Here is a 144,179-nt window from a genome sequence, read left to right on the forward strand (position 1 = left end):
TTTTAGCATCTACTATGTGCCAGGTACAGCCTTGGACAAAAAGAAAAAATCCTCTGTCAAATAAATTACACATTGTTAGAGGAAAAATAATGAGCAATACATATACTATATAAACCACATAGTGTATTAGAAGGAGATAACTGGAAAGAAAAGAATACAGTGGAAAAATACAGTGTGAGCATGAGTTAGTGGGAGACAGTGAGATACAGTTTTTGTTTTTTGTTTTTTTTGAGACGAAGACTCGCTCCGTCAGCCAGGCTGGAAGTGCAGTGGCACGATCTTGGCTCACAGCAACCTCCGCCTCCTGGGTTCAAGCGATTCTCCTGCCTCAGCCTCCTGAGTAGCTGGGACTATAGGCTTGCGCCACCACATCTGGCTAATTTTTGTATTTTTAGTAGAGACAGGGTTTCACCATGTTAGCCAGCCTAGTCTCGAACTCCTGACCTCATGATCCACCCGCCTCCGCCTCCCAAAGTGCTGGGATTACAGGCGTGAGCCACCGCATCTAGCTGGGATCCAGTTTTAAATAGGGTAGTCAGGGTAGACCTCATTGAAAGGTGAAATGTTGGCAAAGACTTGCAGGAATGAGGGAGTTAGACAGGCAAATGTCAACGGAAGCATATTCCAGACAGAGAGAAGAGCCTGCAGATTAGTCCCAAGGCTGAAGCAAGTCGAGTGTTAGAAAGACCACAAGGAGGCAAGAATGGCTTGCTTGGAGTGAGCAGGGCAGAGTAACAAGTGATGATGTCAAGAGAAAAGACGGTGAGATTATCTGGGGCCATGCAAGTCACTGTAATTGTGAGGTCTCCTTTGACTGGTGTTCCAGGCCTGCAGCTTCCTTCAACACCAAATGCACCATGGTTATCTCAGACTTCGCATATGCTGTTTCTGAACTTTAGATGACCTTCCCCCAGATCAAGGTGTGGCTCGCCCTTTTCTTCATGCAGTTCTCAATTTTAATGCCACCTCCTCAGGAAGGCCTTTTCTCATCATTCTGGCCCACTGCCACACGATTGCACTTTAGTTTATAAAATTGTAAGAGTTAACAGTAAGAAAATCCATGTATTATGCAGGTAACTAGTGACTTCCATGTAAAGAAACCTGCTCCTTCTATCGAGGTACTCATTCTTTCTCACCAAGTGGAATGTACAAGCTGCATAGCAGTTTCCTTTCAGTTGCAAAGTAACGGTGGCCAGGGACTTTGGCCTTGAGTAGTTTTACTAAGGAAGCTGGATCTGAGCTAAAAGAGGCTGTGGAGACCAGCCCATCTTACCTTCTTGGTGGAAAATCACTGAAAGATCTTTGATTTCTGGTGTTTTTCAATGCCAGCATTGTGGTTAAGATAGCTTCACTTGTTTCCTGATAACAGAACTCTGATTTCCTCCACTGGCCATTGGCCCAGTGATAGGTTTGAGGATGAACACGTGGCCCAAGTTGCACTATTTAAGGCTGTCACTGGAACTTTCCTGCTAGAGTCATCAGGGAGGGCGCATCCTTTCTGGTTGATCTGCTAAGCTGTGCACTGGGTTATTAGTGTCCAAAGTGCTTACCATATGGAAAAATCTTCCCTAAGAGGTAGTGAGAGAGATCAAGACCTGGTGGCACCATATGGGACCTTGATCCTGCTGTACCTGAGTCAGTTGTGCTCTTGGACTTTTTAGTGATAAGAGCCATGATTACACTACTTTGAGTCAGATTACTTTCCCTCAGAGTTGAAAGAGTCTTAACAGTGCAGATATCATCTAGTTTCTACTCTCTTTTTCAATCAATAATAATTCCCCTTGCTTCCTTACCACTATAGGACTCAGAGGCTAGCTAGGCCCTTGCAAACAGGCCTTTTGTGGTCTTAAATTTACTTCTCATATATCTCACACTGTAGGCCATTGTGGGCTGGGAATTCTGTTTGTTGTTGTTTCTTCTCCAGTAAATGGAAGATGCTATTTTCTTCTCCAACTTCCATTATCCTTATTTCTAGTTTAATTACATTAAAGATCCTCCAATGATCTTGGAAAATTAAATCAGGCCTAATGCAAAATTTCCAGTTCAATTATGAAGGTCCTAGAGATTCAATTCCTTCATAGTCTCTTGCTTTTCTTAAAATGATTATTTTTTTCTAGTTAAAATATGATTCCACTCCACATCTAAAAACTGCTGATGTTATCACCCATTTAGAACAAGTCAGGAGGAAAAGTGGGTTTCTAGGAGGATGTTTCTCTTCACTTGTTTTCTGTTTTGCTTTTGCTTTTTCCTGGCATCACAGACCATGAAGGCCACAACATCTGTTACCCAGGAATACACAGAAACAACCTTGTCTCCAAAGTAGCATCTATTACCAGCATCTTTCTATTGCTGATGAATCTCAGGGGTTTCCAGAAAGCCACACTGAAGCAATCCCACTTCTGGGTGTAGATCCAAAAGAAGTGAAAACAGGATCTTGAAAAGACATTTGCATGCCTACGATCATTGTAGCATTGTGCACAATAACCAAGAGGTAGAAGCAACCTACATATCTATTAACAAATGAGTGAATAAAAAATGGACATATACATACAATGGAATATTATTCAGCCTTGAAAGGCAGGAAATCTTGTCATATGCTACAACAAGGATGAAATTTGAGCACATTATGCAGTTACAAAAAGGCACTTGTTTGAGGTATCTAAAGCATTTAAACTTATAGAAACAGAAAGTAGAATCGTGGTTGTTAAGGGTTGCAGCGTGGGTGCGGGGAATAGGAAGACGTTGTTTAATTGTGGAGTTTCAGCCATGCAAGAAGAAAAATTCCTAGAGATCTTCCGTACAACAATGTGCATATAGTTAACACTACTGAATTGTATACTAAAAAGTGGTTAAGATAGTAAATTTTATATTATATGCTTTTTACCACAACCTTTTTTTTTTTGAGACAATGTCTCACACTGTTGCCCAGGCTGGAGTGCAGTGGTGCAATCTCGGCTCACTGCAAGCTCTGCCTCCTGGGTTCAAGTGATTCTCCTGCCTCAGTCTCCCAAGTAGCTGCGATTACAGGTGCCCACGACCACGCCCACCTACTTTTTTGTATTTTTAGTAGAGATGGGGTTTCACTATGTTGGCCAGGCTGGTCTCAAGCTCCTGACCTCGTGATCCACCCACCTTGGCCTCCCAAAGTGCTGGGATGACAGACGGGAGCCACCGCACCCGGCCTACCAAAACTTTTTTAAAACTAAAAAATTTTTTTAAAATAAAGCAAAGTAAAATGAAACAAAACAAACCAAAAAAGCAACACTAAAGCACTCACATAGTCTTCAGAAAGCACTTTTCCTGAGAACTCAGCATCGCCAAGTCAGAAATCCCATTGGAGGGGTGGATACTAGACCTGGAAGACCACTCAGTTACCTTTGTTTCTCGAGTTCCACCCTTTCATTTTGCTTTGCTTGTTTTATGGAAACACAGCCACACACAATGGTTTGAATCATCTACGGCTGTTTCCACACTGCAGTGGTGGAGTTGAGTAGCTGTGATATGGCCTACAAAGCTGAGAATATTGACTATCTGGTCCTTTAATAAAAAGTTTGCTGAGAGATATGGGCTTAATTGTGTCCCCCTCCCTTCATTCATATGCATTCATATGTTGAAGTCCTAATTCCTAGTACCTCAGAATGTGATGGTGTTTTGGAAACCAAGTCTTTAAAAAGGTATTACCCCAGTCAGAATAGCTATTATTAAAAAGTCAAAAAATGACAGATGCTGGAGAGTTTGTGGAGAAAAAGGACTGCTTATACACTGCTGATGGGAGTGTAAATTAGTTCAACCATTGTGGAAGACAATGTGGCGATTTCTCAAAGGCCTAAAGACAGAAATACCAGTGGACACAACAATCTCATTATTGGGCATATACCCAAAGGAATACAAATTATTCTACCAAAAATACACATGCACGCAAATGTTCATTGCAGCACTATTCACAATAGCAAAGACATGGAATCAACCTAAATGCCCATCAATGGTAGACTGGATAAAGAAAATGTGGTACATATATACATATATACCATGGAATATTATGCAGCCATAAAAAAGAAAGAGATCATGTCCTTTGCAGGAATATGAATAGGGCTAGAGGCGATTATCCTTAGCAAACTAATGCAGGAAAAGAAAATCAAATACTGCATGTTTGCACTTATAAGTGGAAGCTAAATGATGAGAATACATGGACACAAAGAGGGGAACAATACACACTGGCACATATCAGAGGGTGGAGGCTGGGAGGAGGGAGAGGTTCAGGAAAAATAACTAATATGTACTAGGCTTAAGACCTAGGTGATGAAACAAATTGTACAACAAATCCCCATGACACAAGTTTACCTGTATGACAAACCTGCATATGTACCCCTGAACTTAAAATAAAGGTTAAAAGAAAAAATATTTCAGCTAAAATGAAGTCATTAGGATGGACTGTGATCCAATATAACTGGTGTTCTCACAAGAAGAGGAAATTTGGACACAAATATATGGCAGGAAGACCATGTGAAGACACAAGGAGAAGATAGCCATCCATAAGCCAAGGGGAGAGGCCTCAGAAGAAACCAGTCATGTCAACACCTTGATTTCAAATTTCCCGTCTCCAGCACTGAGACAGTAAATTTCTGTTGTGTAAGCCACCAAGTCTGTGGTACTTTCTTATGACACTGTTAGCAAATGAATACATCTACCCACAGAAAGTCCTTTGCTTTCTGGTCTTTGCCAATGCCAAGCTCGTAGTTAATAGCTATTCACTCATTTTCAGATAGCATAAACTCCTGTTTCCTGTTTGTTTTGTCTTATGAAGAGCCATAGTTATATCTGACCATAAGAAAGTCAAACTGGGTAACAGCTGGCTGCATTGTGGCCATCTCACATGCTAAGAAGATTACACCTAAGTCACTTAACACTTTTAAATGTGTCATGGAGCCTCACACTGTGCTGAATAGTGCCCCCCTAAAAAATATTATATGCTTAGGTCCTAATTTCTCAAATACGTGAATGTGATCTTATTTCAAAAAAAGAGTTCTTTGCAGATGTGATTAAATTAAGGATTATCTGGGCGGGCCCCAAATCCAGTGACAACTGCCTTGTAAGAGACACGTAAAGGAGATACACAGAGGATGGGGCAAAGAGACTAGGGAGTCAGAGTGTGAGGGATATGGCCCTAGGCCAAGGAATGCCCAGAGACAGAAAAAGCTGGAAGAAACAAGAAATAGATTATCCTTAAGAGCACTAGGAGAGAGTACAACCCTGATAACACCTTCCTTGATCTTGGACTTTTGGCCCCCAGGACTGTGAGAGAATACATTTCCATTATTTTTTAAAAATTTATTTATTATTATTATTTATTTTATTTTTGAGACAGGGCCTCACTCTGTCAGCCAGGCTGGATTCAGTGGTGCCATCTCAGCTCACTGCAGCATCAACCTCCCAAGCCCAAGTGATCCTCCCACCTCAGCACCCTAAGTAGATGGGATTACAGGCATGTACCACCATACCTGGCTACTTTTTGTATTGTTAGTAGAGATGGGGTTTTGCCATGTTACCCAGGCTAGTCTCAAACTCCTGAGCTCAAGTGATCCATCCTGCCTTGGCCTCCCAAATTTCTGGGATTACAGGTGTGAGCTACCATGCCCAGGTACATTTCAGTTTTTTAAAGCCATTTGTTATGGTAGCCCTCGGAAACTAATTTCAGCCCTAGTGATATCCAAGTTATGCCAAGTGTTGTCACACACAGTGCATACTACATTTTTTATGATATGGGTTAAACAGGAAGACACTGTTATACTTGGAGACAAGCTTGCTCTTGAATTGGTCTTTCCTTTCTCTGAATTCTTATTGCATGTATGATAAGGTTTTGCACGATCAATATACATTGAGATTTCCAAAGGACTTTCAATGATTTACCGTCTCACTTGAGAGAGTACTACACAATCTCCAGTAGATAGACAGGGGAGGTGTATTAGTCTGTTCTCATGGTGCTATGAAGAAATACCCACAACTGGCTAATTTATAAAGGAGAGAGGCTTAATTGACTCACAGCCCTGCATTGCCAGGGAGGCCTCAGGAAACTTACAGTCATGGCAAGAGGCAAAGGAGAAACAGACACCTTCTCTACAGGGTGGCAGGATGGGGTGAGTGCAAGCAGGGAAAATGCCAGACACTTATAAAACCCTCAGATCTTGGGAGACTCACTCACTATCATGAGAACAGCTCGGGGGAAACAGCCCCCATAATTTAATTCTCCACTTGGTCCCTTAACACATGGGGATTCTGGGGATTACAATTCGAGATGAGATTTTGGGTGGGGACACAGCTAAACCGTATCAGGAGGCATGATACTCCACTGAGTCAAGAACTGAGGTTTAGGTTCATAACTTTCCCAAATGATTCAGACCCAGGCCTACTGATTGCTAATGGGTGTCCTTTCAACAACCATGAAGTCATGCCTAAAGGCCAGCAATAAGAAGACAGATGTACCAGGGACCTCCAATGAAGCAGGGTCTGTACTACAGTCGTATCTACTCATGGTTTCCTCAATCAATATCAATAAATGCGGTATTAAATTTCCCAGTCATTTGGAAGGATATTTTCTTTGTGGGAAAGCAAACACAAATGAATATATTTTATGTATATAATATAAGATTTCAGATCCACAGGTCATTAAGCTGAATGTTTTGCTCTGTGAGGCTAAGTGAACTGTTGTGAATGAGTACAGCTCATCTCCATGGTACTGACCTCAAAAGTTGAAAGAAGTACTCCCATTTCACCTTTAGTTTACTTAATTGTTGCTATAAGCCTACTGGAGAAAATTTAGATAACATTTTTGCCTTCATTCTTACTTGAAAATCAGAGCTAGTTGTAGTGGCTTATGCCTAGAACTTTGAGAGGCTGATGTGGGAGGATTGCTTGAGCCCAGGAGTTCAAGGCTAACTTGGGCAACATAGTGAGACCCTGCCACTACAAAAAATAATTAAATCAGCTGGGCATGCTGGTGCACACCGGTGGTTCCAGCTACTCAAGAGGCTAAGGTGGGATGATCTCTGGAGCCAGAGAGGTTGAGGCTGCAGTGAGCCGTGATCACGCCATTACACTCTAGCCGGGGCAGCTGAGTATGACTTTGTCTCAAACAACAAAAACAAAAACAAAGACAAACCAGCCATAGACATTTTTAGTGTTTATTTTGCGTAAATCTTTTCTTATGTATCATTTGTAACAGCTCTACAAGTTACGTATTGACATTCCTATGAATGAAACAAATTGAGACTTAGAGAGGTTAGAGTTATTCAGAGTCACAGAGCACCAAGTATTAAAGCCAGGATCTGAAGCCCATGTCACTGGATTCCAGAGCCTGAGGTGTTAGGTGTTGGTTACTTTTAATGTAATGGTAAAAACTGCAGTTACTTTTGTATTTTTAGTAGAGACGGGGTTTCACCGTGGTCTCGATCTCCTGACCTTGTGATCCGCCCGCCTCGGCCTCCCAAAGTGCTGGGATTACAGGCGTGAGCCACCGCGCCCGGCCAAAACTGCAGTTACTTTTGCACCAACCTAATAGTATGCTCCCACAAGTGGCAGGGCACAACCGTTCTCAGACCTGTGTGGACTTGGCTCTCACTCCAGGAGGTGAACCCAGAGAAATAGTGTGTTCTTTGGCCCAGCATGTGTCAAAAAGCAAAGCAGATGTATTTCAGCAGCTTTGGACTGCTAAGCTGCTGGGTCCTTGACACAGCATTGATTAAGTGCTATATTTTCCTATCTGATTTCACTGCTTTTCACAATGCTATTATTTAGTGTGCAGCAACAAGGAAGCATAAACATCACTCTGGCTTTTTGCAAGTAAATATCATCTACAATAAGCATTTGGTCTCCCTCAAGGCTTCTAAATCTACTGAAATGTCAGGTGCAACGAGATTCTGGGCAAAGGACAGAAGAGCAAATGGATTTTATAAAAGTTCCCCGAATGCTCAGAGCCTTAAATGAGCCGACCAACCCTGCTTTGGCTGGCAGCTCCCAGGATCATTTGCATGGTTCTAACTGTATCTCCTTTGGTGGACAATGAGTGAAGATTTAACTTAGATGTCAATTCAGGTAGTTGCTTAAACTGCAGTCACAGATCACTGACCCATCTCCCCTTGACCATATGTGGAGCATGTGTGGCACAGAAGACCGCCTGGGGTGTGCCCAGACTGAGGGAAGCAGCCGCCGAAAGTTATCCAACGAATTTAACCTTTCTGTGGGCTCTTGTTTGAGGAAACTTCTTACATCTGGGTCACCAGAAGAAAAACTATTTAGGTTTACATTGGCATTCAATACAAATATAGGTCCTTCTGGCCAAGACACAACATTAGCAGGATGTATACTGGCACTAGCGAGAGTGTTCTGAGCATTGCACTCATACCTTTCTACTCTTCACAGCTCTGGATTTCCAAGTGAACTATTTACATGGAGTAGGGGGGGTCTCCTCATATTTGCTTATCAGAATTTTCAGACTTTGCACATGAATATTTTACATCCTCTTTGCACGTTATCAAAAGATGAATTTAGGCCGGGTGCGGTGGCTCACGACTGTAATCCCAGCACTTTGGGAAGCCGAGGCAGGCGGATCATGAGGTCAGGAGATCAAGACCATTCCAGCCAACATGTTGAAACTCTGTCTCTACTAAAAATACAAAAATTAGCCTGGCATAGTGGTGTGCACCTGTAGTCCCAGGTACTCAGGAGGCTGAGGCAGAAGAATTGCTTGAACTTGAGAGGCGGAGGTTGCAGTGAACCGAGATCATGCCACTGCACCCCAGCCTGGCGAGAGTGATACTCCCTCTCAAAAAAAAAAAAAAAAAAAAAAAAGAAAAAAGAAAGAAAAACAAAGATGAATTTTTCTCATGTAACCAGGATCTCCTGGGTAACAATTTTAGATGGGCCAAAAGTTACTGGTAACTTTTATGGGCCATTTGAGTGGAGTGGTTATATTTACTCTTCAAATACTTTTTCTCATCATTTATATGTCTCTAGGCTTGGGAGCAACTATTTCCAAAGCTGATATCAAAAATTACTCAGCTATGCCAAAACAACAACAACAAAACATAACAACAGTGCCTTATAGCATAGACTTGGCATTGGGTTGGGCAAGCATCATAAGGATAGATATAATTCAACGTAATTATTTAAATATCTTTCTGGTTTTTTAATGCTAAAAACATCATCAGAATTTGCTCCATATTAATATTGATCAAGTCTCTGAAACGAAAATTTCTGTGAAGTATTTTTATTAGCTATTTTCGTACTTCAAGAATCTATGGCAACATAAAGAAACACCTATAACATTTCCTACTCTTAACGTTTTTAAATTAACTCACCATCTCTCACAAGTTAACTCTTCTTTACTAGGAACTTAAAAGGACACGTTGGGAACTCATAAAACTCTAAAGCCAATTAATTATAGGAGTTCTGGATAATTTATGGTAGTTTTGAGAAATACTAAGTAGCAAAAAAAAAAAAAAAATTGCTCTTAAATTCATGTTCCTCTTAGCTGACCTCTGGAAAAATGTTGATAAGATTTATTATTTTGTGCTTGGGAGGTTGATGTATTCTGCAGATAATTCAGATAGGGCATTCAGAATTCAGGAACTCATTAGTTTTATGACACTGCCTATGCAGATGCAAGAAAGTGATCCTCTGATGTGTGCAAAACTGGTGCCGAGTCCTTTAGATTCATGTAGCACAGGGGTTTCGAAGTCTGTCAAGCCCCAGTCTTGCAGTAACTTCAAGAGTGCATCATTTGCAGAAGATTTGATGCAACTGTTTCTGTGTTAATCTTAACATTTAGTTGGGTCACTTATTGGAATCATTCTTGATCTCTCTGCTTTCTGTAAACATCAGGCTGGAGCTATGTAGACTCCATTTGCCTGAGGGAGTTGATGAGACCCTGGCAACGATGTGATTACCCTGACTGGTAGTATATCCCCTCCTCTCCCCAGCTGCCAACCCTCCTGGTCTTTCCCTGAGTTAGGTAGCAAAGGCAGGGAAGGTTGTCTTCAGAAGACCATAAAAAGTACAAATGCTATTTGGAAGCAAAGGGGAGATCTGGGGAATCTTCTTCTTTTTTTTTTTTTTCCCATTAACTCTACTGAGATGATCGATTTGTTCAAGACTTGCAGAGGCACAAAGTCTGGCCCTAAGGAAATGTGATCCAGTGACTGGGGTTTGTTGGACAGAAGGACGAGGAGAGGGACACAGACACAAGCCTTTGGTGGCCTCCTGAGTACCTGTAAGCCTGACTTTGAAGAAGGATGTTCTCTGCTTATATTTTCAGTTATGGAGGTAATGGGAGGCAATGGGAGTTCACAGGTGAGGTGCTTGGCAATGGCAGGTGTGATGGTAGAATGTTCCAAAGGAAAGATGAAGGTACAGCAAGGAAGCCACTCCATCTACTGCATTATTATGCCTGAATCAACCCTACAAACTGGATTACTGGATTATAAAGTCTCTGGGACTCCAGCCAACACCAATTTTAAGCATGTTTTCTAAGCTTTGTTTGAGGGCATTTGTGTATTAAGCCAATATTTCACAGAGGCTCTGTTATTTGTAATAGTCCATTTTAATCTTCATTGCTCTACTAAGCAAATCATGTTTGAATGCTGGCTTATAAAGAATAAATACTGGAATCTAGTCTGTTGGCTTAATATGGTTTTGGGTTAGCATATACTTAGCTATATTTGAAACTGCTGTCTTCCCACACTCTAATAATGTTTTAAGCTTAGTTCATGCATATAGGGAAGTGATCTCCATTTATAAATTGTTTACCTGCAATCCCCCACATTTCCAGCATCTTAGGCATATCTGTCTTTAAAATATATAAGTATAAAAGTAGACAGGCTTGCTGGCTAGCATACTGTTGATTATGGGCTTTTTGGTATTATTCAGAGCTGGCGTCCCCAATCCCCAGGCTGCAAACCAGTACTGGTCTGTGACCTGTTAGGAACTGGGCCACACCGCAGGAGGCGAGCATTACTGCCTGAGCTCAGCCTCCTATCAGATCGGCAGTGGCATCCGATTCTCCTAGGAGCACAAACCCTATTGTGAACTGCACATGTGGGAGATCTAGGTTGCACGCTTCTTATGAGAATCCAACTAATGTCTGATGATCTGAAGTGGAACAGTTTCATCCTGAAACCATCCCCTGCTGATCCTGTGGAAAAATTGTCTTCCATAAAGGTTGGGGACTACAAATCTAGAGTAATACCGAGATCCAGAAAGACTGCTGATTGAGGATGAAGATGATGATGAATTGCACTTTGAAGTAGGTTCTCGTCAACGACCTCAGAATGTGCAGGACTGGAACTCAGGAGAGAGAACTGGGATGGAACAAGAAAGTTAAGTCATTCTGCTGAGGGTGAATGTTAATGCCCTAAGTGTGCTGAGAGATGTATCAGTTGGGAAAACAATAGAATAATTGTTTAAGAAAAATAGAAGATTATGTCTCTGTGATGTCACTGAGGTCCAGGCCCGGGATATTGGCCCCATAAAGCAATGATCCGGTATTCTTCCTGCTCATGGCTCCCTACTGCTAGGGCGTGTCTGTATTTGTCTTTATGGCCTAAGATGACTACTAGAATCTGGCCATTACATCTGTATTCCTAGGAGCAAGAAGGGCAAATATATTCACTTAAAAAAGACTTCCAGGAAGTTTCACAAAACATGTTCTTTTACCTCTTATTGGCCTAAATTTAGTCACTTGGGAGGCTGCAGGAGAGTCTGGCAATTGTAGTGTTTTGCCTGGGTAGTGAAAAATCTGAGTGATCAGTTAAAAATTGAGAATTTCATTATGAAGGAAGAAACAGAGAATAGTGGATATTGAGAGGGACCTATAATATTAGTATCTTCCATTAAGAGTCCTAAAGAAAATAATTTGGGATGAGAGTGCAACCCAAGAAGGAGAGAAAACTTTCTCCAGAAGGAAGTGTTAATTCCATTGCCAAGTCGAGAGAGAAGTCAAGGAGAATGAGAGCCAAGAAGAAGTCACAGAATTTCATGTTAGTGGATAATTTTATACTTCAGCAGTATTTAGTTTGAGTACTTTGGGGCCTCGTTGCAGCAGTATACAAAGCACAAACACCTTCAATTCTTAAGCTTACTCTTTGAGTAAAATAACAAAAAAACAAGCCAAGGAACAAACAAATATATAATGTCAAGTAGTTATATACTTTACATAGAACCAGGCAGGAAGAGGAGAGCATTATTAGTGTGCCAGCTTGGAAAGAGTGGCCAGGAAAGCTCTTTTGGAAGAGGTGATGTTTGAACAGAGACTTGAGGAAGTGAGGGATGGACTCAAAGAGTTGCCTGTTAGGAACAGAGAACAAATGGTCAAAGCCCCAGGCTGCAGTGTGCTTGTGTTATTACAAGAACCAGAGGAGGGTCATGTGGCCACAAAGAAAGGAACAGAGGAAGGATATTTAGGAAATAAGTCAGAGGAATATCCAGGTGCTGGATTGTGAAAATCTGTTCAGAGCACAATAAAATTTTATTCTAAAAATGCTGAGTAGTCATTAGAAGGGTGAGTGCAAGAGGGTGACATTTTATTATCTACATTTTAAAAGAATCTCTTTGACTACTCTATGGTGCGTGGGTTGCAAGGAAACAAAAAAGAAGCAGGAAGATCAGACAGGTAGTGGCTGTGGTAATCAAGGCCAGGGATCATGGTGCCTTAGAATTCGGTTGTAGAGGTGGAGGTGGGAAGAGAGTATTTGGATCCATAAGATATTGAAGGTAGGTAAAATAACATTTGCTGATGGATTTTATGTGAGATACAAAAGAAAGAAAGAAGTCAAGGATGATTCCTAAGTTTTTCGCTGTTGTAAATGGAGAAATAGCGTTGTCATTTGCTGAGATGAGAGGTTAGCGAGCTGGTTTGTGGAGGGGCAACAAGAGTTTGGTTGGACATGTTAAGCTGGAGATATCCATTAGACATCCAAGAAGAGATGTTTGGTGGGCAGAGTGATATGCTAGTTTGGAGTTTGTAGGAGAAATAGCTCAGATATAAATATTTGGAGTTACCAGCAGATAGACAGTATTTAAAACCATGGGACAGGGTGAGATCACTTAAAGAGAGCATGTAAATAAAGGGTAAAAGAAGGTTGGGAAGGGGTTGCTGAGTCTAGGGGCATGTTAACAATTTACAGCTGAGAAGAGAAAGAAGACCCAAAAAGGAGATGCAGAGGAAATGGCCAAAGAGATAGGAGGCATACCAAAAGAGTACAGCCTTGCTAAAGCCAAGTGACTAATTTGTTTTAAATAAGTGATCATGTATGTCAAATGCTGCTGAGAGGTCTAGAAAGATGAGGTCCATTGGATCTGGTGATGGGGAGAAGTAGTGGGGATGAGTCTGATTGAAGGGGTTTCAGGAGAAAGTGGATTTTTTTTTTAAATGGAGAAAAGGGTAGATAATTATTTAAAGAGTTTTTCTATAAAAGGAATCAGAGAACTAGAGGAGTAAAGGAAAAATGTGAAGGTCTTAAATATGTATCTTTATCATGGGAGATATCTTAGCATGTTTGCATGACTATGGAAATAGCAAGGAGAAAGAGAGAAAAAAAAATTGGTGGTGTCAATGCAGGTAGATGGTTAGATTTGGTGGTCAGAGGTTGTAGTTCTTTTCTGATGGCATCTATTTCCTCAGAGAAATAAGAAGCAAGATCACTAGATGAGAGTGAAAAGTGGCCAGGGGCTCTCCTGGATTTTATGAGAAATATAAAGTGTGAAATAATTATCTTGGAAATAGGGAGGTTGACTTGTAACATGGAAAAGCTTTGGTAATAAGCTACTAACACTACTGTGAATCAGCTTATTTGATAGTTTCTTGGAAGAGAGGATGGAACAAGGTTCAGAGAGGAAACCAAATTCCTAAGGTGGAACACAAAGCAGGAGGGAAAGAGTTCAGAACAGAAAGGAAGGGAGATCTCCTTTGTGATTTATTATAGGACTTTACATATCAGGGGACCTCAAAAAGTTTATGGAAAATGTGCATTATGAAAAAACTACGCATGGATGATTTTTTTTTTGTGCCAAAATAAACTTAAATAACTTGTACTAACTTATTATAACATGTCTGAAGAGAATCTACTTTCAGGGCCTGAGGAGGGTAATGTATCAGTTCAAATACAGCCCCTATCATAGTAACATGAATTCTGCTAAAATTGAAGCAAGAACAAACATCAAATTTATGGTAAAGCTTGTGTGGAAGAATTATGAAATTATTGATGCCTTACAGAAAGTTTATGGGGAAAATGCCCCCCAAAAATCAGCAGTTTACAAATGGACAGCTCATTTTAAGAAGGGATAAAATGAAGTTGAAGATGAAGTCTACAGTGGCAGAGCATCCACATTAATTTGTGACAAAAAAGTTCATCTTATTTGCATTCTAATTGAACAGAACTGATGATTAACAGCAGAAACAATAGCCAACACCATAGACATCTCAGTTCTTTCAGATTATACAATTCTGACTGAAAAATTAAAGTTGAGCAAGGCTTTTACTTGCTAAGTGTCAAAACTGTTGTTCCCAGATCAGCTGTAGACATGAGCAGAATCCTCAATGGGAAATATAAACAAGTGGGATCAAGATCCTGAAGCATTTCCTCAAAGAATTTAACAGGAGATAGAGCATGGCTTTATCAGTATGATTTTGAAGACAAAGCACAAAGTGGTGGCTACTAAAAGATGGAAGTGGTCCAGTCAAAGCAAAAACAGACCTGTCAAGAGTAAAGGTCATGGCAACAGTTTGTAGGATGCTCGAGGCATTTTGCTTGTTGACTTTCTGAAAGGCCAAAGAACACTAATAACATCTGCTTATTATGAGGGTGTTTTGAAAAACTTAGTCAAAGCTTTAGCAGAAAAATCCCCGAGAAACTTTCACATGAGAGACCTTCTTCACCATGACAATGTTCCTGCTCATTCCTCTCATCAAACAATTTTTTTTTTTGTGAGAGTTTCAATGATAAATCATTAGGCATCCAATGTATGGTCTTGATTTGGATTTTTCTGACTTCTTTTTATTTTCTAATCTTAAAAATATGTACAGAGGACCTATTTTCTTCAGTTTATATGTAAAAGAGAACATACAAAAGAGTTTAAGCATTGATGTGGTTAAATTCCCTGAATCCTCAGCTCTGTAGGGATGGACTAAATGTCTGGAACTATCATGCATAAAAGTGTCTTGACCCTGATGGAGCTTAGGTTGAGAAATAAAGTTTATATTTTTATCTTTTAATTTCATTTTCTGTGAACTTTTTTGAAGTCTCCTTATATAGTGACAAAGGGAGATTAATCAAAAGGTAGCAGGAAATCATCTCCTTCAAGAAATCCATTTGCCGTGACTAATGATAGTGACATACATACACTAAGATCTTTAAAACAAGAATAAAAAATTAGTCCTGGGGGGAGGGATAGCATTAGGAGATATACCTAATGTAAATGACGAGTTAATGGGTGCAGCACACCAACATGGCACATGTATGCATATGTAACAAACCTGCACATTGTGCACATGTACCCTAGAACTTAAAGTATAATAATAATAATAATAATAAAAATCAGGCCTTCTGTATTTGAGACACAGTTTGAGTATTTATACCAGAAACTCATACTTATAAATAATTTCTACAATTAAACATTAACTTACGCTCTGGGATTTTTGGAAGACAAGAAAGCAAGCAAGTAAACAAACAAAACAAACAAAACATAATGGCTTATGTAGCTCTTATTGTCTGAAAAACAAAGCATATAATTTTCTAGATGAGTGAAATTTTTTATAGCATATTATTCTAAAATAAATTTATTTTGTGGGTTTGTTTACAATGAGCAATTTAATTGAAATCTCTTCAATAGCAATTTTACACAAGATTTAAACACAATTTTCCTATGACCATTTCATATTCCCAATTCACATAGAAGCAGATGGTATTATGTTAATTATTGTTTTGAGAAGACATTTATATGGGATGTAAAAATAATGTAGTCTAGTAGCTTCCTGCTGTTCAACATATACAGGAATAGAACTGAGAGATTCCTGGGGAGGAACAAATGGTTAGCATGTCCTTTAGCCTTCAAATATAAATGATTTCAAAGACATTTAGCATTTATTTTGAGATTAAACTATCTGCAAAGTATTGAGAACTTTGGTATATTATGCTAAACAAGAAAACTTGGGGACAAAGGATATTTTTTATTTACTTATGTAAAGTATTTATTGAGCATCTACAGTATGTCTGGTACTCTTCTAGACACTTGGGTTACATTCATGAACAAAATAAACAATATTCCCTGCCCTCATGCATAAATGTTATGAAAATTAAAGACCCTGACTTGTTTCATGCTCACATGGGCAACAGCTATAAGATTTGGTGGGGAGGTGGAGTAATTAGCCAGGAGAGGAAAGGTCTTTAAAATTCATGTATTTGTTAATTAATTAATTCATTCATTCAGTAACATTTAGTAAGTGATTGCTAATAAATCAGGCACTGACCCAGGCTAAGATGGGTAAATCAAGCCCATGAGAAAGTTATCAGAAAGAAAGACTGTTGGGACAATTTGCAAGAATACAGAGGCCATCAAGGAAAAGTCTGTGGGTAAAATATTGGTGTAAGATAAAAGAATGTCCTGCCATTTAGACTCCTTCAAAAATGTTGTGGGTTTTCAAAAGTGTGATGATGTCCTCCTTACTGGAAATATTCAAACAGAGGCAGAATTAGATGCATCTAATAAGAACTTATTGGAAATTCTCTAAAATCTAATCCCAACTCTGAGTTTATTTATTCCTCTGGTCCTGTGTCTTCGTAAATGACCAGTGTATGCATATATCTGAAACTCCCTGGGCTGCAAGCTTGGTACCGAACCTAACAGTACATCTTAAAGGAAAGGACTTAGAAATCAGGAGGGGATTCTTGAGCAATATGTTGTTTGACATGATGCCATGAAGTCCTCATTCCCAGGCAGACTGAATTGGTTATTTCTGGAAGCCAACCTTACAGTGGCAGAAGTGGAGGTGAGCTGGTGTTTGAAACAGATTTTCTGTATTTGTGTTCTTCTGGTCTGTGTCAGGATCGTTTTCTGCCTTATTTTGTCTGAAGAGTTAAGAATGATTTAAGATGGTTGTTAAAACATGAATTTTCAAAGACCTTTAGTTATCCATGTTGATTTGATGTGGTGTGATAGGTTGTTCACTGTGATGTACAATGGCATTAACGTCTTGAAGCCTAAAGGCAAGTTAGAAAATAACAACTCTTGAAAGGGTGATCACTTCTGAGATGTATTTATCTTGTAGATAGGTGTGAATGCAAAATCTCTCATCTCACTAACACTCTTCCTTGCTGCAGAACGGCAGCTGTCACAAAAGTTGTACAGGTGGAACGAGGGACTCTCTGCTGCAATCCCTTGGAACACAGGAGCCAGGCATCCTGCTCATGACACTCACAAGGGGAGTCCCTTTCTGACCAGAGAAACATGAAGTTGCTGGAAAAGACTTTCTTCATTAACATTTTATCTCATAATTCTTTCCTTTTAAATGTTTCTCAGTATTTTACTCAAAAAATCTTAGAACTAATAATCCTCATTTATCACAATGTGATATAGTTTGTCATTTTAAGTTTTATTAATAATATTTTGTGGTATTTGACAAAGAATAGTAAAATTTTCAGGGGTTCCACTGCCTGGATAAGTTTGAGAACAGCAGTGTGAGATCCTCCTTTAATTTGTATATTTAAAAACCATGCATTAAGTGTTTGCTAGTTACAATTAAAAACACAGGGAGTGGATACATAAACTTTAAACATGATTCTACCATAAAAAGTATGAAACAGTTTAGGAATATAATGGGAGGAATATTGAACAAACAAGCATAATACAATATGTGATATAATAAGACAAGACAGTTAAATAGTCCAAAGAGAATTTAAATGTTGCCGGTGTCCAAAGCAATAATTAATCTTAACTGGGGATCTAGGGATAAAGTAGCCTTGAAGATTGAGTCGGTAGAAATAGTGGTTTAAGGATTTAGGCATCAGTTACAAAAATAGAGGAATGAAAAGACACATTGTTTAGGGCAGTGAGTTGCTTGCAATTATGGTACTTGGTAGGGTGAAGTAGGACACACTAGATAGGTAGGACACACTAGATGGGTAAGTAGAGATGAGTCATTCACCAATGGCTATTGAATACTTCCTATTAGCCACACTCCATCCCAGTTTATGAGGACCTTGAGTGTCATACTAAGGATTTAGAAGATAGCTCATTGCTTTTACGTCAAAGTCTGAAATCAGTGACTTGACCCTAACTGTGTAACAGAAAAGACTTGGTAGAAGGTTTGTGGATAGAGAGAAGCAAGACCAAAGTCATGGAGACTAATTGGAGAATATTGTAATAATCCAGCTAAATGATGGAGAGGATCGGAAATGACACAGTGGCAGTAAGAATAGAAAAGTGGGGTTGGTATGCATATACCATGGAATATATGCAGACATAAAAAGGAACAAGATCATGTTCTTTGCAGGGACATGGATGCAGTTGGAAGCTGTTATCCTCAGCAAACTAACACAGGAATAGAAAACCAAATACCGTATGTTCTCACTTACAAGTGGGAACTGTGCGATGAGAACACATGGACACATGGTGGGGAGCAACACACACTGGGGCCTGTTGTAGGGATGTTGGGGGAGGGGGAGCATCAGGAAGAATAGCTAATGGATGCTGGGCTTAATACCTAAGTGATGAGTTGATCTGTGCAGCAAGCCACCATGGCACGTGTTTACCTATGTAACAAACTTGCACATCAAGCATTTACCCTGGAACTTAAAATAAAATAAAAGTTGAAGAAAACATAAGTGGTGTTGGCTTGTTTCATTTACCGTAGATAATTTGCTACCGGGTAATCGCAGTTGTATTTCCTATTACTGACTATCTCAGGTCTTTGATAGCTCATGGAAAACATTATCAATATATATCTTTAAAAAACTATCCTTAATTCCTGGCTCTGGACTCTGAAACATTATAGAAGACATGTAGGTTTTCTATTTTCTTTCATAATTAATTAAATATATATTTGTTGAGTACCTAAAAGGTGCTGGGGATAGAGCAGTATTCAAGACAAAGGACTGCCCTGTGCAGTTTACATCCTCATGGGAAAGTGTAGATGAATATGTCAACAAAGAAATAATGTTTACATGTACTGTTTTATTTTTTAATTATGTCCTCACATGCTACCTATGTTGTCCAAATATGAATCTTTATAGTCATAACATAATCATATGAATACATGCCAATCTCTTGGCCCAAGGGATTGGGCTTTATTGGTAGTAAGAGATGAGCTTAATGTTTAATAGATAGAGGAGGTCTTTGAGAACATATTTTTAAAGCACAGCAGTGGATTTGGCATGTATTAATATATTTAAACGAAATTAGAAAAGTTACTCTACTTGTATCAAGATAATATATAAGCCATAGTAAAAGGCTAATCCACATTTAATTTATGACAAATTGAGGCATGGCAGAATCATGGGGAAAAGATGGTCTTTTCAATAAACAGTGTTGAGTGAATTAGGTATGCTTACGTAAAAAAGGAAATTTGAACCCTACACCACATACAAATTCAATTATAGATGCATATAAATCTAATTATAAAAGTAAAACAATAAAAATTCTAAAGGATAACATGGGAAAATATCTTCATAATTTTGAGGCATGGAAAGATTTCCTAAATAGGAAACAAAACCACTAATATCATGGGAAAATCGAATAAATTAAATTACATTAAAACATGATTTTTTGTTCTTCAAAGAACGCTGCTGAGAGGGTGAGAAAATAAGCAATAAGGTGGAAGATGATAGTTGCCATATATAAACTAACAATGGGTTTTATTCAGGATGAATAAAGAATTTCTACAAATTCAAAAAAAAGAAAGACAAGCCAACAAAAATGGACGGGGAACAGATGTCAACAGCCACTTCACAAAGGAGGATTTAAAAATAATCAATAGGCATTTGAAAAGGTGCTTACCCTCATTAACAACAGGAAATATAAATGACAACCATGATGAGATATTTCAATGAGTCACCTCTAAAGAATAAGCAGAGTAGGTAAAATAACAAAGAATGACCTGGCTGGGCATGGTGGCTCACGCCTGTAATCCCAGCACTTCAGGAGGCCAAGGCGAGTGGATCACTTCAGGTCAGGAGTTTGAGACCAACCTGGCCAACATGGTGAAACTCCATCTCTACTAAAAGTACAAAAATTAGCCGGGCATGGTTGTGGGCACCTGTAATCCCAGCTACTCAAGAGGTTGAGGCAGGATAATTGCTTGAACCTGGAAGGCAGAGGTTGCAGTGAGCCAAGATCCCACCACTGCACTCCAACCTGGGCAACAGAGTGAGACTCCATCTCAAAAAAAAAAGAAAAGAAAAGAAAAAAAGAATAAGTAAGCTGTAATATGTTCATACAATGCAGTACTACACAGCAGTGAAAATTAATCTATAGGAACACACAACCACTAGATAAATCTGCAAAACATAGTATTAAGCAAAAGAAGTCATACAAATAAGAACACATTTTATGTGACCTTACTTGAACCTCAAAAATTAGGCATGAGAAATCTAAGGAGCAAAAGTCAGGTGCACAGTTAGGTGTGGGGAGGAGGAAGTCAGTGTTCTATATCTTGATCTAGGTGGTTATTACATGGGCATATTCACCATGTAATAATTCCTTGAGCTATATACTTATAATTTGTGCTTTCTTTTCTGAAAATATGATCGTTCACTTTTAAAATTTTTAAATGATTTTCAATTTCCCAGGAGAAGATCTGTTTTGAAGACACCTTGAGAACTGTCAATATGTAATTACCTTAACTCCCTAACTTTTTATCTTATACTCCACCTTGGGGATGAGAGGGAAAGGTGAAAAATTTGATTTCTTAACACTATCTGTAGTTCTTAGATTTCATAATTGTCATGCGCGTCCGTGTGAAGAAACCACCAAACAGGCTTTGTGTGAGCAATAAAGCTTTTTAATCACCTGGGTGCAGGCGGGCTGAGTCCGAAAAGAGAGTCAGAGAAGGGAGATAAGGGTGGGGCCGTTTTATAGGATTTGGGTAGGTAAAGGAAAATTACAGTCAAAGGTGGGTTGTTCTCTGGTGGGCAGGAGTTGGGGGTCACAAGGTGCTCAGTGGGGGAGCTTTCTGAGCCAGGATGAGCCAGGAAAAGGAATTCCACAAGGTAATGTCATCACTTAAGGCAAAGGCCAGCCATTTTCACTTCTTTTGTGGTGGAATGTCATCGGTTAAGGTGGGGCAGGGCATTTGCACTTCTTTTGTGATTCTTCAGTTACTTTAGGCCATCTGGGTGGACGTGCAAGTCACAGGGGATGCCATGGCTTGGCTTGGGCTCAGAGGCCTGACAATAATCATCCCAGATTTTTTACTTTCAGATAATCCCTTGCTTATATTTTCCAACAATACATGATAAACTATAGACAAATACAAGCTCATTTTCTCCATTTAAACTAATATCTTTATTGCCAATTATTTCTGAACCAGCCAACTGTGGTAGAACTGATGAAATAGTATCCTGCTTAAAATAAATATGTGTTTATCATTAAAGAGACCCAGACAAGCTTGTTTTATTTCCTGCAAACTGATGTGATTTGTTTCTTCTTGAAGTTAGAAACTGCTACAGAGCTAATTTATAATAAAAATTAGGAAAAAGTATTTAGCCGAACTTTCAAAAGGCATTTTCCTACCAGGGCGTATGTTGAACAAATTGAATCTGTAGCTACTTTTTTGGATTGTCTTAATCCAGCATCAAAGGGGTCAGTGCGGTGGGTCTAACAGGTTCATGATGGCTTAGGTCTTTGATTAGAGACAAGTCAGCAAGCTTGGAAGGAAAAGATGCCTGAATTTAATTTTGTCTTTCCATGGCAATGGCTGGCTTTGACTTCTCTTCAGTAGTACTTCTGGTTGTTCTGTTAGAGTTTTTGATTTCCCAAACCAAAGTGATGGCGGGGAGACCATGAAAGTACCTAAGCCCAGACTGCAATATCAATAAACATCACCAAAGCATTTGGAGGCAGGTGGTAAATGGTTCACCTTTGCATTATAAACTACTAGAAGCATGCTTGTGTGTACAGGGAGAGGACTTCAGGAGCTTGCCTAGCCATGTCCTCTTTCTAGGTTTTGCTGGGACTGCATGAAGCCAGATGTCAAGTTCTTTTAGCAGTCCCACTGACAAGATTGGGTTATCTCAAAAAAGGCAGGCAGATTCCCATGATGTTGGAGCCCTTCACAGAGATTTTATTGGGATGACAGCCACTTTTCTCAACAAATTCCAGCCTGGATTCCCAGTGTTACCAGCGGCAAATCTGTGGGAGTTTGCAGCAAACTTGAGCCTTGCCTCCTCAGAGGAAAGAATTCTGCTGAGGGTCAGAAGTAAGTTTAAGGCAGAGGGAAAAATCAAGGTAAGTTTTTAGAGCAGGAGTGAAAGTTTATTAAAAAGTTTTAGAGCAAGAACAAAAGGAAGTCAAGTACGCTTGGAAGAGGGACAAGCAGGTGACTTGAAAGATCCAAGTGCCCTGTTTGGCCTTGGGCTTGGGGTTTTATGCAGTGGCATGGTTCTGGGGTTTGTTTCTCGTCCCTTGATTTTTCCCTTGGGGTGGACTGTGCACACGCACAGTGGCCTGCCAGCACTTGGGAGAGGCTGCATGTTCATTGTGTTTATTGCAGTTGTACACATGTTCACTTGAGGCATTTTTCCCTTACCAAGTGAGTGTTCCCAGAGGAAGGTCATCTACTGGTTAAACTCTGTCATTTCACCTCTCCATGCACATCCTTGAACCTGCTTGCCCTGGTCTTGAGAGTTTATTGGGAAGCTGCTGATCACCAGCTACAGGGTTTTCTGTCTATTGGGAGACTTTTTTTTCTGTCACTGGCTATGACAAATTATTATTTTACACAGAGAGTCTAACAACCAACTGCCTGACCATCCAGGATAGTTACCTGACATTCCTAAGGGAGGGGGCCTTCTCTTGGCCTGCTCACGTCTGGTTAATTACCTACTCTGGGTCAATGTACCACTGCCCTCTTGCTTAGCATGAGGCTTTCCTTTTCTCTGACTCATATTTGAAGGTCCTTGCTATTCAAAATTTGATCCAAACATCAGCAGTGTCTAACTGGGGATTTGTTGGAAATGCTTTCAGTTAATCTACAGATTTTGAAAATTCTGTTAATGGCTTCGAAAGATGGAGGAAATCCCAACATCAGAGAATTTTGACACTGTTAGTCAGTCACTGGTTAAATAAAAATGCTATATTTAAACCTCTATTTTGGGAGTTGAAACATAGAGCATTATTTAAAAAGTTATACATGGGCCTCAGGTATGTTTTGCACTTAGTTTCATTTTTCTGGAATTTGCAGAAGAGATTATTATGTGATTCTAGGGGCAGTAAAAAAAATTTCATGAGTTTAGGTTCTACCACAGAGAGTTTGTTTTAGGTTAGCAGGGCTATAAAATTAGCTTTATATTGCCAGTGGAGAAAGGATTTGCAAGGGAAAATAGTCACAATAGCAATAACACATAAGTATATTGTCATAATTATTATATTATACTAAATATGATAATTGTTATATGCCAGGCACATAGTAACTACCCTATGAGATAAGTACTATAATTATCACTGATTTACAGGTGAGGATACCAAGGGTCAGTGTGGTTAAATAACTCGCCCAGTCACCCAACCAGGAGGTGGCACAGTCAGGATTCAAACTCAGAGAATCTGGGTCCAGTGTCTGTCCCTTTGGAATCATCGTGTTAAGATGTATCTCCACTGTATTTGAAAGGACACAAAGATACAAAAATGCGTACCCTACTTCCCCCCACCCCCCAATGTTGCTAAACTCTTTGTTCTGCTTTCTAATCTCTGCACGTACCAGAGGTTTCGTAAGTTCTGTAAGTACATGTTTTTCTTTCTGAGGCCAGGTCACAAGGAATGTTTAAGTAAGATAGCCAGGTCACAAAACTGCTCTTCCGCCTCAAGGGTTGTACTGAAATATCAGAAATGGCGGGAACCAATTATAGTTTGCCAAATCGCTTTGTTCAAACTCCAGCCAATCATACCTCTAATTTGTATAATGATTCTATGCCTACTTTCCTTAGACTATATAACATTGTTCGGAGCTCAGTGGGGGAGCTCTCCTGCCCGTCTCGTTTCACGAGCGAGGGAGAGTTCCAGGTTCGAACCTGTAATAAAGATCCTTGCTGCTTAGCTTTGACTCTGGACTCTGGTGGTCTTCTTCGGGGAATAAACAGTCTGGGCATAACATATTTTTAGCGTGGAAATGTAAACTTCTAAAGTTTCTATCAGAGGGGTCCAAAGAGTTGTGGCCATTTTAAAGAAAAGCTAAAAATCTTGATATTCACCTGGAATTTATGGATCTTTAAATGTTGGCAATTAATTCAAATCATTTTTAAAAACTCACTTTAGGGGCTAAATTATCTAAGGCTGCCAGTTTCAGACGAATGTCCTATATAATTTCCATTTCATTAAAATCTTGATATACTAATCTCAAATAATTATTTTTCTATTTCTTAAAATCTTTTGTCTGGCGCTTCACCAGGCAACATTTTGTTAACATATTCTTGTAAAACAATAAATGGTTTATACCTAAACATAATAATGTTGCATTTCTTCAAGTTATATTTTATTTTTGACCGTCTTAGTAGTCCAGGTTGGCCTCAGCTTTCCCCAGAGTCAGAATTCGGGGTTTCTGACTACTTTCAGAGCCCCCTGAGGGGTTGAAGGTTGCTGGGAACCTTCATGAAAGGTCATGAACAGTACATGAATGGGTTGGCCAGTGAAAGCTCCCTTTGGGCCCCCAGCGTCTTCTTGTGACATGTTTTTCCTGGGGCAGGACATTTCACACAGTCCCCCGCTGCTCCCTGGAATCTGGGACTCCTGCTTTCTTGAAGGAATGCCTTGTTATGCAAGTGAAGCCACAGGGAGGCAGCAGCAGGAAGCATTCTTCACAGGAGGCGCCTTTGAGGACTCAAAGCCGGCTTCTAGGAGGGGTCAGCACTGAACTTGAGTTTGTCTGTGTCGAGACCTTAGGAGACTCCATGATTTCTGTGTCTTCTAGATCCTGAACTGTCAACCACCATGAGTCTGCTGATCCTTTATCTGACACTTTCCCAGTTCCCTGTTCTGTTACTGGAAAGCTGTTCTGTTACTGGAAAGGGATCCAGATACAGACCCCACGAGAGTGTTCTTGGATCTTCTGCAAGAGAGAATTCAGGGCAAGTCCATAGAGTAAAGTGAAAGCAAGTTTATTAAGAAAGTAAAGGAATAAAGGATGGTGTCTCCATAGACAAAGCAGCCCTGAGGGCTGTTGGTTGCCCATTTTTATGGTTATTTCTTGATTACATGCTAAACAAGGGATGTGTTTTTCATGCCTCCCCTTTTTAGACCATACTGGGTGAGTTCCTGATGTTGCTATGGCATTTGTAAACTGTTGTGGTGCTGGTGGGAGTGTAGCAGTGAGGACGACCAGAGGTCCTTCTTATTGCCACATTGATTTTGGTGGGTTTTGGCCGGCTTCTTTACTGCAAGCTATTTTAACAGCAAGGTCTTTATGACCTATGTCTTGTGCCGACCTCCTAACTCATCCTGTGACTTAGAAAGCCTGTCTGGGAATGCAGTCCAGTAGATTTCAGCCTTATTTTACCCGGCCCCTATTCAAGATGGAGTTGCTCTGGTTCAAGTGCCTTTGACAGTTCTTCACCCAGGCCTCTTCCAGCTTCCTCCCTCACTCAATGGAACTGTTCTCTACCAATTCCACAAACAAGCTTGAAACCTAGAATCTGCCCCTGACATTTCTCGCCCTTGCCTCTTGCAGTCAACTTTCCTCAAGTCCTGGAGATTTTACCCTCTAGCTCTGGAATCTTTATTTCTCTCATGCTCATTGCCACAATCATATGCCAGGTGACCATTATATCTGGTCAAAGGGTTTTTCACACACTCTGGCCCTGTTCTAGTCTGTTCTCCCCAAAATGTAAAGTGATTATAAGACCAGCTTCACCTCACTATCCTACAGGGGTCACAGCCAGGCACTCCACAATCTCATTGCCCACCACTCACCCCATCATGGACTGCCTTGATTAGCTAAGCATGGCTATTCCTACATTTATGGTAACAGGAGTGTTTTCGGTCACCAAATAGGAGGTGGGCTGATAGCACAAGCATTGGAGACCCAAAATCAAGAGCTACCATACAATTGGGGAAAACTGGCTAGCCATATGCAGAAAACTGAAACTGGACCCCTTCCTTACATCTTATATAAAAATCAACTCAAGAAAGATGGATTAAAGACTTAAACATAAGACCTAAAACCATAAAAAGCCTAGAAGAAAACCTAGGCAACACCATTAAGGATATAGGCATGGACAAAGACTTCATGAGTAAAACACCAAAAGCAATGACAACAAAAACCAAAACTGACAAATGAGATCTAATTAAACTACAGAGCTTTTGCATAGCAAAAGAAACATCACCAGAGTGAACAGGCAACCTGTAGAATGGGAGAAAATGTTTGCAATCTATCCATGTGACGAAGGACTAATATCCAGAATCTACAAAGAACTTAAACAAATTTACAAGAAAAAAACGAACAGCCCCATCAAAAAGTGGGCAAAGGGTATGAACAGACATTTCTCAAAAGAAGACATTTATGTGACCAAGAAACATATGAAAAAAAGCTCATCATCACTGGTCATTAGAGAAATGCAAATCAAAACCACAATGAGATACCATCTCATACCCGTTAGAATGGTGATCATTAAAAAGTCAGGAAACAACAGATGCTGGAGAGGATATGGAGAAATAGGAATGCTTTTACACTGTTGGTGGGAGTGTAAATTAGCTCAACCATTGTGGAAGACAGTGTGGTGATTCCTCAAGGATCTAGAAGTAAAAATACCATTTGACCCAGTGATCTCATTACTGGGTGTATACCCAAAGGATTATAAAACATTCTACTATAAAAACACATGCACATGTATGTTTATTGCAGCACTGTTCACAATAGCAAAGGCTTGGAACCAACTAAAATGCCCATCAATGATAGACTGGATAAAGAAAATGTGGCACATATATACCATGGAATACTATGCAGCTGTAAAAAAGGATGAGTTCGTGTCCTTTGAGGGACATGGGTGAAGCTGGAAACCATCATTCTCAGCAAACTAACACAAGAACAGAAAACCAAACACTCCATGTTCTCACTCATAAGTGGGAGGTGAACAATGAGAACACATGGACACAGGGAGGGGAACATCAGACACTGGGGCCTGTTGGGGAGTGGGGGGCTAGGGGAGGGATAGCATTAGGAGAAATACCTAATGTAGATGATGGGTTGATGGGTGCAGCAAACCACCATGGCACATGTATACCTATGTAACAAACCTGCATATCTGCATGTGTATCCCAGAACTTTAAGTATAATAAAAAAATAAAAAATAAAAATATAAACAAAGATGCCATGGGTGGTGGAGAACAAACAAACAAAAAAGAACTACTATACAATCTCATAAGTAAGACTGTCTTTGTAGTATGAAAGTTGATCTCATGTTGTCTTAGTGGAGAATGCTACCTATAATTTTTCTCATCGTAGTCTGGTTTCTCATGTAGTTCTATCGGCTGCAAGATAATATATTATTTGAGCTGATTTGTCTAACAGTTGTGTTTCCATGTAAATTAATTAATTAATTGCCATTCTGGTTTACACATTACTCCTGTGATCTTGGTAAGAAGTTTCTCTCCTTATGGACAGTTTCTCTTCTCAAGGTGTTAACAATTTGGAGTTCTTAGCCTGCAAATCATATCTGAATATCCATGAATTCACCTGTGGGGGCACCTTACCAGAAGGCCAAAGAGCTGTACCTCAGTGACATCCTTACCTCACCTTAGAACTTCTATTTGACCTTTGATATATAGTAGATGTGAGTAAGAATTAAACAGAAATTACAAATGTGTCCCAAACAGTCAGAGTCCATATATCATCCAGAATGGGCCTCAGAGTTCCAAAAATTTTCCTCTGAATGTCTTCTTCTTGCTTTTTCCACTGTTTGTCCTTTTGTAGGTATAACTCCCCAGAGGGCTGGAAACTGTGTCTGTCTCACATATTGCTGTATCCTGGGTGCTGAGCCTGGTGATTACACATCAATAGTAGCTCAGTAGATATTAGTAGAATAAATGAATGAATGAAGGAAGGAAGGAATCCCTGACATTTTCCATTCTGCCTTTTCTTCTACTTCCCCTCTACCTGGGCAGAAGTAATTTTAAAATCCCAGTTTTCCTATATTGTAGATGTAAATTTCTTCCACATATTTGTGATATGTCTCACTACTGATGGGTCTTGAAATGCCCAACAATTCAGTTATTTCCATTGTGCTACTGGGACTTGTACTGCAGGAGCAAAGCAATGGCTGCTTTGATTATTCCACACCCTTAACGGAACCCTCTGTTTTCTTCTAGAAATTTAGTCAGGTGGTTGAATTACTTGGCTTCCTTGAAGACTTCTTTGTTGTCAGGTTTTCCTTTTGAAAGGAAAAGCTTCATTAAAATTAGATGAAGAGCACACAGCTTTCTGTTACTAAACTGTCAGCCCTGGCAAAAGCAGTGGTGAAGGCAAACCAAAGCTTTCGAGAGGGCATGTTCTTGCTGGCTGAACTAACGAAGAAGTGCAGACCCCCTGCTGAAGTCTCAAGTAGACTGCCAGTTCACACAAATGAGCTGACAAATACCATTCAGTTTTAATTGTGACATTTCTTTTGCAAGGCAGTTCCTTTCCCTGGGTTTTTGTTTTTTTTTTTCTTGTTTTTGTTGTTGATTTTTAACAAAAATTCTTGAGAAATAAAAAATGAAACCAACAGGAATGTTCTTTAAAGAGTCCAGCAAATGGTTTTGAGAATGCACTGACACTTGAAACATGGGAGAAATCATTATTTTAAAATGCCCAATCCACTTTCCTCAGTTTTGAACAAAATTAACGACAAAGCAAAACCAGTTTCCAAGTGCTATAGTAATTTGCAAAATAAATTGCAAAGAATAGCAGAGCGCCATCAAGGTTCTTCAAGGGCTCTACAAACATTCAATTTGAATTTAAGTTTTTACATAGATTTTAAACTTCTTAAAGATGGTAATCTTTAAATGTAATATATTTAAAATATAAACTCATCAGAGGACTTCAATCAATGTATTTACTTGGACTGATGGGTTCATATTTTTCCAAGTAGGAGTAAGTTATAATGCTTCTCCTGACCATTCAATATCCTGAGACTCCAAGGCAAGTGCTGAAATGACCCTAACACTTATAAGCACTTGTCTATCTTGAATGAGGATTTTCTTTATGCCATATTGCTAAAAGAAAACATCGACTAATTGTAAGCTAAAACTGCAAGAAGTCTTTCACTGCCATTTATGAGCCTGGATTTATATTTTTGTATGAAAGAAAAAGGAATTGTGTTTTCATTAATTGCTTTATAAGCAAAATGCCATACATTTGAACCAATAAAATGAATTTATTCTAATAAGATGCCTCTTTGTTTTAAATATCTGATAAGAAGTTGTTTTTAAAAAGAATTCTATAGTTAAAAGTTATTTTAAAGATCACTTAATTATATTATCGCTATGTTATGTCTAAAACCATGAAATGACTTAGTGATTTTGTAGTGAAGCTAGTGTTTGGCAGTTGTTACAGGCTACCCTTTGGCTAGAATATTTTTAGTTTGTATTTCAGTTATATATTGCTGTGTACCTCAAAGCTCAGTGGCTTAAAACAAGTGCCATTTAGGTACGATTCTGTGGGTTGACTGGGTGTCCTTTCTGCTGGTTTTACCTGGGCTCACTCGTATAGCTCTATCTGGCTGGTAGAACTTCTGCAACCTATGCCCAGCTGCACTCTTCTTTCTACAGTTGCTTTTCATCCCAGGTTTTTTATGGCATTGCAGTTTCGAAGTGTTCAAGAGAACAAGCCCCAATGTACAAGACCTTCTGAAGCTTCTATTTGTGTTACATTTGCTGGTGTTCCATTGGCCGAAACAATTCACATGGCCAAGTCCAATGTCGACTCTGAAGGGGAATACATAAAGGCATGAATATGAAAAGGTATGTGATTCACTGGGTGCCATTACTGTAATAATTTACCGTAGTTTCCAATCAATAGAATTATAAAAGATTCTCCTAAACTTTACAGAATTTGAAAACAGGGCCCACAGACTATAATACAAGTGGGAATGTATTATAATAACGGCCTTAATGAATAACATTCTCTATATACACGCTTATTTGCAATATAATACTGCCATTCTTCCTGTTTTGGTTGGGCTGCTATAACAAAACATCGTAATATCATTATAAACAATGAAAATGTTTTTCTCACAGTTCTGGAGACTGGGAAGTCCAAGACCAAGGTGCCAGCAGATTCAGTGTTCGACAAAGTCCTACTTCCTGGTTCATAGATGGTACCTTTAGGGTATGTCCTCATATTTTGGGAGGGGTGAATTCACTCTCTGGAGTCTCTTTTATAAGGCACTAATCTCAATGAGGGCACGATCTTCAAGAATTAATAATCCTCTCAAGTCTCTACAATCTAATGCCATTACCTTGGGGGTTAATATTTCAACATATCTGTTTGATGAGACACAAACACTGAGACCAGAGCACTTCCCATTGAGTGGTAGATATTATTTCTCCACCTTGAATCTTAGTTAGCATTCTAACTTGCTTTAACCAGTAGAATGTGGCTGACGTGGTGTTTTGGGAGCTCTTGAGTCTAAGCCTCAAGATGCCTTGAAGCCTCTGCCTTCACTTTCTTGGAACTTAAATGCCATATAAAGGTGGGCTAATCTACTGAATGATGAGGAACCATGTGAAGAGAGAGGTCCCAGACTTCCAGCCATTCGCATCAGGGCCTCAGACACATGGGCGATGTCAACACAGAGTCTCCAGCTCCAGCTCACCCGCCAGATGAATACAACCACAAGAGCAAGCCTGTGTGAGACCACCAGCCATCCCAGAGATTTGTGAGAAATGATGTTGGGGTGTTTGTTACTTAGTGATAGATAACTGGTACAGGGGCTAAATATTAACTCTTATTCATTCCTTATATGAACCAAATGAAGCAAGCATTAATTTTCCTCTTTTACAAAAAAAAAACAAAAAGAAACTGAGGCCCAAAAAGTTTGAATCTCTTGTTGAAGTTCAGACAGCTAAATAACTGAGAGGATACACATTTGCTGACTTGCAAACTCACAGTCTTTCTGTAACACATTGAATTTGGAAGATTTAAAACCTGTCTTTTTCAATCTGAATAAAGATGAGCGATTTTAGTCTAAGTTTCACTTTATATCCCTTTGAGCAACATTACCGTGAAAGCGGATCCTTGGTGTTTTCTCCTTTGGTTGAATGCTTCTTTCTTTGACTGATTGTTTGCACTAAATTTTAGAAAATCCCACAGGCTTCAGAAATGGAAGGGTGAAGTTAAATCATCCCTAGGAAATAAGGGAGCAGTCAGAATTGTACGGTTTAGTTAGTCTTAACAATAAAAGAATTACTAAAGCTTTTCTTCAGAAAACCAGCAAGAAACATTTCAGTAACCATGATATTCTGTTCTAGAATTTTTCTTCTGTGTTTTGATTTTGATGGGATAGCCTAAGTCTCTAAGTTATTTTTTGAGATTTAGATTTAATACAGAAGCAGGGATGTGTCACAGAAGTAGGTATAGTCCAATGACAGAAATAGGACTACTTCTATTTGTAAAATATTCATCGTTTTCCAATGATGACAGCCATCACAGCAATGCAAAGCATATTTTGGAGACTCCAAAAAAATGTGGAAGGCATAAATAAGGATGTGCATAAATAAGGATGACAGGGTCATCGAGACATTGGTGAGTCAAACTTGAGCAACCCAGGCTCTTACACTCAGTGACTCCAATTCACCAAACTCATTTTGCTCCTGAGGGCCATGCTCAGAGAATCAAATTCATATGCAGAGAAAGAGAAAATACTTCCTTTGTTATTGAATATTTTTCTACGGGCATATCGGGTGCACATTTTTTTCTAACCACATAAGACACAGCTGAGATAAACACTTCTGAGTGTTTCTGAGAGAGAAAGTGAATTTAAGAAAGTTATGTAATTTTGAATGAGAGGAATTAATTTCTGTTTGTGGAGAAACTTGAATCAGAAAGTGGCTCTAGATACTAACAAGAGTCAAAGAAGAGGGAGCTCTGTTCACTGCCCCCAGGTCCCCTTCCTAAAGAAACATATTTACATAAACAAAGCAGGGTGGGGATGGGGTAATCCATGAGTCAATAGGATCATGTCCATCAGCCTCCAGCAAATGAAAATCTGTGAAAATGCTTTTTCCTTTCTCTTTCCAAATGTACTTAGTTAACTGACCATTTTAGAATGTGATACAACTCAACAGGTGTTTAATGTGCTAAGAACAAAAGGGTCTTTAAACATGAAGGGTCAAGATAACTACTAGAGGCACCCAGCACTAGCTGCCTCCACAAAGGACTGAAACAGCCAGTAGATAAACCACACACTGAATAGGGGCTTAGGGTGTCTAAGAGAGAACACTGAAACTTAGCAGGAAAGTGACAGGGAACCTCCCAGGCACAGAAGGAAAGGGAAACAATGCAGCTGACCTGACTGAGAACCATCCCACTAACCCGACCACTGCTGGCCTTTGCAGGACACCATGAACCATACAGTCCAAACCTTCTTCTCTCCTATCAACAGTGGCCAGCCACCCCACTATGAGACGCTCAAGGAGAAGCACGAGGTGGCTGTGCTGAGGGTGCCCCACAACACTGCTCCCCCAACGTCCACCGTGATCCACATCTGCAGTGAGACCTCCGTGCCTGATCATGTCGTCTGGTCCCTGTTCAACATCCTCTTCATGCTCTTCATGAACCCCTGCTGCCTGGGCTTCATAGCATTCTCCTACTCTGTGAAGTCTAGGGACAGGAAGATGGCTGGTGACTTGACTGGGGCCTAGGCCTATGCTTCCACCGCTAAGTGCCTGAACATCTGGGCCCTGATTTTGGGCATCCTCATGACCATTCTGCTCATCGTCATCCCAGTATTGATCTTGCAAGCCTATTGATAGATCAGGAGACATCATTCAGGCCAGGAGCTCTGCCCATAACCTGTATCCCACGTGCTCCACCTTCCATTCCTCGCCCTGCCCCCGGAGCTGAGTCCTGTATCAGCCCTTTATCCTCACACACTTTTCTACAATGGCATTCAATAAAGTGTATATGTTTCTGAAAAAAAAAAAAAAAAAAAAGAAGTAAATACCAGCCTGGCCGATATGATGGAAGCCTGTCTGTACTAAAAATACAAAAATTAGTTGGGCATGGTGGTGGGTACCTGTAGTCCCAGCTACTTGGGAGGCTGAGGCAGGAGAATCACTTGAACCTGGGAGGCGGTGGTTGCAGAGCCAAGATCACATCACTGCACTCCAGCCTGGGTGACAGAACGAGACTCCATTAAAAAAAAAAAAAAGAAGAAGTAAATAAAAAAATTTCTTGAAAAAAATAAAAATGAAAAATCACATACCAAAACCTATGAGATACAACAAAAGCAATGCTAAAAAGGAAATTTATAGCAGTAAGCACCCACATCAAAAAAAAAGAGAAAGACTTCAAATAAACAACCAAATAATATACCTCAAAGAATTAGGAAGGCTATAATAAACCAAACCCAAAATTACTAGAAGGTAAAACATAATAAAGATCAAAGCAAAACTACACAAATTAGAGAATAAAGAAACAATATTAAAGATCGATGAGACAAAAAGTTGCTTTTAGAACACGTAAACAAAATTGAGAAAGCAGTGGTTATACTAAGAAAAAAGGAGAGAAGACCCATATAAATTAAAGGAAAAAGGAAACCTTAAAACTAATACTACAGATACGGATACTAATACTACAGATACTGATACTAATACAAAGGAACATAGAGATTACTACGAACAATTATCTGTTAATAAATTGGAAAATCTAGAGGAAATGTATAAATTCCTGGACACATTCAACTTACCAAGATTGAAACAGGAAGAAAGAAAATATGAACATACCAGTAATAAGTAGTGAGATGGAATCAGTAATAAAAAGTCTCTCAACAAGGAAAGTCCAGGACCAATGGTTTTACTGCTGAATTCTACGAACATATATAGAAGAATTAGTCCTAATTCTTCTCAAACTATTCCAAATAGTTGAAGTAGAGAAAAATTTTTTTCTAACTTATACTATGAGGTTAGCATTACTTTGATCCCAAAACCAGACAAGGACAGAACAAAAAACAAAGCCATTGGCCAATATCCCTGATGAACATATACGTCAAAATTCTTAACAAAATACTAGCAAGCCTAATCCAGCAATATATTAAAAAGAGAATGTGGCATAATTGAGTGGGATTTATCCCAGGAATGCAAGGATGGTTCAACATATGCAAATCAATAAGTGTGATACATCACATCAACAGAATGGAGGACAAAAACCATATGATCATCTCAAGAGATGCAAAAAAAAGCATTTGATAAAATTCAACATCCCTTAATAAAAACTCCCAACAAATTAGGCACAGAAAGAATGTACCTCAGCATAATAAAGGTCATGTGAATGGGGAAAAGCTGAAAGCCTTACTCTAAAAATTGGAACAAGACAAGGATACCCACTTTTACCACTACTATTCAACAAAGTACTGGAAGTCCTAGACAGAACAATCAATCAAGAGAAAGAAATAAGAGGCATCTAAATTAGAAAAGAGGAAGTCAAATTGTGATTTTATATATATAGAACATGATTTTATATATATAGAAACATGGTTTTATATATATAGAAAAGCCTAAAGGCTCCACCAAAAACCTCTTAGAATTGATAAATTCAGTAAAGTTGTGGGACCCAAAATCAACACACAAAAATTAGTTGCATTTCTACACATCAATAACAAACTAGCTGAAAAAGAAATCAAGAAAACAATCTCATTTATAACAGCTAAAGAATAATTAAATACTTTGTTAAATAAATAAATTTAAGCAAGGAGGTAAAAGACTTCTACAAGAAAAACTACAAAAAACTAATTAAAGAAATTGAAGAGGACACAAACAATTGGAAATACATCGCATGTTCATAGATCAGAAGAATTAGTATAATTAAATTTTAACATCTACAGATTCAATACAATTTCCATTAAAATACTAAAGACATTCTTCAGAGAAATAGAAATAACAATCCTGAAATTTGTGTAGAACCACAAAAGACCCTGAATAGCCAAAGCAGTAGTGAGCAAGAAAACAAAGCCAGAAGCATCAAAACACCTGACTTCAAAATATACTGCAAAACTAATAATGTCACCCCAGTAAGAATGGTTATTATCAGAAAGACAAAGAAAAACAAATGCTGGAGATAATGTGGAGGAACGGGAATTTTTATGCACTTTTGGTGGAAATGTAAATTAGTATGGTCATTATTAAAAATAGTATGAAGTTTTCTCAAAAAACTAAAAATAGAACTACTATATGATCCAGCAATTTATGGGATAAAATCCCATAAATACTGGGTATTTATCCAAAGGAAAGGAATCAGTATATCAAAGAGATACCTGCACCCCCATGTTCATTGCAGCACTATTCACAATAGTCAAGATATGGATTCAACCTAAATGCCCAGCAACAAAAGAATGCATAAAGAAAATGTGGTGATATACACAATGGAATACTATTCGGCCATATAAAAGAATGAAATCCTGTCATTTGTAGCAACATAGATGGAACTAGAGGACATTATGTTAAGTAAAATAAGCCATGCACAGAAAGAAAAACACTGTACATTCTAACACTGTGGGATTTAAGAAAGTTGATCTTATGGTTCTTTTGGATGTTCTGGAGATAAGAATGATAGTTACCAGAGACTAGGAAAGGTGGAGAATGATGTGAAAAGAGGTCAATTAATGGACACAAATATACAGCTAGATAGAAATGGCAAGTTCTACTGTTGATAGCACAGTAGGGTGAGTATAGTTAACAATAGTTTATTATATATTTCAAAATAGCTAGAAGATTTGAAATGTTCCCAACACAAAGAAATAACTGATATTTGAGTTTATGGATATCTTAAATATCCTGATTTGATCATCACGTGTTGTACACATGTACCAAAACATCACATGTACCACATGAGTATGTTCAAGTATTATGTACCAACAATAAAAGAGTTCTACTATTTCGCAATTAAACTCTCTTATTCAAAAAACATGGTCAAAAAAACATGTTATAATGTTATATTCCCTTCCCCCATGTGCCATGAAGTGCTAACAGTTCCTAATGAACTGTTAATAATTAATAAATTAACAAATAATTTTAGTTTACATTAGGATTCATTTTTGGTGCTGTACATCTATGGGTTTAGGCAAATGTATAAAGACATGCATCTTCCATTATAGTATAATGGATGATAATGATGTGTCAGTGTAGGTTCACCAATTGTAACAAAATTTAACGAAATTTTTAATTTTTAATATTATAAATTGCACTACAATAAACAACTTGCACATACGTCTTTGTGCATTTGTTAGATTAATTCATTAGGATACATTCTAAAAAGCAGGATGTCTAAGTCAAATAAAATATGCATTTTTGGAGGGATTTATGCGTATACCCAATTGTCCATCATGAAAGTGATATCAATTTACACTCCTTTAGTCACTTGTCCTTAGATTCTTTTAAATCTTGGCCAGTCTTATAGAATAAATAATTGTGTCTCATTTTTGTTTAAATTTGTACTGCTTAGATTATGGATGAGGCAGAATATAGTTTTGTGTATTTATCAGCCATTTGCTTTTGTGTGTGTGTATGTGATTTCCTCATTTAGTTATTTCACAATTTCAGGAGATAATTCAAACTACCTTTGGCTGTGTAATTCAATCTGAAATTTTCCCCAAAATGTTATGTTTTTACCTTATTTAAATCTGTTTTTTCTTGTCCGATTCTTAGGAAAAGACTAGGAATCTACTACTCACCAAAACAAATTATTTGGTATGCAAAACAGGCTTTTCCAACAGGTTTTGACCTCTCCTCTTGTTTTTTTATAATACAGTGCAAAGCAGCACTTTCAAAGTTTGACAGGACAATAATAATGCTTGTTGAAGTTTTGGATGGGGCAAAGGCTGTGGCAAAAGAGAGGAAAATCTGGTTGAAGAAATTGGGGGTAAATGGAGTTACAGGATTAATAGGCAAGCTGTTTCAAACTTGTTTTTTAATCACAGAATCTTTTTTAACCTCTTTGCATTTGTGATGGTCACATGTAAATGGCAACAAACAGTAAGAATAGACCTATGCCAACCTTTCATGCACGTTTGAAAAATCAGCTCAAAATGCATGCCCTGCAAATGGTGTGTCAAAAACATCATCATTTTGTGCGAAACATGAAATAATGATAATAATTATTATTACTTGTGTATTAGGATTCTCCAGAGAAACAGAACCAATAGCATATATATGAAATGCTATTATGAAATACTAATATATATAGTTACAGATATATATTATATAATACATGTGATAATATAATATGTAATAATATATATTATAGGACACAATATATATGTTATAGAAATAGGCAGTTATAAGGCTGAGAAATCCCACAATCTGCCCTCTGCAAGCTGGAGAACCAGGAAGGCTGGTGGTATAATTAAGTTTGAGTCTGAAGGCTTAAGAACCAGAGTGTCGACATCTGAGGCAAGAAAAAATGGATGTTACAGCTCAAGAAGAGAGGAAATTCATCTACTGCCTTTCTGTTCTATTTGGACCCTTCTGGATCTAATGGATTGGATGATGCTCACTGACGTTGAGGAGGGCCATCTGCTTTACTCAGTTCACCGATTCAAACACTGATCTCTTCTAGAAACACCCTCACAGACACACCCAGAAATAATAAGCTATCTGGGTGTCCCTTAGCCCTGTCAAGTTAACACATAAAATTAACCATCACATTACTCAGAAATGTATCTCCGAAAGACTTATATTTACTGAGTTAAAAGAGCTTCCTTTGAGATGCCCACTTTCTCAATACACAAGCAGGACTACAAGCTGAAATGTTAAAGCTGGAAGAACCTTTGAAGCACCTTCCTCACCTCAGTTTCCTTATCTGTGTAATGACAGTTGTGTATAAATGAAATATTTTACCTTGGTTCATAAAATTCAGAGTAGGAGAAGCTCAGCAATTCCTAAATAGAAACTCCACAGGTACTGCCTTTGTAGCAATGCGCATGGTAGCTCCGGGTCATGGCTGTGATACCCAATGTGCATGTGAGTCAACACCTTGCTCTGATGAGACCCTGAGCCAGTATTAGACTGCGCTGCTCCTAAACATTGATGCGCTTGTGAGATCATTTCCTATCAGCTTACAGGGTTTATGAGCTGCAATTATTTGTTACATTTTCAAGCTTATGCTTCACAGAGATGAAAAGCTGATTATGACTTTTAAGACCCACAAGAATAATTGTTGCCATGAGGCAAGCTTAAGATTTCTGCTTGCATCATAAAGCACACTCCTAATGAGAGACGCAGAATTTTGTAGCTTCTCTGCTTTTCAAAATATGTTTTTGATGAAAAGGTATTTCATACTCCATAGCTTCTTATACCTCTGACCTGCTTTAAACTTAATTAGTCCCATCTAAACCAATGTCAGCTGTGTTATGGAGAACTCTTCATAGCGAACTTTCTCATTTGGATGAAATATGAGATGTGCACGGGCACATTCTGCTGGGAAAAAAAAAAAAGCAAAGACTAAATTTCTTGTCTGGAAGCAAAGTTTCTGGAACGTGTAAGTCAGGCGGCTCAGACAGCAGCAGTTTGTGCTTCATTTTGAAAACATTCCTGCTCATGAAGAACAGAATGCAAAGGGTAATCAACGTCTGGGACTTTGCAGAAAACCCTTCCGAAAAAGAGGAGAGTGATGAGCAAACTAGGCCCCCACACACCATGGAAATTTTAGAAGTTTTCTTAAGCTGCTTTTCACTGATAAGCTACCTTATGTTTTTCAAGTTCCCATAGTGAGGAAAACATTCAAGTGTGCAGTCTACAAAATTAACTGTCTGGCTAAATCCCATGGAGGTGGGTTCTGCAACTCAACCTCCTGCCTCCCCAGACCCGCCCCTCCCTTCTCACTTCTGTCCCTTGTTGCTACCCTATAAGGATCTTCTGGAGTCCATTTGTTCTGCTTAATATTCTGTGAATATTACTTGCTCTCTCTGCCTTGTTCCCTTTTTCATATTGCTCCCCTGCTTGCGGTACTCTCTGTGTCTTCTTCTTGGCTATCTTGCACTATTCCTGGGGTATGGAGAGCTATATAGCCTGTTCATATGAAACAAGTTTTAATGAAGACTGTCTTTGGGACCAGGTATTTCTTCAGAGTGATGTGCACATCAGTGTGAATAAGATGTCGTTCCCTCCCTCAAAGTATTCACACTTTAGTGAACCCCAAAGGCTTTGCATTTATTCCAGCCCCTTGGAACCCACTTGTATGCTAAATTCCTACAGTATTTACTTTCAAAATCTTTCAGTTTCTAACAACCAATTATTGTTGTCTTAGAATAATTTCACAAAGATTTCCCTGGTCTTTTGGCTGCTGCATTCATGAAATTGAACAAATACATTCCTTAATATACAATTATTTATTTACAATGTTCTAGAAATTTTGTTTTTTTAAATTAATTAAATTTAAAATGAACTATTTTATTGCTATTTGAAATAGATAACCAGCCTACAGCCATACTACCCTAAATGCACCCAAAACACATAACCAGAATTACTTGCCTTAAATAAGAAGCAACCATAATGAATGCGATGAAACCAAAATACTGTTTTTAAATTCTAGTGAAAAGAAAACAATGTTTATGGCAGCCTTATTTATAATAGCCCAAAGCTGGAAACAATTCAAATGTCCACACTGGTACAACAGAGAAGTTGTGGTGTATCTACACAATGAAATACTACCCAGCAACAAAAAAAAAAAAGAACAAACTATTATAACATCCAACTGCATGAATATCAAAGATGTGACAGATAAAAGAGGCAAGGATATGAACTATATGATTCAATTTCTGTAAAAGTCAAGAATGGGAAAATCTAATCTATGGAAACAGAAGTCAGGATACTAGCTACAACTAGAGAGGGGTATTGATTGGAAGAGGGCACAAAAGAGCTCTCTGGATGATAGATACGTTCTATATCTTAATCTGTCAATGGTTATATAAATCCATCCATGTGTATATAAAAGTGTATCAAGCTGTGAATTTAGGATTAGTTCAAGTTATACATATTACACTTCATATAAATGTAAAAATGCAAGTGACATGTGATGAGATCTTAAAAATAATTCTAGCTGAAGATTCTTCGCTTGGAAGTCTCTGAGCCTGAGGTCTATTACCTGTAAAAAAGGAGATTAGTAAGGGAGAGAGGTATTAAGGACATATTAGCCCCAAACTGAGACTCTTGTCTTATATAGAAGTTGAGGAGAATTGAAAAAGGATGTCTTTTCATTATTGAGACTAAATGTTCCATGGCATCATATTCATGTGCCACTCACATTTTAAGAAATTGCTGTATGGCATTTCTTACATTTCCTTTTTATGATTAGGTCCGGTCTTTTGATCTATACTAGAAATCCTATGAGAGTGGAGATCATTGCTGACGTGTCTTGCTAGTTTCTTGTATCACTCGTTACAAAAGCCATAATTTCCTGGAAAAACAGGTGCTCACATCATGCTGGTAGTTTAACCTAATGTAAGTTAGTTATTCCACAACCGTAGACTGTGCGCCTCCTACTGAATGTGACAGATGAAAAAAGTGTGATGAGTAGCTTCACTAGAAGTTGCTACACCTTGCAAGATAGGGGGATTCTTAGGGCACAGTTTCTTAACTATCTTCCCTCATTCCCCTTTGGAGTCACAGATGCATTTAAGGTTGTAATGGAATCTATGGGTTCCGTCCTTAGGAAAATGCAAATATGTATACGCACATACTGTTTTGCATAAAGTTTATTTCATTGGATTGAAACTTGATTGTCTTCACATAGAATATTTAAAACATCTTTACCATAATATATTTCTTTTTTATTGTACAAATTAATGTCTAGTTCATGAAAAAGAGGGAAACTAATCCAAATTGTCTATCCAGAAATATAAATGTTAATCTTGTTCAGAAATAAATAGATGGCTATTATCATTTTGTTGATAATGAGATAAAATCATAAAGTAACCTTTGATGCGTTATCTTTGACATGCCATCCGTCTCAACTTTGTTTCTTTTGGCAACATGTCCTGAAAATTCTGATTCATGAAAATCTTTAGTAGCAAAGATAACTGGAGCCCCATAGCTTGCTTTGTCAAGAGAGATTAAGGAAGGGAACAACAAAATTTCAAAGATTCTTCATCACATAGCAGAATACAAGTTCATAAAGCAGGAATCCTATTTTGTTGAGTGCTATACCCCCAGTACCTAGAATGGTACCCAGCACATGGTAAATACTAAGTAAACATTTGAATAAATAAGAAAAGGGATTCCTTTGTCCAGAAGTCTATGAGATTATATCTGGAAAGCTTTCTTCTTGAATTTATGTTAGCTGGGAAAGGATTATGAATCTTTATTTCACTTTTATGGAAGCCTGAACTGAAGGACCTTCAGAATCCTTTGGGGTTTCTGGCACTTTATCCCTTTGACTTTAGCCTGTACAGGCTCTCCTCCTTCATTAGAAAGTTTGTCCTCTCCAAACTCCCAGAATAGCTGCACAGACAGAACAGTTGGGCCCTCTCCCATCCTGAAAATACAAAGCATTTATATTGGGACATATCCAAATTTTGCTGAAGTTCCAGCCTTTTGCAATTTAATCTGCCTCTGAGAAGAAGTCACACTATCAGATGTATTTTCAGGTTGAGTAACATGTAACATTCCTTTGGCTTTGCTGATTCTATATTTTATGGAAAGGTAAGAGACCTTCCAGAAAGAGGATACACTCACGATATTTCAGAATGGAAGTAAAACGTTATTATGCATAGCTTTGTAGTATTCCCTTTTCTTTGACATTTTCCAGCCTAAAAAGATCAAGGCAAACAAAGACTCATGCCATAATTAAAATGATGAGTTTTTAAAAATTCCTACGCTGATGAATAGTGTTACATGAAAATAATGGCAGCTATACATTTCTTCACTATATCGCCTCATGTCTTACATTGCGCTTCTTTGATAGAAAACAGTAATATAATTGCAAAAAGTAGCATTAAACTCTCTTACTTATGAAAATAGTTTCCAGAGCAATAGAAAGAAAATCAAAGGAACATTACTAATGAGTGTTCTCTAGTTCACAAACCTTCTGGAAACTCCTCCATGGACCCTAGGTTAGAAATGCAATCTGAGCTCAAGTCTTGGCAACAGAGGTAAAGGGAAGTCTATAGAGGCCCCAGACTCCAAAAGGGAGAAAACTGCATTACCAATCCACCTAAAAATAACAGAATTATTGGAAGTTGGGACATAAGGTTCAAGAAAGAGAGCCCCACATCGGGAAGCAGCTGGTTTTACTACCCGTTTTACAGATACTCTGGGTAATGTCAGTCAAGTCTCCGCCCTCTTTCTTTTTCATTGCTTTCTCTTTTCCCCCTTCCCTTCCCTTCCCTGCCCTGCCCTGCCCTGCCCTGCCCTCCCCTCCCCTCCTCTCCCCTCCCCTTCCTGGATTGGCATTCATATCTCATACATTGGAAAACAAATCTCATAGTATTTAGCTGTTATACATCATGTCAATAAAATGGGCCAAAAGGCCAAACTTCATCTGTATGCCAATGAGAGACATAGACTTCAAGAAATTTTCAGAATAATATTTTGCTGTGGCATCAGGTAAATTGTGATGTGGCTCTGCTATCTTCCCCAAAATGATCCAAACATCATTCCTCCCTTCCCCAGCTCCTGCCCCTGTGACCTGCCTTGAAGGTATGGTTTGACCTTATGCTCTCTGTTAAACTAATTTCCAAGCAGCTTTAAATTTCACATCTCCTTGATATTAACATGCCATTAACTATAAGATATGTCACTGATTTTACAGCTTCTTGTTGACAGTAGAGGGTGGTGGAATACTACTATACTGAATGTAGCCATCAACATTGATTGCAAAATACATTTAGATTTTAGAAATGAGAAATTATGAAAAGTGTTGTAGAATGGATAAAATATGTTATTGCCTTTGTTAGGACAATGCATTTTAATGGGGGAAATTCAAACCTCCGATGGATGTGTGAGAAGGAAGAATATTTTCATTTGGGATGAGAAGCCATCCTTCTGCTCCTCCTCATTTCATACCATATGGTAGGCAACTATCTGTCTTCTTCCACCCTAATTTCCTGTAAGACTGATCTGGTGAGTTACTCCTTTATTATCTTATGAAATTAACAGGATTTTAATAAAAGAAATATTATTTAAAAATGAATCTGCATATGATGTGTGTGAAAATTTAGAGATAAAGTTAATCTTAGCTCAGGCGATGGACTAATACTTTCAGGAGGAAGTACAAGTCTCCCTCTGAGATAATTAGCTAGAAGCACATTTGCAGAGTGTCTCTGCTTCTTCAACATTTCACACATGAAAATCATAAGGAAGTATTGGTAAAATCAGGCCTTTTGATTTTTAGTTATTTCCCTTTCCTCTCTGGAACAAATGATATATGACTATCTCTTTCTTGTTGGTTAAATAAGTTGTGCTTTTAAAAGGAACGTAGTGCTTGGAGAACAAGGGTTGCAACTCACTGAGTTCTGATCAGATCCTTTTGAGGTAGGAAGTTGAGGTAATAGAATTATCGCAAGGAGACGCTGTGGCCAGGCATGGAGGGAAAGGGGACTGTGGTTCAGGGTGGGCAGGGACAGAGCCGAGGCATCGTAGTGGGGAGAGGAGTACTGCAAGGGGAAGTGGGAGAAGGCTGATGGCCAATATTTTGCTCAAATCAGTTCTATGCACATCTTTTTGTACGTTAAAAAAGAATGCAGCCGGGCTTGGTGGCTCATGCCTGTAATCCTAGCACTTTGGGAGGCTGAGGAGGATGGATCACGAGGTCAGGAGATAGAGACCATCCTGGCTAACACGGTGAAACCCTGTCTCTACTAAAAATACAAAAAAACTAGCTGGGCCTGGTGGCGGGCGCCTGTAGTCCCAGCTATTCAGGAGGCTGAGGCAGGAGAATGGCGTGAACCCGGGAGGTAGAGCTTGCAGTGAGCCAAGATCACGCCACTGCACTTCAGCCTGGGTGACAGAGCAAGACTCCATCAACAACAACAACAAAAAAGCAAAAAAAAAAAAAAAAAAAAAAAAAAAAAAAAGCACAGAAAGAGACAAATACATCTGAGATTACCATTCTATAATTTTTCTTCAATATACCAATTTGTAAACTGGAGGTGGCATATTTAGGGCTTGCAGATTTTATGATCTGCCCTCAACATGATCCTGTGCTGGTGTGACTCTGAGCCTGGCCTTAGGAAGGTGTTTGCTTTGATATCTGCTTGAAAACTCAACACTCTGTTAATGACTGCTTGTTCCCAGCTGTTTGCCATGTGATAATTCTTTTTAGCCATGCTTCATTTCATCTCTATGGCAGCACTAACTGACCTTCAGAAGTACACATTAAAACTACACCTGTAGTCAGAACATGGGAAACACAATCCTCATTAGGTTTATAGTGGCCTTCGAGCCCAGAAATTGATTTCCCTGTACAGCAGCTCATCCCCAGAACTGTTGGCTGTAGCATTGCTATTCTCATTTTAAACACAGAGGAAATGCCCAAGGTGGCCAGTTGGCATACAGTAAAACAGCGGTTGACAGTGTGGGGTGGGGGACAAATTTGCAAACATTTGGCAATGTCTGGAGACATGTTTGATTTTCACAACATGTAAGGCATGGGTTACTGGCATCTAGTGGGTAGAGGTCAGGGATGCTGCTAAAAATCCTGCCATGGCAAGATAGCCCCTGACAATATAGAATTATCTGGCCTCGAACATCAGTATTGCTGAAGACAAGAAATCCTGCACTACTAGGATTTGGATTCAGTTTCTCTGAATTTGAAGCCCAGCCTTCCTACTACATGGTACAGAAGAGATGATTCCCTTTAGTGTATCTTCTGTTTTCAAAACGGGAGGTGGAAAAGGTGAGGACAGAACTTTATCTGCTCCAGAAAACAACAGGGGATGGAAAAATCATTGTTGACAGTTTCCTCTGTCAGGCACTGCTCTAAGTACTTTGCATGATTTATTTCATTTAATGTGTTACCTTAAGAATCAAAAGATCTATAAATTTAAAAAAGGAGACTTTATTTCTTAAAAAGGGTTACAGCTTGCAAGGTGACCATCCCACAGGCTAGGAAGCACAGCCTCCCGCAAAGACAACAGAAAGGCATTTCAAAGGAGGAGAGGTTGGAATAGGAGCTTTATGCTGACCAGGTTGACTAAATGTACATATTCAAGAGGTCACAGGAAGGCCATGAATATTCATGAAGGTGGTCCTGATGCTTGCCTATTTAACAAACTTGCATGTTACATATGACCCATGTTCACGTTGGGGTGGACACTTAATATTTATATGTATTACAATTAGGCATTGTAACTCAAAAAGTATTTTTGAGACACAAAAGCACTCAGTGCACAGCCTTTGTAAACTGGCTAGGACCGACCTGGTCAGCCATTTTCTTATCAGTAGAAAGTTACTGAAATCCGTCCCTAGTCCAATCAAAGCTCCAGTTATGGCTTGTGAAACAGAGGGCTAGTTAATGTATCTGGTGGTGGGCTATAATTATTTTAATATTGCTTATCTTGAAGCCAGTGTTTGTTTAGCTGCTAGAGAAACAGAAAATCCTTGTGGCACTTAGAATATAGTTTATTCTTTAACTGTAGGGCTGTGTGGCTTATCCTTTACCTGGTATGGATTTAGGTCCTGTTTATAATCTGGTATCTTGTTGCCACAAGGAGTCTGTTCTGTCAGTCTTATGATCTCTATTTTAACATTAACACTGGTCAGATGTGTTTAAAAACTTGTCCAACCTGCAGCCCGCAGGCCACGTGCTGCCCAGGACAGCATTGAATGTGGCCCAACACAAATTCGTAAACTTTCTTAGAACATTATGAGTTTTTTTTTGTGATTTGGTTTTTTTATTATTATTATTATTATTATTATTATTATTATTTATCTCATCAGCTTTTGTTAGTATTAGCATATTTTATGTGTAGTCCAAGACAGTTCTTCTTCCTATGTGGCCCAGAGAAGCCAAAAGATTGAACACCCCTGGTCTAAACCATAAAGGGAGGGGGGATAACGAGGTGTGTCTGACCTCCCACCTGTTTTGTCTGGAAACTCAGGGTTGTAAGGTTTCTCTGGAGTGCCCTTAGCCAAGAAGGGGTTTGTTCAGTTCGTTGGGGGTAGAGGTGGGGGGAGCTAGGGTTTTATTTTTAGTTTACAAATGTTAAATAATATAACTCTGTGAAGTAGTTGCCACATAAGTCACAATAAAGTTAAAAAACGTGCAAAGATCATGGATCGAGGGCTGGACTCACATGAATGTGTTGTTTCCCAGAAGAAAGTTGGAGGAGCCAGGAAACTTTATGTCTACATTCAGGTGCAGAGAGCAACACTGATCATATCAAGAGAGGATTCATATGCCCACTTTCCTGCCCCTTAACCCAAGGGTAATACTTACTCACTCTGTCAACATTTGGGATGCCAGAACTTTTAAAATGCTGAGTAACTCTACATTATTATAGCATTTCATTAAATCTAAGACTCCATTAGCTGTAAGATGCACTGTTTCTTTTATATACCAATAAGAAAAAAAAAATCACACAATCCATATTTGTAAGACATTACCAATTCTCAGAGATATATTTCTATATTTTAAAAACCTATATCTAACAATTCAGTGCAATATAATAAATACCGATCCTCGATGACATGAGGCTGTGTTGTACAGAATACAGTGGGGCAAGAGAACTATCCTTGTCCTCGGGAAATAAAACAAAAGCCTTTATAATCATGTAAACCATGTTTATAATCATGTAAACAATATCAGAGCCATTGACTTTGCTTACTTCACTGCCAAGTTTTAGACCAGTGCCTGACACCAACTAGGTTCTCAAAATGTTAGTTGAATGGATGAAAGAATGATTGTACATTCTTTGTACGGGCTGATGATAGTAGGTAGTAGGCAGCTTTTAACATGGTTCCTAATTATCCTCACTTGTGGGTATTCACATTCAAGCAATTCTCTCACCTTGTATGTGGGCTGGACCTAGTGACTTGTTTCTAGTGAAAAAAATATGCTAAATATAATTGGATGCCATTTTTGAGAATGTTACAAAAGACTGTGACTTCTTTCTTGGTAGCACCCTCTCATCTCATTTGCTGGCTCTGATAAGGAAGCACCCACGTTGTGAACTGTGCAATGGGAGGCCCAGGAACTGAGAGGAGCCTCTGAACAACAGCCAGTGAAAAACTGAAGTCCTCAGTTCAGCAAACTGTAAGGAACAGAATCTTGTCAACAACAAAAAGCAGATTCTTCTTCCATCAAGCCTTTAGATAAAACCACAGCTATGGCCAGCATCATCATTGAAGCCTTGAAAAGGACCCAAAGCTGGAGGACCCATTTTAGTCATGCCCAGATTCTTTACCTACAGAAACCACACACACAAAAAATGTTGTGTGTTTTAAGCCATTATGTTTTGGAGTAATTTTTTATGCAGTAACAGGTAGCTGATACATGACATGGTGATAGAATGAGTGAGTCAAAGTGCTATAGTGGCTAAAGAACTGCTCAAGTGGTTGTGCTAGAGCAGCTGAGGTCAGGAAACAGTGGTCACGGAGGGGAATGCTTGAAGTTAAGACTTCAGAGGTGATGCGGATAGTGATAACAACAAGATCAAAAGGATGACTACAAAGATGGTGGCTGAGATGAGATCTCCAGAAATGGTGATGACAGCAGCTCCTTCTAGTTTCTAGTGACAACAATGGTGACAGTACCAGTGTTTAGAATCCAGTCGAGGGGCCAGACGCGGTGGGTGGTTTACGCCTGTAATCTCAGCACTCTGGGAGGCTGAGGCGGGCAGATTACGAGGTCAAGAGATTGAGACCATCCTGGCCAACACGGTGAAACCCTGTCTCTACTAAAAATAAAAAAGTTAGCTGGGTGTGGTGGCACATGCCTGTAGTCCCAGCTACTTGGGAATCTGGGGCAGGAGGATCGCTTGAACCTGGGAGGCAGAGGTTGCAGTGAGCCGAGATCGTGCCACCGCACTCCAGCCTGGCAACAGAGTGTGACTTTGTCTCAAAAAAAAATTCGAGTGCCAGGGAGGCTGGGGGTAGAAGCTGCAGATTCTGTGTGCAATTGTGTGTGGAAACAGCAGGAAGTTCACTGGGACAGAGCCGTGCCTCCAGTGAGCTCTCCAGCCTTCCTGGAGATTCTATAAGCTACCGATAAATTCACTTCTTGGCATAAGTTACTATAATGTACTCCATCTGCTTACAACAAAGAGTCCTTACTAACATCCAGAAAGATGTGATGCCATGAACATCAAAGAAACTTAGGAATGTAAGATGAGAGGACCATATAAAGGAGCTGAAGAGGAAATGGTTTTGCCAAATCACAGACAAAGCATTATAATTAGTATGCTATGAAATGTGTCTATGAGGATGTTCATTTTAGTATTATTTATAATAGCAAAATAGAGAGTTGCTTACACAAAAGGTGGCATAATCAAAAATTGCTCTCTGTAAGACCTAGAAATGGTGTGCTGTTGAAAAACTGATGATATGGAAGAGTGTTTAAGATTTGTTGGTAAATGAGAAGAACAAGGCTACAGGATAGTATTTGCAGTGTGAGCACAAATTGGTTTATAGAACTATAGACACCTGCATAAAAATTCTAGAGGTGTGTATCACCAATATCTCTAGAAAATAAGATTATAAGTCATATAAATTTTCTTCTTTGTGCCTTTAAGTATCTTTAGAATCTTCTGCAATGAGCAGATTTAAATGTTCTAATTATTTTTAAGTTAAAAGCAGAACTTCTTTCATAATTTCAACTTTTATTTTAAATTTGTGGGTACATGTACAGGTTTGTTTCCTGGGTATACTGTGTGATGCTGAGATTTGAAGTATGAATGATTCTGTCACCCAAGTAGTGAGTATAGAACTCAGTAGGTAGTTTTTTAGCCATTCCCCTGCTCCCTCTTCCCCTACTCTAGTAGTCCCCGGTGTCTATTGTTCCCATCTTTATATCCACGTGTACTCAATGCTTAGCTCCCTCTTATAAGTGAGAACGTATACCACATTTGATTTTCTGTTCCTGTGTTAATTTGCAAAGTGAGAATTTTGATCGTAAGTATTCCTTCTAAAAGCACACTGGGGAGTTGGTCTGGACTTTCTTGGTTGTAACCTAAACATTGTGATCCCAGGAGGCTGGGGATTCCCATCCAGAATTCCGTGGCTTTGGTGCTCATCGTGTCATGGCATGCCTCTCCAGAGATGCAGAAGCCTACCATGGCCATCAACCGATCTACACTGACCAAGAATGAAACTTTTGGAATCTTCTATTTGTCTAGGGTATATCTCCCTTAGGTGACAAGAGAAATGACAGAGTTAATCTGGAATGGTTGTCCTTTCAAAACCAGGTGTGGAAACACCAACTGTGCTGAAGAATGCACCTGGCCAGTATCTAGTCCTAATTCTCAGTATAGATTCATAAGGTAGTTTTTAATTTTTTTTTTTAATCTCTATTTTCTCCTTGTTCAAGGAATTAGTAAAGATTTATTTTCTTGAAACACGTGGTTTAATGCCTGTGACATTATTTTCCAAACGTGTTTTGAAAGGCTTTTCTTCTCATTGAAGGAAACCTTATGAAACCCTATTTATCTTGAAAGTCTATCTTTATGATAATACAGTACAGAGAGAAGAAAACCCTCCCTCAAAAGTTAGAGCAGTGTTCACTCAAGCAAAATGATTCACTCATTTTTGGTGCTTCAATACAACAAGATTTAAAAAATCATTCAGCTAGGTCAAGCCTAATATGCTTTAAATTACATTATAGAAAAAGATAAAATCTATTTTGTCCATATATTTCAACAGCAGGACACAAATTTGTTTTTCTTAATTCTATATCAGATAAGGTGCATATGCTGTAAACAATACAAATGGGATGAAATTCATTCTTTTTATAAATTAAACTTCATATGGTCAGTTGCAGCTATATGGCATCTGACCTTGGAGGATTGAACACAAAGAACCAAACTTTGAACTTTCACATTACATGTTTTCTTTCAAATTCGGTGAATACAATACTACACAATCCTCACTAGAAGTTGGCTCTTCCTGGCTTTGCTTTTTATGCACCACAGAGAATTTTTGAGGTCACTATCAGGAGGGGACACAGACTTCCTTCTGATATCCAGAACTAGTGCCCTAGTACATTTTCTCCAACCTAGTGATGGAATCTATAGTGTCAATGCCTCGACTTTAGGAATTTTGGAGTGGAAGAACATTGGCCATAGCCTCCTTAGAGGTCAACCTAGAACTAAAATTAGAGGTACTATGATTGTCAGATTTTATTTTAATTGTATTTTCTTCAGGGAAGCAGACATGGGCAACATTCAGGCCATATAAGTCAATACCCAGGTAAGGAATTCCAGATAAAGTTGCTCAGAAGAGAGTTATCTGAGCAACCCTATCTGGAATTTGCAGTTGCCTGGAAGTTTTAGGGACTGTACCCGTAGTCTGTGTGCAGTGCATGATGACCTCTGTGCAAGTAGGCTGTATCAGGCCCCACAAAAATCGTTATGTGTGTTAAGAACTAGCCCTGGAATGCTGGTTTCCATTGCAGAACTCTTGTTTTAAAACTTGAAAGTTATGCCTAAATCCAGGGTAATTTCATGTGTGCTGAAAGTAAATAAATTGTGTCATTGTTTTCATTACTGTGGATTCAGGATACAGGTCCTTACAATTTACTTCTTGGTCAAATATATCACAAGACCATTTTACTCGTAAATGCGATAGTTTACCATTTTACTTATAAAGAAAGTTTACAGCAAAACTTCTTGGACTTTTCTATGACAATTATAGGTTGTTCTGTTCTGTTAAGCCAATGGATGAAATACCATTTTGTAGTAGGAATGCTTATAAACATTTAGATGACTTTCTATGTTTTGAGCTACTAATGTAGTGCTTTTTCTGTGGCATTAAATAGTATAAAACAGTGCTTCCCTAGAAATCCCTGAGACAGCTCTCACCTTCTCTATATAATACAACAATATGAGGAAAATCCACATCGTTTCAAAAAAATGAGATTACTGGCCACTCTATTGGCAGGATCTTAGGTGGATTATTCAATAATTTCAAGACCAATGAAACCACACAAAGAAATTATGGCGACCAGAGACTAAGTGATTCCCCTGCAGAAAGGTATGAAGACATTCTGTCCTTCTGTCCCTGACTCAAAAGCATACAGTGTTTTAACAATCAGAAACCAAGGCAGCTTTGCCTGGAGGCTAATCTTTGTGGGAGTCAGAGGGTGTTTGCTCAAACCCAGAGCTGCTAATATTTTGTACTCATGTATGCGGAATTCTCCTTACCAGTAAGAGGGAATAATAGCATGTGGCGTCCTGGTAGATGCTGCTCCTATAGTCGAAGCACTGTCAGCAGTGAGTAAAAGACGATATCCTCAGTTTCATCAGGTACCCGAGCACAGATATATAATGACATTTTCATTTATTTGGTTTTATTGGAAATGAACCATTTCCTCCAGCCTTTCCAGTTTGTTACCACATAACTACTGCTAGTGTTAACATTTATATTACAATTTCCAAGACAGTTTATCTTCCTTCCTTCCTTCTTTCCTTCCTTCCTTCCTTCTTTCCTTCTTTCCTTCCTTCCTTCCTTCCTTCCTTCCCTCCTTCCTTCCTTCCTTCCTTCCTTCTTTCCTTCCTCCATCCCTTCCTTCCTCCTTCCCATCCTTCCTCTCCCTCTTTCTCTGCATTTCCCTCTGTCTCTCATCTATTACCTTCTTGTTTATAGAGATTCATTGATTAGTACAATTTCTCTTCCTCTTATCTTTTCTGTCATGATCTCTCTATTTTGGTTAATTTACTGCTTGTTAGAATGCTTTTTCAAGAATTGTACTCAAATAGAGTATTTGGATTCTGTATTCCCTCAATCTTTGGTATCTTTTTGTCATGTTAGACAAATAATCTATTAATTTTGTAGTCATTTTTTGTCAATGATCTGTAGATGCTATTTTACTATCAATTAGGTTTTAAATGTTGTAGATGAGAATTCTGATACTAGTCTCTTTGTTGGCAAATAATTTTGCTGTTTCTGTCTAGAAGCTGCTAAGATTTTCTTTTCTTTTTGAACTTCGTAAGTTTTGATTTTAGTAGGCATAAAAATATGCATACTAAAGATATATCTACCTTTTCATAAAAAAATATTTGGAATTGTCAGTCTTCCTTTAGATGAGAGAATGTACTTCTAGTATTAGTTTAATCAGCATGTAACTTGCTTCTTTTGTCCTTCTGAGATGAATGTCATTGATATAATAAGTCTTTTGGATCTCTCCTTCTGGTCTCTTATATTTTCTTTAACAATTTTTATCTCTGTATTACTCTTTCACTTCATTTTTAAAACAAAAAGTATAAGTCTTAATAGTAGCCATCTCTTTCAATTTATTTACTGATTAAAAAAAATCTAATATCAAGTTTTTTATTTGGCTAATTCAGGAAATCTCTTTGTTCTTATTTTAATTTGCCTCAAGTACTCTTATTATGTTGTTATTCAAATTATTTTCTGTCTCTTCCAGCAAGTCTGTTTCATCAGGGACAAATTCAGGTATTCTATTTGTTCTTCTTGATGGCTGCCAAATCCATGTATGACTGTTATTTGGTAACAAAGGCTCACTTCCAACCAAAGAGACTCAATGTAACTGGTGTTAGAAGAGAGGTGCCTCTAATGTGGCAGTCAGGCTGTTCCTGTAGAGACAGCAAAAGGAATCCTGTTTTCTCTGTTCCCTAGTCTCCTCTCCTTTCCTCTCCCAGTACTGGAAGTAGAGGTTAAGATCAATTGTCAAAGAGATAGGAAGACCTGGCACCCTTATATTGTGAATGTCCACCCTCTCCGCAAAGTGCCGGGATCTTGTGGGGCCAAGTTCTTTTAGTACCATGGCAGTCAGATCCTTGGGACCTCTTTTATTTCTGCCATCAGGATCCCTCCTAACCCACAGAAAAAGGAACCCTGCAATAGCTATACAGCTGCTCCCCTTTGACCCATATACATTTTTTGGCCCCAGTAGAAATGCGTGGGTTGGAGCCAGAAGGAAGCTAAAGAAACACGGAAAGCAGTCAGCTATCTTCTTTCCAAATCCCTTTCTCCAGGAAAAAACCCTTTAATGGAGAGGATTCATTCTGAGATCATGATATGTATCTTACACAATATGAAGAAGCTTTACTGGGTTGGCCTCTGAATTATAAATGACTATTTGCTTCCATATTTTATTAACAACAATGACTGATGATCATAGTGGTGCTCTTGAGCAGCTATAAGATTGTAAAGGATTTATAGTATTGCTAAAGAAAGTCAAATTATGCTAAGCACAAGATTTAGTGTTGTCTGACTTTATACTATCCAGATACTTTGAAAATGTAATCCCATGGGTGATTTCCACAATAACAATATGGAAACCAGACTGATTAATCAAAACACTCAAAAACAACTGGTCAAAAAGTGTTTACTAGTTACTTCTGTGTTAGGTCAAATGGAGCTATTCTAAGCTTTATATAACAGCATAGAATTTTTTAAAACTTTTGTTGCATAATATTATAAAACTTTCACATTTTGCAAAATTCAGGAGGTTGAACTTCAAGCTGATAATAATTTTGCTTATTTTGCTTCTACTTACATAAATAAGATTTTCCTCTGTTACTTTCTGACTGTTTTCCTATTGAAGTAAAAAAATGTTGCTTTTCAACTTCCTACATACTCCTTGTAGGACAATTTTTGTGCCTGTAGGGCTAAGATTTGAGATTCTCTCTCAGCTTTAATTTGCTTCCCTTAAGATATCAGTGACAGGAGATGAAATGCTAGCAATATGAATCTAGAACACAACTTTATGACCATAGAATCTTAGAGAATTTATTATGCTATGTAATATGCAATTCTTGGCACAAGAGTATGGACATTCCTGATTTTGCAATGTTCCTTTCCTAATTTAATGTCTCCAAGCAAAGACACAAAGATTCTACTTTCATAAAATGCTATCCTCAAGTACAGAGGCTTTCAAATATTATGATCATATTTATTATAAATTTGCTTTGTTTCTATTTTTCAGGTCGTTTTGAGAAAAATATTTTTATGTTGGGATATTAAGAAAATGGGTTTGTGACTTGTTTTTCAGTCTAAGTCATGTTTCAGATATTTTGGTAAAAATTTTGTTGTATTAGAAATGTAACAGCACACTAGTAGCATCCTAATTATTATTTCCATTGTAGATTTTTCTCTTGAACTTGAAACATAAATTCAATGGCATATTTGACTTGTTTACTAGGATATACAAGAAGTATCTTAAATATCGTGTGTCAAAGTAGAACTCTGTTTCCCACCTGTAGGAGTTTAATGGTGTCCTTCTAAATGTTATGTTCACTTGGAACCTCAGAATGTGGCCTTATTTGGAATAAGGACTTTTAAATATATAATTATAGCAAGATTTTAAGATGAGATCATCCTGGATTAGGGTGGGTCCTAAACCAGTGACAAGCATTTATATAAGAAACTCTCTGAAAACAGAGAGACACAAAGGAAAAGACCATGTAAAGATGAAAGTAGGTATTGGAGTTATGCTGCCATAAGCCAAGGAACACCAGGAGCCACCAGAGGCTGGAAGAAGCTCCCCTAGGACCTTCGAAGGGAGTATGGCCCTGCCAATACCTTCATTTCAGACTTTTGACCTCCAAATCTGTAAGAGTATACATTTCTGATGTTTTAAAGTCATGTGGTTTGTGGCAATTTGTTACAGCAGTCACAGGAAACTAATATACCACTGCTTCTGAAACCTGTTACACTATAATCTTCCAAATTCAAGTAAGTAACAACCCCATTTTCAAAAAGTTAAAGACATACTTAACTGTTCTTTTAGTTTTACATGTAAAATCCAGTTTATTACAGCAAAGACATGGAATCAACCTAGGTGCCCATCAATGGCAAATTGGATAAAGAAAATGTGTTACATATATACCATGGAAAACCATGCAGCTATAAAAAGGAATGAAATCATGTCCTTTCCAGCAACACAGATGCAGCTGGAGGCTATTATCTTAAACAAATTAATACAGAAACAGAAAACCAAATATCACATGTTCTCACTTATAAGTGAAAGCTAAATCTTAAGTATGCCCAGACATAAAGATGGGAATGTTAGACACTACGGACTCCAAAAGGAGGAAGGGAGGGAGGGGAGCAAGGGCTGAAACATTTTCTGTTGGGTACTTTCTTGGTGACAGGATCAGTAGAAGCCGAAACCTCAGCATAATGCAATATACCCTTGTAACAAACATGCACACATATCCACTGAATTTAAAATAAAAATTAGAAGTAAAAAAAGTCCAGGTAATTAGCTAATATTATTGGTTTTATCTTCCAAAGGTAGCTGAAATCCACCTACTTCTTAGTACCACCAACACTCTAACCCTACCCAGGGCACCACCAGCCTTTCCCAGATCTCAGCAGTGGCCTCCTAGCAGATGTTCTTGGTTCTACCCGTGTCCCTCCTTTACCTATAGTACATTCTTCATATAGCAGCTGAGGTGATCCTTTTAAAGCTAAGGCAGACACTCCTGGGCTCAAAATACTTTAGGGGATGGATGCCTATCTCAGTGAGAGTTGGAGTCAAAGTCCCTGCCATCTTCCCCGTGATCTTTCATCTCCCAATGAACACTCAGCTTGTTCTCTGCCTCTCCTCCCCACCTTTCCCCCATCCCTGACACAATGTACTCCCACTACACTGGCCTCTTCGCTTGTCACCTCAGGGCCTTTGCATCTGCCATGCCTTCTGCCTGGAGTGTTTTGCATGGTTTGCCCACATCCTCACTTTCATCTCTGTATTCAAATATCACAGGAGGCTTTCTCTGTCTTCCCTATATATAAAAACAGCCCCCTTCAGGCTGGGCGTGGTGGCTCATGCCTGTAATCCCAGCACTTTGGGAGGCCAAGGCAGGTGGATCACCTAAAGTCAGGAGTTTCAGACCAACCTGACCAACATGGCGAAATCCCATCTCTATTAAAAATACAAAAATTGGCCGGATGTGGTGGCATGTGGCTGTAGTCCCAGGTACTCGGGGTGGGTTGGAGGTTGCAGTGAGCCGGGATCATGCCACTGCACTCTAGCCTGGGTGATAGAGCGAGACTCCATCTCAAACAAAAAACAAACAAACAAAAAAACAAAAATAGCCCCCTTCATTCTCTGTCCCCCTCACTTAACTTCAGGCTTCCTAATAGCAGTGATCATGACCTGGCATGCTGCATGTTTATTGCCTGATCACCACTGTCCCCATCTCCAGCCTTGAGTGTAAACCTCCTTAGAACAAGAGCTTTGGTTTGTTCAGTTGTTATATCCCTAGTGCTGATCCACAGCAAACACTCTGCAATTATTTATTGAATGAAAGGGCAGCTCAGACAGCACTGTGAGACTCATTTGCTAGTACTGTTCATACATTAGGAAAAAACTCAAGCATTTGCTTCTTTAGAAGTTGTTTGGGATTTTATGAGTAATTATTTTATTTAAAGTGAAATAATTGAAAAATTATTTGGGTACAGTATTTCACAGAACACTACTTGAATCAACTCATATATTCTGTGAGTAAAAATAACCAAACAATCCAAGAGGAAACGTAAGAGACCTTTCCATCTCTCTCTAGGATTCTTGATTTGTGACTCAACTTTATCACTCTTCTTCTATGCAGCTTTTAATTTGCTTTTAAAATTTTTGTTAGCAATTAGGATGATCCAATTAAAATGTAATGGGTCTGACGTTGCTGTAATTCTTTTACTTCAATGACATGAAAAACTTCTATCACTTTAGGACTCAGATGAGATGTCAGCTGCTTTCTCCCCTCCTCCCTGACCCATTTTCCATTCCTCCTTGCTGTAGAGGTGATAGCCACACCCCCTATTAAAGCTGTCTTTGTGAAGAATACCAGTGATATATTATGGCTCAACTCAGGAACTCCAGTACTGTTTTCTCAGCATATTTCACACTGGCAATTTCTCCACTTGGTTGGGTTATGGTTTTTTCCCCTATCAGAAGCTGATCCCTGCCACATTTCTTCACAACATTGGGCTCTCTTCCTTTCTAAATATGGACAGAACATGAAGCCGTCTCCAGTGCTCTCTGAATCTTTTTGGCAGCTTCAATAATTGCCTTCCCAAGCAACATCCCTAATTCCAACCTTTCTTGACGTCTGTTTCCACAGCCCCAAGTGACTGATGGGCACGTCCATCTAAAATCCAGTTTATTATAGCAAAGACATGGAATCAACCTAGGTGCCCATCAATGGCAAGTTGGATAAAGAAAATGTGTACATATACACCATGGAATACCACGCAGCTATAAAAAAAAAGAATGAAATCGTATCCTTTGCAGCAACGCAGATGCAGCTGGAGGCCATTATCCTAAGCAAATTAATCCAGAAACAGAAAACCAAATATCACATATCCTCACTTGGAAGTGGGAGCTATATCTCTAAATCTGTTTCCACAGCCCCAAGCAACTGACAGGCATTTCCACTCTAAACCAGGGAGTCATTAAATTGGTTTCTTCTTGAACTTGTTTTTCACACTCCAACAGAGTATTCTAGACACACATATTCTGCTTCACATGGCCACATATTCACTTCTTTGTTTCCATGTCTATGTCCTTCATTAAAACATGCTTATCATCCATGCACGTAAATGTTTTTGAGAACCTTCAATAACCTTCTTGATTTTCCTCATTGGGTGGAATACATCAAAATTACCTTTTACAAAATATCTCTCTGATTGCCTCATTCTCTCTCCCACCAAACGAGGTTAAAAACCTTTAGTGGCTCCCTAACCCTACAGGTTGTCTGATTCCCTAGAGATAACATTTAAACACTTAGCTTTGAATAAACAGGTCTAGCCCGAGCCTTCCTGTCTAATACTATCCTATTTCCCTTTCTTTGCGCAAACTCACTGCTCAGCCAAACTGATTTCCCATTGTCCCCTGAACCTGCCACATACATTTCCACTTTTATGCTTTTATTCTCCTCTCCTTTCTTATTCTCTGACCACATCCTATCTGTTCTTTAAAAGCTAGATCAATCCACCTTTGCTGATTCCACCAGGCTTAGATGATTTCTCCTTCCTCAATGTTCTTTACTAGGGTTTATTGTCCATGAGATGAAGCCAGGTGTAGTGGCTCACGCTTGTAATCCCAGCACTTTGGGAGGCTGAGGCAGGCGGATCACCTGAGGTTGGGAGTTTGAGACCAGCCTGACCAACATAGAGAAACCCCATCTCTACTCAAAATACAAAATTAGCTGGGCGTGGTGGTGCATGACTGTAATCCCATCTACTTGGGAGGCTGAGGCAGGAGAATCACTTGAACCCCGGAGGCGGAGGTTGCAGTGAGCCGAGATTGCACCATTGCACTCCAGCCTTGGCAACAAGAGCAAAACTCCGTCTGAAGAGGAAGAAGAAGAAGAAGAAGAAGAAGAAGAAGAAGAAGAAGAAGAAGAAGAAGAAGAAGAAGAAGAAGAAGAAGAAGAAGAAGGAGAAAAGATAAATTTCAATAGTATTGTAGATCTCTTTTTATATTCTTCCCAACTAACTCTTAAGACCCTGTGTATGTGAATTGTCTTCTATTGTTTAAATAGCCTCATTTTTCTCGTAAAGAATCTTACCCGTTTGAATTACCATCTCTGTCTGCCTCTGTCTCGGTCTCTCTCTCTCTTTCTCTCTCTCTCTCGTGCACACACATGCACAATTATTTACTTTTGTTTCATACTCAACCCTGTTAAATTAGAATTCAGGCAGTCACATTTAAGTATTTTTAAAGTTTTGTTTCTTCGGTTATATGGAAGCAATACATTGTCACTCTAGAGAACTTAGAAAATTGTGAAAAAATAGAAGGCATTAAAATCCTTCTGCAAGGCTTTTTTTTTTCTTTAAGTCTTGGGATACATGTGCAGAATGTGCAGGTTTGTTACATAGGTATACATGTGCCATGGTGGTTTGCTGCACCTATCAACCTGTCATCTGGGTTTTAAGCCTTGTTTTAAATCTTTTTCTCTGCATGAAACCCGCAGATATGTGATCATTATCATTCATTATCTATAATTTTGTACTCCTTTTTAATGTTATGTCATAAGTATTTTTTGTGTCAATTGATACACATTTAATTATTTCTAAATCCCTAATTGTAGCTGTATAAGATGGGTTTGCTATGACCGATGTCAGTGCAATCCTCGAACACAGGAAGGATTGAGTAATGTCCCTATGATCAACCATAAGAATGTTGTAGGCTTTTTTCCTCCATTACTATTTTCATCCTAGCTATGCTTAGTCCCTCTTACTGCACTGAAAGGTTCGCTCTCTAGGGATCAAGAAACAGATAAATTTCTAGGACCCAGCTTCTGTCTAGTCAGTTGAGTTAGGTACTACCTTTCACCTTAGTACTTTTAATAGCTATGTCCAGAGGACAGCAATAAGGGTAATAAGGGGAATTTCAACAAAGCCAAGTGAGGAGCTATTGAAGCAACTGAAGATGCTGAGCTCGGAGGGAAGACGCAGAGGTGATCATCACAGCAACCTTCAAACATTGGGAGAGCAGTTATGTGGAAGATGGTTATGGCTTGTTCTACTCACCTTTGCAGAGGGTAGAAATAGGATCAACGTGAAAGTAGATTTCAACTCAACCAAGGCAAGATATATCTATCAAGATTTCTGAAAATTAAACTATAAAAAATCCTGGTCCTCTGTGAGTCATGGAGGGCCCTGGCCCTAGATATACTCTGAGAAGATGCTGCAGAGGGGATTCCAGGATTTCGTAGGTGTCTTAACACCAAATTGGATCCTTATGTCACTTCTGGATTTGGAGTTATGTTTCTGCAGTCACATCGTTTTTTTTTTTTTTTTTTTTTTGAGACGGAGTCTTGCTCTGTCGCCTAGGCTGCAGTGGCGTGGCGCTACCTTGACTCACTGTGACCTCTGCCTCCTGGGTTCCGGGGATTCTCCTGCCTCAGCCTCCCAAGTAGCTGGAACCACAAGTGTGTGCAGCACGCCCAGCTAATTTTTGTGTTTTTAGTAGAGACAGGGTTTCACTATGTTGGCCAGGCTGCTCTTGAACTCCCAACCTCAGGTGATCCGCCCACCTCAGTCGCCCAAAGTGCTGGGATTACAGGAGTGAGCCACTGCATCCGGCCATGCAGTCACATCTTTTTTAACTTCACCTTCACCCAAATAAAGCCTCGTTTGGCCACTAAAAGAACAAAAGCCTTACTCACATTATTCTAGTTGTATCCTTCAGGCTACATCATACTTCATTCTAAATAATTCCTGATATCACTAAAGATGATTATTATCCCAGATGTTTCTCTCTCTTGTGAAGAGAGCCAACAATCATCCTTTGTAGATGATGATGAAAATCTGAATGATTGCACAGAGTGGAATAGGCAGTACCCTGCAGCGACAGACTATGGTTTCTGCTGAATTCCGACTCTGCCACTTTGCTGCCTATGGGTCTTTGGGCCACTTGCTAAAGCCCTCTGTATCTTTGGGGGTGAAAACTTCATGGGGCTGTTGGAAGATTAAATCTCCTGCTGTTTATAAAGTGCATAAGGCAGTGCTTGGTACATAGTAGATGCTCAGTAAATATCAAGGATTATATATATTATTTTATATGAGATACCATGCTGAGCTCTCTGATTACTCAATGAATACATTGCATGATCTGCTTTCAAGAAGCCCTTAGCCTGGTGGAAGATAACCTGGGTAAAGAAAATATTACCATGAGGCATGTTTATACTCTGGTAGGGAATGTACAAATGCAGGGGACATGCATTGCCAAAGCGCCTTGCTCTGCCTTTGGTGATTAAGGAAGCCTCGTGAGAGAGGATAGCTAAGTTGAAGCTGGAGCATGAACTACACTTAGTGAGTGAAGTTCAGAGTAGCAGTGTTTTGGGAGTAATGAACAGTATATGCAAAACTTAGGAGGTGAGAGAGAAGATGCCATATTATAGGAGACCAAAAGTAAGAGAGCAGATGGTATTTGAGGAGACTCTCAATACCCGCAGATAATATAAAATGGCAGAGGTGGGTAGATGTGAGAGGGGCCTATATTTTTATTAACAGCACTCTTTGCAATTGTCTATTACACTAATCTTGCAATCTGATTCAATTTCTATGCTTTATTTTCAGATAGTCTCATAATTAATCTTGTGTTGCAGCGGTCCCCAACCTTTTTGGCATCAGGGATCAGTTTCGTGGAAGATGATTTTTCCATGGACAGGGGTTCTGGGGTATGATTGAAGTACATTACATTTATTGTGCACTTTATTTCTATTATTATTACATTGTAATATATAACGAAATAATTATACAACTCACCATAATGCAGAATCAGTGGGAGCCCTGAGCTTATTCTCCTACTAGATGATCCTACTGGGGGTGATGGGAGATAATGACAGATCATAAGGCATTAGATTTTCATAAGGAGCATGTAACCTAGATCCCTTGCATGTGCAGTTCACAATAGGGTTCACACTTCTGTGTGAATCTAATGCCACTGCTGATCTGACAGGAGGTGGAGCTCAGGGAGTAAGGTGAGTGACGGAGAGCAGCTGTAAATACAGATGAAGCTTCTTTTGCTCACCTGCTCCTCACTGGTCCATGGCATGGGATAGGAGACCCCTGTTCCAGCGTATCTACAAAGCTTTCATAGTTCATTCCATCATTGAAAGAAACCTCCAGCCCTAATTTGATTTTGTCCTGTTTGTTAGGCCACTGACCCCAAAACTCATGCGTGTAATCCCAAAGCACCTTATTGTTCTGACCCCAGTAACAAGGCACCTCTGAGTTTGGAGGAAGTTTTATATGTCAGAATTCTATCATGTAGACATATACATGATAGAATTGTGTTCTGACAATGAACTGAAATAACCCTAAGCTAATAGTACTTGGCTCTACCTAGTTTATCCAGAGGTTGTTCATTCAACTATTTGCAGATGATTAATTATAAGAGAGCTGAGGCATCTCCTTCCCAAATATTCATATAAAATAGAATATTTTTCAAATTTGGCATTTTCTTTTTACCAGATGGTTTCTCTGTTTTCCCTTTCATTCTTTCTTTTTTCTCTGTAAGTACGATATTAGCATCAAAATGATCAGCTCAATTTCAGACTTAACTCTTGATTCTTCATAAGGAATCTGTGCTCAATGATTAGAATGAAGCATAATGCTATAAATAATCTTTGCAGTTATTCAACTTGGCCCATTCATTAATTTTTAGTTTAATTAATTTATTTTTCATATCCGACTTTTATTTTTAACTTCAGGGGTACATGTACAGGGTGTGCAGGTTTGTTACATAGGTAACCATGTGCCAAGATGGTTTGTTGCACAGATCATCTCATTACCTAGATATTAAATCCAGTATCATTAGCTATTCTTTCTGATACTCTCCCTCTTCCCACCCCCCACCATCCAACAGACCTGAATGTGTGTTTTTACCCACCATGTGTCCATGTGTTCTCATCATTCAGCTTCCATTTATAAGTGAGAATATGCAGTATCTGGTTTTCTGTTCCTGCATTAGTTTGCTAAGGATAATGGCTTCAAGCTCCATCTATGCCCCCACAAAGAACATGATTTCATTCATTTTTAGGGTTGCCTAGTATTCCATGGTGTATATATACTACATTTTCTTTATCCAGTCTATCATTGATGGGCATTTAGGTTGATTCTATGTCTTTGCTATTGTAAATAGTGCTGCAATGCATATACATGTGCATGTATCTTTGTAATAGAATGATTTATATTCATTTGGGTATATATCTAGTAATGGGATTGGTGGGTCAGATGGTATTTCTGCCTGTAGGTCTTTGAGGAATCACCACACTGTCTTCAACAATGGTTGAACTAATTTACACTCTCACCAACAGTTTAAAAGCATTCTTTTTCTCTACAACCTCACTAGCCGCTGTCATTTTTTGACTTTTTAATAATTGCCATTCTGACTGGTGTGAGATGGTATCTCATTGCAGTTATGATTTGAATTTCTCTAACGATCAGTGATGTTGGGCATTTTTTCATATGCTTTTTGGCCACATGTATGTCTTTTTTTGAAAAGTGTCTGTTCATGTCATTTGCCCACTTTTTAATGGGGTTGTTTTTTCTTGTAAATTTGTTTAAGTTCCTTGTAGATACTAGATATTAGACCTTTGTCAGATGAATAGATTGCAGAAATGTTCTCCCATTCTGTAGGTTGTCTGTTCATGCTGATGATAATTTCTTTTGCTATGCAGAATCTCTTTAGTTTAATTAGATCCTGTTTGTCAATGTTTGCTTGTTGCAATTGCTTTTGGCGTCTTTGTCATGAAATCTATGTCCTGAATGGTACTGCTTAGATTTTCTTGTAGAGTTTTCATAGTTTTGGGTTTTACATTTAACTCTCTAATCCATCTTGAGTTGATTTTTATATACAGTGTTATAAAGGGGTCCAGTTTCAATTTTCTGCATATGGCTAGCCAGTTCTCCCAGAGCGATTTATTAAATAGGTAATCCTTTCCCCATTACTTGTTTTTGTCAGGTTTGTCAAAGATCAGATGATTGTAGGTGTGTGGTTTTATTTCTGGGTTTTCTATTCTGTTCTATTGGTCTATGTGTTTGTTCTTGTGCCAGTACCATGTTGTGTTGGTTACTGTAGCTTTGTGGTATCGTTTAAAATCAGGTAACGTGATGTCTCCAGCCTTGTTCCTTTTGCTTAGGATTGTCTTGGCTATTTGGGCTCTTTTTGTTTTTTTGGTTCCATATGAATTTTAAAATATTCTTTTCTCATTCTATGAAGAATATCAATGGTAGTTTAATAGGAATAGCATTGAATCTGTACATTGCTTTGGGCAGTATGGCCATTTTTATGACATGGATCCTTCATATCCATGAGCATGGAACGTTTTTCCATTTGTTTGTGTCATCTCTGACTTATATGAGCAGTGGTTTGTAGTTATATTTGAAGTGGTTCTTCACTTCCCTTGTGAGCTGTATGCCTAGGTATTTTATTCTTTTGGTGGCAATTGTGAATGGGAGTTCATTCATGATTGTGGCCCTCAGCTTATCTGTTTTGGTGTATAGGAATGCTAGCAATTTTTGCATGTTGATTTTGTATCCTGAGACTTTGCTGAAGTTCCTTATCAGCTTAAGAAGCTTTTGGGGTGAAATGATCGGGCTTTCTAGATGTAGGATCATGCCATCTGCAAACAGAGACAATTTGATTTTCTCTTTTCCTATTTGAATACTCTTTATTTCTTTCTCTTGCCTAATTGCCCTGGCCAGAACTTCCTATACTGTGTTGAATAGGAGTGGTAAGAGAGGGCATACTTATCTTGTCCCAGTTTTCAAAGGGAATACTTCCAGCTTTTGCCCTTTCAGTATGATATTGGCCATGGGCTTGTCATATATGCCTTTTAATATTTTGAGGTATGTTTCTTCAATATGTAGTTTATTGAGAGTTTTTAAAATGGAGGGATGTTGAAATTCTTCAAAGAATTTTCTGCATCTATTGAGATAATCATGTGTTTTTTGTCTTTGGTTCTCTTTATGTGATAAGTTACATTTATTAATTTGAAGATGCTGAATCATTCTTGCATCCTGGGGATAAAGCCTACTTGATCATGGTGAATAAGCTTTTAGATGTGCTGCTGGATTTGGTTTACCAGTATTTTGTTGAGGATTTTTGCATCAATATTCATCAAGAATATTGGCCTAAAGCTTTCCTTTTTTGTTGTATCTCTGCCAGGTTTTGGTATCAGGATGATGCTGGCCTCATAGAATGAGTTAGAGAGGAGTCCTTCTTTCCAATTATTTTTGGAATAGTTTCAGTAGAATTGGTACCAGCTCTTCTTTGTAATCCTGGTTGAATTTAGCCGTGAATCCATCTTGTCTTGGGCTTTTTTTTTTGTTTGGTAGGCTATTTATCACTGCCTCAGTTTCAGAACACTTTATTGGTCTATTCAGGGATTTATTGGTCTATTTGAACCCTTTATTGGTCTATTCCTGAATATACCCTTTATTGGTATATTCAGGGATTCAGGGATTCAGTTTCTTCCAGTGCAATCTTGGGAGGGTGTATGTGTCCAGAAATTTATCCTTTATTCTAGATTTTCTTTGCATAGTGGTGTTTATAGTTTTATATAGTTTATTTGCATAGAGGTGTTTATAGTATTTGCTGATAGTTGTTTGCATTTCTGTGGGGTCAGTGATGATATCCCTATTATTTCTGATTGTGTGTATTTGAATCTTCTCTCTTTTCTTCTTTATTAGTCTCGTCAGCTGTCTATTTTATTAATTTTTTTCAAAATCCAGCTTCTGGATTCACTAATTTTTTGAAGTGTTTTTTTTGTGTGTCTCTGTTTCCTTCAGTTCAGCTCTGATCTTGGTTATTTCTTGTCTTCTTCTAGCTTTGTGGTTTGTTTGCTCTTGGTTCTCTAGTTCTTGTTGTTGTGAGGTTAGGTTGTTAACTTGAGATTTTTCTAGGTTTTTGATATGAACATTTAGTGCTATAAATTTCCCTCTTAACACTGCTTTAGCTGGGTCCCAGAGATTTTGGTACATTTTATCTTCATTCCCATTAGTTTCAAAGAACTTCTTGATTTCTGCCTTAATTTCATTTTTTACCCAAGAGTCATTCAGGAGCACATTATTCAATTTCCACATAGTTGTGTGGTTTGGGGTGAATTTCTTAATCTGGATTTTGAATTGCTTTGAATTTCTTAATCTGGATTTTAATTTTCTTAATCTGGATTTTGGATTGTGTGCTGTGGTCTGAGAGACTGTTTGTTATGATTTCAGTTCTTTTGCATTTGCTGGGGAGTGTTTTACTTTGGATTATGTGATCAATTTTAGAGTAAGTGCCATATGGCGATGAGAATAATGTTGAATTTGGGTAGAGAATTCTGTAGATGTCTATATGGTCCACTTGATACAGAGTTCAGTTCAGGTACTTAATATCTTTGATAATTTTCTCTCTCAATGATCTGTCTAATATTGTCAGTGAGGTGATAAAGTCTCCCACTATTATTGTGTGCAAGTCTAAGTCTATTTGAAGGTCTTTAAGAGCTTGCTTTATGAATCTGGGTGCTCCTGTATTGGGTGAATATATATATTTAGGATAGTTCGCTTTTTTGTTGTTGAATTGAACTCTTTACCTTAATGCCCTTTATGTAATTCTCTTTTTTGTCTTTTTTGATGTTTGTTGGTTTAAAGTCTGTTTTGTCAGAAACTAGGATTGCAACCCTTGCTTTCTTCTGTTTTCTATTTGCTTGGTAAATTTTCCTCCATCCCTTTATTTTCAGCCTATGTGTGTCTTTGCATGTGAGATGGATCTCTTGAAGACAGCATACTGATGGGTCTTGGTTCTTTATCCAGCTTGCCATTCTATGTCTTTTAATTGGGGCATTTAGCCCATTTTCATTTAAGGTTAGTATTGTTATGTGTGGATTTGATTCTGTCATCATGATGGTAGCTGGTTATTTTGCAGACTTGTTTATATGGTTGCTTCATAGTGTCACTGGTTTGTGTGCTTCAGTGTGTTTTTGTAGTGGCTGATAACAATTTTTTCTTCCCATATTTTGTGCTTCCTTCACGACCTCTTGTAAGGCAGGTCAGTGGTAACAAGTTTCCTCAGCATTTGCTTATCTGTAAAGGATCTTATTTCAAATTAAACTTCTTAAGTGAAAGAGAAATAAGATCCTTTCAGACAAGGAAATAATGAGGAAACGAAATATGAAATTTGGTGTTAGAAATTTTTTTCTTTAAAAATGTTGAATATTGGCCCCCAATCTCTTCTAGCTTGTAGGGTTTCCACTGAGAAGTCTGCTGAGAGTGGCTGGAGGCCCTGGCTGGGAGGCCTCAGCTGGGAGCATCTGTCCCATGAGGAGGAGTGGATTGGGGTCACACTTAAAGAAGCACTCTGTGGCCATGTCTTGACAAAACAGCTATGTCTTGGTGGGGAACCATTTCTGCCCCTGTTGACTTGGACTCTGCAAAGCCCACAGGGTGGAACGGCTGAGTCGTCCAACTAACCCAGGAGGCAGCCCTCCCCTCCCCAAGGTACTCCATCCCAGGGAGAGATCAGAGCTCAGTCCACAATCTGTGTGGGTAGGTGTGGCTGGAGGACCTGGCTGGGATGTCCCACTCAGTGAAGGAGAATGCATCAAAGCCCCACTTAAAGAAGCAATCTGGCCGCAATCTGGCAAAGCTACTCTGCTGTGCTGCTGGGGGGACCCTTCCTTATCTGAACCACTCAGACTCTCCAAAGCCCACAGGCTGGAATGGCTGAGTAAACCAAACAGTATAGGTGGCACCCAACCCTCCCCTTAGGGTCTCTATCCAGTCTCAGGCAGCCTCTATCCTGCTGCCAGTGTCTGGCTGGAATTCCAAGCCAGTGGGTCTTATCTTGTGAGGTACTGTGGAAGTGGGACCTGGAGAATGACACTACTCAACTCCCTGGATTCCACCCACTTCCAAAAGGTATATGTGGACTTCCCACCTTGCCTGAGTTCCAAACATGGATCCCCAGGGATCCTGGGGCTGGAGTATGCAAAGCTCCTGGATCTCTGTGTTTGCCTGAGAAGCTACTCTGCCAAGACTCCACACAGTTATGTATGTTGCACCCAAGTCCCTGGTGGCATCGGCTCACAAGGGGATCTCCTGATCTATAGGTTACAAAGATCTGTAGGAAAAGTGTGATTTCCTGGGGTTGCACAATAACTCACCATTTTCCTTGGCTGGGGGTGGGGGTTCCCTTGGCTCTGTGTTATTCCTAGGTGGTCTGTCATCCCAACCTGCTTTTCTTCGTTCTCTGTGGGTGGAGTTGTTTCCCTGATCAGTCCCAATGTGAGAACCTGGATATTTCAGTTGAAGGTGCTGTAATCACTCTCCCGTTTTATTCCTCTCCATGAGTACCGTGGACCACAGCTGCTTCTAATTGGCTATCTTAGTCCCTCTCCCTATTTTTAAAAATAATGTTTTATTTGCATGTAGCAAAATTTAAATTGATAAACTTGGTTTCACTAACATGAAATAGACTGCATTTATTTATTTTAATGGACCTTATTTCTTAAAATCTTTTTGTCAAATAATGGTATTTTACAATGTGGGAAGTCTTTGGTGTTCTAGTTAATGATGAAGAAGACAGATATTTCATAAATTTGTCACTAAATGTGGTTTAAAGTGTTTCTTCTTTTCCAGAGTGTATGTATGCTGCCACCAGATGGGGGCAGAGTAATGCAGTGAGACTGGGGAAGGGCACTGTTTGGAAACAACATGGTGGAAATCTAGTTGACTGAAGAGCTTCATGTGTATAAACTCAAGATGTTTTGTTTTATAAATTTTCTTTTATGTAAGGGTAACAAAATATAAAATGTAACTACTTAGAATGAAGAGAAGAGTATTCTCCTCCTTAGAAACCAGATCTGCTGTCACCCATCTGTTTTGTTGCATTTTAGTAGTAATTAAGGTCTGAGTTCTTCAGAAGGGCTACAAGAATTGGAATCTAAGCTCTCCTATTACAGTAGTGTTATCTCCTGGCTACTCAACTATTTAGGCCTCAATTTTTCGTCATCAGTGAAATGGGATTAATAATGGTTCCTATCTCTCTACATTGTGGTGAGGGTAAAATGAAATAATGTTTGTGGTGAGTAGAGCACAGATTAATATTTGATGTATGTTAGTTCTTATTGTTCTTATGGATTCTCTGGTCAGCTACCTCCTCTTCTCCCTTCAAACTCCTAAATCTTGCTTAGAATGCTAGGTTTTATAATTCAATCAAATTAGGTACATTGTAGCTTTGTGGCAAGTAATGGTCTTCATTTCTGTATAAAAAATTATATTTTAACCTGTTGGTTATAGAGAAAGCTTAGGAATAAGATAGGCTTACATTAGTGTCTCCCCTGGTAGTTCGATATTCTTGGAGTAACCAATTAGCAGCTTTAGCTTCAATTTCTTCAGTCATAAAATTACAGCAAAAATATAATTCCTAATTCAGATGCTCTCAAAATATTACTTTATTTACCTTTCGCCCACAACCAATTTGCTTTTCCTTTTATTATTTTTGGTCATGACTGGAGTGACCACATAATTTGTAGTTCAAACTGGGACACTTTTGAGAAGGAAAGAGTGTGATAAAAATAATTGAATTTATTATTACTATTTTTCATAAGACATGGGGATCTTGCTATGTTGCCCAGGCTAGAGTTTAGTGGCTTATCACAGGAGCGATCCCACTACTGATCAGCACAGGAGTTTTGACCTGCTCCATTTCCGATCTGGGCTGATTCATCCCTTCTTGGGCAATTTTGTCCGCTCCTGGGAGGATACTGTATTGATGCCAAACTTAGGACAAATACCTGATTGGCATACTGTACTACAGCCCAGATCTCCTGGACTCAGGAGATCCTCCTGCGTCAGCCTCCCAATTATCTGGGACCACAGGCATGCATCACCACATTCAGCTGAAATTATATAATTTTTGACATTTATGAACACAATTATTTTTGTTATGTTGGCCAATGAATAAACTGGTTTATTTGAAAATTATTTTCCAATATAAAAATTCTTTTGGAATGTAAGATAATAGATATCTGTGAAGATTGATAACACAATTTTTTCACTCTACACACTAATTAGCTAAACATTAAAAGTAGCATAACCAGAATAATTTTTCCTGATACATGTTCATGTACTTTAATCAGCTGTTAGCTTTGTCTACTTATATGTTGATACCATTAGCTATGCCTATTTATTCTATCACTTATATTTTCTAAAGAATATATTTTTAATACATTTCATTTATATTGTTTCATAAAAATTGAAACTTTCAAGTTTCATCTTAAAGATAATAATTGTGATTCATTAATACATTTAGTTGACTATTTTAATAAATGCTATCTACTGATACCTTTAATTGACTCAATTTTCAATTGAAAAAAATGCTTCATCCACAGTTGCTGAAGTACCTGGTAAGTACAGAGCAAATTCTGCTAAATGAAGGTTATCCTGAATTGCAATTTTTCATTATAAAATGTGTAAATATTTCTACCCAAACATTTTCATATGTATGCTCTTTTTGATTCTAGACAGGTGAACTTTCTTCAGCAAATATTTTTACAAGACAAAACTCATTAAATAATTTCTCTAGTTATGATTTTAAAACAAATTTTGTGAAAGTTAGATGTCACAGGACAGAGGCCTTCTGAATTTTATTCCATTGTGTGGTTCAGGAAATAAATCTATTAAGTTAAAAGTATCTTCATCAAATGATTCTGCCTACTGCTTGAGACATTCCAGAGCGTAGTTATTTAATGTTCTTCAATATTTAATTTTGAACACTCTTTGAGTTCTTGTTTAGTTTATTCAGTTTCAAATTTTATTGGGATAAATCTGAATGACTACCTGTTTATAAACTTGGTTTTAAGAAATTGCAATTCTCTCTAAAAGCTCTGCAAGCTGACGTTTTTCCTTGTACCACTCGTTGAATAATTTGATTAAAGGTTCATGACTAATTTTGAACAAAATGTAGCCAAAATGTAGATACTTATTAGAAAATGCTCAATATCATTGTAAGATACTTAGGTTGACTTATATAGAAATTCTTCCAGGGTTCAAACATTTTAAAAATCCAAATTATTATTGATTTAAAAAGTAAGTATTAAAACATTCAGCATATTATCTCCATAAAATATTTGACCAATTGCTTTTTTCTATATATAGGAAAATATTTGTATATTTTGACAACTGTAACTCTTATTCCTATTAGTAGAATACTGTAGATCATTTGAATACAGTTAAGATGAGTTTGCATAATGCAATTAATTACAAATACATTACTGCTCCAAAGATTTCATCATTTAATTGGAATATCATTTTTACCATGGCATTATGCTCCATCAAAATAATATTCATGTTATCACTGTAAAATAGTAAATCACACATAAAATTTGTTTCCAATGTTGACTTTTTAAATCAAATGTTCAATAATATTGACAATAGCACTGGATGTTTTATCTTTGACTGAATCCGTTTCTAGCACTTTCACTTTGATTCCACGACTTTGATGAAAATAACTTAATATTATTGGAATTAACTTTATTGATTTTCCATTAGAAGTTATATAAAACAGGCTTCATTTTACTGTTGCAAAATTCTTCTGTTAATGGAGTCAACACATTAGCAAATATAACATCACTATTTTTACATGCAAAGAAAACCTAGTATTGAAAATCAGTTAGTGAAATTAACTTAAAAAGTGCTATCATTTGATTTGAATGAAAAGTCGTGCTTCACAGAAATATATTCCAGCTTTTTCAAATGCATGTATTAAGTCATCATTTTGAGTCAGAGTCTTCTTAAATAAATACAAACTCTTAAAGTAGATGTTGATGTATTATTAGAGATTTGAGCATTGTAGTTGTTATGAGGTCCATGTTATTCCTATAGACCCAAAAGAGGGTGTTCAGTATTTAAAAACATTTTGAGTAAGTTAAATGTTCATCATGAACTTTCTTAAGAAATGGTAATTCAGGTTGATTCATGAAACATGCACCTTTTTGAGCTCATTACTATTGAAAAGATTCAATATAAAATAAAAAAGAAAACCAAACAATAAAATAGTTGTTGGATTATACCATAATGCAAACTACCCTAGAAGAGCAATCAGACTATTCTAGACATTCTATGGCAGGACTGCTCAGTCTCTATTTCCCACACTTTTCATGTTCAGTTAAGCTATAATTTCCCATGTTGTCCCCTGATCCCACCAACTGACAGCCTAGGAGTTACCGGCGTTCCACAGGCTGGCTCACCCAATAGCTGGCAGAGACAGCAACATGCAATACTTCTCCCACCACTACCCTTCTCCAGTATACATTGTCTGAGCTAGCCTTATTGCACCAGCAATCACCACTGAGTGAGAAGTGTTAGTTTCTGGGTGGGGTTGGGAGAGGAGAGATGGGTTGTCTTTTAGGTTTCACCACGTGTTCAAGTGAGCATCTTTTTCTACTGCACACGTCTCTCACCTATGCTGCTAGACAAGACCCTGGTAGAAGTTACAAGTTCCTTTTTTTTTTTAAGAAAGAGTCTTGCTCTGCCGCCCAGGCTGGAGTCCAGTGGCACAATCTTGGCTTACTGCAACCTCTGCCTCCCGGGTTCAAGCGATTCTCCCACCTCAGTCTCTCAAGTAGCTGGGATTACAGACGTGTCCCACCATGCCTGGCTAATTTTTGTATTTTAGTTAGGGGGTTTCACCATGTTGGCCAGGCTGGTCTCAAATTCCTGACCTCAAGTGATCAGCCTGCCTCGGTCTCCCAAAGCGTTAGGATGACAGGCGTGAGCCACCGCACCCAGCTGGAAGTTACAAGTTCAAAGCAGAGTTCTACCAAATTCATCTAACTTACTGCAATACAGCCAAAAACATCAGGGACAAATGCTTAAAGTGAGAAGACTTTGGGAACTCAGGAGGTAACCAGGGCTGTGGCACGCAGCCAGGGTGTGTGGGTGCACTACGCATAAGAAGCTTTATCCACGCAACACTTTTGCTCCTGTCTCACTCTTATTATCCCACGTTTCCACTTCTAAATGCTCGTTCATTTTAAGAGGAGTGACTCGGTGACTTGGCTCCTTCTCTCCTTTCCTTAGCTTTTTATAGGCAATAAAACCCAGCTTCTTTCTAGCTTAATGATTTACAGCTTTGCTTTAAAGGTTTAATGATAGTTATAACTCAGCTTTTCTAGATTTTTTTTTTTACTCTGAAAGAGAAGGCATTTTCAATCATGTGATTGAAAAATAATTCTTTTTTTAAAAAAATGTTTTATTATACTGTAAGTTCTAGGGTACATGTGCACAACGTGCAGGTTTATTACATATGTAAACATGTGCCATGTTGGTGCGCTGCACCCATTAACTCGTCATTTACATTAGGTATAAAATAAAAATGTACTGGGATTTTAACATGTTGATTACAGGTACCTTTCTGTTTCTCAAAAAAGGTAAAATTACTAGTAGAAATTAAATTGGGAGAAGTATGGGACATGTAAGCTCTCCTATGACTGAACATTCCAGTTAGAATTGGGTGAACCTCAGAGAAAGCTAGTTTCATGGCACTGTATTCAGTTACTCTTACATTATTTTGTAAATGTTTTATATATTTCAGTGTGTTGTGCTTCTCCAACTAGATTGTAAACTCATTGAGGGCTTTTTATCATTTTAGTATTACTCTATACATTTTAGTATATTTTCCATGTTTATTTAGTCACTATGTTTATTGACTGATAGTTAAAAAAAATTTCTCTGAATTTTTACCTATAAAAAGAATCCATTTCTCTTTTTTTCCTCATCGTCTTTGAGTCCTAGTCAGTGAGAAAGAAGGAAGAAAAAATAAAAATAAAAAAAAGGAACCAGAAGCTTAGCTCTTGAGCCTGAGAAATGTGCCAGGCAGGAAGCCATGCCTTTAGTAAGATACATGGATTGACTAGGTTTATTCCCACAGTAGCTCAACCTCTTGTATTGAATTGCAAGTTGAAACAGTATAGCACACAATCTTAACTTCACAATGCAATGACTTTTTACAAATGTATACACTCATGTAACTACCAAGGTCAACTTAAATTATTTCCAGCACCCAGAAGCTCCTTTCTTCCATCTTCCAGTTAATGTTTCCCATAAAATCAACACCATTCTGACTTTTTTCACTATAGATTCATTTTGTTTGTTTGTGGACTTTGAAGAAAGAGAATCACAGTGTACCTAGCCCTTGGCATCTAGCTCTTTACATTTTAGAGTCAAAATTTGAATTGAGTTGTAACATACAGCAAAGTGCACAAATAAGTATATATAGCTCTTTGAACTTTTACTAAATAAATCTATTCAGCCAACCAGCACCCATATCAATTGAGTAAAATATTTCCAATACTCCTGTATTCCTTATTCATGTCCCTTCCAATCAGTTCTTCAATGTTAAAGATAACCATTTTTTCTGACTTCTAAGACTACAGAATAATTTGTCTTTATATAAGTGGGATCATAGAATGTGTCCACTTCTGTGTTTGACTTCTTTCACTCAAAATTATACCTGGTAGAGTTATCCATGTTAATGTATATAGTTGTAGTTTGTTTTTCTTTCATTTCTGTTCAGTATTTATTGAATAATTATTGAATAATTATACCACCATTTAAGAAGTCACCTTTATATTGTTTGGACATGTGGATATATTGGACATGGGGCCATTGTGAATAGTGTTACTAAGAATATTATTATTTGTGTCTTTTTGTGTGAACATGTATTTGTATTTCTGTTAGATATATACCTAGTAGTAGAACTGCACATGTTCATGGTTGGGAGGTATTATCAAAGAGTTTTCTAATATGGTTATTAATTGAATGGATATTATCAAACAGTAATATCCATTAATTGAATGGATATTACCAAAGTTTTATAACATGGTTATTAATTGAAGTTTACACCAGCATTTTACGAAAATTTGAGTTGTTCTACATCCTTATCAACACAGTGGTGTGTGATGCTATTCTGAATAATACTTAAGACTTTAGGTTTTCATTTCTTTCTAAGACACAGAAATGTAAGTGTTCTTGTGTATCGACCCCATATCTGATGATATTGCTAAATGCCTTATGACATTTAGCATACTAGTCTGTGATAGATCTTTTTGGATGTTTTTATAATCATAACCAGATATTCTGTTAATAGTGATAATCTTATTTCTTACTTTTACATGATCATATATATAATACTAAATATGTGATAATACTAAATATTTTTTATTTTAAAATATTTTCATTAAATTTGTTTCCAGTTTTACTGAGTTGTAATTAACAAATAAAATTTATATGTATTGGCATATGTATATGCTGTGAAGTGATTAACACAATAAAGATTAATATATACATTGCCTTAACTTGTTACCATTTTTCTTTTGTGGTGAGAACATTTAAGATCTTCTCTCTTAGCAATTTTTAAATACATAATACATTATTGTTTACTATATTTGCCTTATTTCTGAATTCAGAGAAAGAAATCTCTCAATATTTAGCATTAAGTATGATGCTTAGAGTAGCTGATTTATAAGTAATTCTTATCAGATCAAGGAAGTTAATTTGTTACATATAACTATAATTTGAAATTATTTTTCTTCTTGGGTTAGAAGTTAGTCTGTATAGAATATCTTTTTCCATTTTTTTCCCCATTGCTCTTCTGTCCTTGTAATTCTGTGTTTTGGTCTGGGGTTCATTTCTTTCTTCTTAAAAAAAACTCCTTTTAATCTATCTTTTAGTGCAAGTCTGCTGATGGAAAATCCTTTCTGTTTCTGCTTATCTGAAAAGTTACTTTTTAATCCTTTTTTATTTTGGTAAAACACACATAACATAAAAGTCACCATTCTAACCATTTTTAAGTATACAGTTCAGTTGTTGTGTAACTATCACCACTATCCATCTCCAGAAATTTTTTATCATCCAAAACTGAAACTCTGTGCCAATTAAACAGTAACTCTGCATTCTCCCTCCCATAGTCCTTGATAACTGTTATTCTACTTTCTGCCTCTATAAATTTGACTATTCTTGGTGCCTCATATAAACAGAATCATACAATGTTTGTCTTTTGTCTGGCTTATTTTTCTTAGCATAATGTCTTCAAGGTTCATCCATGTTGTAGCATATATAAAATTTTCACTTCTTTTTTTAAGGCTAATTAACATTCCATTGTAGGTATGTATGATAATTTATTTGTTAATCCATTGATAGATATTTGAGTTGTTTCTACCTTTTGGCTATTATAAATAATGCTGATATGAACCCTGATGTACAAATATATGTTCAAGTTCTTGCTTTCAATACTTTTGGGGCAATTTTATGTTTAATGTTTTGAGGAGCTGCTCTGCTGTTTTCCACAGCTGCTGAACCATTTTACATCTCCACCAGTAATGTACAGGGTTTAATATTTTCCCATCCTCACAGACACTTATTATTTTCTGTCTCTCTTTCTTTCTTTCTTTTTTTTAAACTGCCATTCTAGTGGTTGCAAAGTGGTGTCTCTGTGGTTTTGATTTGAATTTCCCTAATGATAAAAGACATTGAGTATCTTTTCATGGTGCTTATTGGCCATTTGTATCTCCTCTTTGGAGAAATGTCTATTCAGATTTTTTTGCCCACTTTTTAATATGAGTTGTTTCGTTATTATTGTTCTTTCTTAGAAACTATTTATATAACCTTTGTATTAATCTCTTTTCAGATGTAAGGTTCGCAAATATTTTATCCCATTTTGTGGATTGCCTTTTCATTATTTTGATAGTGTTCTTTGATGCACAAAATTTTAAAATTTTGAAGTCCAGTTTATGTATTTTTCTTTTCCTATCTGTGCTTTTGATATATTCATTTTTATGTGGATAGCTTCATTGGGTATAAAACTGCATATTGCTAGTTATTTTCTTTAATCAATTTATAGACAAAATTTTATTGTTTCCTGCCTCCATATTTTCTAGTGAAAGGGATCTGTTGAATTAATTGTTGCTCCTTTGAATGTGATTTTCTTTTCTTGGATAATCTAAAAATTGTTTTTTTCTCTTGCATATTCAGTTTGTTATAATTTGACTAGATGTTGCTTGTTTTATATTTATCCTGCCTGGTAGAACTTCCTGAATTGTTGCTTGATGTTTTTGATCAGATTTGAATAATTCTTAGTCATTACATCTTTAAATATGTCCCATCTTTCCTCTCCTTTCTTTCTTGTTACATGTACATTATACCATTTTGCTATGCCTGTATGTATCCTAACACTCACTATTTTCTGTATCTTCATGACTACTTCTCTTTGTTCTTCAGTCATGTATTTTCTATTGACATATTTCCTAGCTATTGACAATATATTCTGCTATTTGCAATCTGTGTTAAACTTATACGTTGAGGTTTAAATTTCAGATAATAAATACTTTTATTTCTAGAATGTTTATATTAATAGATTCTAATCCCTAGTGAAATTTTTCATTATTTATATCTATGTTCTTGTTCTCCATCTCTTCATCTATTTTCATGAACAAATTATTCATATTTAATTGAAGGTATTTGTCTGCAAGTACAATATAATGATTATTATGGAGAAGGGGTAGTTGTTTCTATTTTCTATTTTTGTTTTTTCCCCTGGAATTTTACTTGTAAGATTTTGTCTTTTAGTACACCTTGTAATTTTTTTACTGAAATCCAATTTGTTTTTATAATATATTGTGGAGGCTATTAATTATGGTATATTTCTCCAGAAAAGGTTTACCCTTTCTTTGCTAAGGTATAGTGTGAGGCTGATCACTTTAAACCATTATAAATCTGAGTTGAGGCAAGACTAGTTCCCATTCTGATAAGGCTAATCTACCTCTGGTTTGTTCTTGTTCTTCTAGGGCTTTTTATTGTTGTGATTTCTGTTTTTTTTTACATTTGCTGAGGAATGCTTTACTTCCAATTATGTACTCAATTTTAGAATAAGCTGAGATGAATGTATATTTTTTGTAGATGTCTATTAGATCTGCTTGTTGCAGAGCTGAGTTCATGTCCTGGATATCCTTGTTAACTTTCTGTCTCATTGATCTGTCTAATATCGACAGTGGCATGTTAAAGTCTCCCATTATGATTGTGTGGGAGTCTAACTCTCTTTGTAGGTCTCTAAGGACTTGCTTTATGGATCTGGGTGCTCCTGTATTGTGTGCATATATATTTAGGATAGCCAACTCTTCTTGTTGAATGGATCACTTAACCATTATGTAATGGCCTTCTTTGTCTCTTTTGATCTTTGTTGGTTTAAAGTCGGTTTCATCAGAGACTAGGACTGCAACCCCGCTTTATTTTTGCTTTCCATGTGCTTGGTAGATCTTCCTCCATCCCTTTATTTTAAGCCTATGTGCGTCTTTGCACATGAGATAGGTCTCCTGAATACAGTGCACTAATGGGTCTTGACTCTTTATCCAATTTACCAGTCTGTGTCTTTTAACTGGGGGCATTTAGCCCATTTACCTTTAAGGTTAATATTGTTATGTGTGAATTTGATCCTGTTGTTACAACGTTCACTGGTTATTTTGCCCATTAATTAATGCAGTTTCTTCATAGCATCGATGGTCTTTACAGTTTGGCATGTTTTTGCAGTGACTGGTACCAGTTGTTTCTTTCGATGTTTAGTGCTTTCTTGAGGAGCTCTTGTAAGGCAGGCCTGGTATTGACAGAATCTCTCAGTATTTGCTTGTCTGTAAAGGCTTTTATTTATCCTTCACTTATGAAGTTTAGTTTGGCTGGATATGAAATTCTGGGTTGAAAATTCTTTTCTTTAAGAATGTTGAATATTGGCCCCCACTCTCTTCTGGCTTGTAGAGTTTCTGCCGAGAGATTTGCTGTTAGTCTGATGGGCTTCTTTGTGGGTAATTCGACCTTTCTCTCTGGCTCTCCTTAACACTTTTTCCTTCATTTCAACCTTGGTGAATCTGACAATTATGTATCTTGGGTTTGTTCTTCTCAGGGAGTATCTTTGTGGTGTTCTCTGTATTTCCTGAATTTGAATGTTGGCCTGCCTTGGTAGGTTGGGGAAGTTCTCCTGGATAATATCCTGAACAGTGTTTTCCAACTTTGTTCCATTCTCCCCATCACTTTCAGGTACACCAATCAAACGTAGATTTGGTCTTTTCACAGAGTCCCATATATCCTGGAGGCTTTGTTCATTTCTTTTTACTCTTTTTTCTCTAACCTTTTCTTCTTGTTTTATTTCACTAATTTGATCTTCAATCACTGATACCCTTTCTTCCACTTGATCAAATTGGCTATTGAAGCTTGTGCATGCATTGCAAAGTTCTTGTGCCATGGTTTTTGGCTCCATCAGGTCATTTATGGTCTTCTCTACACTGTTTATTCTAGTTAGCTATTTGTCTAATCTTTTTTCAAGATTTTTAGCTTCTTTGTGATGGGTTCAAACATCCTCCTTTAGCTTGGAGAATTTCGTTATTACTGACCTTCTGAAGCCTACTTCTGTCAACTCGTCAAAGTCATTCTCTATCCAGCTTTGTTCCATTGCTGGCGAGGAGCTGGAATCCTTTGGAGGAGAAGAGGTGCTCTGATTTTTAGAATTTTCAGCTTTTCTGCTCTGGTTTCTTCCCATCTTTGTGGTTTTATCTACCTTTGGTCTTTAATGTTGATGATCTACAGATTGGGTTTTGGTGTACATGACCTTTTTGTTGATGTTGATGTTGATGCTTTTCCTTTCTTTTTGTTAGTTTTCCTTCTAATAGTCAGGTTCCTCAGCTGCATGTCTGTTGGAGTTTGCTGGAGTTTCACTCCAGACCTGTTCGCCTGGGTATCACCAGCAGAGGCTGTGGAACAGCAAATATTGCAGAACAGAAAATATTGCTGCCTGATCCTTCTTCTGGAAGCTTTGTCCCAGATGGGCAGCCACCTATACGAGGTATCTGTTGGCCCCTACTGGGAGGTGTCTCCCAGTTGGGCTACATGGAGGTCAGGGATCCCCTTGCAGAGGCAGTCTGTCTGTTTTCAGAGCTCAAACTCTGTGCTGGGAGAAACTTCAGAGCTGTCAGACAGGGAAGTTTAAGTCTGCAGAAGTTGTCTGCTGCTTTTTGTTCAACTATGCGTTGCCCACCGAGGTGGAGCCTAGAGGCAATAAGACTTGTTGAGTTCCAGTGAGCTCTGCCCACTTGGAGCTTCCTGGCGGCTGCCACCTCACAGATCAATCTGACTGCTGCATTAGCAGTGAGCAAGGCTCCATGGGCATGGGACCTGCTGAGTCAGGCATGGGAGAGAATCACCTTGTCTGCCAGTTGCTAAGACTTTGGGGAAAGTGCAGCATTTGGGCAGGAGTGACCCGTTTTTCCAGGTAGTCTGTCACGGCTTCCCTTGGCTAGGAAAAGGGAAATGCCTGGACCCCTTGCACTTCCCAGGTGAGGTGACTCCCTACACTGCTTCAGTTCACCCTCCATTGGCTGTACCCACTGTCCAACCAGTCCCAATGAGATGAACCAGGTATCTCAGTTGGAAATGCAGAAATCTCCTGTCTTCTGTGTCAGTCATGCTGGGAGCCGCAGACCAGAGCTGTTCCTATTCGGCCATCTTGGAACACCAATAATGACAAGTTATTACATTCACTTTTTTAGTTACATCAAAATTATGAATAATTAGAATAAAATGGTCTTACAAATCTTTGATATATTCTATAATGGGGATTGTAATCTCAAGTTACCTTATTGCTCCAGGTACAGTTGACAGACTTTGTGCCTGCTGAATCAAACATATATCTCAAAGTAGGAGAGCCTCTGAGAAAGGGAACATATTACCTTTGGAAAGCCCATGCAGTTTGCTTTAGAGAAAAGAATTATGCTATCACCTCAACTTTATACACAATATCATGACCCATTCTTTAAGTGCTTAATCCTTGCTAGTTTCAGCTATTTGGAAGGTAGTTTTAAATATAGAAATAAATAAAGGTTGTTCTGAACAGAGAGCTATAATATAGTACATATTTTATTTTTTTCTAGAGAGCAATAGAATCTCTTCAGATCTGTAGTATTGATCTAGGTTCGTGTGTGATATTAGCTTCCAACTCCATAAACTGAGCTGTCTAGTTTTTCCTTAGGGAACGTCTGATGTTCTTAGGTTGTAATGAATTAAAAATTAGGGAGAAGGCAATGAAAAGTATGAGGGTTTGTAGAATCAACATATAGAGAGTGGACAGATAAAGAACACAGAATAAGACCGAAAATTGGGGACACAAGAAATAGAGCCAAAAAGCCATTCACATGACAGCTGTTCATCCTCCTCATCTTCCCCACAGTCTTATAGGAGAGAATAATAAATTTTTTTCTAATAATGTCCTCATATCCTGAAGAAACAATTGAACTATGTTTCTGTGTTCTATTTATTAAGAAGTATTTTATTTTTTGTATCTTTTATATGGATTTATGTCAGTTCATATATCCTGAATTCCTCATTTCAGTGGGATATGAATTAAATGAGATCTTGTTTATTGACTTCTTTGAGGTGAGTGTGTAAGGAGAAAAAAGGAGGAAAAAGGCAAAAGTACTTGGGTTAAATGACCAGGACTGTTCAATTTGGGTAGGGCCCTCATGCCAGTATTTAGTTAATTTTTTTTCTGCCACTGTAGAAAATGTCATAAAGGATTTTTTTTCTTGCTTTCAAGGATTTTTGAATCAATATGTTCCATTTAAAGTCCTTTTTCTGCTTTGTTGGCATCAAGGTGATGTTTCCATAAATTAGAATATTGGAGATGATAGCTATTTAGTTCTCTTTTTTGAAGGTATTGTTTATTACTGTTAAGGAGATAATACATGCTCTGCACATTTCTCGGATGAGCTCATCAGATGTAAAATACAATGTTCCCCATATCTTTTGTTCCCTGAATAACTCTGTGATTTAAATGAGTGACTCAGAGGCAGAGAGAAAAGGAAGGAAGGGAAAGTAAAATTTAAAAAATAACTACATAACTCCTACTTCAGTTCCTTGCTCAATTGTTTCTTTCTCAGAAAAAACTTCTCTCCTAATTTATTCAGCTCACATCCCCCTATGAGAAAATATCATAGCACCACGGACTTTTCTTCTTGGGTTTTGTTACATTTGCAGTTTCACTTTTTCCAATGCCTTGTCAGTAGTGTCAGTCTCTGCATCAGTCGAGGCTGTATGGCAGATAGTCTTTAAGATGGACCCAAAGACCCCTGCTTCCTGGTATCCATGCTGTTGTGTAGTTCTGTCTCATTAAGTAGGGGCTGCTTCTATGAGATGCTTCTAAGCAATACAATATGGCAAAGATGATGATCTGTCATTTGTATGATTGTGTTATGTATGATTGTAATTTCTGTCTTGTTAGCAAACTCTCCGCCATGCTGGCTTTGATGTACAAGGTGCTATATTGTGAGCTACCCTACAGATAGGCTTATCCAAAAAGGAACTGAAGAGAGCCTCCTGCTGACTGCCTGCAAAGAACCAAGGCCCACAGTCCAAAAACATACAAGGAACTAAATCTTACTAACAACTACTTCGATGAACTTGGAAGCAGGTCCTTCCCCAGGCAAGTTTTTAGATGAGGTCTCATGCTGACTGACACCTTCATTGCAGCCTTGTGAGAGAAGGGGAGCTACATATGAGACAAAAAGTGAAATATTTAAAAAGCACCAAGCATTTGATATAAATATATGTTCAAGTCAGACTGGAATGTTAGTTTGGAAAAAAAGATGGAATAATAAGGGTATTCTCCTCTTTCCAGACCTCATAATGCCTACATAGAGCTCAGTTATGCCTATTCTTTCATTTGCTATTCTAACCTCGTGACAAGCAGTCTTAAAGAGAGGTGAGGAAGTAAAAATGAAAAGAATGGAATAATCCTAATATTATGGTTTGGGGGCCCTCTTTTGGGTGGACTATGGGGATTTCAGGAGCCTACATTGCTGCTGAAAGCAGTGCCCAGGAAAAGCCATTCATTTATCTGCTGAGATCTCCCTTCTTGCCTGTCCAGCGTTCATAGTAGCAGATGGGACAGCCTCAGCACTATTATTAATAGTGAGAACTATTATTTTCACTATGAGACCTGCCTGCTGTGGATACAGCTCAGCAATTTTCAAATTCTCTCTGCCACAACCTAGTGTTACAGCCTCTTACCTCTTTTCATCAGGAACCACGTCCGGCAGGGGTCCCTGGGGTATGCTGTGCCCTTTCTTGAACTCTCCCTTTAGTGATTCAATTCAGTTCAATTCGATTTGATTCGATTCAATTCAATTCAATTCTACAAATGTTTACTGAGCACCTACTCCATGTTGACTTTGTTTTAGGCATCTTGAATATATTTGAGAATAAAGCAAAAAACAAAGACAAAACCCAAAAATCTTGCCTAAGCAAAAGTAGTGTATTTTCATTTATTTATTTACTTTTCTTTTTTTTTTTTTTTTTAGACGGTATCTTGCTCTGTTGCCCAGGCTGGAGTGCAGTGGCACGATCTCACCTCACTGTAACCTCTGCCTCCCGGGTTCCAGCAATTCTCCTGCCTAAGTCTCCCGGGTAGCTGGGATTACAGGCACACGCCACCACGCCTGGCTAATTTTTGTATTTTTAGTAGAGTTAGGTTTTCATCATGTTGGCCAGGCTCGTCTCAAACTCCTCACCTAAGGTGATTTACCTACCTCGGCCTCCCAAAGTGCTAGGATTACAGGCATGAGCCACCGCGCCCAGCCAAGCAGCTTACTTTCTAGAGACATGTCTAGATAACAGATACACTCAACAATTTCAGCAAATAGAAAGAGTAGGAGTGACAGAGAATGAAGGACATTGGACAGTTTGAAATATTAAATAGGGTGCTTCAGATAAGTCTCTCTGAGAAGAAACAATAGAGCAAATAGTTTATAGCGGTTGGACAGACAGGCATGTGGTTTCCTGGGGCAAGAGTAGTTCTGATGCTGTGGAGGCCCTAAGATGTCCTGTGTATGGTATTTTTGAGAACAAAAAGGAGACGTGCCTGCCAGGAACAGAGGAAGTGAAAGCGAAAGTGGTAAGTGATGAAGTCAAAGAAGGGAGGAAAGCGGCAGATACGACGTGTTCTCGCAGGTGATTTATTCCTGGTATTCACTGTAATGAAATGCAGAGTGAGTGCAGGATTCAGAAAGGAGTGCGTGACATGCACTAATTCACATTCTAAAAGGATGACTCAGGAAGGCATCCCTCTGTGCTGTTTGCCCTGGTGATGACCATCTGGTCTCTGAAGAGCCTCTTTTACTACCTTATCCACCAGGGCTGCAGGCAGATGTCCATGGGCCCTGCAGTCTTGACCACCTGCTCTCTTGTCATCAAATGATGGACATCTCCATCTCCACCAGGCCCTCACAGCCACCACCTTTGCATTCTTCAAGGTGTCTGTTTGTCACTAAGTCTCAACCCAACCATGTTCATCTCTTAGGCCAGGCTCCTTATTTGTCTTGGGCATGGCGTCTTTATTGCTGCTCACTCCACAGCTCCCAAAGGTCCCCATCTCCCTTTCATCCACCTGCATTTTCCCCACATCTTTCAGGTGAGGCTCAGGCTTCATCTCCAAACACTTAAGGTTGCAAACCACACTGAATTTTTTCCAAATTGCTTCACACATTTTAATGAGACCTCCTTAGCTCAATTGTAAGTTTCCCTGATCCTGGCATATAATATGCCCCACACTACCATCTTTGTCCATCAGTATTTACTGTGTCTTAGGTGCTGTGCTACACACTACAGATAAAAGGTGAGAAAAAGAAAAAAACCACATAGACACTCTGCTTAAAGGGTTACTGCCTATATTAATAACTGATTGCTGTGTAACACGTTGCCACAAAGAGTAGGTTTTAAAAAAATGTATTATTTCATGGTTTCTGTGGATCAGGAATTTCCGCATGGCTTAGCTAGATCCTCAGCTTATTAAACTTCTGCCCATTTCAGTTTTTCCATATAAGACCTTATGAAACAATTACATATAACTTTTAAACAAAATGTCTGTGAAACATATTATTTCTAATTTTCTTGAATGACAAATTGATTTTCTTGACAAGAAAGTGGGATTAATTCTTGTCTCACGCCATTGGAAAGGAGAAAAAAGTTTAACATCACATTGTCTTTGATAGAAATATTAACTGATACTCTCACAAATGATCCTTGGACATACAGATATGAATTGGATACATGCCCTAATAAACAGATGTGTAGAAAGTAAAAATGTTAAGATAAAGGCTCATGCTATGTAAAAGATCTTATATATAAAACACTAATTTGATTACATTTCAGATAGTGTAAAAGACCAATCCACAGTCCATATAAACTTACAGGTTGAGTTTTATTTGATTATTGAAGTTTTAAGACCAACAGAAAGAGAGTTCTAAATTTTGGGTTTATTGACTTTAGCAAGTCCCTTGGTCTATTACACCTATCGTTTAATTCCCAGTCAAGTATAAGTTCCGATATTTTAAAATTCAATATTTGAAATATTGAAAATATTTGTGTACACACACACACAGACACACACGCATACCCATACACACAAAAGATAGCATACCTTGGACCCATTTGCACACTTTCTTTTACGGGGATTGAGTTTATCAATCTTAGCACAACCCAACACAACTGGCTGGGTCCAGGCCTCCTGAGTAGTTTCCCTGAGCTGAATGGTGTATGAGTTCCTTAGGGTTGCCATGACAGCATTCTATCAACTGGGTGGCTTAAACACCAGAAATGTATTGCCTCTTAGTTCTGGAAGCTGCAAGTCTGAAATCAAGGTGTCTATAGGGTTCGTTCCTTCTGAGGGCTGTGAAAGAGAATGTGTTTCATGCCTCCCCCTGGCTTCTGGTGGTTTGCTGGCAGTTTTGGCATTTCTCAGCTTGTACAAGTGTCACCCTGATCTCTGCCTTCATGTCCACATGTCATATGCAATCAGATTGGATCATCGTCCTACTCCAGTATAATGATCTCATTTCAGTTTAACTGATTACATCAGCAATGACCCTATTTCAAGTAAGGTCACATTCTGAGGTTCTGGGGATTAGGGCTTCGACATAAGAATTTTGGTGAGGGGTACATAATTCAATCCATAATAGATGGGTTCATAGGAAAATGAGATGCTTGAGTAAAACAGTTTCTTGGGTGTATTGAAATGGGTTTGAATAAAACAAACTCATTCCATTTTTGTAATCCTAAATATTAAGTCACAAACTATGAATGTTGGAGTTAAACAAATGGGGGTGAGAAAAAAATTATGCATATTTTCTTTTATTCACATTGAAATATTAAAAATTTTTAAAACTTCAGGATTCAACACTATTTGATATAAAAGGTAGCCTCTGGTCTCACTCTATCAGGTATGTCTGTGGAAGGCAGAATAATGGCCCCCAATAATTTCTATACCCTAATTATGGGAACCTGTAAATGTGTTACCTTTTATGACAAAAAGGAGTTTACAGATATGATTAAGGTTAAGGATCTTGAAACAGGAAGATTATCTTGTTTATTTGGGTGCATTCAACCTAATCACATGAGTTCTTAAAAGCAGAAAATGGGCTGGGCACGGCAGCTCACGCCTGTAATCCCAGCACTTTGGGAGGCCGAGGCAGGTGGATCATCTGAGGTCAGGAGTTCGAGACCAGCCTGGCTAACATGGTGAAACCCCATCTCTACTAAAAATACAAAAATTAGCCAGGCATGGTGGCAGGTGCCTGTAATCCCAGTTACTCCGGAGGCTGAGGCAGGAGAATTGCTTGAACCTGGGAGGCGGAGGTGGCAGTGAGCCGAGATCACGCCATTGTACTTCAGCCTGGGGGACAAGAGCAAGACTTTGTCTCAAAAAAAAAAAAAAAAAAAAAAAAAAAAGAAAAGAAAAACAAAGCAGAAAATCTTTTCTGACTGAAGTCAGAGGGAGTTGAGACTAAGGAAGACAATTCAGAGGGAGACACAATATTGCTGGCTTTGAAGATGGATAAAGAGAGTCAAGAGCCAAGGAGTATGGGCAGAGCCTCTAGAAGCTGAAAAAGTCAGGGAAACAGATTATCTTCCTGAGCTCCCAGAAAGGAGCACAATCCTGCCGGCATCCTGTTTTTAGCTTAGTGAGACTTGTGCCAGTCTTCTGATTTCCATAACTATAAGATAATAATCTTGGGTTGTTTTAAGCCACTATTTTGTGGTAATTTGTTATAGCAGTCACAGAAAACCAATACACTCTCAACCCAGACTGCATGTGTCTATCTACATAATGCTTAGCACAGCCATCTGTACACAGTAGGTTCTGTACAAATAATTTTATAAATATTCTCAAATATGAATCACGAAGCTGTTTCAGTAAAACAGAAATTGTACCAATCTGGGTTTTGTGCGTTGGTAGTTTTGAGGATAAACTAAACACGTTTAGAAAACTGAATTTAAGTTCTTCGTGGATTTTTTTTTTTTTTTTTTTTTTTTTTTTTGAGATGTATTCTTCCTCTGTCACCCAGCCTGGACCTGGAGTGCAGTGGTGCGATCTCAACTCACTGCAACCTCGGCCTCCTGGGTTCAAGTGATTCTCTTGCCTCAGCCTCCTGAGTAGCTGAGATTATAGGCACATGCCACCACACCCGGCTAATTGTATTTTTAGTAGATAAGGGGTTTCACCAGGTTGGCTAGGCTGGTTTCAAACTCCTGACCTCAAGTGATCTGCCTGCCTCGGCCTCCCAAAGTGCTAAGATTACAGACATGAACCACCTTGCCTGGTCTCCCTGGCTTCCTAAGTGGAGGAGCTGTGTCTCCATTTTGCTTGGATCAATGCTACCATCTGTCTCCATTTTGCTTGGATCAGTGCTACCATCTGTCTCCATTTTGCTTGGATCAGTGCTACCAATAAAAATATACATGTTTGGCCTCATAGAAAATATGTTTCTGTTAAGTTTGTCAAATTTAATAGTTATTCCTATGTCCTGGGTGAGTCTTTCTCTGAGGGATGAGACAGGAGAAAGGACTTTGGTTTGAAGATGGGAGCAAGGTCTTTGGGGTCAGCAAGGGATGTTGGGCAGTTTGGCTGAGTTGTTTCAATATTTTATCAGGTTCCCTAGTGAGTCAGTCTCAGCCCGACTATCAGAGGCAGGTGGTAAAAATTATAATAGGAGAACTTTCTACAGTGAGAGTATAGGGCTCACAAGCAGACCCAAAAAGTAGCCAGCATCTCCGCAGGAGAAGAAACCACTGCAGAGAAAAGCAAGCAATGATGTTCCCACTGAGAAAATTATAATGTTGAGAACCTAGCCAAGGTTCACCAGGGTATTTCTCGGCAGCCAAGGAATATTGACAGAAAGGGATAATTTGTTATTACTTCAAGGAGAGCCTAGTCGATTTTCCTTCCTCGATTATTTTTCCTCAAGGATGGCAGGTAATAAATATGCATAGCCTTATGAAATAAGAACAAGGTGATAAGGTGCTTTTAGTAGCTTTTTGAGGGGTCCTTTCTCCTGCTATTTTTTGTCTCTTATTTTAATATTGTCTTGCCACGTTTAGTTCTTGGTGAAGAAATGCAAATCCCACAAAACGTAAAAATGAGGAAGCTGAAATAGTTGACTCTGAAGCAGCAATGTTAATTTTCCGAAGAGTGTTTTTTTCTGGTGACTGCTAAAGTCCTCTTTGTTTTATCCTTGTCATAGTTTAAAATTTATTTTATTCATTGATGAATTAGTCAGTGATGAGCTAAGTATCATAAAAAATAACAGAAAGCATAACTCAACAGAACAACACATACTTTTTTTTCTGTTCTCTATTTCAAAGAAAAAAATGACCACAAAACAAGTTGACATCAGCATACTTTTTATTTAAAAGTTTTTTAAAGCCACTTTTGATGTCTGCTCTATTGCCAGCACAGAAAGTACAGTTCATAACAAGGCATCACATTCTATACACATTGGAGATATATATTTAAAATAATGACCCAAAGCCACATACAAGATCTTCAAATGAACAGCTAAGATTGGTATTTTTCATTAAAGGTGAAATTAAAGAGGGTATCTACCTCAGTCAATTGTCCCACCACCTAATCTGTTCTTGGGCAAAAAACTTTGGAGGCTTCCTTACCTCCTCCTTTTTTCATGTACTTCTCATCCAATCCATTAGCCAACATCATTGGTTCTACCTTTAAATGCATCTTATCACCTATAATAGAAAATCCTTAGATGCAGCCTTATCCTTCTCTCACCTGCATCACTGCAATATCCTCCCAACATGTCTCCCACCTCTACCCTTGCCTCACTATAGTTCACACAGCAGCCAATGTGATCCTTTAAAATGTAATCCATATCATGTCATGCTTCTGCTCAAGATCTACAGTGACTCCCTATTTCACTCAGAGTAAAATTCCAAATCCTTGCCCTATCCTACAAAGCCTGTGTGATCTGGCTCCCTGCTACCCCTCTGACCCCATGCCTCTCCTCATCTTGCACTCCAGCAACTCTGGTTTCCTTGCAGGCTCCCACCTTTGGACCTTTGCACCTGCTATCTCATCTACCCCAAATTTCCCAATCCCCTAACATATACACAGAGATCATTCTCTCACTTCCTTTATGACTTCTGCAAAACCTCCACCTTGTCAAGAGAGACCTTCCTGGATCATCCTTTCTAAAAATGTACTGCTAGTCTCTCTCTATCACCTCAATTTTTGTATCTTTCTTCATAGTATTTATTGCAACTTGATGTATCATAGGTCACCCATCTAATTTAATTAAATTGCTTCCTTCCTTTTTCATGCACTTCTCATCCAATCCATTAGCCAACATCATTGGTTCTACCTTTAAACGCATCTTATCACCTATCATAGAAACTCCTCAGACCCAGCCACATCCATGTCTCACCTGCATCACTGCAATACCCTCTCAACAATACCAGCTCAGTTTATGAACTAAAATAAACTCAGTTAACTTTCACTTAACAATTTAATTTAATAACAATTTAATTAAATTGGATGTGTGACCTAAGATACATCAAGTTGCAATAAGTTATGATGTTATTAAATTAAATGTATGACCCAGTAATTAAATGTATGTATCAGTGTATTGTGTATATATCATATAATAATCTATAATATTAATTGTGTATTAACAGACTATAATATATTTGTTATGTTATAGTTATATGATATATAATTTATATATTATGCACACATATATATTTAATTACTGATTTATTATTTGAATTCTCAACTAGAAGGTAAACTTCTTGAGGATGGGGATTTTATCGGTTTTGTTTTCTGCTGCATTTCCAGCACTCATACCAGTGCCTAGCACACAAAATATGCTCAGTAAACTTTTGTTGAATAAATATATAAATGACTGCGAATGAAAGAGGCTTGGTAAGCTAATGATGCATAGTCCAAACAGCGATGAACTGAAATAAACTCAGTTAACTGTCACTTAGCAAGAAATGTTAACCTAATAGAAAACACCATTCCCCAAATTCATTGAGGTTTTATGTTACTATAAAATTTCTTGATTTATTTGTATTTTCCTTAGAATATCAACCCTGATATGACAGATAAACTTTAGCTCCTTGGAAGAAAAATGTCATGCTAGTAAGGTCTTGGGGTAGGTTGTTTCCAGAATAACCACTAACAATGCCTTCTGTCCCTCAAATTTGGCTGGTCTTTTGATTTCTTTCTCCGATAGGATAAGACGGAAGTGATGTTTTACCAGCTTCAGACGTAAGCCTTAGGAAACTTTTCAAGCTTGTATTTTTGTCCTTTTAGAAGCAACTCACTATGTGTAGAAGTTTAGACTAGATTACTGAATGATGAAAGTCCATAAATACGAGAAAGAGGATATGTTGGTGAGAACTGAGTTACCCTACAACACAGTCAACACCAAGACACCAAGCTACTGGAGAGGCCATTTTGGATCCTCTAGCACCAATTGAGCCAACCCAGGGAATAAGCCAAGAAACTAACTCTTAGCCCCTCAAGCCATCCCATTGGAGGCCCCAGGTATTGTGGAGCATACGCAAGCTATTCTTGCAGAATCATTCCTAAATACCAGACCCATACAATTATTTTCAAATAAAGTGGCTATAATTTTGAACTGCTAAATTTTGGGATTCCCTGCTACGTAGCAATAGATAAGTGAAACCAGTCTGACATATTAAAGAAGGATAATATTGAGAAATTTGGACGTGTGAAGTTTACTCTTTGAAAATTTGATTGAGCTTAGTAAAATCGTATTTATGTATGGATTTATACACACACAGTGTGTGTACATATATATGCACACACATTTGTATATGTACATTGTAAATACATCTACATGTTTTTTCTGTCTTCATTTTATCAAAAAGGTTAATATAAAATTAAGTACTCCACTGATAACACCTTGGAAATTATAGTTTATTCTTTTCATATAATATCATAAAAGTCTTAGTTTTTAAATACCGTGCATTCAACTGTTTTATTTGCTTGTTAGTTTATTTTATTGATTCAATCATTATTGTCAAATCAGTGATAAATGTCCATGGATTGGAAAGTTTCTGAGAGAGGCCCCCTTGTGATATAATAACATGTACTTTGCCCCTCTTCTCATATGATACTAAAATCTCACTTGACTTAGATTTATTTCAAAGCGGCTCTTCCAGTTAGCTCTTCTCTGCTTTGTAGAAAAGAGTCATGCCCTTCTGCATGTGATAGCAGTGTGCTTCCCTGAGTTGATTTTGAGATACGTTCAGAGGGTATTAACTAATCCTGCTTTATTACAAGAGGAACCTGAAAATCAAATGTATTCAAGAAATTGCATTCCTATAGCATTTTGTAGAAATGAGTGAGAGCAGGAATGCAGGTCAGAGAATGATATCAATAAATCAAATGGCTCAGTGATGAAGTCCCACAAAGATCAGGAACCACTGGTGTAGATAATTTCCACTTCTTTTTAATCATACATTTCTTTTGGAGAATCTGCAAAATACACCTTGGCTGGTCATTGGGATTAAATTGGATCAAGACATGTACAAAGCTGCTCAGAGTCTTAGAGAGATTACTGTGATGTAAGGAGGTTTACTTTATTGATCCTATTTTATTACTTTGAAAATGGAAAAACCATGCTTTTGTCAATCATGTGAAATAGGAAAGTAAAATCCAAATAGTTGGTTTAGTTTTCTCAGAGTAAGGAAAAATAATTCACAGCAAAAATGAAAAATGAAAGTTCTTTTCAAGTGACTCTGATTACCAGTTAGAAATATGTTTTTGTTATTTTCCCTTGAAAGGAGAAAGACTATCAAATTGATCACATAAAAGAATACTAATTCATTCTCAGTAAATATGCATTTGTTGAATATGATGACTTGTATATAGTTAATTATAATGTATTATCCAATGTCAAGCACTGTTATATAAGCTTAAGATCAAAAACTTTTTAATTTATAAAACAATACTGGGGGGCAGAGCAAGATGGCCGAATAGGAACAGCTCCAGTCTCCAGCTCCCAGCACGAGCGACACAGAAGATGGGTGATTTCTGCATTTTCAACTGAGGCACTGGGTTCATCTCACTAGGGTGTGCCGGACAATCGGTGCTGGTCAGCTGCTGCAGCCCAATCAGCAAGAGCTGAAGCAGGGTGAGGCATTGCCTCATCTGGGAAGCACAAGGAGGAAGGGAATCTCTTTTCCTAGCCAGGGGAACTGAGACACACAACACCTGGAAAATCGGGTAACTCCCACCCCAATACTGTGCTTTACCAAGGGTCTTAGCAAATGGCACACCAGGAGATTATATCCCACACCTGGCCGGGAGGGTCCCATGCCCATGGGGCCTCCCTCATTGCTAGCACAGCAGTCTGCGATCTAACTGCAAGGCAGCAGCGAGGCTGGGGGAGGGGCACCCACCATTGCTGAGGCTTAAGTAGGTAAACAAAGCTGCTGGGAAGCTCGAACTGGGTGGAGCCCACAGTAGCTCAAGGAGGCCTGCCTGTCTCTGTAGACTCCACCTCTGGGGACAGGGCACAGCTAAATAAAAAGCAGCAGAAACCTCTGCAGATGCAAACGACCCTGTCTGACAGCTTTGAAGAGAGCAGTGGATCTCCCAACATGGAAGTTGAGATCTGAGAATGGACAGACTACCTGCTCAAGTGGGTCCCTGACCCCTGAGTAGCCTAACTGGGAGACATCCCCAACTAGGTGCAGACCGACACCCCAAACCTCACATGGCAGGGTACACCCCTGAGACGAAGCTTCCAAAGCAAGAATCAGACAGGTGCACTCGTTGTTCAGCAACATTCTATTTTCTGCAGCCTCTGCTGCTGATACCCAGGCAAACAGGGTCTGGAGTGGACCTCAAGCAATCTCCAACAGACCTACAGCTGAGGGTCCTGACTGTTAGAAGGAAAACTAACAAACAGGAAGGACACTCACACCAAAACCCCATCAGTACGTCACCATCATCAAAGACCAAAGGCAGGTAAAACCACAAAGATGGGGAAAAAGCAGGGCAGAAAAGCTGGAAATTCAAAAAATAAGAGCGCATCTCCACCTCCAAAGGAATGCAGCTCATCGCCAGCAATGGATCAAAGCTGGACAGAGAATGACTTTGACGAGTTGAGAGAAGAAGGCTTCAGTCTATCAAGCTTCTCAGAGCTAAAGGAGGAATTACATACCCAACACAAAGAAACTAAAAATCTTGAAAAAAGAATGGAAGAATGGATAACTAGAATAATCAATGCAGAGAAGGCCATAAACGAACTGACAGAGATAAAAACCATGACACGAGAAATACATGACAAATGCACAAGCTTCAGTAACTGACTCGATCAACTGGAAGAAAGAGGATCAGCGATTGAGGATCAAATGAATGAAATGAAGCAAGAAGAGAAGTCTAAAGAAAAAAGAGGAAAAACAAATGAACAAAGCCTTCAAGAAGTATGGGATTATGTGAAAAGACCAAATCTACATCTGATTGGGGTGCCTGAAAGTGAGGGGGAAAATGGAACCAAGTTGGAAAACACTCTTCAGGATATCATCCAGGAGAACTTCCACAACCTAGTAAGGCAGGCCAACATTCAAATTCAGGAAATACATAGAACGCCACAAAGATACTCCTCGAGAAGAGCAACTCCAAGACACATAACTGTCAGATTCACCAAAGTTGAAATTAAGGAAAAAATGTTAAGGGCAGCCAGAGAGAAAGGTCAGGTTACCCACAAAGGGAAGCCCATCAGACTAAAAGCTGATCTCTCTGCAGAAACTCTCCAAGCCAGAAGAGAGTGGGGGCCAATATTCAACATTCTTAAAGAAAAGAATTTTCAACCCAGAATTTCATATCCAGCCAAATTAAGTTTCATAAGTGAAGGAGAAATAAAATACTTTACAGACAAGTAAATGCTTAGAGATTTTGTCACCACCAGGCCTGCCCTACAAGAGACCCTGAAGGAAGTATTAAACATGGAAAGGAACAACCAGTACCAGCCATTGCAAAAACATGCCAAAATGTAAAGACCATCGATGCGCTAGGAAGAAACTGCATCAACTAATGAGCAAAATAACCAGCTAATATCATAATGACAGGATCAAGTTCACACATAACAATATCAACCTAAATGTAAATGGACTAAATGGTCCAATTAAAAGACACAGACTGGCAAACTGGATAAAGAGTCAAGACCCAACAGTTTGCTGTATTCAGGAGACCCATCTCACATGCAGAGACACACATAGGCTCAAAATAAAGGGATGGAGGAAGATCTACCAAGCAAATGGGGAACAAAAAAAAGCAGGGGTTGCAATCCTAGTCTCTGATAAAACAGACTTTAAACCATCAAAGATCAAAAGAGACAAAGAATGCCATTACATAATGGTAAAGGGATCAATTCAACAAGAATAGCTAACTATCCTAAATATATATGCACCCAATACAGGAGCACCCAGATTCATAAAGCAAGTCCTTAGAGACTTACAAAGAGACTTAGACTCCCATACAATAATAATGGGAGACTTCAACACCCCACTGTCAACATTAGACAGATCAACGAGACAGAAAGTTAACAAGGATATCCAGGAATTGAACTCAACTCTGCACCAAGCAGACCTAATAGACATCTACAGAACTCTCCACCCCAAATCAACAGAATATACATTCTTCTCAGCACCACATTGCACTTATTCCAAAATTGACCACATAATTGGAAGTAAAGCACTCCTCAGCAAATGTACAAGAACAGAATTTTTTTTTTTTTTTTTTTGAGATGGAGTCTCGCTCTGTCACCCAGGCTGGAGTGCAGTGGCCAGATCTCAGCTCACTGCAAGCTCTGACTCCCAGGTTCACGCCATTCTCCTGCCTCAGCCTCCCGAGTAGCTGGGACTACAGGCACCCGCCACCTGGCCCGGCTAGTTTTTTGTATTTTTTAGTAGAGACGGGGTTTCACCGTATTAGCCAGGATGGTCTCGATCTCCTGACCTCGTGATCCGCCCGTCTCGGCCTCCCAAAGTGCTGGGATTACAGGCTTGAGCCACTCGCCCGGCCAAGAACAGAAATTATAACAAACTGTCTCTCAGACCACAGTGCAATCGAACTAGAACTCAGGACTAAGAAACTCAATCAAAACTGCTCAACTACATGGAAACTGAACAACCTGCTCTTGAATGACTACTGGGTCCATAACAAAATGAAGGCAGAAATAAACTGTTCTTTGAAACCAATGAGAACAAAGATACAACATACCAGAATCTCTAGGACACATTTAAAGCAGTGTGTGGAGGGAAATTTATAGCACTAAATGCCCACAAGAGAAAGCTGGAAAGATCTAAAATTGACACTCTAACATCACAATTAAAAGAACTAAAGAAGCAAGAGCAAACACATTCAAAAGCTAGCAGAAGGCAAGAAATAACTAAGATCAGAGCAGAACTGAAGGAGATAGAGACACAAAAAACCCTCCAACAAATCAATGAATCCAGGAGTTGGTTTTTTGAAAAGATCAACAAAATTGATAGACCGCTAGCAAGACTAATAAAGAAGAAAAGAGAGAAGAATCAAATAGATGCAATAAAAAATGATAAAGAGGATATCACCACAGACCCCACAGAAATACAAACTACCATCAGAGAATACTATAAACACCTCTACACAAATAAACTAGAAAATCTAGAAGAAATGGATAATTTCCTGGACACTTACACTCTCCCAAGACTAAACCAGGAAGAAGTTGAATCTCTGAATAGACCAATAGCAGGCTCTGAAATTGAGGCAATAATTAATAGCCTACCAACCAAAAAAAGTCCAGGACCAGATGGATTCTCAGCCGAATGCTACCAGAGGTACAAGGAGGAGCTGGTACCATTCCTTCTGAAACTATTCCAATCAATAGAAAAAGAGGGAATCCTCCCTAACTCATTTTATGAGGCCAACATCATCCTGATACCAAAGCCTGGCAGAGACACAACAAAAAAAGAGAATTTTAGACCAATATCCCTAATGAACATCAATGCAAAAATCTTCAATAAAATATTGGCAAATCGAATCCAGCAGCATGTCAAAAAGCTTATCTACCATGATCAAGTGGGCTTCATCCCTGGGATGCAAGGCTGGTTCAACATACACAAATGAATAAATGTAATCCAGCATATAAACAGAACCAAAGACAAAAACCACATGATTATCTCAATAGATGCAGAAAAGGCCTTTGACAAAATTCAACAGCCCTTCATGCTAAAAACTCTCAATAAACTAGGTATTGAGGGAATGTATCTCAAAATAATAAGAGCTATTTATGACAAGCCCACAGCCAATATCATACTGAATGGGCAAAAACTGGAAAAATTCCCTTTGAAAACTGGCACAAGACAGGGATGCCCTCTCTCACCACTCCTATTCAACATAGTGTTGGAAGTTCTGGCTAGGGCAATCAGGCAAGAGAAAGAAATAAAGCGTATTCAGTTAGGAAAAGAAGAAGCCAAATTGTCCCTGTTTGCAGATGACATGATTGTATATTTAGAAAACCCCATCATCTCAGCCCAAAATCTCCTTAAGCTGATAAGCAACTTCAGCAAAGTCTCAGGATACAAAATTAATGTGCAAAAATCACAAGCATTCTTATACACCAGTAAGAGACAAACAGAGAGCCAAATCATGAATGAACTTCCATTCACAATAGCTTCAAAGAGAATAAAATACCTAGGAATCTAACTTACAAGGGATGTAAAGGACCTCTTCAAGGAGAACTACAAACCGCTGCTCAGTGAAATAAAAGAGGACACAAACAAATGGAAGAACATACCATGCTCATGGATAGCAATAATCAATATCGTGAAAATGGCCATACTGCCCAAGGTAATTTATAGATTCAATGCCATCCCCATCAAGCTACCAATGAGTTTCTTCACAGAATTGGAAAAAACTACTTTAAAGTTCATATGGAACCAAAAAAGAGCCCGTATTGCCAAGACAATCCTAAGCCAAAAGAACAAAGCTGGAGGCATCACACTACCTGACTTCAAACTATACAACAAGGCTACAGTAACCAAAACAGCATGGTAGTGGTATCAAAACAGAGATATAAACCAATGGAACAGAACAGAGTCCTCAGAAACAATACCACACATCTACAGCCATCTGATCTTTGACAAACCTCAGAAAAACAAGAAATGGGGAAAGGATTCCCTATTTAATAAATGGTGCTGGGAAAATTGGCTAGCCATAAGTAGAAAGCTGAAACTGGATCCTTTCCTTACTCCTTATACAAAAATTAATTCAAGATGGATTAGAGACTTAAATGTTAGACCTAATACCATAAAAACCCTAGAAGAAAACCTAGGTAATACCATTCAGGACATAGGCATGGGTAAGGACTTCATGTCTAAAACACCAAAAGCAGTGGCAACAAAAGCCAAAATTGAAAAATGGGATCTAATTAAACTAAAGAGCTTCTGTACAGCAAAAGAAACTACCATCAGAGTGAACAGGAAACCTACAGAATGGCAGAAAATTTTTGCAATCTACTCATCAGACAAAGGGCTAATATCCAGAACCTACAAAGAACTCAAACAAATTTACAATTAAAAAACAAACAACCCCATCAAAAAGTGGGCAAAGGATATGAACAGACATTTCTCAAAAGAAGACATGCATACAGCCAACAGACACATGAAAAAATGCTCATCATCACTGGCCATCAGAAAAATGCAAATCAAAACCACAATGAGATACCATCTCACACTAGTTACAATGGCAATCATTAAAAAGTCAGGAAACAACAGGTGCTGGAGAGGATGTGGAGAAATAGGAACACTTCTACACTGTTGGTGGGATTGTAAACTAGTTCAACCATTATGGAAAACAGTATGGCGATTCCTCAAGGATCTAGAACTAGAAGTACCATATGACCCAGGCATCCCATTACTGGGTATATACCCAAAGGATTATAAATCATGCTGCTATAAAGACACATGCACACGTATGTTCATTGTGGCACTATTCACAATAGCAAAGACTTGGAATCAACCCAAATGTCCATCAGTGACAGACTGGATTAAGAAAATGTGGCACATATCCACCATGGAATACTATTCAGCCATAAAAAAGGATGAGTTTGTGTCCTTTGTAGGGACATGGATGCAGCTGGAAACCATCATTATCAGCAAACTATCGCAAGAACAGAAAACCAAACACTGCATGTTCTCACTCATAGGTGGGAACTGAACAATGAGATCACTTGGACTTGGGAAGGGGAACATCACACACCAGGGCCTATTATGCGGAGGGAGGAAGGGGTAGAGATTGCATTGAGAGTTATACCTGATGTAAATGATGAGTTGATGGCTGCTGATGAGTTGATGGGTGCAGCACACCAACATGGCACAAGTATACATATGTAACAAACCTGCACGTTGTGCACATGTACCCTAGAACTTAAAGTATAATAATAAAAAAATTAAAATAAATAAATAAATAAAATGATATTTATGCTACTCTTCAAGTATTATTGAATGTTTATTCTTTAGTCTGTATGTATTTTTTTAATTTAGTAGTAAAATCTAAAAATATTTTTTCTACTCCACTTCCCCAACTTTTAAAGTATTATCATAATACAATTTTTAGCCTGAGAATGCTTTCGTATATATTTTTGCTTTTTCTAGTTGATGAGAAAATGCTCCTCTACGAAAAAATAAATTTTGACAAAAGATTTATTAAAGAATGCTGTTAATTTATTAGAGGATGCTGTTAATGTGTTATTGTGATCACTGGTGGTAAGTTTCTTCAAGAAGTTTTGGCAATAACATTTAGCTTAGTTTTTTTTTTTTTTCTGTATAAACTAGAACAGATCTACAGAAGAAAAATTGGAAAATTCAGAAAAACATAAAAAAGGAAGCCAGAGGCACACATACTTCCTCTTTTTCTCGGAGGATGTCAATTCTGTCCGTTGTTAGATATACTATCCATAGATTTGGATGCCTGTGTATTTTAAAATAGAAGTACCTAAGACATAGTGTATTAGTCAATTCTCACACTGCTATAAAGATACTGCCTGAAACTGGGTAATTTATAAACCAAAGAGGTGTAACTGACTCACAGTTCCACATGGCTGGGAAGGTCTCAGGAAACTTACAATCATGGTGGAAGGAGAAGGGGAAACAAGGCACATCTTACATGGCAACAGGACAGAAAAGAATGTGGGAAGGAGGAACTGTCAAACACTTATAAAACCATCAGATCTCGTGAGAACTCACATGTTATCATGAGAACAGCATGGGAAAAACTGTCCGTGTTTTTGGGAGAGACAGAGAGAGAGCTTGGAAGAGAGGGAACAGGGTGTTGTTTTGGTTCAGGTCTTTTGAGGAGTAGCCTCCATGATGGGATTAGACACAAAAAGATATCACGGAAAAATGTCTGTATGGAATAAGGGGTGAAGGAGCAGGAATAGGCAGACCATGGTACAGTCCTATGAAAGGGGAGAAGGAAGAAAGGATTGGATAGAAAGAGGTCCAGACTTTAGCACAGGTCAAAGGAAGTTTTGACCGTGCTGGTGTACAGTATTTGAGCAAATATTACTCCTTGGAAGAACCCCACATCAGTCAGGAACAAGCTGGCTAATGCTAATATCCCCTTATGCTCAGTAACTGGCTGAGAGCAACTTGAAGGGAGCCTGGCTTCGATGCTAAGCTGGCAGTGGACCCCACAGGGCAGCAGCTGGGGTTCAGTCAGCAACGCCCCCTCCCACAGCAGGGTCTCTTAAAGAACATCTGAGCTTTACACATCCATGGCACCACCACTGTTAACTGCTTTCCGGCCCAAGTGGTGCATGAAAAATGCTAAGTGTAAAATCAATCCTGGATGTAAGCCTAGGTTTCCAAGAGTATAATTAAGCAAGGTGGGGGAAAATAATTTCTTGTTACAGAGAGAGAAATGTTACAGAGAGAGAAGGACAGCTAAATCAGGCAGCCCTATTTTGCTTTCTGGCACTATCAATTTATAACTTTGGGGCTTTGACAGAGTGATCAAATTCTGTTATTCTCAATTCATAGTTTTTTATTCATAAAGTGGGAATTAAGAATACATACCTCACACAGATTTTCTGAAGATTATTTGAGATCTCGGATATATGCCATTGCTCTTGGCACATGGTAGACATTCAGTGGTTATTAGCTTCTAATAACTGGCAGATTATCGCATTGTTTCAGACTTGTGACATAGCCAGAGTGCATAGGTATAAATTGTTCTTCCTAGTTTGCTCAGTGCAAAAACTCCTTCACTCCTAGAGCTTATAGAGAAACTATTCATTTGTCTTCCTAGCATGCCCATTTATATTCTGAGTTTCACACCATTAATAGATAAAACCTCAGGAGCTAAGAAGATGCTTGTCAGAAAAGCCAGTGGGAAGTGCTTCCATTGACACAATGGCCAGAAGTGCTGGAACACTCTGCAGACTTTACCATTTCAGATTAAGAAATTCTGGGTTTGGCTAATGCTAACTTATTTAAGTAAAAGCCAAGGGTCTCATAAACTATGATTTTTAACTGGCAAGATTGGTAGTAAAGTTATTGTAAGCTCGGGTTTTAATTTGTCTTATAGTATTCAGATAGGTCGGGGTAGGTCCCAGGCACTAATAGCTTTATAAAGCTCCCGGCTGATTCTATTGTGTATTTTCATTTTATTTTTTGTGACTTTTATTATGGCTTTGAGAACGATTGATCTTGACCAGTAATATTGCCTTCTCAAACAGCCTCAGTGTCACTGTTAAACATTTAGGTATATTTGTTTAGATTATTTTGTATTTTTTATTTTATTTTATTTTATTTTTTGAGACAGAGTCTTGCTCTGTCACCCAGGCTGGAGTGCAGTGGCATGATCTCGGCTTACTGCAGCCTCTGCATCCCAGGTTCCAGCGATTCTCCTGACTCAGCCTCCCAGGTAGCTGGGATTACAGGGACACGCCAACACGCCCAGCTAATTTTGATATTTTTAGTAGAGACAGAGTTTTGTTGTCTTGGCCAGGCTGGTCTCCAGCTCCTGACCTCAGGGAATCCGCCCGCCTCAGCTTCCCAAAGTGTAGATTTACTTTTTAACTATAATTGAGATTAAAACAAAACAAAACAAAACAAAAAAAACATGTTTCTCTCAATACCATGGAGCCCCTCTACTGGAAGCCCAAGAGGATTTGGCAAAAGAGACCCTTGGGAAGGCAGGCACAGCTGCTTAGTGGCACTTAACTTACCTAAGGCAATGGAGAATCAGTAGCCACTCCAGAGTTGGCCTTGCAAGTCCAATCCCAGCAGCTCACCTCATGCACTGTGTATGAGGTATGAGAGGAAATAATGACTTCACCCTCCTCTCCTGCTAACTGTCAGAAACTCAGGGATTCCATAGTACATCTTGTAGTGAAACATCTAAACCCACTGAATTTGGAAAATAGCTTTGGAAAAAAATAATTTCTCCTCACAGCAACATACAAACTTTAGAGAACAACTTTGAAACAAGATAATTTCTAAGACTGAATTTAGAATTGTTGTGTAGAAAAAATAATTTGCTGGTGGAGAGTCTTGTCTCAATGTTGATGACCACTGATCAATTTGGTGGTTGCTGAAGGTCGAACTGGAGTGTTGCAATTTCTGAAAACAAGGCAACAATGAAGTTTGCTGTATCAATTGACTTTTCCTTTCACAAACTATTTTTCTGTAAGTTGCAATAGGGGTTTATGCCATTTTACCCACAGAGTTATTTTTTTCAAAAGTGGAGTCAGTCCTATCAAACTGCCACTGCTTTATCAACTAAGTTTGCATAATATTTTAAATCCTTTAAGAAGGCTCAAATGATTTTAGCATTTTTTTTAGCAATAAAGCATTTTTAAATTAAACTATATACATAATTGTTTTAGGCAATGTTTTTGCACATTCAGAATACAGTAAAATATAATCGTAACTTTTATATACACTGGAGAAACCAAAAAAATTGTGTGACTTACTATATTGAAATATTTGTTTTATTGTGCTGATCTGGAACTAAACATATCTGAGGTATGCTTGTACTGATGCTTATTTTAGCACAAGGTATTTTAAAATTCATTAAAGAAATTTTTATTAAAAAAAAAAGAAAAAAGAATTTGGCTTGGTTATCTTTTTACTCTTTCAGGTATCTATGTGTCTCTCTGCCTGTAGAGAGGGTTCTGGTCTGGAATAACTTGCTGAGGGGAGCACTGAACTCAAATTTCTTGTACCATTCTAAAATATACTTCTTGTGCAATTCTACCCCTCCAGTTTGCAACCTGCAAGACCCACTATTCCTAGGAAAAGTAGGCCAGTCTCAAAGCAGCAAGACGCAAGATGAGACAGTCTTGCTTAGAGGGCTCTGAAGTTAAACAATACTGGCTTTGAAAGCTGGTGCTGGTATGTACTGATAACAAATCCTTGGACAAGTCACATAACCTGTCTAACTTACCAATTTTCTCATCTATAAAACTGGTACACGATAATAATAATGCACATTTTTATTCATTTCCTAGGACACAAATGGCAAACCTGATAAACAGGCACTGGGGAGGAACCAGTGTCCCTGACACACTTGGGCATGACCTAAAGGTAGTGGGACATGAATGAAGACGGAGAAAGGGATTTGACACAAAAAGCTATTTGCTGCTTTGGCCAGATCTGGATCTCCCCAGTGTGTGTGTATTTTTCATTTTCAGGCAAAAGTCAACCATATTTGTAAGAGCCTGAGATCACATTTTCTATTGGGAGTTATAAGCAACCTGACTTCACTCAGGCACCAGTTTGGGTGGCTGACTTGAACCTTGGCCTTGAAATGAAGAAGCAAAATGGATTGAGAGTAATGAGCTAACTGGTGATTCCAAATGTAAGTTAAACCTTGCTTGGAATGGAATTACCTGCCCTCTTTGAACTGGGCTTACTTTTTTTTCTCTCTTTTGTGTGTGTTCCTAATGTCAATGGGAGTAGTTCAGGTACTAGAATCAAGTAGATTTTAGAAGAAGGGAATAAAGTGGTTCTAAGTCTTGTGGAAGCCTGGGTATGTTTATGAATAAGGTTTGAGAAAGGTTAGATGGGAAAAAGCAGAAACTGTATTGCTTTTTAGAATGAAAGTAGAATAGACTTGGCTAACACAATTTTTGCTACGAGAAGTGGCAAAAATGATTAAAGCAGTGGATGGAGGAATGATAAGGTTGGACTGGACCTTGAAGGCAAAGAGCAACTACTGATTGTTCAGAAGTGAGGAAATGGAATGTGATAAGTGTGATATTTATTCTTAGCAAAATAACAATTTTTTAATATATGTAAATGATAATAAATACAACAAATAACATTTACTATGTGCATATTATATCCTGGGTATTGCTCTAAGTGCTTCCAATACATGGAAATTATTTAATTAAGTAATAACCTTAGTGATAGGTACTCATAATGCCCCATTTCACAGATGGGAAGTAGGAACTTGTAGGGAGATTGTTTTGGTGGTGATACATTGCAAAGATCAGGTGGGGCAGACACTGAGGCAGGGAACCTGGGGTGAAAGCCGGCAAGACAACCAGACAAAGGCATCAAGCCCTGAGTCTAGATGAAGGCTGTGCTGTCGGACACGTTTTCTTGAATATCAAGAGGAATATGCAGGTTAAATAGTAAACGCAGATGAAATAATTAATGTAGATAAAGTCCTATTTGGTCGATTGATGAAAGGGGGCAAAGACCTTCCTTTGTAAAGTCAAAGGGCACTGAATTTCCTGAAACTGGCAGAGAAGAACAAATACCATATTTCTACGGCTCCTCTAAAGGTGTTCTTCAGTGTTCATTCTAGAAACTTCACTCTTGTCTGCCATTACCCACCAGGCAGAAATTCAACATTTGGTAAACGAGTGGTTCTTTTAGATTAAAAAAAAATGAAGAAACTCGTATCATTTTATATTTATTCTGCTTTAGACCAAATAGTATTATTTCTATTTATTTATAAAGTATGCTTTTCTTTTACTGATACATAATATTTTGAGTATTTCTGGGGTATATGAGTATTTATGGGTAAATGAGTGAGTATTGTTACGTGCATAGAATGTACAATGATCAAGTCAGGGTATTTGGAGTATCCATCACCTGGTGTATTCATCATTTATGTGTGGGCATCATTTTAAGTTCCCTCTTCTAGTTACTTTGAAATATACAAAATATTATTGCTAAGTATAGTCACCCTATTCTACTATCAAACATTAGAATTTATTTCTTCTATTAAACTGTATGTTTGTATCCATTAAACAATTTGCCTTCATCATCCTCCTCGCCCACTCACCCTTCCCTGTCTCTGATATCTATCATTCTTTGTGTTCATGAAATCAAGTTATCTACCTCCCACATATGAGTGAGAACATGCAGTATTTGTCTTTCTGTACCTGGTTTGTTTCATTTAACATAATAACCTCCAGTCCCATCCATGTCGCTGCAAGTGACATGATTTCATTCTTTTTTTATGGCCAAACAGTATTCTATTGTGTATATATAACTCATGTTCTTTATCCTTTTGTCCCTTGATGGACAATTAAGTTGATTTCATATCTTTGCTATTGTGAATAGTGCCGTGACAAACATGAGAATGCAGGTGTCCCTTTGATATATTGATTTCTTTTATTTTTATTTTTTGGATAAATGCCCAATAATGAGATTGATGGGTCATATGGTGGTTTTATTTTTAGTTCTTTGAGAAAACTCCATACTGTTTTCCATAGTGGTTGCACTATTATGCATTACAGCGAAGAATGTATGAGTTCCGTTTTCTCCACATCCTCATATCTGTTTTTTTAAATTTTTGTCTTTTAATAATAGTCATTCTAACTAAGTTGAGATGATATCTAATTGTAGTTTTGATTTGCATTTCCCAGATGATTTGTGGTATTGAACTTTTTTATGTATTTGTCAACTATTATTATGTCTTCTTTTAAGAAATGTCTATTCACATCTTTTGACCATTTTTAATGAGGTTATATATTTTTTTTACCATTGACTTGTTTGGGTTCCTTGTATTTTCTGGTTATTGGTCCCCTGTCAGATTAACAGTGTACAAATATTTTCTCCCATTCAAGAGGCTATCTCTTCACTCTGTTGATTGTTTCCTTTGCGGTGCAGAAGCTTTTTGCTTTAACATAGTCCCATTTGTCTATTTTATGTTTTTGTTGCCTGTGCTTTTGAGAACTTAGCCTTAAAATCTTTGCCTAGACTAATGTCTTATGTTTAGGTGTTTAATTTATCTTAAGTTGACTTTCGTACATGGTGAGAGATAGGAGTCCAGTTTCATTCTTCTGCATATGGGTATCCAGTTTTGCCAGCACCATTTATTGAATAGAATGTCCTTTCCCCAATGTATGCTCTTGGTAGATTTATCAAAGATTAATTGACTATAAATATTTAGATTTCAGTTCTCTGTTTTGTTCCATTGGTCTATGCATCTATTTTTATATCAATACTATGCTGTTTTGGTTGCTATAGCCTTGCAATATGTTTTGAAGTCATGTAGTGTGATGCCTCCAGATTTGTTCTATTTGCTTAGGATTGCTTTGACTATCCAAGGTCTTTTGTGGTTCTATACAAATTTTAGGATTTCCTACTTTTGTGAAAAATGACATTCATATTTTGATAATTACATTGGTATTTTAATTACACTGAATCCATATTTAAGACATGCCAAGAAGTATTGAGAAAGATATTGTAGGCAACCATCTACTACAATTTAGATCTATTATACTTTGCCATGTTTTCTTTATATAACTTTTTACTTTTGCTTTTAAATAGCTTTATGAAGTTATGGTTGACCTCTATTGCCCATAACTGAGCGTAATTTGTTAAGTTTTGACATGCATGTACTTTTATAAACCCAACACTGCGATCAAGATAGTGAACATTTCCATCATCTACATATATCACTTTTCAAAGGAGTAAAATATTTCTGATACCGTGTAGCACCAACACTCTGTTCTTATCTATCTGTTTCTAATCACTCTCTTGAAGCTATTCTTCCTGTGCATTTGCCTCAGAAAAACTTATTATGCATCTACAGGTAACATGCTGTAATATTTACTAATATCTTGCTTTGAAATCTTGCATAGATGTCATCATACTAAACATTTTTAGCGTGCTTTCTCCTACCTCCACCAAAATGTTTTTGATATATCCATGCTTATCCATGTAGATTAGATTAATTAATTTTACATAGTCCATCAAAATACTATATTGTAGTGAAAAATTAAATAAAACTGAACTTTTTGTCTGCAAAATCAAAGTTTAAAATTAAAAACCAAAATTAAATTCCAAAATTGCAGGCCAAAACCAACTTGTTACAATATAGCATAGCTGCCATCTAAGGTGGTAAAAGAATAGAAGTTTTAAACCCACTAATTGTTAATAGTAATGTGTGTATATGTAGGAGTATGGGTAATTTTATATTTTGTATTTTATTCTTTTTATTTTTACTTTCCAAATTAATCATAATGAATATGTATTATTTTATAATAAAGAAAACTAAAATATCAGGTTGAATTATTATAAAGAAAACTAAAATATCAGGTTGAAAGCACTTATTCCAATCACAAGGCAGGTGCTAAGAGTTTTTTACACCAATCTTCTGTACATTTTTCTCACTTGGAAATACAAATATATTTTTTTCCACTTTTTTTGGATGTGACTCATTTCCCATTGATTTTTCATTTTTAATAAAATTTTTCTGAGCACTTCAAGGGAAAGGTTATTAAATGCTTCCCTGAGTGCCAATAACTAAAGTAAAAATAGAGGAGCAGAACATTTCCCCACATTTTTCTAACACTTGAAAAATGTTAAGTTGCATATTTTTGAAATATTTATCTTAGAGAAAACTCAGAAGTCATGACATGGTGGGCCAATGTCTCTGCTCTATTGTTAAGGTTTTTACCATTCCAGAATGCTGACAAATTATCTTCTTAATTTATAAATTTATTTATGTTGGAGTTGCAGTGCCTTTGTAACTTACCACAATGTTATTGTGAGGACTGAATGCTTGAGCTGAAGGGGTCTGAGTGTGTTACTGTAGGTTAATATGAAGAATCTTTGTCAGAATGTATAATTTTAATCCAAAAAGCTGGAACTAAGTTTATACAGAAACCCCAATTCAACACTGTGTCTTTCTTCATTTGAGATATTTTCTCCTTTCCATTGACTGGCTTTCTGCATTGTTATACCTCACATCATACACACGTACGCAAACCCACATTCTCTTGCTTGTGGCAAATGTGTACCTGCTTTTTCTCTTATCCAGAATTGCATATGCTACTTATATACTGATAGCCCAAATATTTGTATGGTGTGTGAACTGTGGGAGTATTTCAAGCTGTAACCAAATAATGTTAAATAGTGAAAACTGGTTTATTGAATAGAAGCACATTTTCAAAAAGCTTTGTTCCATGGAAACATTTTTAATATGTGCTTGCCAGCCAGGATATGGCACATGTCTCAAGAAGTGTCAAAATACTAATTTTTAAAAAATGAACAAACATGTTATTGATAAATGTGTTACTTGGTAGAAATGGTTGTTGAATACTACTGATCCTTATTACTCTACAGAGAAAGGGAAAAACTCAATTAACTAATAGCATTGTAGTCTAATTGTACATACCCATTTCTGGTTCTCAAAGGATAATACTAATAATTATCTTAGCAGAATTGAGTAGTAATATGTATAAAATATCTTCTACAGTAATCTATTTTTAAGTGCTAACAAAGGAGAAAAAATCTTGAGAATCAGTATCTTTTTAAACAATGAGTAAATCATTGACATTTTTAACTGCATTTTAAAATTATTTTCTTTTTAAATAATATTTCTCTTTTTAAGGACATAATTCATAAACATTATGTATAAAGCATTAAATTTTTTTTCCAGATTTGTTCTTTCATTGTATTACATTTATAAATTTATAGAACAAAATTTTATTCAATTTTGTTTAATGTTACCCATGAGATACTGATTACAAAGAGAGTGTTTGCAGATATTATAACCACAAAGCCTCTGTAATAGAAATAATCATTTTTGCTATGCATTATATTGTTCAATTTTGTTGAACAATGTAATGAACACTCCACTTGACAAGAGAACACTCAGAATTGCTATGGCACAAAGATAACTGTCGTTTATTGTTCACCTTCTAGTTTCCAAAGATGCTGTCTTCACTCATGCTATTTTGCTTCAGTAGTCATATCACCATTGTAAAGGTAAGAAAAGAGACTCACAAAGGGAAAATAGCTTGTCCAAGGTCACTTATCAAGTAATCAGCGGAGACAAAACTCAATCACTGTTGTTCTGGGTCCACCGTGTCCTTTCACTTCCACATGCTCCCGTTCAAGAAAGGATGATAGGAGATGGAACAGGAAAAAGAAGAGAGCTAGAGTATAAAGCCAATATTGAGACTAAAAAGTAACCACTCATTCCAAATAACTTGCATTTATTCAGATACGCTCAGGAAATTGTTGGAGACCAACAAATAGATCAGGCAATCTTCAGTGAGGAGAGCAATAGCCCTTGTGCTCTCACAGATGGGGATCTGGGCCATGGAGACCTGGGCCTCAGAGTTTTTGTTTCCTGTCCTATTTTGTGCTTGTTTGGCAGAAAGGTTCAAAAGAGAGTACTATATGCCAAGAGGAGCTATCAGACAAATGAGAAAGCAGACACTCAGAACAGATGATGATTTTGGCAGAGGGATTACTGGTTTGATAGGATACAGCAAAAGACCTCTACTATTTTTGCTTTATTGTAGGGAAGAAATACTGATTAGTTTATAGACCCCTAATATTCCCTATGGAGAAAAATGAATATGTCATTTTAAATATAAAATTTTAAATGACAAGCTTTGCTGTCAATCTTGCTGGCAAGATTGAAAAGGAAAAGGAGAGGAAAAGACAAGAAGAGAAAATAAATTGTCTGTTCCTTATCCACAACTCTATATTATATTATCCATATTATTATAGGTATCAGGATGTAATATGCCTGTGAGGATAGCATATAATGTCTATTATCCTCTTATTATAGAAACTGTATGAAACTAAAATCCAGAAAAGTCACAGAAATACTGCTAGTTAGCAGTAAAACTAGGACATGGTTTTGTTTTGTTTTTCATGTTTTTTAAACAAAGACAGGGCTGGAGCAACTCCAATAACACCCTCATTAGCTGAAAAAATCTGAATCTCCACATGATTAGAGTGAGGGAGATTATGACATACATTATTCTGGTGTTAAAAGAAAAACTTTAGACAAATTAAATCGATGGAATTTAATCGAACAAAGAGTGATTTGCAAATTGAGCAGCCCCTGAATCAAAATAGGTCCAGAGATTCTCTGGAGCTGCCACATGGTCAAGATTTAAGGATATAAAAAGGAAAATGATGTACAGAAAATGGAAGTGAGGTACAGAAACAGCTGGGTTGGTTACAGCTTGGTATTTATCTTATTTGAACAGGGATTAAACAGTCGGCTGCCTGTGGTTGGCTGAAACTCAGTGATTGGCACAAGAGTAGGTTAGGTCTGTTTACAGGCCGGTAAGTTAGAGTTCATTATGTATGGAGAAATCTTTAGGTGGAACTTAAGATATGTAGGGAGGCAGCTTTAGGCTAAACTTAATTGAACACTGGCGATTAAAGAAGTACTGAATTTCAAAATGGAGCCTGAAAAAAGATACTATGCCTCCCACTGGCCCTTCCCCTTATGCCAACAACTTGTCTGTTCATGCAAGCTGGCAGCCATCTTGGGAAAGAAACCCGGGACTGCTATTTTGTAAGGGCTTGGTTTGTCTTTAGCTTTATTTGCTCATACATTCAGCAAATCTTTATTAAATGCTGAGAAAAGAATAGAACGTTTATCTGAGGAATGAGAGTTCAAGTTATCAGGCCTAGAGAGACATTAAAAAATGAGACAGCTATGACGCCCTACTTCCCTGCTTTTATATTATGTACTCATCTCTTGAAACTGCTTGCTAGTGCCAAAAGTAACTGTAATTTACTCTAAGAATGCAGTACCAGACACTGTAACTCACACTCCGTATCTTAAAAATGTAAAGCCAATTACTAATCAGTGCTATTTCTGTAAACCAATGAGAATTTCTAACAAACAATTTTATATCATCCCGTTCTCCCCTTTTTCCTTCAAAATCCTGCTTATAAAGAAGGCCAAATAGAGCTTACATTCAAAAATGGTTGGGTCTGAGCCTTCTGGGCAGCTGTCTTCACTTCAGCTCAGGTACACTCTTTAAAACAGAAAGAGAGAGAAAGAAAGGAAGAAAAGAAAGAGAAAGAAAGAGAGAGAAAGAAAGAGAAAGAAAAAAGAGAAAGAAAGAAGAAAGGAAGGAAGAGAAAGAAAGGAAGAAAGGAAGGAAGAAAGGAAGGAAGGAAGGAATGGAGGGAGAAAGGGAGGGAGGGAGAAAGGGAGGGAGGGAGAGAAAAGAAGAGAAGACAAGACAAGAAAGAAAACATAAGAGAAAAAAAAAGAAAAGAAAACCTGGAGAGATTCCATGAGTCAACCGGTCTGCAGCTGCTAAAATATTTTGTAGGGTTCCTGTGGCCCCATGTTGAAGATTTTGTAAAGACAGAACTATTGAAGATTGGGCCTCTGCTTTGGCTTGTTTAAACACTTTACTGATTTTTGGAAGAGGAAGAATCAAAGTGAATTTTATGGTTGACTGCCTTCCTGGGAAAAAGGAGGAGAAGCTCTTTGTGGTATCACATAAGTAAGCATTTCTTTACCAGCATGTGAGTTCTTCACCCTGGGTGACAGGAGTCCAGGAGCCCAGTAAGCCAGAGTTATAAATAGATGGGGTGAAATCAGGGTTCATGGACAAGGATGGAGAGAACAAGTTTCAAGGCACTAGGATTGTGTGAACTTCTATCCCCTACAATTATATTATTTAGATTTTATGGGATCTCTGGGGTGTCAGTTTTTCTGGCTGGAAACCTCTGTGGCTGCAGTGCCTTTGACCAAGTTCTTGTTCTGTGTCCAGGAAGAACAAGGTATGCAGACAAGTGAAGGGTGAAGAAGAGTTCTATTTCGTGTTAGAATAGCTAAAAGGATTGGGTAGCTCCTCTTGTAGGCAGGTTGTCTAGTCAAGTGTTCAGCCCTTAACAGAAAGGAGGCCCTGGAGCGGGTGTCTCCTCTCCACAGGCAAGACATTCTGATGTCTCTGCAGATATCTGAAGCTCTCAGCAGAGAGGGTAGTTCCTCTCTGCTGGTAAGTTGTCTCTGCAGCTCTCAGGAAGGGCTACTCCTCTCTGCAGCTAGTGTTCCGGTCCCATGGTCTGTCTGCCCTCTTCCTCCTCTGGCCATCCTCTGTCCTGCTCTGGATGAGCCCAGGGCTTTTATTGACCTCAGAAGGGAGGAAATGGGGCCAATTGGTCCTTGGGCAGCCATGGGCAAACCCAGAAGAGGCACCATGAGTCCCCACTCTGGTCCACAGGACTGGCAGCCCAGCACCCAGTCTTCAGGCCCTCCTTGACCTGAAGGTGGGGCCTTACTGGGGAACCACCCGCTTCTACCCAGGAATCAATTTGCCTCCCACTGCCGTTCCTAGCCCAAGGGCATTGACCCACTCTAAGAGCAGAGCAGGTGATGGAAGTGGAGAGAGGCCAGGCAGTGGGAGCAGACACCCTGAGACTTCAGGGATGGGAGTCCTTCGGGGGCCCCCAAGGGTGCAGGCTGCAGAGATGCCAGGGTCCTGTGCCTGGGAGGGTGGCTGCAGCTGCACCCAGGAGCTCCCACCCTGCCAACTCAGAAGAGGCAGGGCTCCTGCTTGTCCCCAGCTCTCGCCTGCTTCCTCTACAGCCTAGGTCTATAGCCATGGGTGTGGTGGCTGTAGCTACACCCGGGAGGGCAGATCCTACCTGCTCTTGACGCTCCCCCAAGAGCACAGGGAGGCTCGGATCCACAGCTGGTTTGGGCAGCTGTAGCCCTGCCCAGGAGAGTAGGGCTACTGTCTGTCCTGTAGAGCAGGAGGCCTGAGGTCTGCAGCTGTGGTTTGGGTGGCTGCAGTACCCGAGGAGCTCCAGTCCCAATCGGAAGGGGCAGGGCTCCCACTAGCTGCATAGAATGTGCAGCCTCAGCCACGTTTTCCCACTGCAACCAGCATGATGGCAGCTGCCACTGCCATCACAGATATTTGTCTCATTTTGTTATTTACTAGAGAAAACATAACAATTTCTTACTAAAAAATTTTGAAGTATAAAAATGAAAGGAGAATGTCTAAGTCCTCTGGAAATAAATGACATTGACAGTCTTCTTTTGATTTAATTTCTCCTGCTTATTTCAAGAGGCATCCAGATGCTTTCTTTAATTGGATCCAGTTAAGATAGTCCTGATGGAAAATTCAGTATATTGGCCATAATTATTGAATTAGGGAATCACAGACATGGTTAGAAAGAAATTAACATAGCCACCTGACTCTTGTTAAGGTTCTAATTGATTCTGGTTATTAAAGTTGTCCCAATTAAATTAGTAATGACCATCTCAACTCAACATTCCCTAACAATAATAAAGTGACTTTTATTTGTGCAAAACTACTATTTTTAACGTTGGATAGAGAAAACAATCTCTATCTTTTAAAAGTATCTATGGAAAATATGTTTTATTTTTTCTAGTAATAATTTAGATTCTCCTAGATGAGGAAAAACATGTGGGAGAAATCCTATCCTGATTCCAGAAAAGTAAAATTGAAAGTGACCCTGAAGATAAATCCTAGCCAATAGCATTCTATTATGTTTACCCCCTTTAAACATAAATTGAACACCTCCCCTGAAGGGAATTTGTGTGGCTGTTTATTTAATCTTTACGCAGATTTAATGCTGGGAAATTGTTTCTCATACTGAGTTCTCTCATTCATTTTATAATTTTTTGTTTGTTTGTTTTTTGAGGCAGAGTCTCACTCTGTCCCCTAGTCTGGGGTGCAGTGGTGTGATCACAGCTTATTGCAGTCTTGAACTCCTGGCTTGGCTCAAGTGATCCTCCTACCTCAGCCTCCCAAGTAGCTTGGGTGTGAATCAACATGCCTGGTCATTTTACAAATATTTATTGTGTACCTACCACTTGCCAAGCACTGGGGTATAGTATACACAGTGGTGAAAAAAATAACCTCTACACTGAAGGAAATTAAAATGGGTGTAGAAATATTTGTATTTGCAACCAGTTAGTCCTTGACTTGTGCTATGGGCTGCAAACACAGTTCCCAAAAAACCTAAAGATCAGTTTTGTGCTTATAGGTCTTTTCTACCCATAGAGAGTCAGGTTTTTGCGAGGGTGGAGAGGGTGTTGAGAATTTTTATATGAGATGATTCCAAGTCTTTTCAGAATTTTATGATTCTTCCTTGAATACATTTTACTTTCTCTCTATCCCATTTTAAGTGTTACTTGGAATTAAATGTGATTCACCAGAACAGTGGTATGTTTTGCTTATGCACTCCCTAAACAAGCTTTGAAAAGCTGTGTACTCCTTTGAACATTTTTAAGTAGACATCTAAAACTTTTTCATTATAAATAGTTTCAGTGGATGTAATTTCAACTGTATTGGGAATATTGACTTTATAAATAAAACTTGTATTACTCTTTTTAATATATCCAAAGAAATATGAGCACCAAGGTGGTTTAATGTCCACCATTATCCATTTTGTATTTTGTTGATGATTTAGACTCACTTCTACTTCTCCTTGAAGTCACCATTTTATTCCATATTCCCCACAGAATTTTATCTTAACATAACATGCTTTTATGCTTAAAACTATATATATATATATATATATATAGATAGATAGATAGATAGATATAGATATAGATATAGATATAGTTTTGGGATACATGTGCAGAACATGCAGGTTTGTTACATAGGTATACATGTGCCATGGTGGTTTGCTGCACACAGCAACCCGTCATCTATATTAAGTATTTCTCTTAATGCTATCGCTCCCCTAGCTCACTACTCATGGACAGGCCCTGATGTGTGATGTTCCCTTCCTTGTGTCCATGTATTCTCATTGTTCAGCTCTCACTTATGAGTGAGAATATGCGATGTTTGGTTTTCTGTTCCTGTGTTAGTTTGCTGAGAATGATGGTTTCCAGCTTCATCCATGTCCCTGCAAAGGACATGAACTCATCATTTTGTATGGCTGCATAGTATTCCATGGTGTATATGTGCCACATTTTCTTTATCCAGTCTATCATTCATGAGCATTTTGGTTGGTTCTAAGTCTTTGTTATTATGAATAGTGTTGCAATAAACATACATGGTCATGTGTCTGGCATGATTTATAATCCTTTGGGTGTATACCCAGTAATGGAATTGCTGGGTCAAATGGTATTGCTGGCTCTAGATCCTTGAGGTATCACTACACTGTCTTCCACAATGGTTAAACTAATTTATACTCCCACCAACAGTGTAAAAGTGTTCCTATTACTCCACATCCTCTCCAGTGTCTTTTTAATGATCGCCATTCTAACTGGTGTGAGATGGTATGTTATTGTGGTTTTGATTTGCATTTCTCTAATGATCAGTGATGATGAGCTTTCTTTCATATGTTTTTTTGGTCACGTAAATGTCTTCTTTTGAGAAGTATCTGTTTGTATCCCTCTTCCACTTTTTGATGAGGTTATTTTTTTCTTGTAAATTGGTTTAAGTTCCTTGTAGATTCTGGCTCTTTGTCAGATGGATAGATTGCAAACATTTTCTCCCATTCTGTAGGCTGCCTGTGCACTCTGATGATAGTTTCTTTTGCTGCGCAGAAGCTCTTTAGTTTAATTAGATGCCATTTGCCAGTTTTGGCTTTTGTTGCCATTGCTTTTGGTGTTTTAGTCATGAAGTCTTTGCCCATGCCTATGTCCCGAATGGTATTGCTTAGGTTTTCTTCTAGGGTTTTTATGGTCTTAGGTCTTATGTTTAAGTCTTTAATCCATGCCCTTAACATTTTTTTCTTCATTTCAACCTTGGTGAATTTGATGATTACGTGTCTTGGGGTTGCTCTTCTCAAGGAGTATCTTTGTGGTGTTCTCTGTATTTCCTGAATTTGAATGTTGACCTAGGTTGGAGAAATTCTCCTGGATAATATCCTGAAAAGTGTTTTCCGACTTGGTTCCATTTTCCCCATCACTTTCAAAGTACACCAATCAAATGTACATTTGGTCTTTTCACATAGTCCCACATTTCTTGGAGGCTTTGTTCATTCCTTTTCATTCTTTTTTCTCTAATCTTGTCTTCACGCTGTATTTCATTAAGTTGATCTTCAGTATCTGATGTCCTTTCTTCTGCTTGATCGATTCAGCTATTAATACTCGTGGATGCTTCATGAAGTTCTTGTGCTGTTTTTCAGCTCCAGCAGGTCATTTATGTTCTTCTCTAAACTGGTTATTCTAGTTAGCAATTCCTCTAACCTTTTTTCAAGGTTAGAACATTCAAAAAGGTTCTTAGCTTCCTTGCATTGGGTTAGAACATGCTCCTTTAGCTCGGAGGAGCTTGTGATTACCCACCTCCTGAAGCCTACTTCTGTCAATTTGTCAAACTCATTCTTTGTTCCGTTTTGTTCCCTTACTGTCGAGGAGTTCTGATCCTTTGGAGGAGAAGAAACATTCTGGTTTTTGGAATTTTCAGCCTTTTTGTGCTGGTTTTTCCTCATCTTAGTGAATTTATCTACCTTTGGTCTTTGATGTTGGGGCCTTCAGATGGGGTTTTTGTGTGGGCGTCCTTTTTGTTGATGTTGATGCTATTCCTTTCTGCTTGTTAGTTTTCCTTCTAATAGTCAGACCCCTCTGCTGCAGGTCTGAGGGAGTTTGCTGGAGGTCCACTCCAGACCCTGTTTGCCTGGGTATCACCAGCGGTGGCTGCAGAACAGCAAAGATTGTGCCTGTTCCTTCCTCTGGAAGCTTCATCCCAGAGGAGCACCCACCAGATGCCAGCCAGAGCTCTCCTGTATGAGGTGTCTGTCGACCCCTGCTATGAGGTGTCTCCCAGTTAGGAGGCATGGGGGTCAGGGACCCACTTGAGGAGGCAGTCTGTCCCTTAGAAGAGCTTGAGCACTGTGCTGGGAGATCTGCTGCTCTCTTCAGAGCTGGCAGGCAGAAACGTTTAAGTCTGCTGAAGCTGCGCCCACAGCCGCCCCTTCCCCCAGGTTCTCGGTCCCAGGGAGATGGAAGTTTTATCTATAAGCCCATGACTGGGGCTGCTGCCTTTGTTTCAGAGATGCCCTGCCCAGAGAGGAGGAATCTAGAGAGGCAGTCTAGCTATAGAAGCTTTGGCTAGCTGTGGTGGGCCTTGCCCAGTTTGAACTTTGTTTTTACACTGTGAGGGTAAAACCACCTACTCAAACCTCAGTAATGGCAGACGCTTCTCCCACCACCAAGCTTAGGCATCTCAGGTCAAATTCAGACTGCTGTACTGGCAGCAAGAATTTCAAGCCAGTGGATCTTAGCTTGCTGGGCCCTGTGGGTGTGGGATCTGCTGAGCTAGACCACTTGGCTCCCTGGCTTCAGCCCCTTTCCCAGGGAATTGAATGGTTCTGTCTCGCTGGTGTTCCAGGTGCCACTGGGGTATGAACAAAAGCTCCTGCAGCTAGCTCAGTGTCTGCCCAAATGGCTGGCCACTTTTGTGCTTGAAATCCAGGACCCTGGTGGTGTAGCCACTCGAGGAAATCTCCTGGTCTGTGGGTTGTGAAGACCATGGGAAAAGCATAGTATCTGGGCCAGAATGCACTGTTCCTCAGGGCACAGTCCCTCAAGGCTTCCCTTGGCTAGGGGAGCGAGTTCCCCGACCTCTTGTGCTTCCCAGGTAAGATGACATCCCAACCTGCTTCTGCTTGCAGTCTGTGGGCTGCACCCACTGTCTAACCAGTCCCAATGAGATGAGCCAGGTACCTCAGCTGGAAATGCAGAAATCACCCGCCTTCTGCATTGGTCTTGCTAGGAACTGCCGACTGGAGCTGTTCCTATTCAGCTATCTTGCCAGCCACCTCTGGTAATATATCAAAACTATATATTAATGACACTAATTATTCGCTGCAATAATGAAACAAGTTCAATTTTTTAATTTCTAAGATGATAAGGATTTATGTGTTAAAATTTTAAGGAGCATACATTGCAATAATCATAATAATAGCATGTACAATTCACCAAACCATCAACATATTAAAAATTCTGATAAATGATTATTAAATTAAAGAGGTAAAAATATATTTTGAGTACTTTTTTAATGAGTTAAATGTGGAGGAAATTTGAATAAATTACCCTTGGCTGAATAAATTGTCTCAGGTTTTTTTTTCCTTTCTTATTTTCATGAAATATTTGAAACCTTTGGGTAACATGCTATTTCAAGACTGTGGGTGAGTGGGAGCCATGTCTTCCTTTTATAACATGGACAATCACGATGTGGGCAGTGCAGTAAAGAAGAACCTCGGCCAGAGCTACCTTCTCAGGTGGATCAATTCAGAAAAAAATATGGATGATTATGCTCTGAAAATTAATTTCCTAAACAATTTCCACATGCATGTTCTTTTTCAAAGTCTTTGTCTCTTCCAAAGAGTGAAAGTAATTGCCTTCCAGTTTGAAGACCAGCAGTCTATGTGTAGTTTAACCAGAACACAGTAGAATGGGATTTCTATCTCCCTCATGCTATTAACAATCCTTTTTTTAATGCAACCAAAGATCACATTAAATATTTCAGGGGCCAAATTATACTCTAAATTTATGTAAGCCCCACAGTTACCTTTAAATTGACTTTCAAGTCCTTTATAACTATGCTCTTGCTAAGTTATGTCCTTCCCCCATTGTGTACTTACATAAGCTTAAATTTATCTCAGTCAGATTTCATCCTTTTAGATTCAATTCTTACTCCAGAATGTTGAGATATTTTTGGATTGTGATTCTATCTTCAACCCACATAGAGAATATTTGAAGACTATAGGCATATATTCCTAGGATCTAAAAAATCCAACATTTTCCAAGGATTTTCTTTTCAATAATCAAAATATAATTTCGCTGCACTTCAGGGTAGTTAGTTTTTAGGTTCATCAGAAAAGACTTATAAAGGTATTAGATTTGTGAGAGGTGCTGGACTCTGATTTTAGTTCTTTCACATCATTCATTCATTCAACAAACATGAGTACCTTCTGTGTTCTGGGCTTTGTGTTAATCACCATGAAATCAGAGATGAGGAAGATGATTCTACTTGAGTAAAGTGAGCGTAAGAATTAAGAAAGCCATTAATAACAGTGCAGAGTGATAAGCACTATAAAATGCATATGTCCAGTTTGGTCTAGGAGTACCCAGGAGGAGTATCTGATTCATGTAAAAGGAAGACAGCCAACAAACACTTTGTAAAGTAGGTGACATAGGAATCTATATGAATAAATAAAAGCAAACTGTGCAAAGAACAGGGCATATGCAGTGTGTGGAAGAAAGGGTATTTCAAGAAGAATGCATAACCCATAATGTGAATGCATGGAAGTACAGAGTATTTCAGATTTTCAAACCTATGGAACAGAAAAGGCAGAAAAGGAAAATTCAGGCTAAAATGAAATTAGACACTTTAAGAAATGCAAGGAGAAAAAATAATTTATTCACCTTGTTGTCAAAGAACAACAATAATCAAATATGAAAAAATTTGTTTTTTAATTTTGTGAAAATGAGAAATCTCAGTAAAATGTGTACCTGGCACAGAGGCAATTGAAACCCTACCTTATAACATCCAGACTTTCAATATTGGAAAAATCTAAGAAATTTGACGGCTGAGTACAGATGTTACTACCTCTTCCTTGATGCTCTTCCCTCATCTCTGTCTTAGTCAGTTGTGTATCCCTGTGATGGTTAGTATTAAGTATCACCTTGATTGGATTGAAGGATGCAAAGTATTGTTCCTGTGTGTGTCTGTAAGGGTGTTGTCAAAGGAGTTTAACATTTGAGTCAGTGGATTGGGAGAGGCAGGCCCACCTTCAGTGTGGGTGGGCACCATCCAATCAGCTGCCAGAGCAGCTACAATAAAGCAGGCAGAAGAAGGTGGGAGAAGCCAACTTGCTGAGTCTTCCAGGCCTTCATCTTTCTCCCATGCTGGATGCTTCCTGCTCTTAAACATCAGACTCCAAGTTCTTCAGCTTTTGGACTCTTGGACTTAGACCAGTGGTTTGCCTGGGGCTCCTCAGCTTGCAAAGGGCCTATCATGGGATGTCACCTTGTAATAGCTGCATCAAGACTCCTTAATAAACTCCGCTTCACATATACATCTATCCTATTAGTTCTGTTTCTCTAGAGAACTCTGACTAATACAGATTTTGGTACCGGGAGTGGTTCTAATGGAAGAGAATTTTAAGGATGATTTTTTTTTTTAGTTGTTTTTGAGGTTTCTGGAGTTTTCTGCTTAATCCGATTAGACCTCAAAATCCTGAGGATTCTACTTCTAATAGTATGGAGAACACCAACAGTCCCTGCTTTGAACTGTTTAGAGAGCTATGCAAAGTAATTGCATTTGATACTACTGATTCACCACTCTTGAGGGGCAAGGAGTTTAGTGACTCTATACATAATACCTTTGACCATTTATGCAGAACCAGGGAATGTAATGAAGTTGGTTGGTTGCTCCTAAGTTTGCTGGACAAAGTGATGAAAGAAAAGAATGAGCTCAGGGATTCTAAGTCCTGATTCCAGAAACACACACTGAGCCTCAAGTCTTCTAAGATTGCCCTGAGTGAGAGTCTTATCTCCTGTAGATAAATGGCTGAAATTGTGGAAAATCAGACACAAGCTCTTATCATGTGCATGTCTGACCTGCAATGAAAGGCGCACACTCAGTCTCACCAGGTGTCTACTGTTAAAGTGAGGGCATTAATTGGAAAACAGTGGGACCCTGCAACTTGGAGTGGGGATGTGTGGGAGAACCCTGATGAAGCTGGGGGCACTGAGCTTGTAAACTCTGATGAGCCTTTTTTGTCAAGGGAAACAGCTTCCCACCCTCAGTGGTGGCGACATCGCCTCCCCCACCCAGGCTACCATCAGCTTTTCCACGGTTGTCTGAGGAGATTAACCATGCACTGCCTGAGGCAACAGTGATGGCCTCCTCTGAGGCAGTTGCCAAGCAAGACAACACTGATTCTTCTCAGGACCCACTCCCAACACCCCCGTTTGCTTCTAGACCTATAACTAGAATCAAGTCCCGGCAGGCCCCTAGAAGTGAGGTTCAGTGTGACCCATGACGAGGTACATTACATTCCAAAAGAACTGCTTAAGTTTTCTAATTTGTATCAGCAGAAATCTGGAGAACAGGTATGGGAATAGATATTAAGGGTGTGGGATAATGAGTGGAAGGAAAATAAAGTTGAATCAGGCTGAATTTACTGATATGGGTCCACTAAGCAGGATTCTGCATTCAATGTTGCAGCTAAGGGAGTTTAAAAAGGCTCTAATAGTCTATATGCTTGTTTAGCTGAAATATGGATCAAAAGATGGCCCACTGTGAATGAGGTGGAAATGCCTGATCGCCCTTGGTTTTAATGTAGAGGAAGGGATCCACAGACTTACGGAGACTGGAATGCTAGAGTGGATTAGTCACTTTAGACCTACTCATCCTCACTGGGAAGGTCCAGAAGACACACCCCTCACCAATACCTTGCGAAATAGATTTGTGAGGGGAGCACCTGCATCCTTGAAGAGCTCTGTGATTGCTCTTCTCTGTGCACCAGCTCTTACAGTGGGAACCACAATCACTCAAGTAGAAAATTTAAATGCAATGGGAATAATTAGATCCTGGGGTGGCAGGAGCCAAGTGGCAGCATTCAACCATCAAAGGCAAGGTGGGTGTAGTTACTGTAATGGAGAGCAGAGGGAAAGCAGCAATCAGAATAGTCTGACTCATGTCAAGCTCTCGCATTGGCTAATTAATCACAGTGTTCCTAGAAGTGAAATTGATAGGACACCTACTGCATTCTTAATTTGTATAAGCAGAAAACTTCCAGGCTGAGTGACCAAAAGACAAATTTGAATTATTAAAAACAGAGAATCATAGTCCCTCAATCAACTATCAGACTTAAGCCAGTTTACAGACACAGGATCCCCTGAATGAAGGGGGTGCTGGGTCCCCTTGAGGAAGGACTCCACTACATCACCAACAATTTAGGCTGTTAATCTTTCTCTCATCCTTTCCCAAGACCTCTGTCTTTTGGTCAGAGGTCTTTTTTACCAGGATAACTGTGCACTGGGAAAGGGAAATGATCAGACCTTTCAGGGACTACTGGACACTGGCTCTGAGCTGATGTTGATTCCAGGGGACCCAAAACATCATTGTGGTCTTCCAGTTAAAGTAGGGGCTTATGGAGGTCAGGTAATGGAGTTTTAGTTCAGGTCCGACTTACAGTGAGTCCAGTGAATCCCACAGGACTCATCCTGTAGTCATTTCCCCAGTGCCAGGATGCATAATTGGCATAGACATACTTAGCAGCTGGCAGAACCCCCACATTGGCTCCCTGACTGGTAGGGTGAGGGCTTTCATACTGGGAAAGGATAAATGAAAGCCATTAGGGCTGCCTCTACCTAGAAAAATAGTAAATTAAAAAACAATATTGCTTCCCTGGAGGGGTTTCAGATATTAGTGCCACCATCAAGGACTTGTAAAACGCAGGGGTGGTGATTCCCACCACATCCCCGTTCAACTCTCCTATTTGGCCTGCACAGAAGACAGATGTATCTTAGAGAATGACAGTGGATTATCGTAAGCTTATCCAAGTGGTGACTCCAATTGCAACTGCTGTACCAGGTGTGGTTTTATTGCTTGAGCAAATTAACACAACTCCTGATACCTGGTAGGCAGCCATTGATTTGGCAAATTCTCCTTTCTTCATTCCTGTCCATAAGGCTCACCAGAAGCAATCTGCCTTCAGTTGGCAAGACCAGCAATACACCTTCACTGTCTACCTCAGAGGTATATCAGCTCTCTGGCTTTGTGTCATAATCTTGTTTGCAGAGATCTTGATTGCTTTTCTCTTCCACTAGATACCACACTAGTCCATTACATTGATGACATTATGCTGATTGGATCTAGTGAGCAAGAAGTAGCAAACACACTGCACTTATTGGTGAGACATTTGCATGCCAGAGGATGGCAAACAAACACAACTAAAATTCAGGGAACTTCTACCTCAGTAAAATGTCTAGGGGTCCAGTGGTGTGGGACTTGTTGAGATATTCCTTCTAAGGTGAAGGATAAGTTGCTGCATGTGGCCTCTGCCACAACAAAGAAAGAAGCACAACACCTAGTGAGCCTACTTGGATTTTGGAGGCAACACATTTCTCATTTGGGTGTGTTACTCTGGCCCATTTATCGAGTGACTAGAAAGCCTGCCAGTTTTCAGTGGGGTTCAGAAGAGGAGAAGGCTCTGCAACAGGTCCAGGCTGCTGTGCAAGCTGCTCTGCCACTTGGGCCATATGACCCAACAGATTCAATGGTGCTTGAAGTGTTAGTGGCAGACAGGAATCCTGTTTGGAGCCATTGAAGGCCCCCATAGGTGAATCACAGTGAGGCCCTGCCATCTTTTGCGGATAGCTACTCTCCTTTTGAGAGACAGCCTTTGGTCTGTTACTGGGCTTTGGTAGAAACTGAACTTTTGACTATGTGTCATTAAGTCACCATGCAATCTGAACTGCCCATCACGAACTGGGTGCTTTTGGATCCATCTACCCATAAAGTGAGGCATGCATAGCAGCATTCCATCATCAAATGGAAGTGGTATATATGAGATCAGGCTTGAGCAGGTCCTGAAGGCACAAGTAAGTTACATGAGTAAGTGGCTCAAATGCCTATGGTCCCTACTGCTGCCACCCTACCTTCTGTCCTCCAGCCTGCACCAATGGCTTCATGGGGAGTTTCCAATGATCAGTCAACAGAGGGAGAGAAGACAGGGGCCTGGTTGTCAGATGGTTCTGCACGACATGCAAGCACCACCCGAAAGTGAACAGCTGAAGCACTTCAGCTCCTTTCTAGGACATCTCTGAAGGACCTTGGTGAAGGGAAATCTTCCCAATAGGCAGAACTTTGAGCAATGCACCTGGTTGTGCACTTTGCTTGGAAAGAGAAATGGCCAGATGTGTGATTATATACTGATTCAAGGGCTGTAGCCAATGGTTTGGCTGGATGGTCAGGGACTTGGAAGAAGCATGATTGGAAAACTGGTGACGAAGAAATCTGAGGCAGAGGTATGTGGATGGACCTCTTTGAGTAGTCAAAAACTGTGAAGATATTTGTATCTCATGTAATGCTCACCAAAGAGTGACCTCAGCAGAGGAGTATATTGCATGTATATTATGCATGTATATTATGCATATAATGCATGTATATTATACATAATATATACATATATAATGCATTATATATAAAATGCATGTGTATTGCATGTATATTATATATGTAATGCATGTATATTATGGATATAATTATATATATACATAATGCATAATATAAATGCAGTATAATGCATGTATATTATGAAGTCATGTTTATATTAAGTACTATCTACATGATTTTAATAATCATGTAGATAAGATGACTCATTCTGTGGACACCACTCAGATCTTTCCCAGCCAACCCTGTCATCACCCAATGGGCCCATGAACAAAGTGGCCATGGTGGCAGGGATGAAGGTTACACATAGGCTTAGCAACATGAACTTCCACTAGCCAAGGCTGACCTGCCTACCGCCACTGCTGAGTGCCCAATTTGCAAGCAACAGAGACCAATACTGAATCTTAGATATGACACCATTCCGGGGGGTGATCAGACAGCTATTTGGTAGCAGGTTGATTATATTGGACCTCTTCTACCATGGAAAGTGAAGTGGTTTGTCCTCTTCGGAATAGACACTCTGGCTATGGGTTTGCCTATCCTACATGCAATGCTTCTGCCAAGATTACCATCCATGGACTCATGGAATGCCTTATCTAGTGTCATGGTATTCCACACAGTATTGCCTCTAACCAAGAAACTCATTTTATGGCTAAAGAAGTGTGACAGTGAGCTCATGCTCATGGGATTCACTGGTCTTACCACATTACCCGTTATCCAGCAGCTGGATTGATAGAACGGTGGAATGGCCTTTTCAAATCAAAATTACAATGCCAACTGGGTGAAAATACTGTGCAGGGCTGAGGCAAAGTTCTCCAGAAGACTGTGTATGCTCTGAATCAGTGTCCAATATATGGTACCGTTTTTCCCATAGCCGGTATTCACGGGTCCAGGAATCAAGGGGTGAAAGTGGAAGTGGCACCTCTCACCATCATCTCTAGTGACCCACTAGCAAAATTTTTGTTTCCTCTTTTGACGACATTGCGTTATCCTGGCCTAGACATCTTAGTTCCAGAGGGAAAAATGCTGCCACCAGGAGAGACAATGATGATTCCATTAAACTGGAAATTAAGATTGCCACCTGGACACCTTGGGCTTCTACCTCTAAGTCAACAGGCTAAGAAGGGAGTTACAGTGCTGACTGGGGTGATTGACATGGACTATCAAGACAAAATCAGTCTACCACTCCACAATAGAGGTAAGGAAGAGTATGTATGGAATACAGGAGATCCCATAGAGTATCTCTTAGTATTACCATGCCCTGTGATTAAGGTCAATTGAAAACTACAATGACCCAATACAGGCAGGACTACAAATGGCATAGACCCTTCAGGAATGAAAGTTTGGGTTACTCCACCAGGTAAAGAACCATGGTGGCTGAGGTGCTTGCAGAAGGCAAAAGGAATACAGAATGTGTAGTAGAAGGTAGTCATCAATACCTGCTATAACCATATGACAGAAATGAGGACTGTAATTGTCATGAATATTTTCCCCTTATTTTGTTAAGAATATGTTTGTGCATGTATACACTCGTACTGAGAAAATATCTTCATTTTGCTTCCTTTCCTTTTCCTTTATCATGTTACATAAGATTTATTGACTTCATATCAGCATTTAAGTGTTGTTAACTTTATGTAATAGCATTTAGGTTAAGGATTAGTGTGCTTCCGGTTGTACAAGAATAGCTATATTATGTTAGGTGTAATGATGATCTTATAATTGTCTTTATTTGAAGATTATGTATAATTTCAGGAGATGTGTATGGGTTCAAGTTGACGAGAGGTAGGCTAGTGATGGTTAATATTAAGTGTCAACTTGATTGAAGGATACAAAATATTGTTCCTGGGTGTGTCTGTGAGGGTGTTGCCAAAAGAGCTTAACATTTGAGTCAGTGGATTGAGAGAGGCATACTAACCCTCAGTTTAGGTGGGCACTATCCAATCAGCTGCCAGAACAGCTACAATAAAGTAGGCAGAAGAAGATGGGAGAAGCCAACGTGCTGAGTCTTCCAGGCCTTCATCTTTCTCCCGTGCTGGATGCCTCCTGTCTTCGAACATCAGACTCCAGGTTCTTCAGTTTTTGGACTCTTGGACTTACACCAGTGGTTTGTCTGGAGCTTTTGGGCCTTCTACCACAGACTGAAGGCTGCACTGTTGGCTTCCATACTTTTGAGGTTTTGGGACTCACACTGGCTGCCTTGCTCCTCAGCTTGCAGACAGCCTATCATGCGACTTCACCTTGTGATGGTGTGAGTCAATACTCTTTAATAAACTGCACTTCATATACACATCTATCCTATTAGTTCTGTTTCTCTAGAGAACCCTAATATAATCCCTATCACCTAGAAAAGTGTCTGCCACTTCTGGTATTTAAGTCATGTTGTTTTATTGAATATAATAGGATCACTTGAAAAATTATAAATGCATATATATTACGAAGTAATGTTTGTGTTAAGTACTATTACTACCACTAGAAAAAACAAAAAACAACACTGAAAATACTGAGCTTATTCCTTCTGAGGAAGTGACAATGCAGTCATAAAATGTGCCACAGTAGTATTACCTACTTACATATTGATTTGGTAGGGTTCTCTGGATAATCTTCCTTTTTGAAATGTAGGTCTCTAAGAAAAAGCTACTCTGGACTGAGATTTTATTCCTTTAGTCACCAGGTTGTCTCCTAACTTCCACAGAACTTGTAAACTTATGTTATCAGGAGTGTGGTAGAACTTTATTACAGTGCAGTAATTGAAATATCAATGAAAATACCATAATTGAATTGTAATGGTGTAATTGGTAATGGTGAGGCAAAATGAAAGGCTCACAGTTTCTTGGCTCATATGTGTGTAGTCGCCCTTGATAAATGCCAGGCTTACACTCAGTTATCCCATAAAGGAAAGACAAGTGGGCTAATTCCTGAGGCAGCAGCCTGGGGTCATAGGGCTTAAGTTGAGTCTATGACATTGCTCCTACCTTTGCTGAACACACAAGCAACTGGAGTGATACCAAGAAGCCTCCATTTCTCTCCATGATCCTAAATATTTCCCACCCGGAGTGGTGAGAATTATAATTCCACTGTTCCCCAAATTCTAGGGTGGCAGAAGTAGCCTTAGGAGATTGTCCTCTTTTGTTCTCTTACGTGGTATCTATTTATTCTCTGTAAGGAAGGACTCACTTAAAGGGAAAAGGTTACCCTTAAATGTACCTTTAGAACTGCAAAACTAGTTTTGAACTTGATTAAAACATGCGTATTCTGTTTTACAGTTTTCACACCAGTTGTTCAATTGGATCCTCATAGGAACTCAATAATATAAACAGAAAGGTGTGAAAATAAATTTAGAATGAATTTATAACCCACAATTCTCTCTAATAATGGCACTTCTACTCTAAAGGGAAAGCTATGTCTGAAACATGCTTTAGAAGTTTTATCTGGAGACCCAAAGCAGAGAACAATAGTATCAAGCTAATTTCCACATTCTAAAATATCGTGCCAGGTCACCAATGAAGCATTATCAAGGGGGTAGTATGAAACTGCTTCTGCAACTCCCATATTTTAGCCCCAAGTATTATTTTTTTAAATGAAGAACTTATTTAGGAGCAAGATTAATGGTGGAAACCCCTTTGAAGAGAGTTCTTATTGAAACACTCTGCTCCCCAGATGAAGGGCACACTGATGGAACCACTTGGAAAAACTAGTGTGTCTCCAGGGCTAGATACAAGGACAGCTGCTTGACTTCACCTTGAGATGACTGAGCGTGAGAGGCTAGCTGGAACTGCTCTGATAGCAGAGCACGTAGGAAGGAATTCTCTGGGTGTAAATTAGGTTGCACATATGTATTAGTTCATTTTCTGTTGCTTATAACAGAATATCTAAAACTGAGTGATTTATTTTTTAAAAGAAATTTATTTCTTACACCTATGAAGGCTGAGAAGTCCAAGATTGTGTGGGGTACATCTGTTGAGGATCTGATTACTGGTGGAGACTCTCTGCAGAATCCCAAGGAGGTACAGGGCATCATTTGGCAAGGAGGCAGAGCATGCTTCTCAAGTGTCTCTTCATTTTTCTGTAAAGCCACTAGTCCCACTTCCATGACAATCCAATTGTCCATTAATCTATGAATCCATCCACGAGAGCAGAGACTTCATGATCTAATCACCTCGTAAAGGTCTCCCTTTTTAATACTGTCACATTGGGAACTTAAATGTCAACATCGTTTTAGAGGGACAAATATTTAAACCACAGCAGCATGTATCAGTGGCAAGCTAGGAATGTAGGACCTTTCCTTCAAACCCATGGACAAATGATAATAGCAGGACTGCAATTATCTTAAAGGAGCCTCCACCTAAGAGGCTATGATGATTGATTTTGTGTGTCAACTTGACTGGGCCACAGGGTACCCAGACATTTGTTCAAACATTATTCTTGATGTATCTGTGAAAGTGTTACCATTTGACTTGGTAGACCGAGTAAAGTAGATTTCCCTTCCCAATGTGAGTGGGCCTCATCCAACCAGTTGAAGACCCAAATAGAACAAAAATACTAAATAAGAGGGAACTCCTTCAGCCTAACTGCTGGAATTGAACATTGGTGTTTGCTTGCCTTTAGACTCAAACTGAAAATTGGCTCTTCTTTGGTCTTGAGCCTGCCAGTCTTCTAACTGAATCTTACACCATTTGCTCTGCTGACTGTAGGTCTTGGAACTTAGCCTCCATAATCATGTGAGCCAATTCCTTACAATAAAGCTATCTATCTATCTATCTATCTAACCATGTACTCACCCACACACATATATATCTTCTACTCTGGAGAACCCTGACTAATACAGAGGCCTATCTAGATGGCTGCACTGCTGGGAACCAGGGTTTGAGGGAGAGACTATAGATAGTTTCTGTGCTGGGGTAGTTTTCCTGTGAGGCTGGATCATCAAATAACCTGAAAAGCACTCTTTGAGAGAAGGGGACATCTACCACTTCCAAAGTCAGATTGTAATGTCAAGAAGACTTGTCTTTCCCACTAATTCTTCTTCACCTCTGCAGGTGACTAAGGAGGAACAAGAAACAGCAGCTAAAGAACAAGAGAGTAAGGCAAGATAGGAAGAAAGAATGAAGAAATTTTGAATTACAAGTGAGTTTTAAGTTTGATATTATATTACATTGAATATTTTAATATCTGTAAGTCATCAGAAAAGCCAAGAAATTTTCTCCAGTTTTCTCCCAGGTGGGAAGCAATGATTCATGGAGTGGGATTAAGGCAGCAGTGGTGAGACAGAACAAAATTGCTTTTTGCTTGTAGCTTTGAAGTACAATTTAACACCATGGTTACATTTTTATTGCATGAAGCTGTTCTTTTGACTCAAGTGACTGAACGAATGAAAAATGGATCACAACTTGAATGGATGGCAATTAAATTTTGCATCCTACTAATTTATATTTGGTATAAAGATGGCATTCTTAACTAGTTCCTTGAGTAAAAGAGAAGCAGTGAAGCAGTTCTGCAGAGGGAAAAGATTGCAGCAGATCAGTGTAGAGAAGCACAGTTGAGACACAAAGATGAAGACTTGTCTTCTGAAGACTTCCAGTTCCTGTTTTCAGCCTTAAACTGATATTGGTTCATGAGACACTATATCTTTCCAGTAAATGTATCTTTTTTTTTTTTTCCTTAAACGTGTTGATTTGTTACCTATTACTTGTAACCAAGAGATATGCTACCAATACAGATAGGTACTACTCTCATTTTACAGATAATCTGACTAAGGCTCTGTATTAGTCCATTCTCATGCTGCTACAAAGAACTGCTTGAGAATGGGTAATTTATAAAGCAAAGAGGTTTAATTGGTTCACAGTTCCGCATGGCTGGGGAGGCCTCAGGAAACTTACAATCGTAGTGAAAGGGGAGGCAAACACACCCTTCTCCACATGGTGGCAGCAAGGAGAAGTGCTGAGTAAAGGGGGAAAACCCATGGTAAAACCATCAGATCTCAGAGAACTCACTCACTATCATGAAAACAGCATGAGGATAACCGCCCCCATGATTCAATTACCTCCCACCAGGTCCCTCCCACCACACGTGGAGATTATGGGAACTACAATTCAGGTTGAGATTTGGGTGGGGACATAGCCAAACCATATCAGACTCAAAGAGAGCAGACTTACCTGTGGATACCTAATAGAAATGATATATTCAGAAACTAGAGAGCAGTCATTATGATGCTACTAAAACTTGTCAGGTTATATTGTAGATATTGATGATATAACAATGAACAAAATAAAATTTCTGTGGAGTGTGAGAGAAAGAATGATGTCTTTAAGATCTGGGGCTTGAACCAGTGAGTGAATGAATATGCCAACTACTGAGGTGGGGAATGCTGAGATGGAATGGGATTTTTTGGGGTGGACAATCAGGAACTCTGCTTTTGTCAAGTTAATTTTGAGATGTTTATTAGATGTTCAAGTGGAGATGGATATGAATTAGTTAGAGAGTGTTTGGAGTTGAAAATAGATGATTTGGAGAATCTTGATAATATTTAAAGCCATGCAACTGAATAAAATTAGGTCGAGAATGACTAAAGACAGAGAAAAGGTTTCTAAGGTACCCCAACAGGTGGAAATTGAGAAAATTGATTAAGATCTAGCAAAAGAGACTCAGGGAATACACACAGTGAAGTAGAAAGAAACTCAGAAACTAAGTAAAGATAGGAGGTACAGATGAACTGTATCAGTGGCTCAACGGCTGCTTCCAGGTGAAATAAAGTGAAAACTAGAAAACTGACCATTTGGTGGCGTGGGTGTCATTAGTAAACTTGACAGGAGTGATTTCAGTGACAACACATACAAAGTTGGGTGAGAAATTACAAACTGTAATTTGACTTTTCATACAATTCTATCTTAGAACTATTGAGATTGAGGAACTAAATTGGATGTCTTGATTACTGAAATTGTGTTCCAAGACCTGTCTGACCAAATGTTTTTATATCAACCCATATAAAGTTCTAGATCTCTGATATTAACATTGTTATCGTGTTTAAATAACCAAAAGAACGATCATAAATATTTATGAGATTGTAATAGGCATAGAAAAAATTATTTACCAGAAGCAAAAGATTTCTTGTTAGCACTAAGAAGGAAGAGCGTCTTTTTTTGGACTTCTGCATTTCCCTTATATCAACTCGGGTTTTCAACTGTTTCTGACACATATAATTTTCTGACCAAGGATGATAGCAGTGGGGATAAATCTTTGATTAGAGATGGTTCAAAGAGAAGTGAAGGAGAAGTGGTGCCATATACACATTCTTTTGAGACATTTTTGTTATGAAAAGGAGCAGAGAGTTGGTCCAGTAATTAAAGGAAAATTTCAGGTCATGGAAGATGTTTTTAAGATGGAAGATATTACAATAATCTTTGTGTGATTCTAATAGACATAGGAAAAATATTTACCATACAAAATGTTTTTCATTAGCACTGACAGGGAAGAGAGTCTTGTTTTGGACACCAGCATTTACTTTGTATAAATTTGGGTTTTCAACTATCTCTGACACATATAATTGTCTGGCCAAGACTGAGAGTTTTGGCCAAACATTGCTTACTTGAATGGATATTTCTTCCATATTTCACAAAATTCAATAAATTCTTTCTTAGCATCTTGTTTGCAAAACAGGAATTGTCCCAGAGCTATTAAGCCTCCTGGTTAAATTGGAGAGTTAAATAGTTTCTCTGATCCCACATCCTAAAGGCATCCCCTTGGCAGCGGATGTGCTGCAAATGTTCCCTAATGAGTTAACATCTAAGTTATGCTTTATCAATTAATCTTGCTGTATGTGACCCTCCTGTGAGTATAAAAAATATTTTCCAAATTCACTGGTACATCTAAGGGAAAATCGTTTTTGTTTTGCGGATGCAAGATGTCAGCAGTGTGAAAGCGGGAAATCACATATCAGTTTAACTCTGTAATGGTTTTATTTTCTTAATCTGCTAGTTGAAGAAATCATTTAAAAAAAAAACAACCTAAGAATGATGGTTTCCAGCTGCATCCATGTCCCTACAAAGGACACAAACTCATCCTTTTTTATGGCTGCATAGTATTCCATGGTGTATATGTGCCACATTTTCTTAATCCAATCTGTCATCACACACCGGGGCCTATCATGGGGAGGGGGGAGGGGGGAGGGATTGCATTGGTAGTTATACCTGATGTAAATGACGCGTTGATGGGTGCAGCACACCAACATGGCACAAGTATACATATGTAACAAACCTGCACGTTATGCACATGTACCCTACAACTTAAAGTATAATAATAATAAATAAATTTAAAAAAAAAACCTATACTAACTTGAAAGTCTATATTAGATGTTATTATTCAATGTGACACTTGGGTGCATTTGCCAAAAATAAGTTTGATTTTCTACATTTGCAAATACGCTAAAAGTAGGAAAATTAAACCATCCATCTTTTATTATAAACTTTCATTCATTAGATACATGTAATAGGCAAGGGATTAGCACATGCCTGGTCTCCAACTGCCTGGTTTCTGATATGCATTCATATAAGTGAATCCCAATGGCTATATCTAAGGAGAACATTAAAAGCTGCTTCTGAACACTTTCATTCTATTCTATTTTATTTATTTATTTATTTATTTATTTATTTATTTATTTATTTATTTATTGAGACAGGGTCTCACTGTCTCCCAGGCTGGAGAGCAGTGGTGTGATCTTGGCTCACTGCAACCTCCACCTCCCAGGTTCTAGTGATTCTCTTGCCTCAGCCTCCCAATAAGTAGCTGGCATTACAGGCATGCGCCACCATGCCCGGTTAATTTTTTTTGTATTTTTAGTAGAGATGGGATTTTGCTATGTTGGGCAGGCTGGTCTCAAACTCCTGACCTCAAGTAATCCGCCCGCTTTGGCCTCCCAAAGTGCTGAGATTACAGGCATGAGCCTCCCTATCCGGCCAGTTTCTGAACACTTTTAAACACATCCAAGATAGTTTAAAGAAAATATTTTTGGAAAAGAATAAAGGCTATTATTCATACTCACAGACAATCAGCTGAGCTTGCTATAATTTCTGCTGAGAGCAATTATGTTCCAGATAAGAACATTTTTATATGCAGAGGCCTAGGTTTAAATCAAAGTCAGTAAGTCGACATAGGAATGAATATGCAAATTCCAGAATTAACTTAAAGGCAAAACTCTCTTGCCCAACTTCCAAGCAAGCTCCATGAGACACTGGAGTAAGCAGCTGTCCACTTTATTCAGGTGAGGGATTTTTCTTGTTAAAGAGCTTTGTCATTAGCTACTGTATTTTCACCCTCCCCATCATGCCTATCTGGAGCTTCTCTAATTAGGCTTTTTTCTTTTTTAAGGTGAAGACTCTGAGCTTCCAAAAGTCTAATGCACCATGTAGATATGTCCCAAGAGGATCATATGCTGAGCCATTAGTTGCTCATCATACAATTAACCCAGAGCAGTGGATCAGCTTGAATGGCTATCACCCAGTAGGGCCCAGAGAAAATAGGACACCTCATTTGCATGGTTTGATGTGAGAAATAGAAGAGAGAAGTAGGGAATAAAAAAAAGTGAAATATGAGAATAAAGGGGAATGCAGGCCTTGGTGGAGAACTCCTAAGAAGCTTATAAACCAAATTGAGTAACAAAACCACACATACAGAATTATATAAAAACATGGCCCAATTAAGATTTTCATCTCCTCTCTATCTTGTAACCCTTCCTGTCATTTCCTTGTTCCAGGGAAATCTGCTTTTATAATTTTAGCAAAGGAGGAGCTTTTCTTATCTGTCAGCCTGAGAACGTTTCCCCACATATTTTGGGGAAATTATCATCATTGATTATCTACTTGGTACATGCATGAAATTTTTTATTATATGAATGTTTCTTTGTGAACAGTTAGACTTTCCTTTTTTAAGATAGGCTGCTTTCATGACTGACACCATATCATCTACCTGTCTATCTCCTCGTGGCTCTCAATTTTGCTCAGGACCAGAACAACCGGCCACTGCCTAAGAAAAAATTTCAGGGCCATGGAAAATGCCTCCCATCCCTCAAATTTTGAAATCTAAATTTCTAGTCCAAGGACTTAGTGCAGATCTTGTAAAGTTGTCATTAAGGCTTCTTCTCTGGGCTCTCCTTCTGGTGGCAGAATGTTTGCCAATGATGCCAGGCAGACATTCTGTTCACTCAGTAATCCCAACAGAATGAAGGCTCCCCTTCCACTGCTCTAACAAAAGACTCAGGGTGGCATTGACTCACAGATCTCACTTTACTGATCTCTGTGGCAATCACTATGTCCCAGTGAATGCAATAGTTTAATGAATGTGGCCTGAGTCTCATGCCCATCTTTGAAGTAAAGGATGGAGGAACTTCCCAAATCTCAAGGATTGAGAGTGGGAGAGGAATAGTTCCCAAGGAAAACCGGTTGTCTTTACCAAAAGAATACAAGAGTAATGGATGTCCACCATAACCTTGTGGTTTAAAACGGCCTTCCTCCCTTTCTTGTAACCTGGTGGCTTAATTATAACATTTTTGTTTCTTTTTTCTTAGTTGACTGATTAGAAGGTGAGCAGAACGTTTCCTGCTTCACCATTTTTCCAGTGTGTCAAAAAGACAGCAGGCTCTTAATCACCCATTGGATGAAATATGACATTTTAATGACAATTCCAGGTATGACTCCACCATAGTTAGTAAATTTTAACCCCTGTGCTATTTATCACTTTTCTACACCAGCCTCAAATGACAGCCTAAAAGGGCAACTGCTTGTTAATTTTATAACTTGCAGCAAATAGAGACACGAGAACTGAAGAAATAGGAATTTGTCTGAGAAGGCCAGGTTGTCATCTGTTTCTCACCCTCATGTGGAGTCAGATGGGTATTTTTGACTAATGAATCTCCATGAGCTAAGTGTGAAGCAGTGTGGGCCAATCAGAACCCCTGAGAGAGTGAGTTACCGCTGGTACAGACCCCCCACAGGTGTGTTGAGTGCCGATACTGGATGCAGCAGGTTCATGGACTGTTGTCAATTTCCTATAGTCATGTCACGTTGCTTTTCTTTTATTAATTGCTAAAATGCACTATAGAATATGGCGTTAAATAAAAGCATCCTAAACATTATTTTTATGGCAGTGCACAGTAGCTATAAAGGGCTGACTTTAAAAAAATCTCCCCCTGGCCGGGCACGGTGGCTTGTGCCTGTAATCCCAGCACTTTGGGAGGCTGAGATGGGTCGATCACCTGAAGTCAGGAGTTTGAGGCAAGCCTGGCCAACATGGTGAAACTCTGTACTAAAAATATAAATATTAGCCAGACGTGGTGGCACACGCCTATAATCCCAGCTACTTGGGAGGCTGAGGCTAGAGAATTGCTTGAACCTGGAAGACAGAGGTTGTAATGAGCCAAGATCATGCCACTGCACTCCAGCCTGGGTGACAGAGTGAGACTCCATCTCAAAAAAAATAAATAAATAAATAAATAAAAAATAAAAAATTTAAAAAATATTAATTAAAAGTCTCCCCCACAAACACAATCTTGATATAGCACATTACACACAATAGGAACTCAATAAATGTTCTCCGTGCTGAATGAGTGGATATTAAATGAACACTTGGAGTCTGTCCATGGAACACCCTCCGAAATGATGGTCCCTCTTTTCAAGACTGAGGTTCAGCAAGAATGTAGCACTGTGGCTCTACTAGTTGTTTAGAGCCTGTGTCCATTCCGATTGAGTTGGAGATCTTTATGATTAAGTGCCCATAAAACACTATTATAAATTTTTTTTTTTTTTTTTTTTTTTTTGAGACGGAGTCTCGCTCTGTCGCCCAGGCTGGAGTGCAGTGGCCGGATCTCAGCTCACTGCAAGCTCCGCCTCCCGGGTTTACGCCATTCTCCTGCCTCAGCCTCCCGAGTAGCTGGGACTACAGGCGCCCGCCACCTCGCCCGGCTAGTTTTTTGTATTTTTTTAGTAGAGACGGGGTTTCACCGGGTTAGCCAGGATGGTCTCGATCTCCTTTTATATGACTTCTGCCTCTTCTTTACAGGGCACTCAACAAGAGATGACTTAAATCTGTTTTTCTTATGCACTGAATCTCTCTTAAGCCTCTTTTATATCAAAACTGTATCTTATTTCCCGTTATAACACTAAGGGGTTTCTGATTCGTGCTAAGATGTTGATGGCCCCTTGTGATGCTTTACCAAGGATATGAACCGTGAAGAGGTAATGTCTGAATCCAAAGGCTTTAGTCACTAGTGACAGCTGATAATGTCAGGCACAATGGCATGTGATATGAAATACTTTGGTTTCAGAGACTTCCTCTTGCCCTTCCAATTAACTCAGTCATCAAGGCCCTACTTTTCCAGAACACCAACCCTGCTCACCTCTTGTTTCTCCCTCCTGGTGCTTCTGTGATCCCTCTTCAGCATTAGAAAATGTTGCACCCAGGCCTGTGATGATCAGAGAGACGGCAGGTGGCTTCCCGGTGGAGGGAAGACGTCCTATCATTCATGTAATAGACTAAAAGATCAGACTAAAAAGATGAGAATTAACACCTGCATTCTGAAGCATATTTACTAAAAAATAGTTTTAAAAGCCAGGGTCAAACTTGTATATTTGTGAAGTTGCATAAACTCATCCTTTAAATCTAAGAAAATGTTTATCTATGAAATTTAAAGTATTTTAAAACTGCCAGCTGCCTCTCTGTCTCTACCAATGAACTTTAGCCACTCCATTACTGTTAAATGCACACAGAGGACATAAAAGGTTAGTTTTAGAATAGCTGTTTGAGGTTTCTTAGCTATAGAAGAGAATTTTTTTTTTTTTTTTAATTTCACCATTTTTAAACAAATCATGGGTACTCAGGTTGACTTCAGTGGACATCTCCTAGAGCCACAGGACAACTACTAGGCTCTCGAAAATGAGGGATAGAGCTGCCTTTTAGCTTCACATTGCAAATGGTCAAAATGGTATATAAATTAAATGAGTATTGGTGTTAACACCTCAGAGAGCTACATAACCTTTGTTGACGGGCAGTGCAGCAGAAGCTTTGAGAAGTGGATGGGAGCTCACAGCAATGGCAGCAACCACAGTGGCAGCAAAACACAGAACTCGAAAGCATGGGAAGGGCAGCCTTTTATTATATTGCCCTGGGCACCTGGGACCTGGTTCTGGGTCAGTTTTGGAAGAGGAGCAGGTGAGTCTGGACTCTTGGACTTCACCCAAGTGAGGAGAGAATCAGCTTGGAATGAAAGGTTGTTCATAATCTCATTACAAGTGTATTCATCACTGGTTTCCTACACACAATTTTACTCAAGCAAAAGTGCTCTGTTAAGTGCCTTCTGAGGCCACTTTCTGCTTCACCTCAAGCCTCCAGGTCTCCTGTCCACAGGCTTCAGTCTTAACTGTGGGAAATCCAGTGCAAAATTCTTCTTCTATGGTGGCCTCCCAGAACGTAACCCGCTCACGTGGCTTTAGTGTTTCCTTCCTCTCAAACATGATACTTACATCTCTACTGTATATTTGCACCACATGATTTCCCAAACTCTGGTTGTTCCTCTAACACTTTTGTATTTGGTGCCATTTCAAGAATGATCTGGGGCAGTATTTACTTAAAAAATTGAAACTGGACTCACTTTTTAAAAATTTAAATTAAATAATTTTAAAAGAAAACAATGTACCACTGCTGAAAATGGAAAAGCATTTCACTTGCCATAAACAGAAGGTATCCATGGAAATAAATACAACTAGAGCCAAGCAATGTAATTAAATCCTAGCTGCACACTGGGCCAGCCTGGGTCTCTCAGCCTGAGGCTTGTTCTCTGGAGACTGAAAAGGGAGACAAACCAAGTATGAGAATGATGTTAGACACCCTCAGACAAAACTGAGGTTTTCTTCTGAAAGTAGTCAGGATGGAAAACAGTGGCTTTCTAATTTAATATTATTTAACGTTTTGTTCTTGTTCAGCCTGAAATCATCCTGCACGCCACATGGTACACATCCCACACTTGAGACTTTCATCTTAAAATGCCTTCCTCTAACATCACACTCCGGGACCTGTCAGGCAGTGGGGGACAAGAGGAGGGAGAGCATTAAGACAAATACCTAATGCATGCATGGCTTAAAACCTAGATGATGGGTTGATAGGTACAGCAAACCACCATGGCACATACATGTCTATGTAACAGACCTGCATGTTCTGCACATGTATCACATAACTTAAAGTAAAATGCATTTCCCTATATTCCCAGTTACATTTATGCATGTGTTTAATCTCTCCCACTAGTTAATAAACTCTCTGATGATAGAATTGGTGCTAAAGGTCTTAGCTTCACTTAATTACTGCCTGCAAGTATCTTGATCCTAAGGTAGGGAAATTGATTAGAAAGGTAAGTAGACTAAAAATACCCTGGTATTTCTTATTGTGATTTCATCTCAATCAGCAAACCCTTACTGAGCAACTAATTAGTACCAGATGCTGATTAGGTGTTGATAATGTGAGTGCTGGGCATACGGTGGTGAATCAACAGAAAAGAAGAAGAGGAAAATTCCATGAGATCCTGGTAATAATAAGATAAATGCATATCATGAACCATGATCCATTTTGGGGTTTGACATATGATCCAAATCTTATTATAGTGCTAAATATATTAAACTAAATCCAGAAGGAAATTACTTTACCAGAATGAAAAAGTAGGATATCAGATCTTAAAAGGTCAGTGGATGCTTTATTCAGTTTACCAAATAGTGCTAAAAAGTGATTCATTGATCACCTTCCTTTAGGGTTCTTGCATCAAGGACCTGCAACTATTCTATGGCAACACATGATCATTAAGAGGGATTTATTTGGAAATAAAGAAAAAATCAGAGACATTCCTTAGCCATTTTTCAGCTGAGCTATGTTTTTCTATCTGCAAACTAAGAACTTCTGCGTCGCTGGGTCACAGTGATGGCAAACATGTGCACAGTGCTTACTAACTACCAGGTGCATTTTCATATTTTAAATATATATGAATGAATTGAATCTTCATAACAATTCTAAGAGTAGGTATATTCATTTTCCATTGCCTCCATGACAAATTAGCACATGCTTGGCAGCTTAAAACAACACAGATTTATTGTTTTACAGTTCTGTAGGTCGGTAGCTTGAGTGGGGCCTCACTAGGTTAAGATCAAAGTGTCTGCAGGACTGAGTTTCTTTCTGGAGGCTCTAGGGAGGAATCCATTTCCTTGCTCATTCATGTTTCACAGAATTGAGTTTCTTGCAGTTGTGGGACTGAGGTCTCCGTGTGCTTACTGGTTATCAGCTGAAGGCTGTTCTCAGCTTCTAGAGGCTACAGTCCTCAGCCAGGGCCCTCTTCCTCCATGTTCATGCTTTGAAACTCTCCTGCTTCTTTTCTTCATTGCATCTTTGTGCCTTACTCTTCTGCTTTCCTCTTGCATTTTGAAGGAATTGTATGATTAGATTAGGCCCACAAAGGTACTCCAAGATCATCTTCCCATCTCAAGGTCCTTTAACCATAGTCACATCTGAAAAGTCCCTTTTGCCATGTAAGGTAACATATTTGCAAATTCTGAGAACTAGAGTACACATCTTTTGGGGTGGGGGGGCATTTTTCTGCTGATCACCATCAAACCCTATTGTTACCATCCTTATTTTTCTAGCGAGGGCTACTCTTTGAAATAATGGGAAAATGGCTGTTTCTCTTTGTTCTTTCTTTAGTTTACAATGGCAGGGCCCTCTCCTACCAAATCCACTTTCAAGAAGAATCTGACATCAGGTGTTTGCACTTAGTTTGGCTACACAACAAGGTATGACCTGTTTCGGAAACATTTGCATTAGAATACATTTGTAATTAAGAAATGAAAGGCATTCTCCTCTGGCAGACAGACTTGAAACAGTGGTTTTATTAGAGGAGTTATTTTTTGCTTTCTAATTACTTCCTCTTAGCAGCCACATATTCCATCTATATTGCGAGTTGTCCCAGTGAGTTCTAAAGGAACACAGACCCACTTCATTCATCCACCTGACCCAGGACCTATGAGGGAGCATGAATGAATCTCTCCACCCTCCTGCTTTTATCCCCTGTCTCCATCTTATAGATGTCCCTTGGAGTTTCATAATTCAGTATCTCAAACCCAGATGGTGAAGCTCAGGAGGGAGGCAGCCTTATTTGTTTGGCTCCTCACCATGTCTTCAGCACTAAGTACAGAGCTTATCCTGGAAAAGGGTTGTAGGCAGCTTGTGACACAGCTCCCAGTAGTGCCCAGATTTCTCATCCACAGAAACTGTGGGTTCTAATACAATAGAGGGGTATGGATATGGATTTTAAGCCACCATGGTATAAACTATTGTGCAGCAACAGGTAACTAATACAAGTAGGCACTTAATATATATTACGAAATGACTAAACCAAGAAGACGTAACGGAAGTATTTACTTCTTTGTGTGCGCTTGACGGTGGCTTGATAACGGCAGTGAGAACTCTAGAGATGAAGAGGTTTGTCTAACACTATAGTTGGCAATAGCTAAGTTACTTGTGCAATTCAAATTTATACACCTGGGAAAATTCTAGAGAAGATTCCGAGAAGATGTTCTATAGCTGAATTCCTTTCTCCCATGCTTAAAGCAGAGCATTGTCCATTGAGGGGCTTGAAATTAGGTGTAGCCAGTTTTCAGCACAAGTTGCTGCCTCACCCTCTGTTTGTCTTTAGAGATGCATTTTTTGGGAAAGACTGTGTGGCCAGGAGGCCTCTGCACATTCCATCTAGTTGGCCGTGGGCAGAGCTGCCCACAGATTTTTCTGGCGTCTTTATTTCGCTTGCCTTGAATTTGTTCATTCCTCCCCCTTTTCTGTTGTGGTTAGCTGTATGTTATTAGTGAAGACGAATCCCGAAGCACTTCCTGGAGATGGAGAGGCACCACTCATTTTTCTTAACAATATGTATACTGGTTGTCCTAAGGGGAAGATTGGTGCATTAAAAGCAAAATGCATCATTCCCAACAGGAACATGGACTCAAAGCCAGGTCTGTGGAATGCAACTGAAATGGAGAAATAACAGCTGCGGTGTTTGGGTTTCTCGAAACCAAGAAATACAGCATATGAAAAGTTCCATTGGAATTTTAACGTAGGATTTCTTTCCCACTTGGCTTAGTCTCAGATGGTCAAATGATATGATACAATGTGGCAGCTGAAGAACTAGTTGGAGGGTTGGATAGGTGTATATGCCCCATGGGAAAATCCGAGGATACATACTTGATAGCGTATAAAACCCAACCTAGGAGTCCCGCTGGCTGCAAACGTAGGAGAAGAAGCATGCATCCAGGTGGAGATCAGCTCATTAGACCATTTCTCCGGCCACACAGCAAGTCACCAGCTTTGCTCTGAGACCTTAGACACGTGCCTAGGCTTTCCCTGCCAATCTGAAATTCATCAACTCTTCCTCCTTCCTCCATTTCAGTGTCAAAGCTATGGAGAGAGGAACCAGGTTACTGAAACTTGAGGTCAGACTTGTCAAAAACTAAAAATGCGGGACAAATACATCAAAATGAGATGAGCTGTTTGTTATCTGATTTTTTTTTTTTTTAAAGAGAGCAAGTCTCACTCTGTTACCCAGGCTGGAGTACAGGGGTGCAATCATAGCTCACTGTAACCTTGAACTCCTAGGCTCAAGCAATCCTCTTGCCTCAGCCTCTTGCGTAGCTGGGACTGCAGGCATGTACCACCATGCCTGGTTAATTTTTTTCTAGTTTTCATAGAAATGGGGTCTCACTGTGTTGCCCAGGCTGGTTTCGAATTCTTGGCCTCAAGTGAGTCTCCCATCTTGGCTTCCCAAAATGTTGGGATTATGAGTATGAGCTACCATGCCTAGCATGATTTTTTTTTTTTTTTTTTTTTTGAGGTGGAATCTCACTCTGTCACCCAGGCGGGAGTGCAGTGGTGTAATCTTGGCTCACTGCAACCTCTGCTACCCGGGTTCAACCCCTGCTGCCTGGGTTCAAGTGATTCTTCTGCCTTAGCCTCCCAAATAGCTGGAATTACAGGCACCTGCCACCACGTCTGGCTAATTTTTGTATTTTTAGTAGAGACGGGGTTTCAACATCTTGGTCAGGCTGGTCTTGAACTTCTGACCTCGTGATCCACCTGCCTCAACCTCCCAAAGTGCTGGGATTATAGGCGCGAGCCATCATGAGCATGATTTTTTTAACTGGGCTTTCTGCATGAGTCATCTCAGAGTAATGAGGAGACAATGTGATGAAGGCAGACATTGTGTTTATCCTTAAAAACATTTTTTCCTTGTTTAATTGTTTTTGCCCTCATTTCAAACTTCCTTTCTTATAGTTTACCAAGGAAAGCAGTTATAAGAGAATAAATTAAGTGGTAAGGAAAATTGAAATCCGTAGCCTTGAGTTCTTGAGATACTGGGTTAAAATGGGTAGAGAGAAACATTGGATGAGTCACCCTTCTACTGTAATTCCAGCAATGCAAGGATGGTGGATTATGACTTAGGTCTTTATTAATATTTTTATTTGGTGCAGTCTACTTCTTTTACTGGCTGGGGATCAGGGGCCTTGGTCACACACCTGGAGAATACACTAGAACTGTAAAGGAATGAGAGAAAGATACATAACCACTAAAGCAGGAGCCCCTGGCCCAATATGTCCACAATCAATAGGGAGGGGCAGCGGGTTCTCCTTCCAGGTCTTCCTCATCTCCCGTCACAGGATTTCCTTCCTCCTTTCTGGTGCCTGTGGTCCAACTGGGGTACCACTGTACATGCTGAACGATAACTCAAATTTCCTTCTTTTAGAGAAGAATACTTTACGATGGGAAATTTTAGTGCCTGGACAGGGACTTAAGCCCTGGACCCTCAGATGAAAAGTCTGTTACTCTACCAACTGAGCTACCCAGGCCCTTATGCTCCACAAAATTCAGTGATGGAAATAACTGCAATATTTTTAAAATCAAAAATATCAAAAGTGGGCCAGACAAGGTGGCTAATGCTTATAATCCCAGCACTTTGGGAGGCGGAAGGAGGAGAAACACTTGAGGCCATCCTGGGCAACATAGTGAGACCTCATCTCTTAAAAAAAAAAAAAAAGAAGAAGAAGAAGAAGAAGAAAAGAAAAGAAAAAATTAGTTGGATGTTGTGGCTTGTGCCTATAGTCCCTGCTACTTGGGAGGCTGAGGTGGGAGGATCTCTTGAGCCTGGGAAGCCGAGGCTACAGTGCGCTGTGATTGTGCCACTGCACTCCAGCCTGGGCGACAGAGTGAGACTGTCTCAAGAAGAAAAAAAATAATATATATATATGGTGCAATCTACCTCCTCTGAAATCGCTAGTGCCTAGGAAATTGCTGGTGCATAGTCTTCTGCGGTGTTTTGTGCCTTTGAAATTGCTAGTGCTTATATATCTATATCTATATATTTCAAAAGTATAAATGAAGAGATATTTGGTATTTGTGACTTTTTCTTTTGCTCCTGGCTCCACTATGGCTGGGCAGGGCCATAGTGCCATTTCACCTTCTGCTGCTTCCCTGCCTCGGTGCTGCAGTGGACTGCCCACATTGTCCTGCAACACAGGCGGGCAGGGCAGGGGCAGCCTCAGAAAACACCAGCCCCTTCCTGTGACTGCCTTTCCACCAGTCCTCCTCTCCTGGCTAACCAGACCTCTTTCAACTGGAGAATAGTGTAAAATAATCTTCTTCCTTCAGAACAGGGTTCAGGAAAAATGCAATTTCTGGTTTTACTTGTGACAGTCAGAGAAGACCTATTTCCTCTTCTTTAAGATTCTGTCCTCACTACTCTGAGGATCTGCATCGCAAAGCTGTTGCTACAATTCTACAAATAGGGAGGAAGGCAGCTATTAGACCCTAGTTCCTCCTGTTGTCAAGGGGGCTATGCGGTACCTCATCATTTTCAAGAGCGCCAGTTCTGGAGTCAGACTGTCCAGTTCAAGTTCTGGTCCAGCTGTGTGGCCTTGGACAAGCTATTCACTCTGGGTATTTCTGTTTTCTTCTCTAAAGACAGGGCTGTGGATACTGCCTGCCTAGTAAGGCTAACGGGAGGAATAACACATGAAGTCCTTAGGATTGTGCCTGGCATGTAATAAGCATTCAAAAGTGTCAGCAGTTATTATTATTTTATACTCTCCATAACTCGGTGAGCCGTTCCTATTTTCATTTTACAAACTAAGAAACAGGAATAGTAAATTTCACTAACTCATTAGAGGAAATTCAGCTAAAATGGAAGGAGACAACATGTGAACTATCATCTTCATAGAAACAGAAAAGATTTGACTCTTTTAAGAGAAGGGAAATACAGTTTTTGCTCAGAAGAGTTTCAGTTTTCTGTATTATTGGAGAAGTAAAAAACAAGAGTTTGTAATAAGGCCAAGAAGGTTTCGACTTTGTTTTATACTTATTTGAAGACTGTTC

At 38.8% G+C, this 144,179-nt stretch overlaps 1 pseudogene; it reads left to right on the forward strand.

Moving 5' to 3' along the window:
* The first annotated feature begins 32,737 nt into the window (after positions 1-32,737).
* On the forward strand, positions 32,738-33,331 carry LOC706375 (interferon-induced transmembrane protein 3 pseudogene; annotated as a pseudogene).
* Positions 33,332-144,179: the final 110,848 nt, after the last annotated feature.

Source organism: Macaca mulatta, chromosome 12 (assembly GCF_049350105.2).
Source record: "Macaca mulatta isolate MMU2019108-1 chromosome 12, T2T-MMU8v2.0, whole genome shotgun sequence".
NCBI classification, from domain to species: Eukaryota; Metazoa; Chordata; class Mammalia; order Primates; family Cercopithecidae; genus Macaca; species Macaca mulatta.